The sequence below is a fragment of the Zootoca vivipara genome, chromosome 12 (assembly GCF_965207765.1).
Source record: "Zootoca vivipara chromosome 12, rZooViv2.hap1.1, whole genome shotgun sequence".
Taxonomy (NCBI): Eukaryota; Metazoa; Chordata; class Lepidosauria; order Squamata; family Lacertidae; genus Zootoca; species Zootoca vivipara.
Genome location: NC_142595.1, coordinates 32,415,160 through 32,532,195, shown reverse-complemented (window position 1 = coordinate 32,532,195; position 117,036 = coordinate 32,415,160). Strand labels below are relative to the sequence as shown.

The following is a 117,036-nucleotide window of genomic DNA, read 5'->3' as shown; positions in this document are numbered from 1 at the left end:
TTGGTTTCCGACCACTGCGGACCCGGAAGTGCTTACAGCGTGCATCAGGGAGTGACCGATTCGGGGAGCGACCGATTGCGGTCGCAAACCGAGGTATGACTGTATACATACAGCTAAATAACATCATATGAACTGCAAATCTGCCAACAGAACATTTTCCTCTTTTGTGTTGCCCAGGCAAATGCATTATGTGATCCAACAAATAACAAGACTGTACAGTGATGATGTGATAAAAGCAGGCCAAATCTTTATTGACTGCAGTAGGCAATGTGAGGGTTGGCATGGCTTTGGGTCCCAGAATCAGTTCATCATTCCACAAACCATGTAACATAAGTTGCTGAATTGTAACTTATTACCAAACTTAAAACCACGGAGAGACCTGGTCTGAATAGAGACATTGGATTCTTATCTCATTATACACGATAAAGCTATTTTTAGCCATCTCACCGCTTGCATTGACGGGGCTCCCCCTACCAATGCTTGACCTTCACAGAACTCCTTGAGTGATGGGCAGGAGTCAGATATAGTCAGGTCAATTCCGATGCCTAAGCCAATATCGCTCACATTCTGTAACCAATAAAGTTTTGGCCTAAGTTTGCCCAATAACCATTAACCCCTTAATATCCGTGTCCTTGTGTCTTATTCATCAACAAGGGGGAAGCTTTGTTGCAATTCTAGATGCTGATATTAACTCAGTTGTTGAAGAAATTGCATTGCAATGAATGAGGGGTCTGTTTTACTGTGTCTTGTGCTACATGGGCTTCTTGGTCATTGCCAGTTTTCCTGTGATTTTCTTTGCCAGGAAATTACCAGACATCAAGTTCAAGACAAAATGATCACTTTCAGCATGTTGGTCTTCTGCAATGTGTGGTTATTTTTTATTCCAACCTATCCCAGTGCCAAACGAAGATTCATGGTTGCTGTGAAAAAAATTTCTATCTTACCTACCAGGGCTGGCTTGCTGTGTTGCATCTTTTCTCCAAAATGTTACCTTTACCTACATGCCAGAACTAAGCAATATGGAACTGTTCATAAGAAGAATGAACTGAAAAAATGAGTCTCTGTCCCTTCAGTGGATCTTTTTGAGATACATTAATTGTTTTTCAGTTCTGAAAATCTGATAAAAGATATCTTAGAAGGAAACTCTCAGAGGCATTCTCATATACAATAGAATTCACTTTTTGTCAAAGCAGTAACAATGGGACCAATGAATCTCTCATATGAATGAACCTCAGTGATAAAAACTGATACATTAAATATTTAGTAGAGGTATTTTCCTAGGATTGCCATTCATCCTGAATACATCATTTGTCAGCAGTTTCCTGGTGGAAATTGCCCCCACCGCAAAACAAGTCCAGGAAAATGCAGCCAGCCCATGTCAGCACTGCCGATTTTGCCAATTTTCCATAAAAAAACCTCAAAAACAGCAAACTTCTTTGCATTTTTTCCAAAAAAGATCTAATTGAGCATAAAAGAAGCTCAAGAATTTCTTTTCTGTCTGGATGTTCACTGTTTGAAATATGGCAATCCTATATTTTCCATTCCTATTTTTGGCTTTGTGGTGCCACTTACTAAATTTGCAATTTCAACATTCTCTACATAAAGTATTTTCTGTATGTTTGATTCCTCCCTTCCATGTATTTATCTGGAATAAGCAATGACAATGTTCATGGACCCTTTCATTCACCCTAATTTATTTATTAATTTATGCATGAACGCTTAAAAGCTATTAAATGGGAGGATTATTTTTGAGAAACTGCTTTCATTATTGTGACCAGCATCAGTTGCGTGGCAATGTCCCTCCCCCCCTCCCCCATGGAAATAATGACACATGAGACACCAATTAGGGTTAATGGGCAGAAAAGGCAACAACTTTATTGGTTATGGATGTTGAGCGGTATTGGCTTAGCCATTGGACCCTAACTGGCTATATCCAGCCCCAGCCCGTGTGCTGTGAGTCTGGGAAGTGTTAACCACCAGCCAAGGAGCCCTGTGATGCATATTGACAAGGAACTCCCCCCCCCTGGGGTCATCGATAGGGGCGTGCCTTAGGCCCTGACCTCCCTAGGCTTCGGGCAGGGCCACACCCCTGGAATCCTTTAACGGAATACCCCTCTATTTTGGGGGCAGGTGATGGCGCTACCTCCCCTCCTCCTGACTTCAACATTAATATTCCAATGCCTAACCACCACTCGAGCCTAAAGGGCTTGCCGCCAATACCCTCACACCTGGAACCAATACCTGATACCCTTGATTTTATCAGACAGCCAAATATCGTTTCCTGCATTTGAAAGATGCACGCTATCGTTGGGGTAAAGGTGCACCTCATGAGATCTAATGGCAGGGTGCCGGATAACCTGACCCTTCAGCATTATCACCCTGTGCGCCACAGCAGAGTCCAATAGCCTTCTTGCATTGTTAAAAGTGAGAGGGTGATGCCTATCTCGCCACACGCGCCTCTGAAACAGCGATGACCATATGAGCGTCAGGTTTGGGAAAGAGGCAAGCAGTTCATCAAAGTCCTTGTATATCTTCCAGTTCAAATCAACGGATTTCCTATAGGCCAAGTCATTTTTGCCAAGCAAAACATCAGGGGGACCTTGCGAGACAGCCCTGGCTTTCACAACTGGTAAGAGTTCATCCCAATACATTACACTTCTAGCGATTCAGGATACCCTGACTTTTCCCGGAAGGCTGAGACCGCAACCAAGACCAGAATCGATCGCCCGCGCCCAGTGGACTATGCTGGGACCGCATATCCACACATGCAATAACTGGTTATCTGAAAGTAATAGGAAGAACAACGAAGGTCAGGAGGATTGCAGGTTGATTACCAGGAGGTCCGAACGTACCCCTTGTAAGTGTTTGACTTCCACCGCCCTAAATCCTTAATCCTTTTGGCTGATAACCCAAGATGTACATCCATGGTAGCAGCACCAATTCTAAAGGAGTTGGCAGCAAACTCGTCAGGCTGGAATCCACTGTTGGCGATAGCCTTGGACATCACGCATGTGAACTGGTGGCGCGTGAGCCGGGAGCCATCCTGGTGAATTAGTAATGGACCCGGACCAGCTGACCTTAAATAAAGGAATCGCCTAGTATCTTTCACCGGGCAGGGCCCCTTATGTCCAGTCGCAACAAGGCTCCCTTCCCCCTTTGGTCTGTTTTTGAGTGTTGAATATGCACAAGTAAGTGAGAACTGGTCAAGGTTACGTCCCTTAACATGATACCTCGGGCGTCAGCGTCAGGATGACCTTCACATACCACTTCGCAGGGACAAAAGACGGGAATTCCCGCCCACGCCCTGCTTAAGTAGCACAGGACACGCCCCCAGAACAACCGGATTGGCTGGCCTGGTCGCAGCGTGGGCGGCAATCCCACCTATCACTCAGGGGCTGAGCTCCCAGCCCCTGCATGCGTGGTGGAGTTGTGACAGCCCGCAACTACACCTCCTCTTCAGGGTGGAAGTGGCTTTGCAATGGTACTAAGAAACATAGCTGCACCAACCGCACTCTAACAATCTGAGTGGAGGGACTGATAACCATCTGGAGCAGGGGTCAGCAAACTTTTCCAGCAGGGGGCCGGTCCACTGTCCCTAAGACCTTGTGGTGGGGTGGGCTATATTTTGAAAAAATAATAATGAATGAATTCCTATGCCCCACAAATAACCAAGAGATGCATTTTAAATAAAAGGACACATTCTACTCATGTAGAAACACCAGGCAGGCCCCACAAATAACCTGGAGATACATTTTAAATAAAAGGACACATTCTACTCATGTAAAAACATGCTGATTCCCAGACAGTCTGTGGGCTGGATTTAGAAGGCGATTGGGCCGCATCCGGCCCCTGGGCCTTAGTTTGGGGAACCCTGATCTGGAGCAAGGGCTTAGACATTTTGTATGCTCTTTTTCCACATCTCCCACTCTAAAGAAGATACTTGTAGAACATCTTCTAAGCCCTCTAGTTTAGTGCTGCTGCTACGGAATGCCTATGAATCACAATTGTGAGCAATATGTTTGCATTTGTGAATGAGAATCTGCCAGGACTCCCTCTCATTCAAGGAGTTGAAGCACTCTTATTTTCAATCTTTCCATTTATAAAATCAATCAAAACTTTTAAAACATGAATCTTATATCTAGTCCCACACCAAAGACTTGTATTTCCATAGTTCCTTCCTTGCCATAGGCCAGTCCAAGCCCACCATGATTATTTCTGTTCAAATAGGTTCAAAACTTCTGCTAACACACAATAAATATAATCTTCTTCAAATCCACAGTCTCCTGTCTTTGGCTTGGGAATTACTTCACCTATTAATTATCATAAAGACTGTAATCAATTCTACTGCTTAAAATTAAAATCAAGAAATCATATAGTATGTGAAGGATGTCATAAATATACCTTCTTGCATTCAGAGAAAGATTTAGGCACCCGAAACAGGAACATAACTATGATTACTGATATTTGTGTTCAGGGATCTTGATTTCAGGTTTCTTAGAAAACTGTCTGAACATTCTGGTCAGGCCATTAAAATCATATTCCTTCTGGATAGTGTCATATATAAAAAGAAGAAGAACCTACAAATATAGAAGAATAATGAGCATTACTACTCAGCATAATGGCATTAGTGGTTTTGCTGCTGGTACTGCTTCTCCATATAACATCTGAAACTCACATTCGTATGTGCAGGGTCCAGCACCCACCTCAGCCTGTTCACAAATACTATCAGAATGGAGAATTCATTATTGGTGTCATTGCTTCTCAAAGTTTCATTCTGTCTAGCTCAATAGACTTCACTGAACAGCCGCCTCCAACATTGAATGAAGACTTAATGTGAGGAAGTGCTGACTTTTTTAATTTAAAAAATCCAATTCCTTCCTTTCCTTTTGTCCCCTTTCTTTTCTTTTGGGAGGGGAGGTATTGCAGTAAGATCAGTTTTTGGAGCATCAGGCTCCCAGTAGTGAATTATGGTGTTAGATTGTAATAATGCTAAAACAATTAAGGAAAAGGGACCCCTCACCGTTAAGTCCATTTGCAGACAACTCTGGGGCTGCGGCGCTCATCTCGCTTTACTGGACGAGGGAGCCGGCGTTTGTGTGCAGACAGCTTCCGGGTAATGTACCAGAGCAGCGCACGGAAACACCATTTACCTTCCCACCAGAGCAGTACCTATTTATCTACTTGCACTTGATGTGCGTTCGAACTGCTAGGTGGGCAGGAGCTGGGACCGAGCAACGGGAGCTCGCCCCATCGCGGGGATTCGAACTGCCAACCTTCTGATCAGCAAGCCCTAGGCTCAGTGGTTTAGACCACAGCGCCACCCGCATCCCACTAATACAATTAAATCAATGCAAAAAAGAGGGGGGGAGAAACTGATTTAATTTTATATGGCCACAGAAGTCACCTTATGCCTGATAATGATGGGTCCATGGCACTGGCTTTGGCCTCATATTAATGCTCAATGGAGGGGGATCCAATTAATCATTGGAATGGAGTAGCTATGCTAGAACTGTTTAAAGCACTATCTTATCCTATTTTATCAATTCCTGCATGTCACCAAGTTCCTCCAATTCACTTACACATTGTCCCATCTTACACCTTCCTTTCTCACCTTATGCATTCATCCTCTGTAAATATTCCTTCCTATGCTGTAGAAAGTAAATGAGATTGCTTCACAATTTGTTTCTTTAGTTTGATCAAAATAATAGGAATCTATCAGCCAATGGAAGTGTGATATTATTTAATTAAATTATATTAGTTCCTCCATCCTCTGTTTTATTTCCTCTTCTTGTACAAATCTGTTGAATTAAACTTTTTATTTTGTTACAAATATGTATAAATACCTGTCTATGAAAGGTAAATAAAAAGAGCAAAAGGTAAGACATTGGGTGATGAATCCTGAAAGAATGTTATCAGTAGAAAGAGTATTGTATTAGAATACCATTGCAAAGAGTGGATATGTTTGAAACTGCATTAAATCACATTTTCAAATTGATTTCAAACGCATGGATCATTTTAGTGCATTCTACTCTAAATAGGACTTTACCAGAGATGTATCAGTGTTGCATTTTTAATTATAAACAGTGATATTGTCAGCTGTTTAATATTTTTGTACAGTAATTTGCATTCAAATAAGCCTCTATACTGAAATAATCCTGGTGATGAATAGGCAGATCAGAGTGGCATCTTCTTGTTCTTCTTATATCCTTCTGATACACAATGAAACTATCATTCTAGTATAGTACCTAATAATTACCAACACATCCTGGCCTTGGCCTTCTCGGTAAAGGAGATCAATGAAAACCCTCAGCTCTTACCCAATATCACCTTGGGCTTCCACATTTATGACAGCTATTTCAATGCCAAGGCGACCTATCATGCCACTATACTACTTACGTCAACTCTGGAGAAATTTGTCCCCAATTACATATGCAATATTCAGAATAATCTAATAGCCGTTATTGGGGGACTGGACTCCGAAATCTCCCTTCATGTGGCAAATGCCTTGGATATTTACAAGATTCCACAGGTAGGATGTACATGTGTGTTGATATTGTTGATATTATTGCCATTGCTTTTTTTTCTGGGGGGACACAGGGGGATGCATGCCGCTAAACATTTTTTGAATCCAAGTTTGGCCTCATTGAAGGGCATTATTTCAATATGAGTAGGAAAATGAGAGTACCCCTAAACATATTTTTTTTAAAGCACTATTATTTTTATTAAGCTCAATTTATGTGCATGACACCTTAGTAAGAACAGATATGGCAGGTTCCCACCCCAAGGCAACTAAAATACTGTATATTCCGGCATATAAGATGACTGGGTGTATAAGACAACCCACAACTTTTCCAGTTAAAATATAGAGGTTGGGATACACTCGCTGTATAAGAAATACGACCCGGCGTATAAGACGACCCCCACCTTTTGAGAAGATTTTCCTGGGTTAAAAAGTAGTCTTATACCAGGAACATACAGTATAACAAAATAGAGCAGGGAAGCAACAGAGCAAATAGTGAAATGGTAGCATAGATAATAGGTAGAGGATTAATATGTGAGTATTAGAGTAACACATACTTTGGTTTAGTTGCAGTAAGTAAATGGAATGGGGCAGTGGTTCCAAGTCACTGACAATTGCTATGGATCTTGGCAAACCACTTAATAGTTTTTCTGTGTTGTGTGCCAATTGTAATATTCTGTGTTGTGTTATATTTAATTGTACAGACGCACCACCAAACCCCTGAATGCAGCTTGTGGCCACTTGGACTAAGACAGGCATCCCCAAACTTTGGCCCTCCAGATGTTTTGAACTACAATTCCCATCTTCACCAACCACTGGTCCTATTAGCTAGGGATCATGGGAGTTCTAGGCCAAAACATCTGGAGGGTGCAGTTTGGGGATGCCTGGACTAAGGGATAGGTAGTTCAAAGGTATATAACCAGAAATGTCCAAATCAAGAGATTCAGGTTCAGGCAAAACATCTGAGAATGTCTTGTTGGATAGCTACGCAACCCCTTCAAAAATACGTAGAAAAACAATTTCCAGTCTACATCTAATTTACAGTTTGATGATAAGGACAATTGACATAAGTTACTGCAGAAATATAAGCATCTTATTTTCCATTTCCACTTTCCATTTATCTTTAGCTAACATACAGCCCTGCTCCAGTGATGAATGATAAAACTCCAGGCCTTCCCTTCTACCAGATGGTCCCTAATGAAGCCATTCAGTATATAGGGATTCTTTCTTTACTTCTGCATTTTGGGTGGACATGGATTGGGCTTGTTGTTATGGATACCTCAGATGGAGAAAGATTTGTGCAAACTGTAGTTCCACTGTTTTCCCAGAATGGGGTCTGTTTTGCTTTCATAAAAAGAATTCCAATATTGACTTTTGTTGCTGACATTAAGAATGTGCTAGAAGAGGGCGCAGAAATACATGATGAAGTGATGGGCAGCAAAGCCAATGTATTGGTTGCCTATGGGGAATCTTATTCCTTGGCATTTTTTAGATTTCTTCCATATATATCACAACAAGAACACAAGTCAAGTAAATCCAAAGGTAAAGTCTGGATAGGAACGGCGCAGGTAGAACATACTTCATTTGTTTTTCAAAAGTCATGGGATGATGAACTCTTCTACGGTGCTGTCGCCTTCAGAATTCACTCTAATGATGTCCCACGGTTTCATGAGTTTGTTGAGAGCATAAATCCATTCAGCAGGGCAGGAGATGGTTTTATCTGGGACTTCTGGCAAAATGCCTTTGGCTGTGGGTTTCCAATGCATGCTCTGGATGAGGAGAAGTGGGACTTTTGCACTGGGAAGGAGAAGCTGGAGAGCCTCCCTCATTCTTTTTTTGAAATGAGCATGACTGGCCATAGCTACAGCATCTACAATGCTGTCTATGTTGTCGCCAATGCTTTGCATAAAATGTCCTTCACTAGACTCAAGCGAAGTGCAGTGATGGAGGAAGATGGACTGAAACATCAAAAACGACTGTCATTGCAGGTAAGTAACTTAAAGTTTTCTTGTAGACGAGCAGAATATTTTGAATGAAATAATAGGTCATAATGTGCAAACAAAATGTTTGCTAAGTTCTTTATGATCTCACATTTTCATCTTAATTCTAGCTCCCGCAATCCAGAATGAAGGGGGGGGGGAGTTCATATTTCATTCAGCAATCTTGTCTCTTCTTCCTGGGGCCTATGAGGTTAACATCAGCCCAGATCATACTGCTGCAGCTTTGGCTCACATTGTATCACCTCCTGTGTTGTTTAGTGCAGTGATGGACAGACTCCATCTTCCCACATCTTCACAGCAATGAACTAGTGTTATTTCAATAGCTTAAATTGGTGAACGGGTTGGTGAAATGTGCACAGCTATTCAAAGTACAGTGGTGCCTCGCTAGATGAAATTAATTCGTTCCACGGGTCTTTTCTTATAGCGAAAAATTCGTCTAGCGAATCCCATAGGAATGCATTGAATTTTTTTTTGAATTTTTTTTTTGCCCATAGGAATGCATTAATTGAATTTCAATGCATTCCTATGGGAAACCGTGATTCGCTAGGCGAATTCTTCGTAAAATGCATTCGTCTAGCGAGGCAAGCTCCACTCGAAAAATCCTATCGTTAAGCAGCAATTTCGTTAAGCAGGGCATTCGTTAAGCGAGGCACCACTGTATTTCAAACTATTTAGTTTGAAAGATCCAACCCCATCACTCAGGAAAAACCCCATGATCAGGAAAAAATGTTCAAGCATTAATGGGTTTAAACAACAACACAGACTTTTGACTGTGACCTACATTGTGAGGTTGCTTTATTTTGACAACTGCTACCAATGTTCTTTGGTATCCCTTTCAATGTAGCTCCATCATTTCCTGAGAAGTATCTCATTTAACAACAGCGTGGGGGAAATGGTTTCCTTTGACAATAACAGTTTGTAGCTGGATTTGATGTTACCAACTGGGTTAATTCTGGAGACGAACCTGTAGTGAAAGTTGGGAGGATGGATCCCAAGTCTCACCTAGGCCCAGTGTTTACCATCAATGAAGATGCCATAACATGGCACATTTGGTTTAACCAGGTAAGATTCACCAGTCAGCAATTTGGTATCTATTCTTTAAAACTTGTAGGAGAAGAAGGTCACTGTCTTTGTGTATGTATGTGTGTCTCTGTGTACTTTTAAAATTTTGCTAAATAAGGGCAAATTCCAAAAAAGGTAATTACAGTGGTACCTCTACTTACGAATTTAATGCGTTCCAAACGCACATTTGTAAGTCGAAAAAAATTGTAAGTTGAATCCCATAGGAATGCATTGGGAGAAAAAATTCGTAAGTAGAAGCAACCCTATCTAAAAATTCGTAAGTAGAAAAAAATCCTATCTAAACCACATCCAAGATGGCGGACGGAGCTCCATTCCTAAGTAGAAACATTTGTAAGTAGAGTTATTCGTAAGTAGAGGTACTACTGTAATGTGAATAGAAACACAAGAAATGTATGGAAACTTATATCAACTAATAATAACAATAAACCTTTTTATTGTCACTACACCACCTGTGTACAGTGAAATTAAACAAGCCCCCCCCCATACATTCAGTCTTGTTCGCACTTTGTGTGCTTGTCGGAAGTCAATTGCACCACTATTTCTTTTTTATTCAGCAGCCCAACAGCCCATGGATAAAAGCTGTTCTTTAACCTGTTGGTGTGGCTGACTATACTTCTGTATCTCCTGCCCAAAGGTAGGAGATTAAAGATGTGCTGGCTGGGGTGTGAGTCATCCCTGAGAATTTTTTCTCACTCTCCTGAGGCAGTGGTCTCCTGCGATGTCATCTAGTGAACTCAGGGGACAGCCCATGATATCATGTGCTGTATTCATCACCCTCTGTAGGGACTTCCTGTCGGTGGCTGTCAAACCAGCGTACCACACTGTAATATAGTATGAAAGGACACTTTCTATTGTTGACCGGTAGAAAGAGATCAGCAATTTTTTGTTTGACATTGTTCTTACGCAAGACCCTGAGGAAATGGTGTCTCTGTTGGGCCTTTCTAACCACCTGGGTTGTATTGATTTTCCAGGTGAGGTCTTCACTAAGGTAAACTCCCAGGAATTTAAAGGAAGAGTCTCTCTCCACACAGCACTCCCCCTGATATACAACGGGGCTAGTTCCCCTCTCTTGCTACGAAAGTCCAACACCATCTCCTTTGTCTTACTGATATTTAGGTGCAAGTTGTTCTCTAGGCACCATGTTGAGACTTTTTTAACCTCCTCCCTATACGCTGATTCATCTCCACCTGTAATTGGACCCATTATGGTGGTATCATCTGCAAACTTAATAATTACAGGGGATGGATTGGATGAAATGCAGTCATATGTATACAATGAGTACAGGTAGGGACTCAGCACACATCCCTGTGGGGTGCCAGTGCTGAGCTTCAGAGAGGTAGATGTAGCAGGCCCAATCCTCACTATTTGTGTGTGATCCCTCAGAAAGTCTTTAATCCAATCACAGATGGTGGAAGAAAGGTCCAGGTCCATCAGCTTTTAAATAAGAATGCCTGGAAGGATGGTATTAAAAGCCGAGCTATAATCAATAAGCAGCATTCTGACATAATTCGCCGGTCTCTCGAGATGACTCGCTGCAAGGTGATAAGCTGTGGCTATGGTATCATCTGTTGACCTATTTCTCCTATAAGTGAAATGGTGTTCATCAAAATCCGGTGGAAAACATGTCTTAAGGTGTTGAAGAACCAGTCTCTGAAAGCATTTCATCACTACAGATGTTGATGCCATGGGTCTGTAGTCATTTAGGGAGTTAATTGCTGTTTCTTTGGGACTGGGACAATGGTGGCTGCTTTCAAACATGATGGTACACAAGCAGCCTGCAGGGAGATGTTAAAAATCTTTGTCAGGACCTCTGCTAATTGATCAGCGCAGTTTTTTACAACTGACCATTGGAAAATTATTATTTATTTTAAATATATGATGGGCCTCAGCTGTTTTATCCCAAAAGTAGCACAGTACAGTGGTACCTCGGTTTGTGACCGCAATCTGTTTCATGGAGGCAGTCGCTCGCTGAAGACATACTCCTGCACATGTGCGCGCTGCGCAGATTGCATCTGCGCATCCGACGTCGTGGAACCCGGATGTAAACACTTTCAGGTCCATGGCAGTTGCTCGCCGAAGCTGTCACTTGCCGAGGTAGGTGTAAACCGAGGTTTTACTGTAGTATGGGATGAAGCCATGAAAAAATGAATCCCATGGATGTATGCACGTCCAGTAAAAGTCTTCTTTATTTTTTATGACTAGACACAACCTCTTTCTGTATGTACTGAAAGTTGCCATCCTGGTTCCAGCAAGAAAGTGAAGGAGGGGGAGCCATTTTGCTGTTATGATTGCATCCCATGTCCAGAAGGGAAGATTTCAGCTCAGGATGGTAAGAAATAGAGATTGGATGCAACCCGACATAGCATACAAACTTGTTTTGTTTTATTCTGTTTGGACTGGATGTGAACCTACAGAAGAATAAAAAATAATTTGTAATGTATCTCTGGAGAACCATGTATATTATATTACTCATATTCAAATAGCCTTCATTGGGTGTTCAGCCAGGATACATGAACGCAAACAGGTATATGGAGATAGGCATGTGCAATATCCCTTCCCCCGAAATATCACTAGCCACACCTCCTCCACTCCTGACTTTTGTGTGATCAAAAGAAAAGTCTGAAGGAGCCTTGTCAGTCCATTTGCCAGAACATGTTTATAAGCCTCCTTGTGAAGAGGAGCTCTGATAAGGCCCCATTCCTGATCACGAGGATACCGGTACTTGTAAGCATACCAACAAATGCATGTACACATCACTAGAATGGGATGAATTGAGTTTTTCCCATTTCATGTTGGTTTCTCAGATATACACTAACAAGTCTATTACTACAGCTGTGCATGTGATTCAGCTGACCCACACCTGGCAGATTTGGGGTGTTCTGGGTGTCACTCAACTTGGCTTGAGACAGCTTTGGATTGTTGAAGGTTGGTGACCCAGAATAACCCAGGGCTGCCTGAAGGAAAGGCTTAAGGCAGGAAGGAAAGGCAGGAGTTAGAGGGGAAGAAGGAGATACTGCATAAATAAAGTAGGCTGGATCTACTTGGCCGTTCATGTATTCCCCAGTGAAGGTAGGAGTGGGACGGGATGGAGAAGGAGTTGGAATTTGGGGTGCAGGCTTTCTCATTTAGCTTCTCTTTCCTGGCTATTATCTCCCTCTTCATGCTCACCGCCCCACCCCTTGATGCAATACCAAGCAGAATGAAATCCTTCACTTAGGAACTGGTAAGCAAGTGATTCCACCCTACAGGGTTTGGGTTGCTCCTCCTTCCTATGAGTCATCCCTTCCAGGGAGGTACTTGTGCAAGAGGAATAATATGCTCCATGCAAATCAGATCCTTTACTAAGTTGAAGATTGAATCCTACATACTGCTCCTTCACTAGGGGCTTCTCTGTTCGGAGCACCCTTGTTAAGAAGCTGAACACCACAGGATTGAACCTTCCTGCTCTCAGTGCGATGATGTCTACTCCCTATATCTCTTTTACACACACAAACACATTATTCTTTTGGCTGTAAGCTACCTCAACTCATTTAAATATAAGTGTTAGGTATAAATAATAAACTCATTATGAACTTGTATCTTGAAAAAGCTACACTTAGAAAACTGGACCTCTATCACCTATCTCTTATCTATCGATCTATCGATCTGTATCTATCTATCTATCTATCTATCTATCTATCTATCTATCTATCTATCTATCTATCTATCTATCTATCTATCTATCTTTGGTGAGATGTGTACCACTTTAATCAAAGGGAAATAACTTTTTTTCCAGATATGAGTGATTGTCATGAATGCACAGATGAGAATTATCCAAACAAAAACAGAGATTGGTGTATTCCCAAGAATGTAAGTTACCTGACATTTGAAGAACCTTTGGGGTTCACTTTAGCATGTTTGTCTCTTTCATTTTGTTTGATCACAGCTCTGGTCCTGGTGACCTTTATGAAGCACCATGACACCCCTATTGTCAAAGCCAACAACCGGGACCTCACCTACATTCTCCTGATCTCCCTCCTACTCTGCTTCATTTGTGCATTGCTATTCATTGGCAAACCTTGGAAGGTGACATGTCTCCTCCGGCAAACTGCTTTTGGCATCATTTTCTCACTGGCTGTTTCTTGTGTGCTGGCAAAAACCATCACAGTTGTCCTGGCTTTCATGGCCACTAAGCCAGGATCGAGGGTGAAGAAATGGATTGGGAAAAGCCTTGCCTATTCCATTGTGATCTCCTGTTCTGTCATTCAAGCAGGCACCTGCCTTGTGTGGCTGGCAACCAATCCTCCATTCCCAAATGTTGACATGCACTCTGTGTCTGATGAAATTATACTAGAATGTAATGAGGGGTCTGTGACTATGTTTTACTGTGTTCTTGGCTACATGGGCTTCCTGGCCACTGTCAGTTTCACTGTAGCTTTCTTTGCCAGGAAGTTACCTGACAGTTTCAATGAAGCAAAGTTTATCACTTTCAGTATGCTGGTCTTCTGTAGCGTTTGGTTATCTTTTGTTCCAACTTACTTGAGCACTAAAGGGAAATACATGGTAGCAGTGGAGATCTTTTCTATCTTAACCTCTAGTGCTGGGCTGCTGGGCTGTATCTTTTCTCCAAAATGTTACATTATTTTGTTGAGGCCTGAGCTGAATGATAGGGGCCTGCTAATAAGAAGAAAGTCTTAAAGAATGTACTTGTCTGTGTCTTGTTTATTGCCTATGATACAGTGGTGTTTGTTGCATTTATATAATGTATTATCATGTGTTGCTGTAAGAAACAGCTTTATGTATCTCTACCAACTCACATTCCTCAAGACTCTTTTTCAAATTCTTCATGAATTTCATAAATTCCTCAGACTTTTTAAACCTTTGGATTTGAGTTAAATGCATTGTCGGATAAGTCAGACATATAATGCCCTCATCCAATGTATGTATTTATTTCTTTATTGCATGAAATTTATATACTGTTTGATCATAAAAACCTCAAAGCTAGGGCTCACACTCATCTGCTATTTCAATAGTAGCACTTCCCATAGAGTCCTGAACAAAACTGGAAGAAGTGGTTACCTCTGCCAGTACACCAACCCAAACTCTGCCAGCTTCCATGGATAAACTGACAGATGCTTTCAGCTAAAGCATCCATGGCAGATGGATATCCAACCTCTGCTTAAAAACCTCCAATGAAGGAAACTCCATAACCTCAGAAAGGAGTCCATTCCAGTGTCAAACAATTCCTATTGTCAGAAAGCTCTTCCTGATGTTGAGTCAGAAACTCATTTCTTGTAATTCGAATCCATCGGATTGAGTCCTTTCAGTGCATCTGGATCTTTGTAAGTGTTACATTTGTCCCAACTGAAATTCGTTTTCCAAATGTGGACCCAGTTCTCCAATCTATGAAGGCCATCTTGAATCCTAATTAGCTACCCCTCTCAGTTGGGTGTTGTGACGGATTGATCTTAGTTTAAGGGTTTGGGAATATCTCCAGGGTGTTAAGAGTTAAGTTACCCTCTCTCCGTTAGAGTGACAGTTGGCTGCAGAGAGGCGGGACATTCCGCTCTTTAAAAGGAGGCAGCAGCCATTGGTCAGGAGGAGAGGGCGGGGGAGAGTGGTGACTGGAAGCAGAGGGTGTGGGGCCAGGGTAGTGGTGGTTAGGAGAGAACAAGTAGGAATTACAGTTATACATCTGAATGAAGAAAGCATACTGTAAACAAATGAAATACTGAAACAGTTATGTTATATAATAAATAAAGCTTAGTTCTTGTTGTGCTAAGAAATATCGTCGACTGTTTGATCCAGCAGGGTGGGCGGGCTCAAAAGGTGGTGAACTCGAAGAAAGGGACACTATGACTGACAAGGTGATAAGTCAGGTCCTTGAGTCAGCCAAAAGAGGGGTGAAGGGACGAAAAAGCTCAGGAGTGCCAATTGTTGCCCTGTGTGCTGAGGTAACAGTAACAGGGAGGGACCCTAAGTGAGGGAAGCCCTGGACTGAAGGCAAAAAGGAGCTTTATTCCCAGTAACCCAGAGCCAAGCTTGCAACTGGCCACGGTAGCTGGATAGGTGTTCCCTTGTTGTTAAGAGACCCTTAGAGAAAAGGGAAATTCCTAATTTAGGCGGACCTCAAGAGTCTGATGTAGAAGGGAGTTTAAGAAGGTCCCGATCTTCACCACAGAGAAATAATGACCGCTTCCCCAACATAAAGGGGAGGCACATTTTGCGCAGTCGCGTGCAGCCATCCCTGGGATCCCTGAGGCAGTCCTGGAAGTTTGGAGGCTGGCACTGCCTACCTGAGGCTGGAGGCTGGAGTCGCCTCCCACTCAGTCAGCCGACCAATCCGGCCGAAGGGAGGCGTGCCAGGGGGATCGGCCAGGTAGGATCAGGTAGGCTTACCTGCACACAAAGAAGAGGAGCCATTCTTTGGAAGCAGCCGACGGATTCAGAGCTTTCCCACCCTCCACTCCCTAACTTTATGCTTGCTTTACAGGTTATTTACTTCCACAGGCTTCTTGCGTTTCAGGTTTTTCTTCCACAGGCGTACACGCACGCAGGCGCTGCTACGACCGGTCGCTGTTAAAGGGCTGGAAAGGACTTTCCCTGCATCGGCAGGTTTCGCCTTTCCTGTAGCAATTCGTCACAACTTTGGCGGATGCAGGCCTTGGGCGGAATCCTTTAGTCATTTACATAAAGGGGAGGGGCGTGGGGGCGGTGACCCCCCCGCCCTATTGTGGCGGCAATAACAGGGTTCCCGTAATCGGGCCTCAAGGGGGGGGCATTTGGCGATGCCACTTGGCTGATTATTGCCCTCCCCTTCCAGCGGCGGCGATTGGGGGGGCGGGCTACCTGCTTGAACATATGTTATCCAGAGTTAGCCCAACCCCCACTAATGCTGGACAACCCTGAAGATCACCCCACCCCCGGCTGGGGGCTGGGATGAATATACGCCCAATGCCTGCGCCAAGGTCTTCCTACATCTGAATTTTAATAAAGTTGTGGCCAATTTTAATCCAATAAATACGTGGTCCTGTGTCATTATTCCACTCGGGAGACTGGGGGGGACTCCGCCTGACTGCGCAAAAGACAACAGAGGGAATTTGAGAGTCAGAGGGGTGGTCCGTCGCAGGTGTCACCTGCAAATTTGATGAACATCCCTTAATTCCCTCATCCAAGACATTTATAAAAATGATGGGCACCAATGGAGACAGAAAAGAACCCTGTGGCACCCCAGTTGTCACTTGCTGCTAAGGAAACATCCACAGGGAGACAAGAATGGCTTCCAGTATTCAATAGCAATCACGTGACAATAATATTATATTGTATTACTGTATTATGAAAGGAAATGTAATTTGTGGGTTTCCTAGGAAACGTTTGATTCAGTCTTCACCTTAAAATTTGCAACAATGTGGAGAAAACCGCCCAAAAAACACAAAATGGACAATTACATTCTTTGAGGTTTTCTCCTGATCAGCTGTTCCTTGTTGTTCAGCTCAGGTCTCAAGACAATTATGTAACATTTTGGGGAAAAGATGCAACCCAGCAGTCCAGCACTGGAAGTTAAAATAGAGAAGATCTCCACTGCCACCATGTATTTTCCCTTTGTGCTCAGGTAGGAAGGAATAAATGATAACCAAACACTGCAAAAGACAAACATGCTAAAAGAGATGAACTTGGCTTCATTGAAACTGCCAGGTAACTTTCTGGCAAGAAAAGCCACAGTGAAACTGACAAATGCCAGGAATCCCATGTAGCCCAAGACACAGTAAAACATAGTTACAGAACCCTCATTACATTGTAGAACAATTTCTGAAGTGAAGGAGTGCATGTCAACATCTGGGAATGGGGGAGAGGTTGCAAGCCAAACAGTGCAGATAAGTGCTTGGATGAGGGAACAGGAAAGAACAATGCAGCTGGCTAGACTCTTTCCCACCCACTTCCTCATTTTGGATCCAGGTTTGGTGGCCATGAAAGCCAGAACTACCGTGATGGTTTTTGCCAGCACACAAGCAACAGCCAATGAGAAGATGATGCCAAAAGCACTTTGTCGGAAGAGACACATCACCATATGGGGTTCTCCAATAAACAGAAATACACAAAGGAAGCAAAGCAGGAGTGAGATGAGGAGAGTATAGGTGAGATCCCGGTTGTTGGCTTTGACAATGGGAGTATTGTGGTGTTTTATAAATGTTGCAAGCACTAGAGTTGTGATCATAGAAGATGAAAGTGCTAAAGAGGCTAAACAGAGGCCCAAAGGTTCTTCATAAGACAAGAACCTGACATCCTTCAGAATACATTGGTCTTGCCTTTTGTTTGGATATTTTTCATCTGTGCATTTATGACAATCCCTTGCATCTGAAATAAAGGATGGAATCTTTGTGTAGCTAGAAATTACAGCATCATGTAATATTTTAATGTCTTAGGTACTTGTCCCCACAGTCCGAAGATGGTGAGGCTCACAGCACTGACTGCATCAAGGAATCTCATTTCTCCATTGGTCACAGCTTTGGATGTAGCAAAAATCCAGCATGTCTCTGTTTCTCACTTCTCAGCCTTCTGCATGCCTCCAGCTCAGTTCTCACACACCACATTGGCTATGATTCTCTATCTACCTGCCAGGTGAGGTGCAGGAAGGCCCAATCATTTGCTCAGAAGGCACCATCACTTAGTTGCAGCTCTTGTAATTCAGATGGGAGTCTGAATATTTTAGGATGGGGGTCATAGTGCCCAGCACAGCCATTGCCTAGTCAAAGGGATGCTTATGAAGGTGCTTAAGTGACAAACTAAGGACATTATCTTACAATTGCTCAGTTTTCAATGGAATCTTTCAATGCACCATGACCTCCAAACCCACAACAATATTCAAGACTAATCTCAGGTATATTACAATGTTTAAATGTCTGATTTAAAAAGGTATCAAGACACTACAACCATATGTTTTTGAATGTTTCATTAGAAATTATCCACTGGTGCACAAAAGAAAGCCAGGACTAAGAATCTATTGAAGGAAATCAAGCTCAACTCTGTTGAGGGAGAGAATTGACTGGTTTTGAAAGGCATGAAAAAGTGTTTCTTCAGCTGATATTCTGCTGCTCAAAAAGAAACCCAAGTCTCAATGTCCAATTAATTAAAATGAAGCTGAGCTGCCTCTGTCTGGTAATGCTGTATATTACATTTTTTACCTTTCTGGTCTGAAATCTTTCCTCCTGGGCATGGAATGCAATCGTAGCAGCAAGATGGCTCGCCTTCCTTCACTTTCTTCCAAGAACCAGGGTAACAACTCTTACTGCACACAGATAGAGGCTGTGCCTAATGTGTAAATGAAATGGGTTAATGATAATCTTGATGATAAATATTTTGGAACCCTTAGAATCCAGGGGAATTTTTGCAAGTTAGACAACAATCACAAAAAGCAGTATTTCATAGGGGCAGCACAGTATTATCCAAAACTTTCTGTACCTGGTTAAATCCCCTGTGCCATCTTATAGCATCCTCATTGACGGTGAATGCTTGGTCTGGAGGAGCTTGGGGATCCAGCCTCCCAACTTTCACTCTATGAAAGGATTGGTTTGTGGGGGAAATCCAATTCATGACATCAAAACCAGCTGCTAACTCCCCATTCTGGTCAAAGGAAACTTCTTCCCCTGCACTATTGTTAAATGAGACACTTTTCATAAACCGGTGGAGCTGAATTGAAATGGAATGAGCAAGAATTAGAAAATTCTGCAACTTGTATGCAAGATGATAAAAGTGAAATAGATTCCATGTTTGCAAAGTTTCCCAAATAGAACATATTTTGAATGCTATTTTCATTAAAATGCACATTTTGGGGCTCACATACCCCCCTAATATATGTTACTTTTTTGTTTGACTGGAGAACAACATTGTAAAATTAGAATAATTTCAGATTTCAGAAGAAGGTTGCATTAAACTTTCTGTATTAGTTTGGGAAGTGTGGATTTGTATGCATTAAAATTTACACAGAATGAATTTCCCTCCATATCTAATATTCATTACCTGCCAAAGGCATTGGCCCTGACATTTCTGCATGCCCCTGTTCTTTATTTCACTGTGTTTGAGACTAGATGAGGACATAGCATGTAAAGCATGGGCCATAACATAGACAGCATTGTAGATACTGTAGCTGTGGGAGGTAATGCTCATTTCAAAAAAAGACGCAGGAAGACTCTCCAGCTTCTCCTCCCCAGTGCAAATGTCACCATCTATCTTGCCTACATCTGTACTGGGGAATACACAACCAAAAGCCTGTTGCCAGAAGTTCTTGATAAAACCATCTGCTGTGGTGCTGGATGGGGTTTTGCTTCTAACAAATTCTTGAAATCCTGGTAGATGATTGGAGTGAATTGTAAATGAGAGAGATCCATGGATTATTTCTGTATCCCAAGTCCTCTGATACACCATTGACGTGAGGTCCATCTGGGCTGTTATTATCCACACTATACCTTTTGACTTCTCCTTCATATGTTCTTGTCCTGACAGATATGGAAACCATCTCAAGAACACAATCCCATAGGATTCTCCATATGCCACCACTACACTGGCTTTACTGTCTATGATTTTGTCATGTATTTTGCCTCCCTTGTTAAACATGTCATTAATATCAGTTACAACTGTAACTGTTTGGCTTCTTTCTATGAAGGCAAAGCAGATACCACTCTGAGAAAAAGGTGGAACCACACTTTGCACAAATCTTTCTCCATTGTTGTTATCCATAGTTAGGAGTCCAATCCATGTCCACCTGAAATGCAGAAGCAAAGAAAGAATCCCTGCAAACTGAATGTTTTCTCTGGGCACCATCTGGTAGAATGGGATGCCTGGCGTTTTGTCATTCATCACTGGGGCAGGCCCATAGATGAGCTAAAGAAAAGAGCAGAGAGGAAAGAATGGGATTGTATTGTTATGACTTTGGGAGAGGAAGTAGGTTGTATGCCTACATACATAAGACCTCATATAAAAAGGGTCTTAACTGCTAGAACAAGCAAGTGTTGAAATATAAGGAAGAATTCAAATGGTTAAATAGCCGGACAGGCTTCTTGATAACAGCCCTCTAAATATGGGTTGTTGAGGTAAGAAAGGGTCTGTGTCTAATTACAAATGGGTGTGTTCCCTTCCCTCAGCTCATTGGAAGTTAGTTAGAAATGACCAAGGACAAAGCTGAGTTTGAAGAAGAAGAGAAGAGTTTGGATTTGATATCCCGCTTTATCACTACCCAAAGGAGTCTCAAAGTGGCTAACAATCTCCTTTCCCCTCCCCCCCCACAACACTCTGTGAGGTGAGTGGGGCTGAGAGACTTCAGAGAAGTGTGACTAGCCCAAGGGCACCCAGCAGCTGCATGTGGAGGAGTGGAGACGCAAACCCGGTTCCCCAGATTACAAGTCTACCGCTCTTAACCACTACACCACACTGGCTCTCCAGTTGGTGTGTGTGTGTGTGTGTGTGTGTGTGTGTGTGTGTGTGTGTGTGTGTGTGTGTGTAAGCTAGAAGGTAGAAGTTGGAAATAGTAGCCTGATATGCCAGAGAAAGATAGCCATGCTTGATTTCTTTTTGAATCATAGTCTGTGAGTATAAGAAAAGTAAGATCCCTTTGGGGTGTTAATGAATCCAAGACTGCAGCTATGGGAGAAGCAAGAGCCTTTTGGTGTGTTAATGCTGGGAACCTCTCCATCATAGGCTCAGGTTATATATATGCATAAGCAAACCATATATCATAAAGACTCCACAGTCTCCACTGTACCCAATTTCAAGGGAAACACAAACCCTGGGTAAGTGCCTAGAACCCCTTGGATCCCTAAATGCTTAGAGAGTGGGGTGGCAGGCAACTGTATGTTAGAAAGTCCTACTCAGAGTAGACCTTTTGAAATGAATGAATCTCAGTTATACATATGCATTAACTTCAATGGTTTAATATAAGGGGGGCAAGTGTTGAATACCACCTATAGACAGAAAGTTCAAAGACAAAATGCACCCACATTTTGTCAATAATATTTTCAGCAAACTTGCAATGTTAGTGGCTTTTCCTTTCAGCAGAGATTCCTGTGGCTGAGCCAGCCAACATCTCAGTAGCATAAATAACAACTAGGGATTTTTCTTTTAGTAATTTAAGAATGAGCAGAGAGGTTTTATTTCACAGCTAATATTTGACATTTATAGGATGGAATGACCATGGATTTATATTATTCTCTGTATATTCAAATAATAATAATTAATAATGATGAAAAAGTACTAAAAACTGTATAATAACAAATAGTGCTTCTTTCTGGGGATACTCAATGGTACATAGGGAAACCTTTCTCTCACATCATGTTAAAAGTGTGACATTGCCTGTAACAATCTCATGCTGAGTACTGGCATCTTTTATTCTTAAACGAAGAAGAAGTAATGCATAGAACAACACACACACACACACACAGAGAGAGAGAGAGAGAGACACAAAAAAGAGACCCAGCATACCTGTGGAATCTTGTAAATATCCACAAGTATTGCTACTTGAAGTGAGGTTGGCGGGTCCAGTCCCCCAATGACCCCAATCAGGTTAGTTTGGACATCACAGTTGTAATTTGGAACAAAAACTCCCAGGGTGCATATTAGTAGTATTGTAGCATGGTAGGTCCACTTCTCAGTGAAATAGCTGTCATAGATGTGGAAGCCCAAGGTGACATTTCGTAAGAGCTGAGGGTTTTCATTGATCTCTTTTACTGCAAATGCCAAGGCCAGGATGTGCTGATAATTCTTAGGTACTGCACTGGAAGGTAAGTCGTATTCTGAATCATAAGGAACCACCACATGTTGTAAAAAGTATTGCAAATGTTATAAATATAATGTATTCTATACATAGCTGCCAAGTTTTCCCTTTTCTCGCGAGGAAGCCTATTCAGCATAAGGGAAAATCCCTTAAAAAAAAGGGATAACTTGGCAGCTATGATTCTATATCTCATCTCATTATTCATATTTATATAAAAGCTTTCTTGAGGTAACCTTACCTTTAGGTGGTCCATACAAATTTTAAAACTACAACAACCAAATATTACCATTGTTCATCATAACATATACTTTCCTATTCTTTATCATTAAAGTAGCAATTCAGAACAGAGTGTCCCAAAATAAACAGTATGATTTAAGATCTTTAGGATATTATATTTCATACAAATGTCAGAACACATCTCAGTTGTTTCTTTGGATAGTATATTACCTTTCAAAACAAATAATTCATGGAATGACGATTAAGACTGATAACAAATAATAGTTTTAAAATATTTTAGTTAAGGCCTTACACAAGCTCTTCAGGCAAAGGTGATGGGGGTTTTTCAGTGAAGGTGATTGCACTGGAGATGATGAAAGTATGGGAAGCGATAGCTCCAATGATTAGGTCTCCTGACTGGTGGTACTCATGAAGTGGAGGGTGTGGATCATCAGCCATGCACTTAATGATGTGAGCTTTGCTTACCATGTGAGGAAGCAGTACCAGAAGCAAGATGAACAATAACAGCATTGTGGGCAGAAATGTTTTCTCTAGATGCAGATTTCTTATTTTTAACTCAAAATGCTCAGGACAAAAATATATAGGGTCAGAAATCAGACTGACAGCTTCTTGTCTAATAGTCTTAAGTCCTAACCTCAGTCCTAGATTTCTGGAGGGTATATTTATACAATTATTCAAAAACTGTGCTATTAGTTTTTCTGGAATCCACAGTAAACTGCACTGTAGTGTTGGAAAGTAGCTGTGTTAATTAGAGTCCTTGGATAATTAAAGAGGGAAGTAGTCACCAATTCAACAAGGAGCATTCCATGTGGAATTGCTGGAGACATGTTTTTCATGTCTGAAATTAACTTTTTCTTTCAATCCGTTAAGGATCTCAAGGAGCACCTGAATTGGCTGTGACAAACATGAAATTTGTCCAGAGCCAGGAAAAAATGAGGTGTTTGATCATGGGATTGTCCTGCTGCAGAACAGGGGTACCCAAAGTGAATCCTCCAGAAGTTGTTAGACTGCCCAAACTCCATCATAACTGACCACAGACCAGGCAGACAGAGGTTGAAGGGAATTTGATTCCAAAACCTACTGAGCACAAGACATTGTTTATGCCTGTTTCAGGACACAATCAGTGGCTTGAGGTTGATGCTCATTGGAACAGGTATGGCAGAGAGGCCAACCATAGGTGTAAATGGAACTAATGAAAAGCAGAGCCAAAGTTAGTGGCCAGGACGATCAATTCTATTTGAATACAGAATCGGGGGCCAACACTAAAGGTAAGAGCTGTACCTTGGTTTGCGACCGCCTCTGTTTGCGACCACTTTGGTTTTTGACCACTGCGGACCTGGAAGTGTTTACATCCGGGTTCCGTGGTGCTGGATGCACAGAAGTGATCTGCTCAATGTGCACATGCGCAGAAGCATTATATTGGTGCTTCGTGCATGCGCAGAAGCGTGCCTCGGGGAGCAACCGATTTGGGGCGCAACCGGCTCCGCGGAACGGATTGTGGTCGCAAACTGAGGTATGACTGTATACATACAGCTAAATAACATCATATGAACTGCACATCTGCCAACAGAACATTTTCCTCTTTTGTGTTGCCCAGGCAAATGCATTATGTGATCCAACAAATAACAAGACTGTACAGTGATGATGTGATAAAAGCAGGCAAATCTTTATTGACTGCAGCAGGCAAGGTGAGGGTTGGCATGGCCTTGGGTCCCAGAATCAGTTCATCATTCCACAAACCATGTAATATAAGTTGCTGAATTGCAACCTATTACCAAACTTAAAACCATGGAGAGACCTGGTCTGAACAGAGACATTGGATTCTTCTCTCATTATACACAACAAAGCTATTTTTAGCAATTTCACCCCTTGCTTTTTCCTGTAAGACCAATTGCAGTCATTAATAGTCATCAACTGGTTTACCACTCTTATCAGCCAATCACCCATTCCCGCCACCCTTCTGAGAAATACCCCTCCCCACCCTCTCGCTATACATAAGGGTCTGGTGACTTCTGTTTCAGTGTCTCTGAAGAAGTGTGCATGCACACGAAAGCTCATACCAATGACAAACTTAGTTAGTCTCCAAGGTGCTACTGGAAGGATTTTTTTTCCCATTTTGTTTCATGTAACATATGTAAAATGAGATCATATATGCTTATCAGCTTGCTTTGAAGCTTTTCAGCCTTGGCTGCTGGCCCTAGCTAGTTCAGAGAGGGGTGGCTTCTATCCATCACATTGGCTTCCTCTCAACTACTCCCTTATCTGAAAGTAACTGCTCACCTGGGGGCAGCCGTTGCCACATGGCATGGCTGCAGTGGGTCCAGGGAGGCTGCCATCTTCCAGCATGGCTGGGGGAGGTGATGGATGTTGCTGCCCACCTCCAGCCGTGTCAGGCCCTCAGGTAAGGGCAGGCAGTGCTCGCTTACCCAATCAGAGGCAGGGGCTTGGGGGCTGCAAGCAGCCTACCACTAGCCTATTTAAGGTGGTGGTCAGCTGTTAATTGCCCCTTTGGCTGATGAGACTGTGGAATGGGCTAATAAGTCAGATGTGATTGGAGTGTTGCTGCCAGCTAACCTAGCTTTTGGAATCTCTGCAACTGAGTCATTTGGGGCCACAGGCAATCCTTTGCTCTGTTCTGCATTTGGGCTCACAGGACAGAACAGTGGGCTGAGCTGCAAAAAGACTGGAAATTGGAGAGAGTCTGAGGAGAATGTTAGTGAATTTCAAAGGTGGGATGGGAGGATACATAGGTTAATCAAAGGTGTTGTTCCTTCCATTTTTTAAAAAAATATATCCAACATCTCTCATCTGGGGTGTTTGTTGGCAAGCCCATTCAAGGCTACTATGGTATTGATTCCTCCCATGGTCATTCAGGTCAGCTGGCCTGTTTTTAATAGAAAGGATTAAACACATTTTTTTAAAAAAAATTCAATATATATATGAATGAAGAGTAAGAGAAGGAAACAGATACAAATATATCACGGTTACATCAGAAAGGAGAGGGAGTAAGAACACAAACAGAATAAACCAGTATAAGGAACAATAAATTATTATTATTATTATTATTATTATTATTATTATTATTATTTTATTTTCATAGAGGGTGCAGTTACAGTTGTACCTTGGTTTTCAAACAGCTTTGTTCTTCAATGTTTTGACACCTGAACGCCACAAACCCGGAAGTATGTGTTCCGGTTTGCGAGCTATTTTTGGAAGCCAAACGTCTGACGGGGCTTCTGTGGCTTCCAATTGACTGCAGGAGCTTCCTGCACCCAATCAGAAGCTGTGCTTTGATTTCTGAACATTTTGGAAGTCAAACAGAATTCTGGAACAGATTCCGTTCTACTTCCAAGGTATGGCTTTATATGATATGCAATGAAGTTGTACTCACAGTAGGCATTTTGAAATTAATCTTGGTGAAGTCATGTCCATTCATTCCAATAGATATATAAAACTTATTGGAATGCCACTCATTATTTCTAGTATATAAGTTGATATCCCTCTAAATATCAGTGGCTGGGAAACATGTGGAGGAAACCGTTATTTCTCATATATAATAAACTTCAAAGGCATTACCAGTCTGCATTTCCTCCTCATAAGTATATCATTTTTCATTACATATTTTACAGGATCAGCAAAGAATAGGGCAATGAAGAAAAATATACATTAAATTCTGAGAAAATTTTGAGAGATTTGTGGCATACTTTTGGGTCTGATTACGGTAGATCTTTTCTTCTTTCAGACATGAATGACTGTTATAAATGCACCAGTAAATATTATCCAAACTGGAAACAGAATGTGTGTATTACCAAAGTTTTAACATTCTTATCTTATGAATAACCTTTGGGAATCAGCTTAAGCTTCTCTACTCAACCCACCCTTCCCCCCAAATCTGCTCCACTTCCCAGTGGGGAGGAGTTGCGGTGGACCATGTGGACACCCCCTCCCCTCTGGGGGCGGGGGACTATGTCCCGCATCACCCGCAGGTTCCAAGCCATGTCATTTCCAGCCAGCCAATCCGCTGACTGGGTGTGTGTGGCCGGGCCCCATTTAAATGGTGGTGCAAGCCAGAGAGCTTCCTCTTGTCTCGGGTGGTGGTTAGGCATTGGTTGAGCTTATGATGGGGGAAGGGGAGGTGTGGCCATCACCTGCCCCTCCAAGCTTAAAGGTATTCTGTTAAAGGAATCCGGGGGTGTGGATCTTGTCTGAAGTCCGGAGCTGGGCTAGGGCCATGCCACAACCCCGTCAGGAACAAAGGGGGAGCTCGAGTTGGTTTGCATCAACGGGGCTCCCCCTACCAATGCTTGACCCTTACAGAACTCCCTGAGTGATGGGCAGGAGTCAGATATAGTCGGGTCAATTCCGATGCCTAAGCCAATACCGCTCACATTCTGTAACCAATAAAGTTGTGGCCTAAATTTGCCCAATAACCATTAACCTAATATCCGTTTCCTTGTGTCTTATTCATCAACAAGGGGGAAGCTTCATTGCAATTCTAGATGCTGATATTAACTCAGTTTTTGAAGAAATTGTATTACAATGAATGAGGGGTCTGTTTTACTGTGTCTTGTGCTACATGGGCTTCTTGGTCATTGCCAGTTTTTCTGTGATTTTCCTTGCCAGAAAATTACCAGACAGTAAGTTCAAGACAAGATGATCACTTTCAGCACATTGGTCTTCTGCAGCATGTTGCTCTTCCAACTTTACAATTCTAAGATTTAATAAAAATGTCCTTACAACATAATGCAATTTAGTCCCATATGATTAAGCATTCAATGTGGACTGCTGTGGCAATGTTATAAACTGAAACAGGAAAATATTTATGTAGAAGGAATAGTTGCATTCTTGTGTAGGATGGTTCCAGTGCTGCTGTTGATACTGCTTTCTCACATGACATACAAGGCTCACACTGTGAAATGCAGGATCCGGTATCCACACCATCCTCGTCACAAGTATCATCAGATAGGAGGCGTCATCATTGGAGGGATTGCTTCTTATGGTGGCTTTATTGTCTATTCAATTGAATTCACTGAAGAATCTCCATCATCACCACCACCAGGATCAAGGGGGGGAGGAAATGGTTGGGGAAAAGACTGGCCAATTTTATTGTTCTTTCCTTTTCTCTTATTCAAGCAGGCATCTGTACTCTATGGCTTGCAACCTCCTCCCCATTCCCAGATGCTGACATGCATTCCTTGACTTCAGAAATTGTATTAGAATGTAACGAGGGGTCTGTAACGATGTTCTACTCTGTTCTTGGCTACATGGGATTCCTAGCAATTGTTAGTTTCACTGTAGCTTTCCTTGCCAGAAAGTTACCTGACAGTTTCAATGAAGCCAAGTTTATCACTTTTGGTATGTTGGTCTTCTGCAGTGTTTGGTTATCCTTTGTTCCTTCCTACCTGAGCACCAAAGGAAAATATATGGTTTCAGTGGAGATCTTCTGCATCTTATCCTCCAGTGCTGGGCTGCTGGGTTGCATCTTCCTTCCCAAATGTTATCTGATTGTGCTGAGGCCTGAGCTGAATAACAGGGAACATCTAATGAGGAGGAAAACTGAATGACTGTTTGGTACATTTTGTTATAAATTGCACATCTGAGGGGTTTTTGTCTGCACACAATATAAGTCTGAATGTTCCTCTTGCAGCATCTCTCATGTTCACACTGCTAGTCTTGTAATGTTCTGAATGTTTCTGAATGCCGTTAGATTTTCCTTAAAGCTCTCCAAACACACTCTCAATCTATTATCCGATCTGCTCATGTTTATGCATCTGCAGGTACAAAAGAAGCCATATGACTTGCCATTTAGGCAAAAGCTACTGTTTTATTTTACATATATTTATTAAAAATATGTATATACTGCTGCATCATAAAATATATCAAAGCAAAAAGAAATTAAAAACAAATTGCTTACTGACCTCCATTTATTTATTTATCTATCCTCACTTGTGCAAGGTTACTATGGCATATATAAAGAGAGTGCAAATTGTGGTCCCACTGAATTGCACTTATTCCAGAGATTAAGTATATGTAGGATGTTTATGCCTGCTTTTGCAACATTCTGTTTTGCCTGCTGTTTTTTCTGCCTCTTATTTTCAGCTCACTAGGTCCTAGATAGCTTACAATACAGCTGGACCCTGTGTGCCTTTAGCTGTTCATGGTATCATAGAATAAATTGCATCTTTCTCCCCAGAGCTTTCAGTTGTCTATTGATACTGCGTTTAAAGTACTTTCTGTCAATGTTTACATACCATCTTAAGGTTCTATGCACTCTGGGAGCAATGTATGGACCTTGTTAGTTGCTCAATTAAGGAAAATTACAGAATAATATCCAACTAGAATCAAAGCCAAAAAAGGTGTTTGGGCCTTGCAACTTTGGGGTGAACGTTGGCCAATGGGCCATTGTGCACATGTGGTGTGTGTACACACACACACACACACACACACACACACACACAGAGAGAGAGAGAGAGAGAGAGAGAGAGAGAGAGAGAGAGAGAGAGAGAGAGAGAGAGAGAGCACATGGTAAGGTGTAAGGAGTTTCCTTGGACCTTGCTGTGTAAACACAGCATGTGACAGGCAGTTGGCTTGAAATCCTCCCATTAATCCACCTCACTGCCTGGACCTCATTAGTTTTAATAAATATAACCTGTTACCCATCTTTCTTGGGTGTGTTGGCAAAGGCTTGCTTTTCCTTTTAAGTACAGAAGAAATGTGCGTGCAAAATCAATTGACCAGTTCACAAAGTTAACAAAAGTCAGGTTTCCTATCCTGAAAACATTCAGAAATTTGACTCTCCTGTGAATGAAGTGAAAAGGTCCCATGAAAAGGCCTTTCTAGCATTGTTCCTCTGTTTTTCATTACTGTAAGCCCAAATGACCAACTCTCACCAAACTATGTGAAAATGATAGCTTCTGTTAAGATAGACAAACAAATTCAGTTTCACAATTCCTCAGAGAATTGATAGATTTCAGCTGGTGACTATCTTTCCTTTAATTATCTTAAGTACAGTAATTCTCCAATTTCTCTACCCCCCCCCCCAAACGTGGACACTATCAAAGCTAATGAGACCATCTGTAAAAGATAACATACACAAATCTTCCCCCAAATAGTGTCCTCCGCTTGTTTCGGACTACAACTTCAACAGACCCAATCAGCGGGGGATGCTGGAACTTGAAATTCAAAACATATGGAGAGTGCTGAAGAAGGCTGGCAATCTCTAGCAATCACAGCTGGAATTAGGGAATGTGAATAGACAAGGACCTGCCAGCATGATCAGGGTTTTAAAAAAACCAAAACATTGTCTTGCACTCTGTATTTCATACATATAAGGATACTAAATTGCCAATGTTTTTTCTCAATGGTACTGTCATAGTTAGAAATAGTTGTTTTCAGTATTAAGGCAATGTTTGTAGCAAGGATGGTGGCATTGTTGGTCTTGATGTTGATGCTACTTCCTCATGTAATATCCAAGACTCACCTTGTTAAATGCAATGTCCCTGATCCACAACCTCCACTCCACCAGTATCATCAGAATGGGGACTTCATCATTGGTGGCATTGCCTCTCATAGCATCATCATCTCCAATTCAATAACCTTCACCCAAGAACCCCCACCAGCATTACCTGAAGAGCTTAAGTAAGGAATTAATAATTTCAGTTTTCCACTTTGATTCATACTTTAATCCCTTATACACCATGACAGGCAAGTGGGTTCATTACATGTACTGTGTTGTTGTTTAGTCGTTTAGTCGTGTCCGACTCTTCGTGACCCCATGGACCATAGCACGCCAGGCACTCCTGTCTCGCACTGCCTCCCGCAGTTTGGTCAAACTCATGTTCGTAGCTTCGAGAACACTGTCCAACCATCTTATCCTCTGTCGTCCCCTTCTCCTAGTGCCCTCAATCTTTCCCAACATCAGGGTCTTTTCCAAGGATTCTTCTCTTCTCATGAGGTGGCCAAAGTATTGGAGCCTCAGCTTCACGATCTGTCCTTCCAGGGAGCACTCAGGGCTGATTTCCTTCAGAATGGATAGGTTTGATCTTCTTGCAGTCCATGGGACTCTCAAGAGTCTCCTCCAGCACCATAATTCAAAAGCATCAATTCTTCGGCGATCAGCCTTCTTTATGGTCCAACTCTCACTTCCATACATCACTACTGGGAAAACCATAGCTTTAACTATACGGACCTTTGTCGGCAAGGTGATGTCTCTGCTTTTTAAGATGCTGTCTAGGTTTGTCATTGCTTTTCTCCCAAGAAGCAGGCGTCTTTTAATTTCGTGACTGCTGTCACCATCTGCAGTGATCAAGGAGCCCAAGAAAGTAAAATCTCTCACTGCCTCCATTTCTTCCCCTTCTATTTGCCAGGAGGTGATGGGACCAGTGGCCATGATCTTGGTTTTTTTGATGTTGAGCTTCAGACCATATTTTGCGCTCTCCTCTTTCACCCTCATTAAAAGGTTCTTTAATTCCTCCTCGCTTTCTGCCATCAAGGTTGTGTCATCTGCATATCTGAGGTTGTTGATATTTCTTCCAGCAATCTTAATTCCGGCTTTGGATTCATCTAGTCCAGCCTTTCACATGATGAATTCTGCATATAAGTTAAATAAGCAGGGAGACAATATACAACCTTGTCGTACTCCTTTCCCAATTTTGAACCAATCAGTTGTTCCATATCCAGTTCTAACTGTAGCTTCTTGTCCCACATAGAGATTTCTCAGGAGACAGATGAGGTGATCAGGCACTCCCATTTCTTTAAGAACTTGCCATAGTTTGCTGTGGTCGACACAGTCAAAGGCTTTTGCATAGTCAATGAAGCAGAAGTAGACGTTTTTCTGGAACTCTCTAGCTTTCTCCATAATCCAGCGCATGTTTGCTATTTGGTCTCTGGTTCCTCTGCCCCTTCGAAATCCAGCTTGCACTTCTGGGAGTTCTCGGTCCACATACTGCCTAAGCCTGCCTTGTAGAATTTTAAGCATAACCTTGCTAGCGTGTGAAATGAGCGCAATTGTGCGGTAGTTGGAGCATTCTTTGGCACTGCCCTTCTTTGGAATCAGGATGTAGACTGATCTTCTCCAATCCTCTGGCCATTGCTGAGTTTTCCAAACTTGCTGGCATATTGGGTGTAGCACCTTAACAGCATCATCTTTTAAAATTTTAAACAGTTCAGCTGGAATATCATCACTTCCACTGGCCTTGTTATTAGCAATGCTTTCTAAGGCCCATTTGACTTCACTCTCCAAGATGTCTGGCTCAAGGCCAGCAACCACACTACCTGAGGTGTACGAGACCTCCATATCTTTCTGGTATAATTCCTCTGTGTATTCTTGCCACCTCTTCTTGATGTCTTCTGCTTCTGTTAGGTCCTTACCACTTTTGTCCTTGATTATGGTAATCTTTGTACGAAATGTTCCTTTCATATCTCCAATTTTCTTGAACAGATCTCTGGTTTTCCCATTCTACAACATGTACTGTAGCAACATCTTAATAGGAGTTCAGTCCTTGGCAAAGAATGAATGCATATCATTTTCTAGACCACTCAAATTAGAATGGAAAAAGAACAGTTGTCTCCTTGGCTTTTTTAAGGGGGGGGACTCTGGTTATCTAAAAAAAAAACTTTTAATTCCTCTGTCATGTTATCTGCCAAAAATGTTTCTGCAAGGTTAATCTGTCCCATTGTGTGCCTTGTGCTCCATCTCTCCTCCTGCACCTCATTATATATATATATATATATATATATATATATATATATATATATATATATCACAATCATTTTTCATAATTAATGTTGTAATAAAATAGCACATGTATAATTGCCCACATATTTAGAAATACTTAAATTCTCTTTTTTGCCTTCTGCAAACATGATATTTAGTATTCTAGAATATGGTATATAAAATAGACCCTCTTCTGAAAAAACAAAACAGATTTCTGATCCCCTTTTATTCTCACAACCATTTCAAAGTTCTTTGCATTTCTCTCTAACATCTACTTTTCTACTGATGTGGATGATCTCGCAGTTCAATGAAAGTGTGTTAAAGTTGTGTTTTATAATTGGTCCAATTAGCTCAATTTGAACTCTTACTGGCAGCAGTTCTTTCTCAGCCCCATCCTCACATCCTGTATCTAAGATAAATTGTTGGAGATTTAGGCTGTGTAGAGGTTACTGTTTTAGAACAAATCTAGATTATGCTTTTTCTTGATTTGGATTAAAAATGGTTTGGGTGGAAGTGCATCAAAACACTATAAGATGACACAAAGGAGCACATACAGGATAGATATGGACTGCTGCTCATTTCATGTGTACATCATGTCCCAAACCAACAGTGGGGGGGGGGGGGAGAGCACAAGTTGTAGAGTAATTGGGAATGTGGATACAGCCTTAATCTATATTTATCTGTATACAAAATGTTTGCCACTTTCCAGCGCTGACATCGTGTGATAATTATCTACTCCTTTGGTCAAGGCTTCATGGCAATTTGGGGGCTGTAGTTTGCCCAACCCCCACATTTAAATATGTTTTTTTAATAAAATAAAAGCACAGGCTACTTAGGTTAATATCATAAAAATTTATTATTTGCAATTTAATTCTAAACTGATGCTCTGTTACCTCTGAGATTTCTGAGACATGGAGTAGAGTTCATTTACTCACTGGAAGGACCGATTGTGAAGCTGAGGCTCCAATACTTTGGCCACCTCATGAGAAGAGAAGACTCCCTGGAAAAGACCCTGATGGTGGGAAAGATTGAGGGCACTAGGAGAAGGGGATGGCAGAGGACGAGACGGTTGGATAGTGTTCTCGAAGCTACCTACATGAGTCTGACCAAACTGTGGGAGGCAGTGCAAGACAGGAGTGCCTGGCGTGCTCTGGTCCATGGGGTCACAAAGAGTCGGACATGACTAAACAACAACAACAAACATTGCAGGCATTGCTATTTTTCTAGATAAAGAGGTGCCGGAACTCAGCATGAATGTCACCCATATTCTCTTATAATGACAATGGCACGCACCTAAGAGGTGCTAGAACTGAGTTCTGGCAAATTCTAGCTGAAACAAAGTCCTGGTTGTAGGAAATCTATCACTTGTTTTCTAAATGGTCAGTATTCCTCTCATGTGAGGAGATAATTGCTCCTTTGAGGTCTGCTCCATAGGCAGCTGCCTAGTTGACCTAGTGACAAGCACTGGTCCTGGATGTACAACATAGTTGTGAAGCATTTACAAAATGTGGCATACTTTTCTGATAAGGAATGCAACTCTCTTTCTAGTGTGGTGCCTAAACATTACCAGAACATCCTGGCCTTGCAATTTGCAGTGAAGGAGATCAATGAAAATCCTCAGATTCTACCCAATGTCACTCTAGGCTTCCACATCTATGACAGCTATTTCAATGCCAAATGGACCTGCCATGCCACAATGTTACTTACATCAACGCTGGAAACATTTGTCCCCAACTACATCTGCCACATCAAGCAAAACCTTTTAGCCATCATTGGGGGACTGGACTCACAGACTTCCCTTCAAGTGGCAACAATATTGGATATCTATAAGGTTCCACAGGTGGGATATTTCTCTCTTTGTGTCCAGAATAGGGATTTACCACATCTATGTTGGATGATGTAGTTTGGAAAAACAAATGTGTGCATTCCAAATAACTAGAGGGACATGTTTTTTGCATGAATGTTGGATGGGAGATTTGAAAAATGCAGCCTATTCCTGAAGCAGAAGTTTACATTTTTCATTTCAACCAATGCAATGACAATTTGCGGAGCATTCAGGGAACTTCTTATCTCTCGAAAACTTTTGGCTCTGCTTCAAGATATATATAGAATCATAGAATCATAGAGTTGGAAGAGACCACAAGGGCCATCCAGTCCAACCCCCTGCCAAGCAGGAAACACCCTCAAAGCATTCTTGACATATGCCTGTCAAGCCTCTGCTTAAAGACCTCCAAAGAAGGAGACTCCACCACACTCCTTGGCAGCAAATTCCATATACCTCATGTTCTTACAATTAAGTATCTAAAGAGTGAGACTTTTGAGCCAAGACATCCCCAGTGTTATTGCAATTATCTCCTACACCTTCAATCTATTCAAAATCCTTACACACGACACTGTTCTCTCTGCTTCCTCCAGCATAGGAATATAGGTTGGTGCGAGTGGTTTCCTCACACCAAGCTGAGGGTGTCCAAAACAACAATTAACAATTAAGGAATTATTGTGAAAATTAGAAATATTTACGGGGGGCAACAAATTTTGTCCTTGCTAAGGGCACCATATTACAAAAGTCTGCCCCTGCTTCCACTGTCTCTCCATAGCTTTTTTGTAGCACTGTTGGAAGAATTGCTGATATAGCAACATGTTTCAAGTTAAAGTGGTTATCATTTCTGTCACTTTCTCTCTTCCCCACATTTCTCTTTAGCTCATATATGGATCTGCACCACTGATGAATGATAAAACCCCAGGACTTTCATTCTACCAGATGAGTCCCAAGGAAGACCTCCAGTATCAGGGGATTCTCTATTTCCTTCTGCATTTCAGGTGGACGTGGATTGGGATCCTTACCAGCAATGATGAATATGGAGATAGATTTATACAAACGGTGGTTCCCCTTTTCTCCCAGAGTGGTATCTGTTTTGCCTTCACTGAAAGAACTCAGAAATACACTTTTGTCACAGAAATTAATGCTTTGTTTAACAAGGGGGCAGAAATTCATGATAATATAATTAATAGCAAAGCCAATGCAGTTGTGGTCTATGGGGAATCGTATGCTGTGCCTTTTTTCAGATGGTTGCCATACCTGTCAGAACGAGAACAAATGCCAAGTAAGCCAAAAGGTAAAGTGTGGATTATGACAGCCCAGATGGAGCTAACATCATTTGTTTATCAAAGGACTTGGGATACAGAAATACTCCACGGGGCTCTCTCCTTCACAGCCCATTCTCGTGATCTACCAGGATTTCACCAATTTATTGAGAACAAAAACCCTTCTAGCACAAAAGGAGATGGTTTTATCACGGACTTTTGGCAACAGGCATTTGGTTGTGTATTCACAAATCAAATTTCTGGCAATGTGGAGGGAGACATCTGCACCGGGGAAGAGAGATTGGAGAATCTTCCTGGTCCTTTTTTTGAAATGAGCATGACCAGCCATAGCTACAACATCTACAATGCTGTCTATGTTGTGGCCCAAGCTTTGCATGCCATGTCTACATCTCAAGTCAAATACAGACCAATGGCAGGCTGTAGAGAACTGAAGCGTCAGAATCAGCATCTGTGGCAGGTAAGGGGCTGAGCATCCTCATTTAACAAGGCATGGAAGTTATTTGGCTTGCCTCTTCACTGTGTACCACTGAAGAGGGAATGTTTGAAATTTGAAGTGGAAATATATAGAGAAAATTAAAAGATGAGTTTTATTCCAGCTGAGTTCTAATCTTTGCCTTCTTCATTCCATCTTCATCAACATGTACTTTATAGTTCAAAAAGTAAATTTTCTTCTCCACATTCCTGAGATGATGTACCCACATATATATTTGTGAAATCCTTATTGTTATTATTTTTTGCAAACAGATACATTTTCCCAAGCAATTTCCTGTAAATATAATACAAGTTCCTTCACAAATGAACTCAGAGAAGTCTGAATTTGGCAGGAAAATTGTATTTCAGTTCACATATTTGTTCATAAATAGCGAATTGGTTATCAAGATGCAAACAAAATAGTATTTATCCTCCATCCTTACTTGTTGGAATTGTAAAAAGATTTTGAAATGTGTACTTCCTGACAGATACTGTACACCAGGCATGTCCAACAGGTCGATTGTGATCTACTGGTTGATTGTGGGGTGTCCCTGGTCGATCGTGGTCGATCTAGTGATCCTGATCGATCTCCCCCCCCCTCCAAAAGAAAAGGGAGAAAAAAGCTCAACAACTTTGGTCAATCCTCCTCCTCCTCCTCCTCCTCCTCCTCCTCCTCCTCCTCCTCCTCCTCCTCCTCCTCCTTCTTCTTCTTCTTCTTCTTCTTCTTCTTCTTCTTCTTCTTCTTCTTCTTCTTCTTCTTCTTCTTCTTCTTCTTCTTCTATCACTCATAGCCGAGTAAGATTGTCTTCCATAAACACGGTTTTAACAATGGGTCTGTAAGTGACTGTGGATCCACACGTCCTTCTACAGTGGGGACATTGGTTTCCAGGCGGGAGTTGATCACGGTGTGGATTTGCCAAGCGTGCCTTTCTCTTAGCATGTTTCTCCCTTGCGTCCTGAGATCGAGTTTCTTCAAAGCCCAACTGGAGCGCTTGAAGGCCAGTGTCTCCCAGTTGTCAGTATTTATACTACATTGTTTTAAGATTTGCCAGTTTATATATATATATATATATATATATATATATATATATATATATAGTGGGAGTAGATCGCAGTCTCTTGGAAGATGGGCATGCCTGCTGTACACTATTGTCCTGTTTGTGTATGTATGTTCTATGTACTCAAACCCTTTCTTGTAAGGCAAGGACCCACACAAAAAATTGGTCTACATTCTTTATGGGTAATAGTGAGTTCAAGGACCTCAGGATTTGCTTAGATACTGAGGTGTGCGAACATATGAATTATATTTATTTGTGTATTTATTTGTTATTATTAAATACCATGGCATTTCCATTATCCTACCTAGTTTTTCAGTTTTCCTCCCTAACAATCAGTAACCATGATTTGACTGCTAAATATTCTCAGTCCTCATTGGGATGTTTGGGGGTTTGTACCCTCCTCAGGATTTCCTTCCCTAAAGTCTTTTTTTGTACCTCTGCAAATCTTGAGGCTTCCCCAAACCTGCTCATACCATCCTTTTGCACATGGATGATGGATAAGGATCCATATTTACCTCCAAACCTGGCATATAGAAAGAATGATATATAAATCCACAATGTATATACCATGAAACCCACAGAGCCATCACTTTCAATAACCTAATTGTGCTTTTATGGTTGTTTGTGCATTTTAGGAACAGGATGCCATAATTATTGACAATCTGTATTTGAAAACGAACTTCCAAACGTGATACATTTGTGGCTTTATACTTATATTTAAAGCCTGCCATTTTCTAGGTAAAAAAGGAAAGAAAAAAGATGGCTTCTATCCAGATTGGATATTTAGAATCTGCAGCCTTAAATATGCAATGCAACATTATTCCTTCCTGAACTGCCATTTCCTTTTCAATCTAGCTCCACCATTTTCTGAGGCTTATCTCATTTAACAACAGTGCTGGGGACAAGATTTCCTTTGACCAGAATGGGGAGATAGTAGCTGGATTTGATGTCACCAACTGGATTGTCTTCTCAAATCAATCCTTTCAAAGAGTGAAAGTTGGGAAGATTGATCCCCAGGTTCCTCCAGACCAAGCATTTACTATCAGTGAGGATATCATAACATGGCATAACTGGTTTAACCAGGTAGGGGGTAATCATCAGCCATTTGGGAAGATTCCGATTTTGAATGAATACTCCTGAATAACATACAAATGTTATTTTGCTTAGCATTGTTCGGCCCTTATCAAAACTGTTAGCTGTTGTTAGGATTGAGAATAGCACGACTGTCGGAAGCAGTTGTCAAGGGCAGGTCAGCAATAACTCACACGGTGCCCATGAAGTTAACTCTTTATTCAAAGAAACAAGACAGCTCAGGAGGCCAGGCCTAGTGTTTACAGCAACTAGTCCTGTTGGATCTTGCCCCTATGAAGCAGTTGCAGGGACTGAAGATCCCCATCTTCCCACAGTTCCTTCCCACCCCCCACCCACACCCCTGGTCTTTCCCAAGCAATACTTCATCACCTTGTCTGCATAGCTGCCAAGTTATCCCTTTTTTACAGGGATTTTCCCTTATGCTGAATAGGCTTCCTCGCGAGAAAAGGGAAAACTTGGCAGCTATGCTTGTCTGTCTCTGCTCTGCTCTTTTCATCCCTCTTTTGTTCTGAGACCAGTGGGGAGGGAAGATGGTTGCAGCAGGACGGGGAGGCCCCGGATTCTTCAACAGCCTGCCTCATCTCTGCCTCTTGGCTCCACTCCTCTCCAGCCTCTGCTTCTCAGTCTGCTTCTGGACTGTTCTCTGCCACAGACTCTCCCTGCTTGCTAAACCCTGTTACTTCTTCAGCTTCTGGCAACTATCCCAGTCTGCTCCCTCTTCTCCCTCTGACCACTCATTGTCATCCCACCATAAATCCTCTGGCTCTGAGCCTTCTTCTCTTGGTGGTTCCATTGGGGTTTCCACAACTCGTGTCTCCAGCTATTCTTTTGCATCCAAAGAGTCCATGACAACATTTGAATTAATGTAACAAAGAAACTCCACAAGGGGCTCCATCATGTGGGCCAACTTTGACAGGTGGCAAAGCTTATCCATCTGCAACTTTTTGATATCACTATATTATCACAAGATCAACAGATGGGTTGTAGTGACCACCTGTTGAAATTTGTTGCTCTTGCAAGTCTTGCCCTGCAATCAGAACAATGAGGTTTATAAAGCTTTTATTTTTCCAGCACAATTAAAGACCGAAGGGTTCAGTGCAGGACTTGCTTTTCAAAAATATGTCAGCTGATGAGCAGGTATGGGTGGTTTGGGCAAAGTGGCCTCATGGGCCAAATAGGACTTCATGTCAGGCCCAGGTTTGTCAGTGGGTTGGAGATTCACTGCTGCTGCTGTAGAATGTAGAGGTTGTCAGGATGCTGTCAGCAGCTCCCGGCTGGTTGCCCAGGAAAGTATAAAGACAAGGAAAAGTTTATTCCAGCCTTTTATATTTCAGACTTTACAGAGAGAGGCTATAGAACCCAGCCTCTTGGATAATGGCATTGTCCCGAGTGAATCTCCACCCTCCCTTCTCTCTCACTTCCTCATTCATCACCATCATCACCTCTTCTATGGGTGCTGCTAAGTGCCTTCTGTCTTTGAGCTCTTTGCTCTCCTGCTTTTAAGGCTCACCAGGTTCTGGGAGATGGTGGGTCTGGAATGCTTTCTAATGGCAACAGGTCAGCCAGCTGCTGCTCCAGATCTCCCATTACTTCCCAACTTTTCTCCTCATCTGCCTCTGACCTGCAACCTAATGCGAACCACTGCTGTAACTCTATACTGTCTTCCTCTTCCTCCTCCCTGGAAGGGTCAAGATGGGGAGGCTGTCTCCACCATTCCTTCTTCTCTGCCCAGTCTACCCTTTAATGTGGTAGAGTGTGCTATCCATATACAGTTCTACCTGATTACATTCCCTTACTAATGACATAAGAATAAAATAAAAAAATAAAAAATAAAATAAAAAAATAAAAAGAATAAAAATACAGCTGCTGAATGAAGCAATCTGCTACAATAAATGATCTTTTGAACAACCCTGTTAAAAGAAGAGCGTAATGCTTGTGGTCAACAAAAGAGGTTTAAAGACTGTCTCAAGGCAAATCTAAAAAAATGTAGTATAAACACAACTGGGAAACACTGGCCTGCGAGTGCTCCAGTTGGAGAACAGCCTTTGCCAAAGGTGTCACGGGTTTTGAAGACACTCGAACTCAGAACGCAAGGGAGAAATGTGCTAAGAGGAAGGCACGCTTGGCAAATCCACACCATGATCAACTCCCACCCAGAAACCAATGTCCCCACTGTGGAAGGATGTGATGGATGCAGAATTGGCCTCCGCACAGTCACTTACGGACTCATATTAAAACCATGTTTATGGAAGACAATCTTACTCGGCTACAAGTGATCGCCAAAGAAGAAGAAGATAAGAGAGGGTTCATGATAGCTCAGTTGGTTGAAGTGTAGTGCTGAAAATGCCAAGGTTGTAGGTTCGATCCCTGTATGGGACAGCTACATATTCCTGCATTGCAGGGGGTTGCACTAGATGACCCCCTGGGTCCCTTCCAACTCTACAATTCTATGATATGTTAATTCATTCATCAGCTAATGAGCAGGATCTTCTCCTGTAACAATGTTGATTTCTTTATCCCCCACTGTCTGCTTAAAAAGAAATGTGGAGATCCTGAACTGCTAAGATAGATGTATGTCTACCATCTTAAAGTGCTTGGCAAAAGCTCTCTTTGGAGAACCGCCCTCCCCCCCCCCCAACAAATATCATTTAGATGGGAGGCTCAATCAGGAGTTCAGGGACTGTCCTTTGCTACTTCAAAAATGCCCCAGAAACTTGAGGATTATGGCTATATTATTCTGAGAATCACATTTTCTCTCTCTTTCATTTCTGCATTAGACACTGCCTAAATCTGTATGTTCCGACAGTTGTCATCCTGGTTCTAGCAAGAAAGTGAAAGAGGGGGAGCCATTTTGCTGTTATGACTGCACCCCATGTCCAGAAGGGAAGATTACAACCCAGGAGGGTAAGAAATATATGCACAAATTTATATATGGTTCCCTGAAACGAAGAAAAACATCCATAGGAAACAATATATTCACCAAGGTTTTTGTTTCCAGTTTTTGAAACTTGGTAGAAAGATTTGGGTGGCAATGGACCTAATCATTTAGCAAACATATTTTTACACACAGCTTCATTAATTTGATTTTTTTAAATAAAAAATCCTCTTAAAAATGTATGTAAATCTGCATTTTCTCTCAATATGTGTTTAGCATTATCCATCCAAGTTCTTTTCAATTGTGCATTTACATTCATAAAATGTATTTAGATGTATATTTTAAAACTTTAAGCTTCAGGTAATTGAATCATAATATTTTGAGAAATCCAGCAAAGAGCTAACTTCCAATCTGCACATACAGAGGTTTGTTAAGATTGAAATCATTTTAATTTACTGATTAATAAGAGTGGATTACTAGACACATAAGTGTGCAGTGACATATTCCCTCTGATTGTGCTTTAGAGAGGGGGCTACAGAATAGTGACTGGAAACCCTTGGTTAGTTCTTGACAATGTGAAGTCGATCAGGAAGGATTTCCAACCCTTCTGCATTTTCACTCAGTTAATTATGTACTTCTGATTGGCTGCCTAAGCAGGATGGACTCCTTCATTCACAATTGCAAATTTTGTAAATTTTAGTTGTATATTCATGAAACCATTTTTTAAAAATGGAATAAGAAAAAGAAAAGAAGGAAAAGTCACGGTATGTTGATGAAACATGTCATATTTTTGAGATTAATACAAAACATTTTCTTTTTCAGATATGATTGACTGTTATGAGTGTGAAGACAAAAAAATTCCAAACAGAAATAGGAATTTATGCATCCCCAAGAGTACAAGTTTCTTGTCCTATGAAGACCCTTTGGGTATCAGTTTAACCTCTTTTGCTCTTTCCTTTGCTTTCATTACAGCACTTGTGCTGGGGACATTTATGAAGCACCATCACACTCCCATTGTCAAAGCCAACAACTGGATCCTGACCTACACTCTCCTCATTTCCCTCCTGCTCTGTTTCATTTGTGCATTGCTATTTATTGGCCAGCCTCAGGTAGTGACATGTCTGCTCCGACAGACTGCTTTTGGCATCATCTTCTCAGTGGCTGTTTCCTGTGTGTTAGCAAAAACCATCACAGTGGTTCTGGCTTTCATGGCCACCAAGCCTGGATCCAGGGTGAGGAAGTGGGTGGGGAAAGGAATGGCAAACTCTGTTGTTATTTCCTGCTCCTTTATTCAAGCAGCCATCTGCAATATGTGGCTGGTGATCTCTCCTCCATTCCCTGATGTTGACATGAACTCAGTAGCTGGAGAAATTGTATTAGAGTGTAATGAGGGGTCTGTGGCTATGTTCTACTGTGTTTTGGGCTACATGGGCTTTTTGGCTCTTGTGAGCTTCATTGTGGCTTTCTTTGCCAGAAAATTGCCTGATAGTTTCAACGAAGCCAAGTTTATCACTTTCAGCATGTTGCTATTTTGCAGTGTTTGGCTTTCTTTTGTCCCAACCTACTTGAGCATGAAGGGAAAATATGTGGTGGCTGTGGAGATCTTTTCTATCTTGGCCTCCAGTGCTGGGTTGTTGGGTTGCATCTTTGCCCCAAAATGTTACATTATTGTGTTGAGGCCTGAGCTGAACAGCAGGGAACTGCTAATAAGAAGGAAAACATGAAAATTATACAGATCTCTGTCATTTTTTATGATCTGCTGTATAAAGGTTTGTCTGCATCGGCCTCAGGCTAAAATGGGTTGCAGTATCTTCAGAGGTGTCCACATCAATGCACTTTGTAATGTTTCTGTCTACTGTCTTCATGAATGCACAATTCACTTCAGAAAAAAAATGTTTTAATGCAGTTTTCATTTTGGCAGTATATACAGCATTCAGGTGTGGGTATCACTGTTCTGATGGTTTAGAAAAATAAAGTAAAATCTCCATTTTGGTAACCACTATACTAAATTGGGCAACAATATTTTCAAATTTGTCGAAATCCATGCACTTTTGAACATTTTGGTTCACCATCTTTATTCAAAATGGCTTCAAATAGTATCCAAATATAGTGTCAACCCAACTCCTTAATCTCAGTACCCATAATGTCAAATTGGACAATGATAACTCCAGTACACTTTGGAATGGTTTGGTCTAGCACCTTTATTCAAAATGGCATATGGTGCTTTCCAAATATTCACGAAAACTAGCTCAACGTGGGGTTCATACCCATGACCCTGCGATTAATAGTCTCATGCTCTACCGACTGAACCATCTCCACATTGTCCCTTGTTGTCTAACTAAATGAATGAGAAATGCTATTTTAACATAACAAACATGTTTTCTTAGCAATTCCACAGGGAAAGCCCAACTTTCAATTGGTAATTCTCTTCCTTTTCAATTACTAAAAGGACTGTAATTAACTTTGCTGCTATCCAGCACATACCCTTATATTTGCAGTGACCACTAGAATAACCAATAGGATGATAGAGATATAAACCATGCAGCATTCAAAGTTTGGTACTCAGAATGATATCATTGCTGGCTATACTTATTGCACTACTTCCACCCATGGTCTGCAAGTCTCACATCATTAAATGCCTGGTTGGTGATCCACACTATCCACTTCATGAGTATCATCAGAAGGGAGACCTAATCATTGGAGCCATTGCTTCTCAGACCTTCATCATCTCTGAATCAATAACATTCAATGAAGAACCCCCACCAACATTGTTTGAAGAGCTTGCGTGAGGAGTTATCTTTTTTAAAACAAACACAAATTGATGCATAATTTAATTACTATTGTAGTTGTTCTTAGAAGTGTAGGGTGCTAGGAGAACTGTGATTCTGGATTGGTGCTGTATGTATACAAAATGTCAAGGCAAATTGCATAGCACAAATTTAACTTTTTATTTTCCCTACCAAACTGTGTTTGACACTGAGATCCTTCATGCCTAGGCAACCTTATCTTACATTATTTTACTGCTGTTTCTTTCCCTGTCCAGCACAACAGTGAATTATGAATGTAAGATGGGGGGGGAGTGGGGGTGATTTTCTTCTTTTTTTCTAGATTCGTCTGCAACAATAGCAATCCTAGGCCCCATACTGAGAACTACTGGGAAGAGGGATGGAAACCACTCTGAAAATGTTAGCTCTTTTAGGGGAATGTGGGGTCTCCTAACAACTCTCAGCACCCAAAGCAAACTACAGCTCCCAGGATTTTTTGAGGGAAGTCATGTCTGTTCAAAGTGGTATGATACTGCTTTTAACGTAGAATGTACACTGGGCTTTACATAGACAACCTAAGCATAATGACTGAATGAAAATGTTTCTCTACAAATACTGTGATGCATAATAATGAACTATAATGTTAGAAAAGCTAGAATTTCTTTCTGATTTAGAATGCAACTCTCATTGTAGTGTAGTACCTAAAAATTACCAGCACATTCTGGCCTTGGCATTTGCTGTAAAGGAGATAAATGAAAACCCTCAAATCTTACCTAATATCACCTTGGGCTTCCACATCTACGACAGTTATTTCACTGCGAAGTGGACCTATCATGCCACAATCTTACTGATATACACACTGGGGAGATTTGTTCCCAACTACAATTGTGATTTTGAAAATAACCTGATTGCAGTCATTGGGGGACTTGATCCTTTAACCTCCCTTTACGTGGCAACCGTTGTGGATATTTACAAGTTTCCACAGGTAGGTTGTGTGTCTTTTGGTCTCTGTATGAATATGGCACTTTTAAATTTAACTATGAGCACAGTTTTAAAAAACTTTTTCTCCACAGTTCCTTTTTTATTTTGTTGTTGTTTAGATAGATAACTTATGGTGCTTCTATGATGATGATGATGAATGAATGAATGAATGAATGAACGAACAAATAAACAAATTTATATGCCACCCATCTGACTGGGTTGCTCCAGCTACTCTGGGCAGCTTCCAACAACTTAAAACATCAAACACAGCAAAACATCAAACATTAAAATTTTCCCTATACAGGGCTGCCTTCAGATGTCTTCTAAAAGAGCTGAGTATCATTATGAGCCTCAAAATTCTGTAGCTTACAAAATGGCACATATTGGGTTAAAAACATGACACTTGGCATACATGATCTATCTCAGGAGCCTTTGTCCTCTAGATGTGGCATGGCAAGCATGACCAATGGCTAGGGATGATGAGATTTGTAGTTCAACAACATTTGGGAGGGGGTTACCCATATCTGATCTACCTGCAGAGGTATACACAACTGTCAAATTTCAAACTGAGCTGATAAAGCTGCCACAGATACAGAACAGATAAAGAATAAAGTGTAGAACAACCCTGGAAAGTAAGCCTTTTTGGACACAGAGAACCGTATCTGTTCATTTACAAGCATTTGTGTAGGTGATGATTTGTGTGTGCCTGTATTTTGAGAATCATTCCATATACTGGAGATACTTCAGGTTTCAAGATACATCAGTAGAGGAAGCCTGCTTATTTGCAATAACTGCACCCACAATCTTATCAAAAAGCATTTCCATTTAAACTGGTGGACTGAAGAATAAATCCCAATAGTTTGGTAAACTGCACTATTGGTTTTGAGGGGTCTGCCATGAGCTTTTAGTGTGGCTGCCCCTGTTCTGTGGGATAGCATTTTTGATGAGATGTGACTGGTGCCCACTATCTATACCCAGAGTGGGGAACCTCAGTCCTAGGGTCCTATTTTTCTGCCCCTTGGAACTTTTCCCAGACCACCCCCCTCACTGGCCCTGCTTTTGCCTGGCTGGAACTCGTACTTAAAGTCTGATATTGTCTTCTGACTGCCTACTTGGAGAATAGATTTGTCAGTGTGTGTGCATACTAGCCTACTATACAAAGAAAAACATCACATTGGTTGCTCTGCCCACTTTTGCCTTGATCCTCACTCACCACTGTTATGTGGCCCTTGGATTGTTGCCTTAAAGGCAAAGCAGACCTGAGGCTGAAGGAAGTTATCCACTCTGATCTTTAATTCCTATAAATTCTTGTTTTCACAAACTTTTCCAGATAGATTAAAAGTTTTCTGCCCTGGATGTTGATTTTATATTATTTAAACCCATCTTCGGTTATCCTTTCTACTGTTTTAAAAACTCCTTTAGCTATTTTCATGGCACACATATAAAATACAATAATGATAATGACAATAGTATACCTAAATCTAGATTGAATCCATTCATTTGTTTCAGGCAAGTGTTATTGACCAAACAGGAGAATCAAGAACCACCCACTATTTCCCCAGCCTTGTTTTAATCTGATTCTCTTCTTGCCAGTGTGGTGTAGTGGTTAAGAGCAGTGGACTCATAAACTGGTGAACCGGGTTAACTCACTTCACAGAGTTCTTGTTGTGGGGGAGGAAGGGAAAGGAGATTGTTAGCTGCTTTGAGACTCCTTAGGGTAGTGATAAAGCGGGATATCAAATCCAAACTCTTCCTCCTCTTCTTGCTCTGCTAGCTAGTAAATTTATTACTAGATATAAGCAATGCTCTTTTTTCAGAAAAAGAGGTGCCAGAATTCACCATGAACACTGCCCTCATTCTCTTAGAATGGCAATGGTGCCCACCTGAGAGGTGCTGGAACTGAGTCTGGCAAGTTCCAACTGAAAAAAAAGAAGCCCTGGATATAAGTTAAGCTGAACAAGCATTCACCTAGTGTTATCTAAAGATAGATGACAAAATGTACACAAACTGTTCTGAACACTTGCAAGTGGCATGTACTTATCATTTTACCTATTATCTCCTTTACTACCCCATTTCTTCAGCTCATATATGGCCCTGCTCCAGTGATGAATGATAAAATCCCAGGCATCTCCTTCTACCAGATGGCTCCCAAGGAGGCCCATCAGTATGCAGGAATCCTCTCTTTGCTTCTGCATTTCAGGTGGATGTGGATTGGGATTGTCACTTACAATGATGAGAATGGAGATAGATTTGTGCAAACAGTGGTTCCTCTCTTTTCACAGAATGGCATATGTTTTGCCTTCATAGAAAGAAGTGAGAAATTTTCTGTGGTCAGTGAAATTAATGACATGTTTGAACAGGGGGCAAAGATGAATGACAAAATCATGAGCAGCAAAGCCAACGTAGCAATAGTGTATGGAGAATCCTATACTGTTGTGTTTTTGAGATGGTTGCCATATGTATCTAAACAAGAGCATAACATAAATAAACCAAAAGGTATAGTGTGGATATTGACTGCCCAGCTAGAGCTCACTTCAATGGTCTATCAGAGAACCTGGGATACAGAAATAATCCATGGGTCTCTCTCATTCACAATCCACAACAATAATCCTCCAGGTTTTCACAAATTTGTTCTGAGCAGAAACCCATCCAGCATAACAGGAGATGGTTTTATCAGGGACTTCTGGCAAAATGCCTTTGGCTGCGTTTTTGTAAATTCCATAACAGACAAAGTGAAGGGAAATGTTTGCACAGGGGAGGAGAACCTGTTGAGCCTTCCTGGGCCTTTCTTTGAAATTAGCATGACTGGCCACAGCTACAGCATCTACAATGCAGTTTATGCTGTGGTCCATGCTTTACAGTCTTTATCTCAGCTCAAACATAATACAATGGTGGAAAGAGGAAGGCAGAAACTTCAACATCAACAGCTGTGGCAGGTACTGTGAATAATATAAAATATGCTGGAATAATAACTGAATCCATATGAACTGCCTTTCCAAGCCCTTTCTGTGTTTTTGCGTGAGCTTTCACTCTTCTCCATTTCTCACCCAATTTGACCCCAACTTTATTCTTCTGCTGCCTTTGGCATAACCAGACTATTAGTCACATTTTACAAAGTCATTTTCCTTTGCTTCTCCTCCTTAAGAAAATAAGAAGAGCTCTGCTATATCAGACCAATGGCCTGTCTAGTTCTGTTCTCAAACTGTTCTCAAACTGGCCAACCAAAGGCCTATGAGAAGCCAATAAGGATGACATGAACACAATAGTCCTCTCTCACTCATGATCCCCAGTAGCTGAAATGCTGTAATACTGGAGGTAGTGTATAAGCATCTTTAGCAGTAGCTGCTGACAGCTTTATACTCCTTTCTCTTTTTAATAAGGAATCTTTATTGTTTTCTTCCTGTTTATGGCTGACAATGTGGGAAATATGTTTTTTTCTTTATTTCAAATGTCTGCACACAGATGGAACACAAATAAACAATCATAGAATCATAGAATCTTGGAAGGAACCAAAGGGTCATCTAGTCCAAACCCCTGCAATACAGGAATCTCTGCTAAAGTATCCATGACAGATGGCCATCCAACCTCTGCATAAAAATATCTTTCACATTATAAGAAAATTTTATGCTTTGCTCTTCTGTGCTAGAAGAAAGTTCAGAAAATTGTGGTCATGCAAGACAGATATTTGTAATTCCTGCTGCCTTTTCTAAACTCTTGACTTTGCAACTTCATTTCAGCTCCATCATTTTCTGAAAGTTGTGTCATTTAACAATAGTGCTGGAGAGAGTGTCTCCTTTGACCAGAACGGGGAATTAGCAGCTGGCTTGGATATTACAAACTGGATTGTTTCCTCAAACCAATCTTTCCATAGAGTGAAAGTTGGGAGATTTGATCCGCTGGCTCCCCCAGAGCAAGCATTTACCATCAGTGAGGAAGCCATAACTTGGAACAGAGGGTTTAATCAGGTATGACCTGCTTGCCAACAGTTTTGGAACTCTTCCAATTAGAATGAGCACTGAGTCTTGGTGTAAAATAAATGTGATTAGATAACATTCAACACTTTTAAGATACTGAGTTTATTTGAACATATGAAATTAGCTGTAGTGTAGAGGGAGGCAAAAAACAAAACAAAACAAAACAGCAGTAATTGCTCAGAACTATAGGCAGGGTATGGGAATTCCTGCATTATCTTTTAAATTATCATTATACATTTTGGATTAGACCCAGCCTCTTTCTTTATGTACTTGGAGTTGTCATCCTGGTTCTAGCAAAAAAGTGAAGGAGGGAGAGCCTTTTTGCTGCTACGATTGCATCCCATGCCCAAAGGGGAAGATTTCTGAGAAGGAAGGTAAGAAATATATACAGTTTATGCTTATCAAATAGAAGAGATGTATGTGTAATGAATGTAATTTAAAACACACACACACCTATATCTATCATCTCTCTCTCTCTCTCTCTCTCTCTCTATCATCTATCTATCTATCTATCTATCTATCTATCTATCTATCTATCTATCTATCCATCTATCTATCCATCTATCCATCTATCTATCTATCTATCTATCTATCTATCTATCTATCTATCATCAACTACCTACCTATCTATCTATCTATCTATCTATCTATCTATCTATCTAATCTTCTACCATCTATCTCAGGGCTACTTGTCCTCAGTGCTTGAAAGCTAGAAAGATTCAGTAGGCAGGTGGTGATTAAGAATTTGGAATTTCCTAAAGGGGAATGATTCTTTCAAATGCAACCAGGGAAGTGCTTCTATATGCATGTATATGTGCTCACTTATATAATTATTTTCCTATGCTGCATAACTTCTTTGCAATATATACTGAGGAGATTCTGGTTAAAGACAGTGGTCAGCCCATTCCAGCCCATAATTAGGAATCCTATATGATCTCAGAAAAGACTTTGAGTGTGCACACTCCTGCATACAAATGAAAATCCTGCATGTTTTAATGTGTTCAGCACAATGAGCTTGCTAGGGCTGTCCACCAGATTGAGACAAGGTAAGAGACAAATCAGATGTACTGGGGGAGGGGCTTTGCACAGCCCTACTGCTTACCATACCTCTTCAGACTTCCCAACTTACTGCAGTTGATGGAAGTTCCATGCCCCCTCCCTGAACAGATATTAATGACAGCTGAAGAAAGGTCTACATGTGTTGTCTAGTGACTTCTGGACTCTACTTGAGTTGTAGCTTAACATTATAAAGGCATAGATGGAGTAGATCCAGAAAATATTAGTACAGTGGTACCTCGGTTTAAGTACACAATTGGTCCCGGAAGTCTGTACTTAACCTGAAGCGTACTTAACCTGAAGCGAACTTTCCCATTGAAAGTAATAGAAAGTGGATTAATTCATTCCAGACGGGTCCGCAGAGTACTCAACCTGAAGCGTACTTAACATGAATTATGAATGTAGAAGTCCGTACTTAACCTGAAGCGTACTTAACCTGAAGCGAACTTTCCCATTGAAAGTAATGGAACATGGATTAATCCGTTCCAGATGGGTCTGCGGAGTACTGAAACTGAAAATACTCAAACCGAAGCGTACTTAAACCGAGGTATGACTGTAATCAACTTTATTCACATAAATGTAGACAGTATAAGAAGAACAGTTATGATATGCTACTGGGATTTCTGGCATGTTCATGTGATGTAGAATATATGCCTTCTTTTTCAGATATGAATGACTGCCATAAATGTACTGGTGAAAATTATCCAAATCAAAACCAGGATCTGTGCATCCCTAAGAGTATAAGTTTCTTGTCTTATGAAGAATCTTTGGGTCTTAGTTTAGCCTCTTTAGCTCTTTCTTTTTCTGTGATCACAGCTCTACTGCTAGGAATATTCATGAATCACCACAACACCCCCATTGTCAAAGCCAACAACCGGGTTCTCACCTATGTTCTTCTCATCTCTCTCCTGCTCTGCTTCCTTTGCACATTTCTGTTTATTGGACAACCCCAGAAGGTGACATGTCTCCTCCGACAAATTGCTTTTGGCATCATCTTCTCAGTGGCTGTTTCTTCTGTGCTGGCAAAAACAATCACGGTGGTTCTAGCTTTCATGGCCACCAAACCAGGATCCAAAATGAGGAAGTGGGTTGGGAAGAGTCTGGCCAACATCATTGTTCTTTCCTGCTCCCTCCTCCAAGCAATTATATGTACTGTATGGCTTGCAACCTCTCCTCCATTCCCAGAGGCTGATATACACACAATGTCTGAAGAAATTATACTAGAATGTAATGAGGGTTCTGTGATTCTGTTTTATTGTGTCTTGGGCTACCTAGGGTACCTGTCCTTAGTCAGCTTCACTGTAGCTTTCCTTGCCCGGAAGTTACCAGACAGTTTCAATGAAGCCAAGTTTATCACTTTCAGCATGTTGGTCTTTTGCAGTGTTTGGCTGTCCTTTATTCCATCCTACCTGAGTTCCAAGGGTAAACATATGGTTGCAGTGGAGATCTTCTCTATCTTGGCCTCCAGTGCTGGGTTGCTGGGTTGCATCTTTGCACCCAAATGTTACATTATTATACTAAGGCCTGAATTGAACAGCAAGGAACATCTAATAAGAAGAAAGTATTGAACAATATCCTCTATTGCAATGTGGAATCTAGCAAAGTATGTGTAGTGTGAATGCATAAGAATGTTTGCCTCCCTTTAGCTGCACTAGAAGAAAACTTACTCAAAATATTCCAACCCAAATTGCACTTTATAAACAGTATATTCCAGGGGTCAGCAAAAATTTTCAGCAGGGGGCCGGTCCACTGTCCCTCAGACCTTGTGGGGGGGGGCGGACTACATTTTGGAAAAAAAATATGAATGAATTCCTATGCCAAACAAATAACCAAGAGATGCATTTTAAATAAAAGGATACATTCTACTCATTTAAAACCACACTGATTCTTGGACCGTCCACGGGCCGGATTTAGAAGGCGATTGGGCCGGGTCCGGCCCCTGGGCCTTAGTTTGCCTACCCATGGTATATTCCCTACATCAGTTATTAAGGTTACCACATTAATATCAATGAATCCTTAGGATAAATTTTTGCAATCCCTGCTCCCCTAGAGCTCTGGGGGAGCAGCGTTTGCTGTGCGGCAAGGCCATGGTCTTGTAACAGGGCCTTTGGCTTTCTGCGCTGCCATAGGGGGACACATTTAATGCTTCCCCTTCCTACTGTGCAGTATGAAGGCTTGTCACAAGGGCCAATCCAGTTGCAGGGGAAGGGGAAGATCAGGCCCGCTACTTGTAGGTACTTAAGAGGCAATCTCAAGGAGTTAAGCATAAAATCATCAAATGAGTTTCTCTTCAGACTGGATGGGGTGCATCTATCAGCTGCAGGGAATGAGCTCTGGTAACAGGGTGTGGACAGGGGACTCGGGTTGCAGCCCGTCAATGTGGGGGTCCAGCTCAGATGGCAGATAAGGCACTGGGTTAGATCTTTAGCTAATTGGGTACCCTGTTAAAGGGGTCCAGGAAAGATGTCTCTGTCCAGGAGCCCACATGGGGGCTAATGGACCATAGTACCATTCTCAATGGTGACCCAAACAGGGTTGATGCACCTGGTCCATGTCAGGGGCGACTCCCCAGTTATGGGTTAAACACCACTGAATTCATACTGAATTCAGGCCCAATGTCTTGGCCTAAAGCTACCTGCATCTGTAATCCATAAAGGTTGTGGCCCATTTCAACCCAATGCCAATCTCCTATGTTTATTCCTAAGTTTTCAAGTCCCTACCAAGCTGCGGGCAGCCTGTGATTATAAAAAAAGGGAAAGGATTCAAGATCTTACCAAATGGATAAGAAAATATCTGGCAATGCCAAAACCATACATTGCATCGCAAAACCAAAGCCAGAACTTACTTACATTGACCCTCCCCCCCCTGGTTGCCTCTGAGTGAATATCCTGGCAGTTTCCACTAAAACAGCTCTGTAATCCTCTATATTTTCTTACCATCCCAGCCAACTCAATGTATTGGGTAGTGTATAAAAGCAATTCATCAAGGGAAGGGAGAATCAAGGCATCAGGCTGTGTTTAAATTAACGACTTTCTATTTCATTTTTATTTTTTTAAAATTGAAATTCAGAAATGTATTTATGGTATCTGTTCATTTTAAAAAAGGCATTCTTACTGACACTTCAGCTAAAAAATTGGAATGGATTACAAATTAATACAGAAGCAATAAAATAAAATAACATAATGATTGCTAGTACTGTATAGTACACTGGAATAGCTCAGTTGGTAGAGCACGAGACTCTTAATCTATGTCTGTGTCCTGATGTTGTCATGTTAGTGTTAGCTAGCATGATGATATTGGTAGTGGATCTCTCTGTACATATGTATCTTTACTTCAAAGACCCGAATGCCTACATATAGTAGATAACAGTATTTAGCTTTGTCTTTTATCTGGAGACAATAAATACTTTATTACTCTGAACTGTGTGGGAGAAGAGTTTTCCCCTTATCCTGGGACTCTGGAAGAAGCTGTCTGCTAGGAGCTGACAAATCTCTGAAGACTCGGCTGGGGCTCTGCATACACTGCTTAACCCTGGTTAAGGTGTGGTGAACCACCCATTACCTTTAACAAGTCACCAACAGGTGACAGTCAGTACTACCTACTGGACAGGATGCAAGTAAGAAAGCAGGTAGGCAGGACATAACTGAGGGAAGATTGAGGTTGGTGGGACAATATTTCATGGACCTGTTACCTATCCCTGTTCTGAAACAAGGCACGCCTTTGATCAAAACATTTTATTTCCTCTCTGGATTTCTTATTCTTTTGTAATTTCCCCAGTGTGTCGCAACCAATTCAGGTACCCCATGATATCTAACTCAGTGAAAGAAACCAGTTGATTTTTGATTTAACACAAATATAATATATATTTCTCAGCAATTCCATAGAGTATGCACAATTTTATACTCACTGTTTTCCTCTTTCAGAATGACTGCAATTAAATATTCCAGTTGCAGTGGTCACAAACAAAGCTAATGACAGCCTTTGAAGGAAATTACATAAAGACTGTGATCAGACAAGGATATATCAGCCTCATCTCTGACCCTTTGTATTTTAGTCCCGAGCTTTAAGAGGTGAAAATAGTGACGTTGCCTGGTGTTAACAATGGTGTTATTGCTTGCCTTGATTTTGTTAATGTTTCCTCACATGGTAAGCAAAGCTCACATCATTAAGTGCATGGTTGATGATCCACATGCTCCACTTCATCAGTATCATCAGCCAGGAGACCTCAACATTGGAGCCATTGCTTCCCAGGCTTTCATAATCTCCAGTCGAATCAGCTTCACTGAAGAACCCCCACCACCTTTGTTTGAAGAGCTTGCGTAAGAGTTTAACATATTTCTTTAAAAAAAGGATATCTTACTATGAATTTGCTTTTTCTTCTTCTTTTCTGAAGTGACGGGTACTAAGAGAACACTGAAGGGTAGTAAGAACATGGGAATGTAGAAAATGAAATAATTCTTTTCATATGGATTTGACTCTTCATTTTCTCTGCCAAATGCTTTGATTTGCAAATGTAAAAGTACTAGAAGCAGAATCTCTACTTGCTGTTTATGCTAACAAGACCCTAATAGGTTTTTTTCTATTAAAATAAGTGGTTAAGTTTCATTTGCAATATTTGTTCTTACTGGGAGCTAGAGAACACCTCTGACTTTCTGACTCCCTTCTCTAGCATGTTATAGAAAGTTTATTCATGGTTGCTACCTTTCATCTTCGGCCTTCTGCTTTGTCTTCTCTGCTGTACATCTCTTTCAGCATATATGCAATATGTCATCATTCTCATTCTTAATAAGAATTCAGATCATCCTTTTATTTTCTGAGAGAAAATAACGAGCACTCCAAGGCATTATAAATACTTTTATTCATCCTAACCCCCACCCCTTCATTGTTTGATGTTTTGAGGCACATCCCAATTCAGTCCTCCTAATCTTTTCAAATAATTTTTGCTCTTCTTCAATATCCTCGAGGAAAAGTTGATCTAGGCAATGGCATGGCATCTTCTTTTACTGCATCAGATAGCAGGTCCAATTATGCCTGTTTTTCTGCTTTCATAGCAGCTCTCCCTGAACTGTGACAGAGGTCTTTCTTGGTCCTGTTATTCACAAGGGGTCTGTAACTGAATATGCTGTGAATTGAATCAATGACCATCTGTAGACCGTATACAAACCCTGCCTTAAATTATAGTTCTTCTGCAGTCCTTCTCCTGCAATTTTATTGCCCAGCTTTGGGACATGATTGATGGCAGTCTTGGGGATAATGAATAAAACTCCAGTTTAATCAATTTCAGCAATTCCTGGAGTTACTGCCATGTCTTGGAACTTTTTATTAATCTTTCCCAAGAAGATGAAAAACAGTACTCCACATTCTGAAATGGTATTCCCACCCCCCACCCCCATCAAACTAATGGTGCAAGTGAAAAAAGGGATGTAATATTTTCAAAGTTCCAGGGAGATGGAATAGTTTAATAATATTTTCAAACCGAAACAATACTTTTCTAACATTGCAATATCAGTGTGAAGTTTCCTTATGATTCAGAATGCAACTTTCCTTCTAGTGCAATACCTAAGAATTATCAGCACATCCTGGCCTTGGCATTTGCAGTAAAAGAGATCAATGAAAACTTTCACCTCTTGCCCAATATCACCTTGGGTTTCCACATCTATGATAACTATTATACTGATAAGTGGACCTACCATGCTACAATACTACTTATATACACCCTGGGAAGATTTGTTCCAAATTACCAATGTGATGTCAAAACAAACCTGGTTGGAGTCATTGGGGGACTGGACCCCCCAACCTCACTTCAAGTGGCCAGACTTGTGGATGTTTTCAAAATTCCACAGGTATGCCAGGTGTTTCTGTCAATGTGTGTATGTTTGTGTGTGTTGTTCTATGTATAATAATAGTGCTTTACTACTTTTAAACATTTCCTTTAAAAACATTTTGTTTTTGGCATAGTCAGTGAATAACACACACACATGGCCATTACTTTGTGTAAATCTCAAGACCTGATTGTTAAATAAAGCCTCTGTGGGTCATTCTTAAATTAGAATCAAGAAGTGTAACAACCTAAACACTTCATCTCTTCTTCCTACTTTGAAATAAGCTGATTCTTTTAACCAGAAAAAAGGTATTGTGACAATACTTCAGGAATATGAACATTAAGGGTTAGCTAAGCAGAACTAGGGACATGGGTGGTACTGTGGTCTAAACCACAGAGCCTAGGGCTCACCAATCAGACAGTTGGCGGTTCAAATCCCTGTGATGGGGTGAGCTCCCGATATTTGGTCCCAGCTCCTGCCCACCTAGCAGTTCGAAAGCATGTCAAAGTGCAAGTAGATGAATAGGTACCACTCCAGCGGGAAGGTAAACGGTGTTTCCGTGCGCTGCCTTGGCCAGAAGCGGCTTAGTCATGCTGGCCACATGACCCGGAAGTTGTCTGCAGACAAACGCCAGCTCCCTCGGCCAGTAAAGCAAGATGAGCTGGGGACATGAGCTGCATGCAGGACAGCTTTGCCTGGTGACACACAGCCCAGAGAGCAGAGTTTTCTTCGCCCAGATCCCAGGAAATCTTATGAGAAGAGGAAAGGGCCATGGCCTTTAAAGACTTTGGGCATTTTGCCCTATGAGTTTCCCACCAATCTGTTCCAGTGTCTGAGCCTCACTGGGCTTTGAGGACCATTCATTGCCAGTGATGGAAAGGGCTTTCCCCCTCACAACCTAATTTAGGGTTGCCATATGTCTTGACACGTCTGGGAATCGGACAGCATTTTTGCATCCGGGGGGATTTTTGCAAAATCGGCAAGAATGTCCAGGAAAACCCAGATGTATGGCAGGGGGTGGGGTGGTAAAAGCTCAACAGCTTTGTCTGAATTTTTAGTTTGGGGAATATGGCAATCCAGGGTTGTGGAGGTTCTTTTGCCATTCTTTCAGAGGAAATGGTGTTGAGCAGCATCAGTACAGGATAAGGATAAGAGACCTGAGGAGATGATTGACTAATGTGCACTCTAAGCTCAAGGCTAGAATCTCTGCCTGGCTGGAATTTCTTCCCCATTATTACTGGTATTACCCTCCACCAACACACCTATTTGTATGTAGAGAGGGGAGAGTTTACCTGCCACTCCTGACTGGATGAAAATCTTTTACCTGTGGGAACTAAGTTTCTGAGGAATACATTGTATTCATGGCAATACTGCATGAGTTCCCAGAGCAGTTTCTCTTCAGCTTTAAACCCACCTGGAAGCTTCAGGCAAACCAACACTCTCACCTTCAGCACCCAATTTGTTGCAAGGAAAAAAATCCACTGACATTGCAGGTCTACTGAAACTATAGGTGACCAAATGTGAGTTTTGTTATTTGGACATTGTATCTATGAATGATATTCAACACACATTCTACTCAAACTACTTGGCAAGTTAATGGACACGAGTAACAGGTTCATTAATTTCAGCGACTCTACTCTCAGTAAGACCTAGTTGGGTACAATCATATTCTCTCCTTTCCACACTTTCCTTTAGCTCATTTATGGCCCTGCTGCAGTGATGAATGATAAAACGCCAGGCATCCTATTCTACCAGATGGTGCCCAGAGAAGACAGTCAGTTTGCAGGGATTCTTTCTTTGCTTCTGCATTTCAGCTGGACATGGATTGGACTCCTAACTATGGATAACGACAATGGAGAAAGATTTGTGCAAAGCGTGGTTCCACCTTTTTCTCAGAGTGGTATCTGCTTTGCCTTCATAGAAAGAACCCAAACATTTACTGTTGTCACTGAAATTAATGAGATGTTTAACAAGGGGGGTAAAATACATGATAAAATCATAGATAGTAAAGCCAGTGTAGTGGTGGCATATGGAGAATCTTATGGGATTGTGTTCTTGAGATGGTTTCCATATCTGTCAGAACAAGAACATATAAGCAAGAAGTCAAAAGGTATAGTGTGGATAATAACAGCCCAGGGGGAGTTCAATTCAATGGTCTATCAGAGGACTTGGGATACAGAAATGTTCCATGGATCTCTCTCATTTACAATTCACTCCAATGATCTACCAGGATTTCAAGAATTTGTTAGAAGCAGAAACCCATCCAGCACCACAGGAGATGGTTTTATCAAGGACTTCTGGCAACAGGCTTTTGGTTGCATATTCCCAAATACAGATGTCGGCAAGATAGATGGGGACATTTGCACTGGGGAAGAGAATCTGGAGAGTCTTCCTGCGTCTTTTTTTGAAATGAGCATGACCTCCCACAGCTACAGTATCTACAATGCCGTCTATGTTTTGGCCCATGCTTTACATGCTATGTCCTCATCTAGACTCGAGCACAGTGCCATGCAGAACAGAGGCATGCAGAAATTTCGGGATCACCAGCATTGGAAGGTAATGAATGTGCGAGAAGGGGAGAAGATTCATCCAGTGTGTATTTTAAAGCAAACCAATTCACACACCTCCCAAAATGAAACTTTCTCTTTCATCTTCCTGTATCCCTTAAAAAGAGATAACACTGATAGAATATTTTTGCCACTTTACCTCCTTTTTTCCTGACCCTAACATATACACTACATACAGCATTTTCTAATTATTGTTATTTCCACTTCAATTCAGCTCCACGAGTTTTTGAAAAGGGTCTCATTTAACAATAGTGCTGGAGAGAGAGTCTCCTTTGACCAGAATGGGGAGTTTGCAGCTGGCTTTGATATCGATAACTGGATATTCCTAAAAAATGAATCCTTTCATAGAACAAAAGTTGGGAGGACTGATCCCCTGGCTTCTCCGGATCAAGTGTTCACCATCAATGAGAATGTCATAACATGGCACAAGGGATTTAACCAGGTAGAGATAGTTCAGAAAAAAAATACTTTAATCCTATAAAATTATGATTTTTTGTGATCGTTACATAACATATGCAAAATCTCCTGGATTTTAATGGTTCCTCAATGATTATCTTCAATATCATCATTAATCTATTTCATTTATGCATTAGGTACAGCCTCTTTCTGTATGTACTGAGAGTTGCCGCCCTGGTTCTAGCAAAAAAGTGAAGGAGGGGGAGCCATCTTGCTGCTATGATTGTATCCCGTGCCCAGGAGGGAAGATTTCAGATCAAATTGGTAAACCGTATAATGTAATTGGACTTTTTCAACACCAGAACAGTAGCTGAGAAACACCATTAATAACTTTCAAATCATTATCTCAGTGGGGCTGAGCTTAATTTCCTTAAATGGGTTGTCAGTTTTTTTAAGTGGCTGTGGATAATTTCTTATGAGATTTTTTAAAAAATGGCTGTAATCTACTTCAGATAAGCCTTGAATGTTATTCAACCAGTAAACACACACACACACACACACACACACACACACACACACACACACACACACACCACAAATATGAAAACACTTTCTGCTTTCAAAATACCTCCCAGCTTAATACCAGAGTTTAGGCTATGTTATATTACCTCAAGTTCCACCATGTTGGGATACTGGAAGATATGTCTGTTGCCGTAAATGATGTGCCCCATGGATAATGATATTGTGCACTGCCACAAATTCTGCTTAATTATTAGTTATCCTCGCTGTACACGTGCTGTTCCTTATTATTATTATTATTATTATTATTATTATTATTATTATTATTTATTTATTTATTTATACCCCCCCCCTTCTGGCTGGGTCTCCCCTACCACTCTGGCCGGCTTCCAACAAATACAAAATACATTAAAATCACAGATTAAAAACTTCCCTAAACAGGGCTGCCTTTAGGTGTTTTCTAAATGTCAGGTAGTTGTTCATCTCCCTGACCTCCGATGGGGTCAGACCAGACTTGGGGGTGGGGAGAATTTTTGGACCAGCAAAGGTGCATAAAACATGGACATAGGTCAACATACACAAATATTAATCTAACAAGGCTCTAATGCTTCAGAGGACAAAGCACCTTTGCTCATATAAATCTAATCACATGGAGAGGAACATGTATTGCATGGAATTTCTGGCCTATTTTCTACATAAAGATTCAGGTGTGGTTTTTTTGTTTTGTTTTTTTCAGATATGAGTGATTGCCATAAATGTACAGATGAAAAATATGCAAACAAAAAACAGGATTTTTGTATTCCTAAGAATTTCAGCTTTCTGTCTTATGAAGAACCTTTGAGTCTTGGTTTAACTTCTTTAGCTCTTTCATTTTCTATGACGACAGCTATAGTGCTAGGAATATTTATGAAGCACCATAACACTCCAATTGTCAAAGCTAACAACCGGGACCTCACCTATACTCTCCTCATCTCCCTGTTCCTCTGCTTCCTTTGTGCATTTTTATTTATTGGCCAACCCCAGAAGGTAATGTGTTTCCTTCGACAAACTACTTTCAGCATCATTTTCTCAGTGGCTGTTTCTTGTGTGCTGTCAAAAACCACTACAGTGGTTCTGGCTTTCATGGCCACCAAACCTGGATCCAAAATGAGGAAGTGGGTGGGGAAGAATCTGGCCAGCTACATTGTTCTTTCCTGCTCCCTCATCCAAGCACTTATCTGCACTGTTTGGCTTGCAACCTCTCCCCCATTCCCAGATGTTGACATGCACTCATTCACTTCAGAAATTGTATTAGAATGCAATGAGGGGTCTGAGATAATGTTCTACTGTGTTCTTGGCTACATGGGATTCCTGGCAACTGTCAGCTTCACTGTGGCTTTCCTCTCCAGAAAGTTACCCGACAGTTTCAATGAAGCCAAGTTCATCACTTTCAGCATGCTGGTCTTTTGCAGTGTTTGGCTCTCCTTTATTCCCTCCTACCTGAGCACAAAGGGAAAACACATGGTTGCAGTGGAGATCTTCTCTATTTTAGCCTCCAGTGCTGGACTGCTGGGTTGCATCTTTGCACCGAAATGTTACATTATTATGTTAAGACCTGAATTGAACAGCAAGGAACAGATAATGAAGAGGAAATCTGGATTAATGTAATTGTCCATTTTGTTTTTCTGTAAATTTCTCTAAATTATTAAGCCGAAAATGGAATCAAATGTTCTGTAAGAAACCTACAAAAGATATTTAGTTTCATAATAGTACAGTTTCAGTTTCTTCTCACATAGTTGCTACTGAATAGGGGAAACAGTTTTTGTCTTCCTGTAAATGTATCCACATCAGCCTCTGAATCACACACACACACACACACACACACACACACACACACACACACACACATTGATAAGTCTTCTTCGTTTGAGGAGATTTTTCATTCTTTGGAAAGTCCTTGCTTTGACTGAGACAAATATCCTCTGTCAAATCAAGCACCTTTCTCTGACTAAGGAAATATCCCTGGAGACAACTCATTCTCTCAGATGTTTCAGGGCAATGTGGCAATGTGTTTGAATGGTACCTTGCTCATCAAATATAATGTATGTACAGTTAAATGGTTAGGTATATAGTTCTGTGTTTCTGCTAGCCAGTGTACACATGGTGCTATAATTTAAGGATGACCAATCCCCTCATAACTTTTATTGAAGGAGAATCTCTTAGGGGAAAAATAAGAAACTCAAGAAAGGCAATACACACGAACTTCTTCCTTTGTACTACCAGTATACTATAAGACACAAAACTGAATGCTATTACATATAAATTAACTGAAAAAATATAAATTACTTTCAGCACCATTTCCCCCACCCAAGTGTTTTCTGGGAATCCTTGTATCACCCCTTTCTCAATTCAAGTCAATGGAGGAAAGTAGTTCATTTTTAGAGTCCCCATTTCAGTGAAGGGTTGAGTGGGTAACAAAGCTGCATTTGTAATCATTCTAAGTCTGTCCTGAATAATGACTTGAACTAGAAAGGTGTAGATCAGAACCACAGGCTCTGTTGACAATTCCACGGCCCACTCTTAGCAACTATACAGCTACACCTTTCACATGTTTTGTGATACTGATCCATATTTCTATAACCAAGGGCATTCAGAGCAAATACAGGCCAAAGCGCTAGTTGCACCTCACAGTGGAAACAGTTGAAAATGAAACCCGTTGGGTGTATATTTTACTCCCATTATTCCACCTGTCCTGATGAGGAGCAATCAGGATTTCAACATTTCACTTCTGGGTGGGTTGAAGCCAAATAATAAGAGCCTTCATGACAACCTGATAACATATGACGGGTCCACCACATCTTCAGAATTCTTAGCTCATTTTCCGCCTGATTATTATTTTATCCCTTTTTATGTTTGGAACATTAGGCCTAGCCTCTTTCTCTATGTGCTGAGAGCTCCCATCCTGGTTCTAGCAAGAAAGTGAAAGAAGGGGAGCCATTTTGCTGCTATGATTGCATCCCATGTCCAGAGGGAAAGATTTCAGACCAGCAGGGTAAGAAATTGCATGTAGAACCTTATCACATGTGCCTGACTGCCTTCTCTCCAATTAGATTCTTAGAAGCTTGGATAGTTTCTTGAGCACCAGTGAGCAATAACGGATGAAACATTCATATATCCACCATTTTTTATATGCAGTTCTCAACCAGGTTCATGACCATTGTATTACACTTTATTTGGATTTGCTTCTGAAGATGAAAGAACAGCTGAATAGTATGGTTTCCCAAGCCTTAAAAAGCTTGTGTCTCTACACACATAAATGCACTCCTCTGATGGACAAGGTACAGAGCCTGAGGGTGCTCTTGGACTCATCAATGCCAGGAGAAGTACAGGTAGTGATGGCGGCCAAGAGTAATTTGTGCAAGCTCTGACTGGAATGCAAGTAGCAGGTCAAGTTATTTCCATTCCAATACACTTAACATGGAGCTGGAGAGGGTGCAAAATGTGACTAGAAAATCAAACACATAAATCTAATTCAGGGGTCAGCAAACTTTTTTATCAGGGGGCCAGCCAGTCCACGGTCCCTCAGACCTTGTGGGGGGGCCAGACTATATCTTGAAAGAAGAAGTCCACTGCAAAGGGAAGGTAAACGGTGTTTCGTGCACTCTGGCTTCCATCACAGTATCCTGTTGCGCCACAAGTGGTTTACTGATGGTGGCCACGTGACCCGGAAAGCTGCCGGCAGACAAACACTGGCTCCCTTGGCCTGAAAGTGGAGATGAGTGCTGCACCCCATAGTCAAGTTCAACTGAGCTTAACCAACCGTCCTTTACCTTTACCTTTTATCCTACCTTATGTGATAAGTTTGACAAGTGTGGGGAGAATTCACCACTCAGTCATATGGTATCACAATGTTTTCAGATGACTCATTTTTTTAAGGATGGAGTAAATCCTCATTACAAAGCAGAGCACATGAAAATCCAAAACATCAGCTCTACACAGGACTGATTAGAATTCCCTACAAACCCTCATTGGCCCAGCCCTATCTTTACCTAATTGATCTCATGTGTAGGGCAGGTAGATAATAGATCATAGAATCATAGAATTGGAAAGAACAATGAGAATCATCTAGTCCAGGCATGTCCAAAGCCTGTTTCAGGGCCCTGATGAGCCTCACCAGTCAGTTTAATCCAGCCCCTGTTGCAGTCTATTTCCTGGGGTAAAATTCTAAAAAAAAAAAAAACCCTCAACAACTTCAAACCTTAAAAAGCTCAACAACTTTGGTCGGCCCTCATGGCCCTTCACTTCATCAAATCTGGCCCTCTTTGAAAAAAGTTTGGACACAACTGATTCTAGTCCAACCCCCTGCAATGCAGGAATCTTTCACCCAATGTGGGGCTCAAACCCATGGCCCTGAAAGTCCTGTGAACTCAACACAGAGGTCTGGTGAGCTACTGTATTAGGACCATGGGCCAGAGGTTCCCCACCCTTGCCATAGATGAAATTGATCTCAGTTCTATCAGAAAGCACTTTTGCTCATATACAATGATCAGCTAATCAGTAGAAAATCGGAAGGGGTTTAGTCATGTGTGCATTTTGTGAAATCAGTGTATTAGGTGCACATTTGCAAAATTTTGCATCTTCACCTTGAGGCATAAACTGCATAATAATAAGTTGCAGCTAATATGTTGGAACTATTAAAGAATGCAAATGTTTGTTCATTGAGCTTTACTTTGCAATTCAGGGAGGAGAGGCTAAAAGCCCTGAGTTTCCTCTTAACCATTGCATGATACAACTTTCTCAAAGGGGACCCTTTGTTGTAATATTCTGATGGGAAACTATATCAAGATTTACTTAAAGAAAATTGTGATGTAAGAATATTGGTGCACGTGTGTGTGTGTGCACGCACACACACACACGTGCGCGCGCGCGCACACACACACACACACACACTACAGAAATCATCCTCAGGTGGCTTCTAGTGACCAGGTGAGGGAAGCATACATTGCCTACTATTAGGCAAAGTGAGTTGGAAGTTTGCCATGTCTCCCTCTCATGCAAGAAGTAGTAGTATTTCAATCTTTCCAGAAAAATCATTTCCAAATCAGTCAAATCCTATGATCAAGGATTTAAATTCCCCCTCTAGCTCTATAGCAAGAACCTTTATTTCTAATGTATTTTCTTTGCATTGGTTCAATCCATGCCTTCATCACAATTTCTATCCAACCAAGTACAAAGTCAAAAATTCTACTAACACACACCCCCCACACCCCCACACAAATATTGTCATAAGAAATGTTACATAGAATTCCTACGTTTGATTTGGTGGGTTCCTTAGCCTTTAATTATCATAAAGGTTGTAATTAACTTGGATGCTTGTCCAGAAAAACAGACAAAAAACCACGAAATCTCAATGGACATTCAGTTAACACTAAAAACAATCCTTCACAGTCTGTGAAGGATAATTCCATAAATATATGCTCTATATTTCAGATAGGGACTAGGGACAGGAGCACATATACCAATAATGTCACTAATATTTGAGTTTAGGTATCTAGATTTCATTCTTGATAGAAGACTATCTGAACATTCAGATCAGAGCATTGCGATCACAGAGATGTTCCTGACAGTGTTATAGATGGAACTGGGAAGTCTGCATATGTAAAGGAATGATTAGCATATGTAATGAGTATGGTGGCACTAGTGACTTTGCTGCTGGTAATGCTTCCTCAAATGGCATGCAAGGCTCACATTCTTCAGTGCGTGTTCCAATATCCACACCATCCTTTCCACAAATACCATCAGGATGGAGATCTTATAATTGGCGCCATTGCTTCTCAGAGCTTCATTGTCTCCAGTTCACTAGACTTCACAGAAGAACCCCTTCCAACACTACATGAAGAGTTTATGTAAGGAATTATAAGTTTATTTTCATTTAAATTTACTTCCCTTTCACCACCGGGACCCAGTGTTCTGAATCTGATTTCTCCATTTTAACTTCTATTAACATTTAAAAAAAATGTATTGAGAGTCTGGTCAAGGATTTTGCCCCATACCCTTTAAGAGAAAACCCATAAACAGTTGTGTTTGCTGCAAATATTTGAACTTTGTTAATGAGTGTAAAGGGTTAGGCAACAAGAGTGGGGAAGGAATTTGCCTTTATCTCTGTTCAACAGCCCAGCTCACTTTCAGCAAATGAAAGCAGCTACCATCTAATTCTTCATGCCAAAGACCTGCATATTAAAATATATTAGTTCCACCATTCGGGGTTTTTTTTTCATTTTCTTCAGAGGCAGATTTAGGGGAGTGCAACTGGGCTGTGAATGGGATGCAAGAATCAGAGGGTGCCAAATTTTGCCATTTCACAAAGCACCACTGAAATTTGAGACCCCAAAGTCTGTCATGTTTTCTTGTACAATTCTGTGTCATTGATTTTTTTTATTGTTATAAATATCTATACACACCTATCTGCAGGAGTGCCAGCATGGTCCCGCAACCATGGGTGCCCAGGGCCATTGGTGTCATGCAGTATGCATGGCCTTTCACCAAAGTTGTGGGTGCCCGGCCCCTTCATGGGGAATTTTGTGGGTGCTCTGGAACCAAGGGAGCCCAGTCAGGGAGCTGGCACCTGTTGCTATCTGTTTATGAGATATTCAATAAACAAAATTAAATAATAAGAAATTGGGTGATTAATGCTGCTAGTAGAATAGATCACAATTGCAAAAAGTAGCTATGCATTTTTCATTGTTGTTATAGTTTTCTGATACAAAATTCTGCTCTCTTTTCCTTAGTGTAGTACCAAAGAATTACCAGCACATCCTGGCCTTAGCCTTCACAGTAAAGGAGATAAATGAAAACATTATGATCTTGCCCAATGTCACCTTGGGCTTCCACATTTATGACAGCTATTTCAATGCAAAGTCAACTTATCATGCCACAATGCTACTTACATCCACGCTGGAGAGATTTGTCCCCAATTACATGTGTGATGTCAGGAATAATCTAATAGCAGTCATTGGGGGACTGGACTCCCATATCTCCCTTCATGTGGCAAATGTTTTGGATATTTACAAGATTCCACAGGTGAAATGAATGTCTTGTTGTTGTAGTTGTTTTGTTCTAGCAGTGTGGAGTGCATGGCAAAGAACAGATAAGGCAAGTCCGCACCCCAAGGAACTTCCAGTGCAAAATGGATGCAAAGCAGTGGATTAAATTTTAAGATAGTCAGGAAGGGGAATAATATGTGATGGTCCCTGTTACTCATACTTTTTCATAGTTGCAGTAAGGACAAGGGAATGTTCAAAAAGCTTTCTGGAAAATGTGAAATTTGAGGATGAAATTACAAGAGACAAGGAAGGTTATTGCATGCAGGAAAGCACAAAGGAATCGGGGGGGGGGGTTCATAAAAGAATATTTTGAATGACTGCAGGTGGTGAAGCTCAGAAAGTGGTGGTCCAAGGAAGAAGCTTCTAATAGGTCTTTTTTTTTTTTACCTTCAAACAAAACAAAACATCCCCAAACCACAACCACCTCAGTTTGTAGTCTTATTGGGCTGTTCATGCACTGTCTCTGTCTCTCTGATGACTGCTGTGATTTAACAATGAATAAATTGCGACTAATGGGAGTGGTGAAATGTGCAATCCAAGTTTCCCTTCAATGTGGAACCAATAGATTGCCAAAGGGAAGCCACGGCTCTCTCCATCTCAGTACCAAATAATTAGAAGAAATGTTTAAAGTGTACAGCTACTTTGCAGGGTAACTGTAAAGACTATTCATATAAAGCTATGGAATTTCTTTGGATACCTGAGAGTTTTACAGAAATGTTATTATCGTCTTTTCAATCTCTATTCTTCATTTACCTTTAGCTAATATATAGCCCTGCTCCAGTGATGAATGATAAAAGTCCAGGCCTTCCATTCTACCAGATGGTCCCCAAGGAAGTCATTCAGTATAAGGGGATTCTCTATTTACTTCTGTATTTTGGGTGGAAGTGGATTGGACTCATTGTTATGGATACCTCAGATGGAGAAAGGTTTGTGCAAACTGTGGTTCCAATGTTTTCCCAGAATGAGATCTGTTTTGCTTTCATAGAAAGAATTCCAACATTGACTTTTGTCACAGACATTAAATACGTGATGGAAGATGGTGCAAAAATACACGACAAAGTGATGGGCAGCAAAGCCAATGTCATAGTGGCCTATGGAGAGTCTTACTCCATGGCTTTCTTCAGATTTCTTCCATATCTATCACAGCAAGAAAACATGGCAAATAAACCCAAAGTGTGGATAGCAACAGCCCAGGTGGAACATACTGCATTTGTTGTTCAAAAGACTTGGGATGATGAACTCTTCTATGGTGCTCTTGCCTTCAAAATTCACTCCAGTGAACTCCCACTGTTTCACCAGTTTGTTCAGAGCACAGACCCATCCAGCACCACAGGAGATGGTTTCATAAGGGACTTTTGGCAAAATGCCTTTGGCTGTGTATTTCCAAATCAAGCCCTGGATGAACAGAAGGGGGATATCTGCACTGGGAAGGAGAAACTGGAAAGCCTTCCTGATTCTTTTTTTGGGATCAGCATGACTGGTCACAGCTACAGCATCTACAATGCTGTCTATGTTGTGGCCCATGCTTTACATAAAATGTCATCATCTGTACACAGATCAGTGACGAAGGAAGGTAGACAGACACTCCACAGCCAACTGCCATGGCAGGTAATGAAATTAACATTGTCAGATAAAATATAATATTATGTAGATGTAGTAGTTCATGAACTGTGACTAAATGTTTGCTGGTTTTCCTCATGTGGTCTCCATTTCATCTTCATTCCTGTTCCCAAAACCGGAAAGAAAAAACTAGTTCCTATCCCAGTCAACCATCTTTCCTTTCCTCTTTGTGGTCTATGAGGATCACATAAATTGAGAGGATATTGTAGTGCTTTTGACTGACACAGTGTTCTCTCCACTAACAACAGTGTCATTAAGGGCAGAAATTGATGGGCACCTCAGCCTCACATTAGATTCATTCAGAAATAAATTTGTATTATTTTCCTTCCTTGAAATGGCAGATTGATTATTTTTTGTGGTGGGTAGCTGCTCACATATGTCTTAGAAAAAATAAACTTGGTAGAAAAATACTCTGCTCTGTGAGGTTTCCTTGTTGAGGTGAAGGTAAAGTAATTGTGCACATTTGTGTGGCTGTGGAGGGGATATCTATGGTATTTGGCATTAACTTTAAGATTAAGGATTGACATTTCTCCTTCCATTTAACACACTCCAACCCCAACAGACTCATAAACATGCAAACATCATTAAGCATTTATACAAATCTAGAACGTGGCCATACCTGGAATGCTCTATATCAGGCACCCCCAAACTTCGGCCCTCCAGATGTTTTGGACTACAATTCCCATCATCCCTGACCATCATCCCTGTTAGCTAGGGATCATGGGAGTTGTAGGCCAAAACATCTGGAGGGCCGGAGTCTGGGGATGCCTGCTCTATATAATAGTTATACTCGAATTTGCTTCCACAAAAAGTAGTGATTGATGTTCTTTTTAATGTAGGTCCATTATTCCCTGAGAAGTGTCTCATTTAACAACAGTGCTGGGGACAAGGTTTCCTTTGACCAGAATGGACAGCTAGTAGCTGGATTTGATGTTATCAATTGGGTTAGTTCCTCAAACCAGTCTATAGTGAAAGTTGGAAGGATGGATCCTGAGGCTCCTCCAGACCAAGTGTTTACCATCAACAAAGACGCCATAACATGGCACAGCTGGTTTAACCAGGTAAAAGGCATCCATCAGCAATTTGTTAGCTCTTCTTTGATACCTTTGTAAGTGGTAAGTCACCATCATGTTGTCTAAAATTTATTTTAAATACGAGCAAAACAAATATATATCTATAGAAATATAAAGCAACTGACAATCTGAAATAGAATTTTATTGATTTTGTATATATGATGAGCCTGTTATAATGTTCCAGGACTGGTACAATATTGTGGGATGAAGCCATAACATAATCAACCTCATGTAGTTTTCATATCAAAAGGCTTTCTCTCTCTTATTTATGATTAGGCACAGCCTCTTTCTGTATGTACTGAGAGTTGCCATCCTGGTTCTAGCAAGAAAGTGAAGGAGGGAATGCCATTTTGCTGCTATGATTGCATCCCATGTCCAGAAGGGAAGATTTCAGACCGCGAGGGTAAGATTGCGTACAAAGAATGAATGCAATCCTGGAAAGCTTAGAGACCTAATTTATTTTCTTCTGTTTGGAATGGATGCAAACTAGACAAAAAATAAATATCATCTGTACATTTTTGTGGAATCATACATCCCTCCTTATAGTCAAATAGGTGTTCTGCCTGGATACTTGAAGGCAAACAAATTTATAGAGGTGGGGGCATGTGTGTTGCCCCCTCGGAAACTTCACCAGTTAAACCTCCTCCTCTCCTGACCTTTGTGTGATCAACAGGAAACTCTAAAATGGTTTTTGAATACATGCTTAAAAATCATGCCATGAACTGGAACCCTCATAAAGTAGCATTCATTTTCACGAGGATACTTGTAAACATAGGAGCCAACTCCAGGGGGCTCTGGGTGCTTGGGCACCCACAATAATATAATTGTGGGGGTCAGACACCCACAAAGACAATGAGAAGAGCGGGAAGCAGCAGCAGTGCTTTTTCCGGGAGAGAAGTAGTTGAGTTCCGCCCTCCACAGCCAGCATCGTACTCTGCCTCTGAGTCCAAGCTCCTTCCTTTGGAAAAGGGTACCTCGCTGGCTGGAGAGAGGAGGAGGAAGAGTCAGAGCCCCTGACAGCCAAACTGCAGATCCAAAATAGTTATAATGTGGTTATTTTTTGTTATCCACACCCTGGGCTCAGAAGCAACAGGCTCCCTGTGTGGGTACAGAAGTGGTTTGAGTGTGGCCTTTTCTTTTGGCAGATTTTACACATGCTCAGAGGTGCCTGTAACTTATGCTATTGCCATTTTGGTGAGATTGATAGTATTAACTGAGAGTGTGGATATAAATAATAACAACATTATGAACTCCATTATGAACTTTGAAATAGCTACTCTCAGAAAGTTGGGCACACAAACACACACATACACAGTATACATATGGAATGTTGTTGTTTTCTCTCTCTCTCTCTCTCTCTCTCTCTCTCTCTCTCTCTGTGTGTGTGTGTGTGTGTGTGAACAACATATGATATTTGGTAGATTTGTTTTTTGTTTTTTTAATATTTTTATTAAAGATTTCTTGAATTACAAAGTATCATTTTTGCAAATCAGTTTCATTTGTTAAGACACTAAGAAGAAAGAGGGAAAACGAGATAGATAGGGGATGGGAGGGTGGATGGGGGTGAGAGTAGGTGACGGTGTTTCTGTTTTGCTTAACTTGGTAGATTTGTGACATTTATCCAAGACTGATGTCACATATTTTCTTTTTCAGACATGAATTATTGTTACCAATGCACCAATGAAAATTATCCAAACCAAAACAGAGATTTATGTATTCCCAAGGTTGTAAGCTACTTGACTTTTGAGGAACCATTGGGGTTCACTTTAGCCTGTTTATCTCTTTTATTTTGTTTGATCACAACTCTCATGCTAGGGACCTTTATGAAGCACCATGACACCCCTATTGTCAAAGCTAACAACCGGGACCTCACCTACACCCTCCTTTCCTCTCTGCTGATCTGCTTCCTTTGTGCTTTGCTATTCATTGGGCAACCTCAGAAGGTGACATGTTTCTTCCGGCAAACTGCTTTTGGCATTATCTTCTCAGTGGCTGTTTCTTCTGTACTGGCAAAGACCATCATGGTGTTTCTGGCTTTCATGGCCACAAAACCGGGATCCAGGATGAGGAAATGGGTGGGGAAAAAACAAGCATATTTCATTGTTGTTTCCTGCTCCCTTGTTCAAATGGGCATTTGCACTGTGTGGTTAGTGATATCTCCTCCATTCCCAGATGTTGATATGCAGTCAGTGACTGAAGAAATTATACTAGAATGTAATGAGGGTTCTGCTATGATGTTTTATTTTGTTCTGAGTTACATGGGCCTGCTAGCTATTGTCAGTTTCACTGTGGCTTTCCTTGCCAGGAAGTTACCTGACAGTTTCAACGAAGCCAAGTTTATCACTTTCAGCATGCTGGTCTTTTGCAGTGTTTGGCTATCTTTTGTTCCAACTTACTTGAGCACCAAAGGGAAATACATGGTAGCCGTGGAGATCTTTTCTATCTTAGCTTCCAGCTTTGGGTTGCTGGGCTGCATCTTTTTTCCAAAATGGTACATTATTTTATTGAGGCCTGAGCTTAATAACAAAGAAATGCTAATTAGAAGAAAGTGTTGAAAAATTTATCAGTCCAAATATTTGATTCAGTGGTGTTTCATTCATGATACATTGAATATTTCTTGCTTTATAAACAAATAACATGTGTGTATCAAACTCTTTTGTTTCAAATTGGTTCAGCATGTTTTCTGGAGTTCCATAAACAACAAACTCACCTAAAAGTAACATTGTTTAATCCACATTTTACCAGCTTCTCTGCAAGGATATCATGGGAGAAGTTTGTCAAAAGCCTTGCTGAAATCTAGATTCGCTACATCCAGAGTGTTTCCCAGATCAATCAAGATTGTAACTCCTTCACAAGGAAGGAAGGAAGGAAGGAAGGAAGGAAGGAAGGAAGGAAGGAAGGAAGGAAGGAAGGAAGGAATGGCCTGACTTGTTCTTGTAAAACCCATGCTGGTTCTTAGTAATTACAGCATCCTTTACTAATTGCTAATTCCTTTCCTAAATTATCTGTCCTAGGACCAGATCTGTTCTAGAATAAATCTGTCAATGTTGATTTATCTGTTTCTTGGTTCTCCAATCTTAAATTCAGTTTTCTTTCTTCCCTTCTTCTTTTATATAGTAGATTTTATATAAAAAAGGGGGGTGAGGAGCTGGATTTTATATTATCGACTGGATTTCCTCCCCTCAAACCAATCCTTTCAGAGACTGGAATTTTGTAGGACTCTTCCCAGGGCTTCTCCAGGTCAAGCTTTTATCTTCAATAAGATTGCAATAACATAGCACAGCTGATCGGGTCAAACTGTCAGCAGTTTGAATCCTGAAATCTGATCCTTGAGTTCAGATTGCATCACCGTCCTGATGTCCAAAATTAAATTCTTTATATTCCTTTTAAAAAATCTTGCTATATAAAAAACCTACAATAAAATCACACATACATCCTGAAAATTTAAAATCAGTATTGAACCATATGTAGCCACAATAAGTGATATTAAGTATGTTGTCACAATGAACCACATAATTTTGATAATGATGAGCAAGAATTCAGATAAGCTGGGGTTTTTTCACCAATAGAAATGGATCTATCACTTTGTAGAGCTATTTTTATTATGGGCCGCTACAAAATTTATTCTCTTCTTCATGGACTATTGACAATTTGGAAGAATGTATTTAAATCTGATGATTCATTACTTTGAAACTATTTTGCAGGGCATCAGCTATATCGTCCTACCATTTATAACACCGACTTGCTTGTATATGATGGTATAGAGTGATATCATGGATTAGTGGCTTGCATGTAACTTCAAAAAAGTGCAAAGGTCCAAATCTGAAGGAATCCCTGTCCATTATTCCCAAGGTTGCTATTTTTTCATATGTTGCTCAGGCCCAGCAGCGTAGCGAGCTGCCGTGACACCCGGGGCGGCAAATTGCTGTGCACTGGAGGGGGCAGCATTGCTACGTAATGATGCATGCGTGTTACATAATGACGCATGCGTCGTTACATGAAGGGCTATCGCTACCCCCTGTGCCTCCAAAGACTCGCGCTTCCAGCTCCAAACTCCAGGTAAAAAGCCCGCTCGGTGGTTTACCTGCAGTTTGGAGCTGGAGGCGTGCGGCTTTGGAGGCGCGGGGGCAGCGATACCCCGCTATGTAACACGCATGCACAGTGCGATGCTGCGCATGCATCGTTACGTGGCGGGGTATTGCCACCCACCCACCCCCCGCGCCTCCAAAGCCGCACACCTCCAGCTCCAGGTAGAAAGCCCGTGTGCCCACTAGGGTGGGTCATAAAAAATAATTTTTGGAAATGTTTCCTCCCTTGATCTTATCTCAGGCATATGGTATAAACATAGTCAAATTTCAAATTTGGGACAAATCGGTTAATATTTAGACCCTGCTCCTACAGACTGAAATTTTGCCTCACTACGAGTGATAAAAACATAGGAATTTGACTCATTTAATTCTCAGTATGTTAAATTGTGAACTAATAAACATAAATTTTAGGTTTTATGTAGAGCAATAATAGTTGCATACTATTATTTTCTGCAATATTTATTTATTTAAGATAAAACATGTTGATAATTTACATGAAAAACCAATGGTTTTGAAAAAAATATATGGAACAATTAAGCAAACGGTGTACTAAACAAGTAAACATAAACAATAAAACACCACTCATATTATGTGTTGTGTCAAAACATAACATTATACTTAATTACTTGGTATAAATTGTGCCAAATGCTTACATTTTGTATAATTAATAAAATTATGCCTTATGCAATATATACATTGTACATTTACACCATATTATATCATGCTAAAAATATGCTTTTATGCATTACACTAAACGTCTATTTTGGTGCAAAGTCCTTCTTTGTCTCTTGTTTTGGGAATTTAGAGCGATTGTTCATTGTTGTTTTGATTGTAGCATCACATCTTTTCTCTCCAATAACTATCCTAGATGCTCTAGTAACCTCCTTCACTGCACGTTCAACCATTTGGGAATGGCACTTCAATTTTGGAAGCCTCCTAGTAAAAAGTACGCCGAGCAGACTTTTTACTGGGAGGCTGGAGGTTTGGCTTAGGAGTCGCGGGTTTCGGGGCGCCAAGTGGCACCCCTCCCCAGAGTGGAACCCGGGGCAGCCTGCCCCCATCACCCCCCCCCATTGCTACGACCCTGCTCAGGCCCAACCATCCTAGTTCTAGCAAGCAAATGAAGGCGGTGGATACAATCATAGCAGCATTTTGCTACTATGATTGTATCCCATGTCCAGAAGGGAAGATTTCAGACCAAAATGATGAGAAATTTAGCATGAAGAGGTATCATGTTTGATCATTGCATGCAGTCCAGTGATGGATATCTACACCATAGTTTCTTTACTTTATTGTTTCAAATGTGATGGAAAATAAATGGCTAGACTGGCGGGAGGAAAATCTGCCGCATACCCCTTTGGTAAGACATACTGTGAATTGCGCAAATGATTTCAGAGTTGTGGCATCAATTCGCTGGAATGTTATTCTCTTAGAAATGAAGGAACCACGGCAATATGTTTTTGACATTTGTTTAAAACCTTCATTTTTCTTCTAAGATTTCCCAAATTATAACATTTCATCCCTGCAGTTTTTAATTCTTGTTTGGTTTTATATTTCAATGCTGTTTTAGGATTAGCTTTATGCTTTAATTTCTGTACACCACTCTGGTATTTCTTGAATGCACTGCAGTTTATAAATTTGTTTGCTTATTCCTTCCCACTTCTTTCAAATAAACATATTTATATAATGATAGACCTGTCCAGGCACTGCAACCTGATGGTAAAAGATAGAGACAGACAGAGAGTCCACTTCTGGGACCACTTTATTTCAGAATAAATCCCACTAAAACTCCTGCAGAGGATAAACAGTACTGGGGCAAGAGAACACCTGAACATATTGCAGCCTCTAAGGCAGGCATCCTCAAACTGCGGCCCTCCAGATGTTTTGGCCTACAACTCCCATGATCCCTAGCTAACAGGACCAGTGGTCAGGGATGATGAGAATTGTAGTCCAAAACATCTGGAGGGCCGAAGTTTGGGGATGCCTTCTCTAAGGTGACCCAAACCCCTGCCTGCAGGAGTTGAAGGCATTGCTCTCCAGCCTGCCTCCCATTCCCAGGCCACACCATGAAGGTGTGTAGGGAAGCCTATGCTGCTACATTCCCCAATGCTTCATAGCTTCATGCCAATGAAGCAATTTAGCCTCAAGGGCTATCAAACTGTATCCCACCCCAGAGACCCAGACTAGGCAAGGTTGGTTCGCCCATTGGCTATAGCTATCCAGTTAAATTCCCACCCCAAGTCATCCCCCTTTGTTGATTTTAATTTAAGGTCTAAATACCAGTGACCCAGTTCAATTCCAACTCATGTGTCTGCCTATTGGGACACAATGTATGCACACAATTTCCCCTTCAAATTGTGTTTCAGCAACTCTTCTTAAATTTTATGAATGGCATTTCAATGGATCTCCATGATAGACTGGGGTGGAGAGAGGAAAAATCTACCCATTTGAGCAAGGGCCATTTTACTCCAAGGATCATTGAAGGTGGAGTGCTTCTGCTTTTAAACATGCATTTTGGGGGTATTTTTTCCCTATGAAAAAGAGATGTCTACGTATACAGGGCAAGTTTTGAGGCAAAAATGTCCATGTGACTGTTTGGATGTGACACCATATATTTTTTTTAAACCGTCCAACTATCTTTGTTTAAGAATTCCACAGGGAATCTTCAACTTTTACTTGGTTATTACCTCCCCCTTTAATTATATTGAGGACTGTAATTAATTCTGCTGCTTGTCAAAAAATTCATAGGGATAGAATTGCAGCTTCCACTATTATAACTAATAACACAGTACCTGAGAGGTACTATAAATATACCTCTTAGTTTTCAGAGACAGGGCTAGGCGAAGGAGCTGGTGTGTATATGATCACAGATTCTTTGTAATTAGGTTTGTTGATTTCAGACCTGATATAGGGCTATCATGGACACATTCATGAAAGGCTTGTAAATTTGTACTTGTGGTCAGGATGCTGGCATTATTGGTCTGGCTGCTGGTTCTGCTTCCTCACATGACTGGCAAGGCTCACATGGCAAAATGTAGGCTCCAGTATCCACACCAGCCACTTCACAAGTATCACCAGAAAGGAGACCTCATCATTGGTGGCATTACTTCTCAGAGCTTCATCATCTCCAATTCAATAGCATTCACTGAAGAGCCCCCTCAAGCCCTGCCTGAGGAGTTTGTGTAAGGAGTCCAGTACTTCAATTTTTGTTTGCATGGATGCAGTGGCAGACTTTGGACTGTCAAATTGCAGAGGTGGCCTGTTCAAAGCTAAAATCTGGCACCCGCTGCCTCTCACACTCTGTTCTACAGCATTGTTTTGGCACCCGGTGCAGGATAGCACCCAGATTAAGGCAGGTTTGGGTCCCTGATGTGTGTGTGTGGTGGTGGGGAGTGATACATAGTGATACTGGTAGCTCTAGGAACTTCAGCCTCAGAAGTATTGCTGGCTGGGTTGGGCTGTATATAAGGTTAGTACAAATGAAAGGAAGCTTTGAAAAGAACGCAAGTGCCTTAATTCCACATCGTCAAACAAGATGTATAGTTAGCATTCAAATTATGTTGCAGAAGTGTGTTGAGAGATGGCTCTAAACCTTTCACATCTATTTTCTTTCCTTTTCCCCCAGACATCTTTATTGAAAGTTCAAAAAGTACATAATTATATCTGCACTAAACATAGTGAGACGTAAATAAAAGACAGAAAAAGAGAAACAGAACCCGTGTAGAAGGGAAAATAAAGGGGGGGAGACCCAAAACTGTACACTTTACAAAGTTGTTGTTGTACTTTACCAGATCTTAACCTATTACAGTATTTGTAAGAATAGATTCCAAATATCATTGAATTTGTCCATGGCAAGTCTGTGTTTATATGCAAGTTGTTTATATGTTGCAAGTTTGTATAAGTCTTCAATCCAATCATAGAAGGAAGCCACATTTGTATTTTTCCAGTTCATCAGTATCAGTCTTTTTGCCATGGTAAGGGCATGGATAGCTGCTTATATTGTCCATTTGTTCATGTACTCTGTATATAATTCAAAAGGATTTTTGTTCTGTAAATGTAAGGTTGTTCCGTACAGTTCTGTTGTTAGTTTCAGTTACCTTCTGCCAAAAACCTTTCAATAAAGGAAAAGGGGGGGAACCCATTTGTTTTAAAGAAGCATTATCCCTATTGCATCTCCAACAGTTAGATACCTTAGATACCTTTTCTAAACAAACATAATGGGGTCCAGTGTATTCTGAATACTATTTTTTGTTGTATGAGCCTCAATTCAAGGTCCAGAGACACCCTTGTTATAGCATTTAAAACAGTTTCCCACTGTGTGGTCAAAATTGAGATCTCTAATTCTTTATTCCAATCCTCCCTCAGTAACGGTATATCAAATTGGTTTGCTAATAACATAGATTTACATGTGTTGATGGCCTTTTTATTTTGTTGCATAAGAATTACCGGTAGTCAACTGTTTCAATATCTCTGGGGTCTCTGAGGCTGTAAAAGCTGCTGGTCCGTAGATGGTGGTTAGCAAGTGTTTTATCTGGAGATATTGGTATTGAGCATTTTAGGTATCTGTATTAGTCTCTTAAAATAGAATATGTATAAATTCTATCCTCTTTGTTTATCAGCTGGTCTAACGTTAATATACTCAAATTCATCCACCTCTTCCATACAACCATTTCTTTCCTGATTTTTAAAGACAGGTTTTCCCCAAAAGCCACAGCCAGATGGGTGGGGTAGAATATCGTCATAATCATCAACATCATCAGACCCAAGTGCTGCCCATCTTTCTAAAGCTACATAGGAATATTTCAAAGTAGCTGAATTTGGACAATTGTTTTAAGTTATGTGTCTCCAGAATCTATTTTCTAAATCTGAATTGCCTCCATGATTTTTTTTGTCATGTAAATGTACAGACACCACATAGACATCAGGGGCACAAAATTTCCTGAAGCTGCCTAGCACAGTGTTGTTCTGTAGTGATATGTAGATTCCATGGTTACATATCATTTGACTTTAAAAAAATCTCTATTTTATCATGGCCAATGTGGAAACGTCTTATAATTTATTTGTAACACAACTGTATACATGTCTATGCAAAGGTTTTCTTGAATTGAATAGAGTTATTCCCAGTCAACTGGAGGTAGGATTGTAGCCCTAAATTCTTCCGGTGTCCCCTTTACCAGTGCCTCAATCATGCCAAGTAGTTACACACCTTTCTTGGTTATCTTATAACTTCATTTTCAGCTGGTCTTCCTTCTGATACTGTTTGAAGCATAGGAAATAATTGCTTGCTTATTTTTTATGGCTCTGTATTTGTTAGCTTTCTTTGATGTCATAATTTTGTTCAATACTATCGCATTGAAAATGCCTTCTTAAGAAACTGAGTGGTAAGTTATGAGTACAAGTAACATATGATTAGAATGTACTTGGATATAATATTAATTGCTGAGAGTGCATAGAATGACATTTTCTAATGAATTTGAAACACACAGATCAGCTTTGGTAAGTGGATTACCAAAGAAGTAGTCACAATTTCATGTTTTCATGATGTACACTGATCTTGTTAGTTGTTGAATCTTTTAGCAGACATTTTAGAATAAGTTCCCCGAATAAAAAAATGTATATGACAATACTTTTATTCAGGATAGAATCACCTTCTGATACTGAATGTAACTCTAATTTCAGTGTAGTGCCAAAAAATTACCAGCAAATCCTGGCTTTGACTTTTGCTGTAAAGGAGATAAATGAAAACTCACGTATCCTACCAAATCTCACTTTGGGCTTCCAAATCTATGACAGTTATTTTAATGCAAAGAAGACCTGTCATGCCACAATGCTTCTGATGTCCACCCTGGAAAAATTTGTCCCTAACTACACATATGACATCCAGAAGAATTTAATAGCTGTCATTGGTGGACTGGATTCACAAACCTCCATTCATGTGGCAAATGTCTTGGATATCTACAAGATTCCACAGGTGGGATATACGTATTAAGTTCTGTGAATGTGTGGTTTAGGAAGAGAACATATTCTTTGTCCTTCTAGGTTGGTCCTGGTGTTTTGTGACAATTATCTGACATGAATTATGTTAGTTCTTTCTGCTCATTATAAGTATAAAGTTTATCCACCCTTAAGAGCCACCATGCATGGTCAGTATGAAGTCCATTGTTTGGATTTACACACTTGGAGGTGTAATTAATATGTTAACAATTGCAAAATGATATTAAAAAAAACCTCTAATGGCTACCAGTACAAACTGTGTTTGTGTGCTTTTTGTGAACATGTATTTAACCTTAACATAAGATAATAAGAAGTCCATGAGAATCAACACAGTTTTATTTCTCCTTTTTATCTCCTAGTGAAGGGTAACAATTGGCATGCCAAAATTTGCTTCAATTCTAAAGCTGAAATCAAAATGGCATTGAAAGGGATCTAGATAAGCTGTCACATCCAGGAAGGAATGGAATTCAAGTGCCATGCAACACTACCTTGCAAAAAAAAAAGTTCTAAAAGGTGTATGCAAGCAAACTCTATATTGAATTAAAATTAACACTTTATCTTGTGCATACCACAGCCATGTATCCTTGTCAAATCTACAGGTCTGGCATCTTAAGCAATGTAAGAGTTAATGAATAGGAATTATCAGCCAAACAATCTCAATTTGAGATATCTCACACAGCAGATGCAGGCAGGCAAACCGTTATCCAATCAATCAAAGCTCTAAAGCTATAGATTTATTTTTAGAAAATAAATAAGTAAAATAAATAAACCTTAAAAGTATAGAAATATTAATTCTTGTTTCATTCCAAATCTCTCTTTAGCTTATTTATAGCCCTGCTCCAGTGATGAATGATAAAACCCCAGGTCTTCCCTTCCACCAGATGGTCCCTAAGGAAAATCTTCAGTATAAGGGAATTCTCTCGTTGCTTCTGCATTTCGGGTGGACATGGGTCGGGGTTATTGTAATGGACAATAGCAATGGAGAAAGATTTGTGCAAACTGTGTTTCCAATGTTTTCCCAGAATGGTGTTTGCTTTGCCTTTGTAGAAAGAATTCCCACATTAACCTTTGTCACTGATGTTAAAAACGTGTTGGAAGAGGGGGCAAAAATACATGATAAATTGCTGGGCAGTACAGCCAATGCATTGGTGGTTAATGGGGAATCTTATTCCTTCACATTTTTTAGATGGCTGCCATATCTGTCGGAACAAGAACTCATAACAACGACACTAAAAGGCAAAGTGTGGATAGCAACAGCCCAGCTGGTGGTTACTTCATTTGTTTTTCAAAGGACTTGGGATATGGAAATATTCCAAGGTGCATTAACCATAGCAATTCGTTCAAATAATCTAGAAAAATTCCACAGATTTCTAGAGAGCTGTAACCCTTCCAGTGCAGCCGGTGATGGTTTTATCAGAGAATTTTGGCAGAATGCTTTTGCCTGTATTTTTCCAATTCGATTTCAGGAACAGGCCCAGGGCAATCTTTGCACTGGTAAAGAAAAGCTGGAAAGCCTTCCAGGAACTTTCTTTGAAATGGGTATGACTGGCCACAGCTATAGCATCTACAATGCTGTTTATACTGTGGCCCATGCTTTGGGTAAAATATCTAAATCTAGAATGAGACACAGAGCAATGGTGGAGGGAGGTGGACTGAAGCTTCAGAAACAACCATCATGGCAGGTAATGGACTTTATTTTCTTCTGTGACTCAGCAGAATATTTTGAATGAAATAGCACACCATGGAGCCATGGCCTTGATGCTCGACATCCCAATGCAGGGTAGGGTCAAGGGCTGTTCTTTGGCACAAAGAGCCGTTCTGATCATACTGCAACCACACACTACCTGTAAAATCCCTGAATGTAATGTGGATTTTGTTCTGTTATTTAATCATGGAAAGAGCATGGGGTGAATATTCATAGGTAAATGTTGAATGCACTCAACCAATTGGGCCAAGTGCTTGAAAAACATCAATATACCCACCCTCTACATTTTTTTCTTTCATTGCCCATATTAAGAGGTCTCCCAGGGTCAGAGAAGAATCCCTGGTGGCAGGCACAATGCCTAGACTGGTGCTGTCATGTCTACCTGTGGCCTCTGCTAAAGGGTGACCACCACTGATGGCCATGGGAGCTGATTCTTCATGAGCACCAGAAGCCACCCATGCCCCTCCTCCTATTGTGGAGGAAGAGGAGGGAGCACCTGTGTCATCCTGGCAGCCATACTAGCCACTGGGAGTGATGTAACAGAAGGCAAAGAGGCAGGAGTAACTGTTGACATAACCAAACTGAAAACAAGTTAGTTGTGAGTGCAGCAGAATACTCACTTGCAATAGCTGCAAGTGAAGTCTCCACTGGACAGGGAAGGGGGTGTATGGACAGCTAAGTTCACTGCAGGCAGCAGGCAGGTGCTGGAACTACTGAAAACCCATCTAAGGGTGCTGAACCACTGTGGGGTATTGCAGGGACTGATGCAGGTATGGAAAGTAAAGAAACAGTTACTGGTGTCTCCATAGTTCTAGTTACAGGTAGGTAGCTGTGTTGATCTGACATAGTTGAAACAAAATAAAAAATAAAAAAAATTCCTTCCAGTAGCACCTTAGAGACCAACTAAGTTTGTCATTCATATGAGCTAGTTGGTATCTGAAGAAGTGTGCATGCACACAAAAGCTCATACCAATGACAAACTTAGTTGGTCTAACTGGGAGGATTTTTTTATTTTTTATGGTGTCTCCATATCCATAGCAGAGGGGGGTGGGTACAGATGTCACAGCTAAGCCCTCAAGAACAGACACCCTAGCAAACAGTTCACAGTATAAATTAGATTTTTATGCTTTACGTGTGGACTTCTGCACACTGGGTGATCCATTGGTCCTGGCCCTATAGTCAGAATGAGTGGAATGGGCTTTCTTCAGAGCCCCTACCTTGGCCAGTAACACAAAGGTGATGGAGGCATCTGGCTGCAACCACCTGGGGGCTTTCTTGACCACAGAGACCCCCTTTTTGGTGGCTTGTGGGTGATAGCCTGTAAAGAAACATAAATCAAATATACAAGGCAAAGCGACTGTAAAATTGGCACAGGACAAAGGACTGTCTAAATGAGTATTGAATCATAGAGTTGGAAGAGACCACAAGGGCCATCCAGGGCCACCCCCTGCCAAGCAGGAAACACCATCAAAGCATTCCTGACAGTATTGTTCATGCAGCAGGCCCATCTGAGAAGCCAGTGGAGAATACCATTGAGAATGCATGTGCTTATGCAATGAACTCCTATGAGAGATAATCCTTGCAAAGAAACCAGCACAAACAAGGGGAAAGTGGTGAGGTGGGAAGTGAAAACAAGAACTGTAGTGAAAACTAAGGGAGTGGGTTAAAGGTTGGGAGGGCTGACATACAATCAAAAGAAAGTCAGCAGGAGAACTTGTGGCCCCAGAGATCAATAGCTTGTGGGGCAGGAAGGCAATCTGCTGCAGGACAGTATCGCAGACAAGTAAGTAAAGAGTGTGGATTGCAGGTGGTAGGTACCCAGGTAGTTATCAACTGAAGCTCCTCCTCTTCTTGGAATCCCCATAAGTGACCCACTATGAAAAAGGTGGCCTGAAGGAGGCTGCTGCTGATGGAGAGGGACATAAATGCTTTGGCTTTGGCCCAGTTTGGGTCAATACGATACTGCACTCTCCTTATCAGTCACAGAGAGATGGGGGAGTTGTTTAAGCAGCCTGATCTCCACTTCCCCCACCATAGGGCCAAATGGCCACACGTGGTTGTACCATAGCTGCCAAGTTATCCCTTTTTTAAAGGGATTTTCCCTTATGCTGAATAGGCTTCCTCACAAGAAAAGGGAAAACTTGGCAGCTATGGGTTGTACCACACTCCTCACTGCTGGGGAGGGTATCTCTCTCCTCTTCTAGAGGTGAGCAGGGTGGGGCAAATGTGTCCCTCCCCCACAAACATACAAGGATGGTACAAAATTGCCAGACCGATGCTCAGTGCTTGGGAAGCAAGATTCAGAAAGTCCCGAAAGAATGCTAACAGAGAACAGAGTTCATGGAGTGCCATAGATTTCAATCAAATTTGTTTCTTAAGATATGTGCATAGAGCAACACAGTCTGAGTAAGGAATATGTGTGATGTTTTAAAAATCCTCTTTCCCATTGCATATTAAAATAGCAGCTTACTTGTCCTTAGTCTGAAAAACACAACTAGAGCATTTTATAAACTTCTTCCTTTCCCACCCTAATCTAGCTCCATCATTTTCTCAGAAGTGTCTCATTTAACAACAGTGCTGGAGAGGAGGTTTCTTTTAATCAGAAAGGGGAGTTAATAGCTGGATTTGATATTATCAATTGGATTGTTTTCCCAAACCAATCTTTTCAGAGAGTAAAAGTTGGGAGGATTGATTCTCAAGCTTCACCAGGCCATGCCTTCACAATCAACGAGGATGCCATAACTTGGCACAGCTGGTTTAACAAGGTATGATTGCACTGTCTTTAAGCAATACCGTAACAGGCAACACGTGGCTAATAATGTATATATATGTGTTGTTGTTGTTGTTTAGTCATTTAGTCGTGTCCGACTCTTCGTGACCCCATGGACCAGAGCACGCCAGGCACTCCTGTCTTCCACTTCCTCCCGCAGTTTGGTCAAACTCATGTTCGTAGCTTCGAGAACAGTGTTTTATATGCCTGTTGTCTTTGCCCATGGAGTTTTCTTGGCAGGGATACTGGAGTGGCTTGCCAGTTCCTTCTCCAGGTGGATCACGTTTAGTCAAAACTCTCCACTATGACCTGTCCATCTTGGGTGGCCCTGCACAGCATAGCTCATAGCTTCTCTGAGTTATTCAAGCCCCTTCACCACGACAGAGCATTGATTCATGAAGGGGATATATATATATTATTTCACAATTCTTAGAGAAATTATGGTGGAGATACAAATAATAAATCAATACGGTATGAACAAAATTAGAGAAGGTAATCAATACCACAGAGGCAAACAAGCCTTTTAATAGTCCCAATCCTGTAATCATGCCATAATAGAAGCTCCAAGCGTAGCAATTCTTAAACAGAAAATATGAAATAGACTCACAGAAAATAAAAGTATATCACTGTTGCACGGACAAAATTAGACAATATAGTCCATCAGTATTGAAAGAGGCAAACAAGCCTTTCAACAGTCACAATCCTGTACCTGTGCAATAATGGATGATCCAAAAACGTAGTACAGTTTTTCCAGATGACAAACTGTTTTGATAGTAATTCTTCATCAGCTGGTGATGATGTAAAATAAAATCCATTATATTTGCATACAATATAAATATAAGAATGGCAATCCAGTAAGCATAATCAATCATGAATAATGAATACATACCATATGAATGATCTTAACAGGTACCTCAAGTAGCATAAGATCAGCACTCACTAAGTAGTGTAGAAAGCTGATATTGAGGGCCAAGGCATTATATAGGCCATCCCGAGAGTGCTGAGTCGTGTACAAATTCAGAAAATTTAAAGCTACAGAATTCAACATTTAATGCAGTGAATGAAAGCAGTAGCCATATAATCAGAACAATTAATTAAAACAATTAAAGTCTAAATCTGTGTTCAAACCCCCGAGGATACAGGGATTTGAATAAGAAAATTAATTTAGTTTATTGTTGATGTAGCAATCTAATATGATCTCTCCTCATTCCGAGTTGTCCATGTAAAGAAGGTCTGTGTCACTGTGTTGGTGTTTGACAAAATGCTCTACCTATGGTGCATCCATAACCTATTTTCTAATGCAGGAACAATGCTCTCCTATCTGAACACCGACTGCTTGTGTGGTTGATCCAATATAGAGTAGATTGCACAGGCACCTTATTAGATATACAACATTTTAGTCTGGCAGGTGCTGAAATGACGGGTTGTAAATCTAAAATTAGAATGAGCATCATAAATCTCTTTTGTCTGTTAAACAAAAGGACAGGAGACACACCAGGACTGAGCTATCAGCAGTTTGAGATCCTCGATGTAAAAAGTAATTTGCTTTCTTTTCCTTTTTTAAAAAAGATATTTGCGATATAAAAATAAACTAATTAGTCAATGCACATATAAACATAAAGTATGGATCAGGTGTAAGCATTCTCTTTAAAACACACACATATACAACCCCAGGTAGAGGATGAAGCCATGAATTAGTGGGTCTTGTGTGGTCTCAGTAACATCTGCTCTGCAAAGGTCAGAATCTGAAGGAACCCATGACCTTTATTTATTTATTTAAATTTATATACCGCTTTATATTTTTAAGAATAAATCTCAAAGCGGTTTACAGAATATGCAATCAATAAAACATAAATACCGTATATTCTGGCATATAAAACGACTTTTTAAACCCCAGGAAATCGTCTCAAAATTTAGGGGTCGTCTTATACTGGGCTAAACCGGGCAGCGCGGGGACTCACCGAGCAGCGCCAGAAATGTGGGCATGCTCAGAAGCGCTTTCTGGCGCTGCAGACATTTTTGATATGGGCAGCGTGGCACCAGAAATCGCTGCAGACATTTTTGAGTAAAAATATATAGTATATCCTAAATTCTATATTTTAACTCAAAAATTTGTGGGTTGTCTTATACGCTCAGTCGCCTTGTATGCCGGAATATACGGTAAAACAATCTGAAAAAGTCAAATATAAAGTATGCAGTCAAAGCAACATAACAGAAAACTAAAATATTATTTTAAAGATTTCAAAACAAAACATTACAAAGGAGGTTAACTACATTATACATAGTAGGGCTGATGAGTCTGGGTCCTGCCCCCTAGGCCAGGTGGAAAGGCCCTTGCACGAAGCGGTCTTGGACCCCTCACCTTATTCTCAAGGTTGCTATTCCTTCATATGTTGATTAGACCCAACCCCTATCTTTGTGTACTGAGAGCTGCCATCCTGGTTCTAGCAAGCAAGTGAAGGAAGGGGAGCCATTTTGCTGTTATGATTGCATCCCATGTCCAGAAGGGAAGATTGCAGACCAAAATGGTAAGAAATTTAGCATGCAGTTATCAAACAGTTTGCATGTGGTCCAGTTATGGATATCTACACCACAGTTTTTTATCTTTCATGTTTCAAATATGGTGAAATATTTATAAAAGAATGGGCTAGATGGAAATAATCTGATCAATATATGTTTGGGTAACCATTTGTCCCTGGTTTTACACCACGTTTTCAACCAATACTATCCTTTCCAGTTGTTTATCCCCCCCTTAAACCTTACATCTGCTTCCAGCTCTGAGGTTTTTTAAAACTGTTATCTTAAACACATTTGTTATAAGGTGCCCTGATATTTTGTAAATGTAATGAAAATAATAAACATATAATAAACTTGCAACTGTCCAAGCTGTAGACTGGGGGTGGGATTTATTGCATATATGAGAATATCACATCCTCTCTTTTTCAGACATGGGTGACTGCTATGAATGCACAGATGAAAATTATCCAAACAAGAGAAAGAGTTTATGTATTCCTAAGGATGTAAGCTTCTTGTCTTTTGAAGAACCTATGGGAATTTTTTCAGTTGGTATTGCTCTTTCCTTTTCTTCAATTTCAGCTCTGGTGCTTGCATTGTTTGTGAAGTACCACAACACTCCTATCATCAAAGCCAACAACCAGGATCTCAGCTACACTCTCCTCATCTCCCTCCTACTCTGCTTCCTTTGTGCATTGCTATTCATTGGTCATCCACAAAAGATAACATGTCTCCTCCGACAAAGTGCTTTTGGCATAATCTTCACAGTAGCTGTTTCTTGTGTGCTGGCGAAAACCATCACTGTGGTACTGGCTTTCATTGCTACAAAACCAGGATCCAGGATGAGAAAATGGGTGGGAAGAAGACTAGCCAACTCCATTGTTATTTCCTGCTCCTTTATTCAAGCAACCATTTGTATTATGTGGTTGGCATTTTCTCCCCCATTCCCGGATGTTGATAAGCACTCAACTTATGGAGAAATTGTTCTAGAATGCAACGAGGGTTCTGTAACTATGTTTTACTGTGTCTTGGGCTACATGGGTTTTCTGGCTCTGGCCAGTTTCAGTGTGGCTTTCCTTGCCAGGAAGTTGCCTGACAGTTTCAATGAAGCCAAGTTCATCACTTTCAGCATGATGGTATTCTGCAGTGTTTGGATCTCCTTTGTTCCAACCTACTTGAGTACAAAGGGAAAATATATGGTAACTGTGGAGATCTTCTGTATCTTAGCTTCCAGTGCCGGCTTGCTTGGATGCATTTTTTCTCCCAAATGTTACATAATTCTGTTGAGACCGGATCTGAATAACAGAGAACAGGTTATGCTAAGAAAATGTTGAAGTGTATGTGCAGTATATCTGTGCCCTTGCTATTTCCTGCTATCCAGAGCTGTATGTGCATTCACCACAGTTTTTACGATTTCCTCTCCCATTACCTGTCATATAAATCTTCACCAACAGTATAGATCATAGACGATTAATTTTAAACACTGTTAATAAAAAAACGTCATGTGTGCATACTCAAGCTCTTCTCTTCAAATTGTGTTTCAACCAGGGACGTAGCAAGGGGGATACAATGGGAGCGGGCCACCCCAGGTGCCACCCTGGGGGGGGTGACACTCGGCATGCCCCTCTTTGGCTCGTCCCTTGCCTCCGCTCACGCGTGCCTAGAAGGTGAGCGAGCAAGCTGCGGAGCGAGAATTTTTACCGGGTGACATGGCAACGGCACCTCCCAAGCCGCCCAGTAAAAAAAACTCACTCCGCGGCTTGCCGCCACTGCCGCTCCAGCACCGTACAGACGGTGCCGGGATCGGCGCTGGAGCGCCGTCGCTATCAACCTGCAATGCTGCGCACATGCGTGCAGCGTCGCGGGGTGCCGCTCCGGGTACTGGAGCGGCTTCCTCCATCACTGGTTTCAGCAACTCTTCTTAAAATTTCACAATTTTTTAAAAAGAATCACATGGGTTTATAGTCTTTGCTGTTGCTGAGACATATGTAACTAGTGAATTCCTTATAGACTATAGCCATAGAACTTATTATCCTAAGGTACTCTCAACTATAGAATAGCAAACTCTACCACTAGTGGAATCTATTTTAAGAGAAACAATTATTTTTTGCCTTTTGAACCATTGGTCTTGAATGTTCTGAGCTATACATTAACTAATGCTGCTTTCACATCCCAGGAGTGAGGCATTTCAGGAGTCTTTATATTAAATAAGAAGTCTTGATAGCTTTAGCAATGCCACTCCTGCTCTTTTGAAGAAGGAATTTACCACACAAATTATCTTTCTTGGAAGAAGAGATTAGTTGGTGTGTCCCATGGGGAGGAGATCTTTGTGAGCACATGGGAAGCAGTGCCCAATCAGCGGGGAGAGATCAGGCTGTTGTTTAAGCTTGCTCTGCCCCTCCTCCTTCCTCTTTTGCCCACCCTCACTTGCTCTACAGTATGGAACAATTTCCCCTTTTTTCTGCACTGCAAAGTTTGATGACAGGTGAGGAATTCTGAGTAGGGTAGGGGCCGAATAGGAACATTTGGGGAGCTCCTGATTGGTCACTGAGACTCCTCATTTTTGGCTACTCCACATCATAAGGTGCTTTGATTTTCTGATCATATGTATACTTATTTGATCTTGGCATTCAATGTGGGTAGGTAAGGGAATTTAATAATTGGCAGAAACCCTAAAGTATGATTGTGTTAAGAGCACTCTTGAGTTATCTTCCACAGCCTGTAGTATCCTTGGGCTGCCCTTTGGTGAACACTGGGTAATAGGACGTGAGAGCACATGTTGTGTTCACAAGCCCAAGGCTCGCTTGGCATTGAGGGAGATTTTTTTTCCTCAATCCCTCTAGAATGTGGCTGTTTACATGCCCAGTGAAGTAGAAGGATGCTTTGAGAGTACACACTTAACACTTTAGATTATGGTTGCTTTGTACTTGAATATACAATGCAGCCAGTTCATGCACATACAGAGCAACAAGATTTGGACATCTGCTTCACTGATCAATAACACTGCATGCTCACCATCTCATGCAAACATTCTGAGCCGAGGGCCACCATTATTAAAACATGCTGGATAAATTTGTATATTGAACCAAATTGGGGGGGATGTCAGTGACATTACTATTTACTACTGAGGAGGAGGGTGTTGCAATGCCTAACTGTCAAACAAGGGTTCAAAGCATTCATATAGTCAGTCTCAAATTGAAAACCAGGCCTATCTTATTATCAGATGTTAATTCAAGTATTTTTGGTATCCTTTACTCTTGACAGGTCATTCAAACCCCAAGTGTCTTTCAATACCCTGTCAAGTATAAAAATGAAAGCTTTTGTTCAGATGACGGAAACATTCCCCCCCCCCTCCCTGAAATTCCCCAGAATGACTCCAACTTTAATTTGGTGATTATCGTACCCTGCAGTTAAAGACCTATAATTATTTTTGTTTTTCAAAAACCCTTGGGAAGCTGGAGTTTTCACTCCTAACACAGTCTTATAAATGTAAAATAAAATTATTTAGCATTCCGAGACAGGTCTAGTGATGTACATTGTACATTGAGATTTAGATTTCTGGTTCATCAGGCCATTGTAATAACGGTGACACATGTGGCATTGCTGTAGATGGAAACAGGAGAATCTGCCTATAGAATGAGTATTTGCACTTGTGCTCAGAATGATGGTCCTTGTGGTGTTGCTGCTCATTCGGCTTCCTCATATGGCATGCAGGGCTCCTGTAAAATCTAGGGTCCAGTATCCACACAATCCACTGCACAAATACCATCAGAAAGGGGACCTCATCATTGGTGTCATTGCCTCTCAAAGTTTCATCATGTCCAGCTCAATATCGTTCACTGAAATACCACCTCCAGTATCAGCTGAAGAGTTGATGTAAGACATTATTATTATTATTATTATTATTATTATTATTATTATTATTATTATTTCCATTTTCTTCATTTGTGCAGGGTAAGAGGTGTCATGGTGTGATCACATCAGGCCAATGAACGTTACTTACTTATTTACTTTTTATTCCAATGAGCTCAACGTGGTTCTTTTCCTCCCCCTTTCATTATCACAGCAACCCTGTGTTTTCAGCTGAGAGACTGTGACTGCCCAAGGTCAACCAGAGAGTTTCATGTCTGAGTGCATATTTAAACCTTTGCCTCATAACACAGTGCACACCTTCAGTAATCTGAATCTATCATTTTCACTTCGTCTCCTATTAACTACTTTAATGCCAAAGGACACCCTGATCATGGATTTCTTCTCTCTCAATTGCCCTTAATGTTAATGCTTGAAGAAAATATCTGCTTCTTATCATGGATGGCAGAGGCAGTACTAGAATCAATTTAAGTTCCCACCCACTCAAAAACTATGATCAGTTAGTACCTCACACCAAGCTTCTCTAAAATTACTGTATTCGAGCTCACATTTCTCTCACACACCTTCATTCTAAGTCCTCATTTCCTCTGATATTGCTTCACATACAAGTTGTTTGTTTCTTTAGTCTTATTTGTATCATACGAATCTTTAAGCATCTGTAATTGACTACTGCCACACATAGAAACGGATGGTAAATGTTAATAGTATATAAGAAGAAGATTATTCAAATGAATGTACATACTGTAGGATTAGAACATAGTTAGACATATAGTTAGAAACAGAGTTTATGTGTGAGGTAATCCAAGCTATTTTGAATCATATAGATTACAATAGAGCCTTCTCTGCATTGGTAAATTATCAAGACATTATCCAGAATTCCAAATTTCCAACACTGATGATATTAAGCAACTGATACTATCAGTGTGCATCAAAATGTGAAGTTATACATACTGTCATGGTAATGTATCTATTATCTTCAAATATTTTTTTTATTACATCACATTATAATAAATTAGGCCCACAATAATTGTATTCCTGTGAGGGACTGGGCAGAGAAGGAATGGTGGAGAAATGATTTGTTTTGCCATGTGTATAGCGCAACCTGACTTGTTAACTAAGTGAAGATTCCCATAGATGTGTAAAATAGGTGAAATTGCTGAAAAGCATATAAAAGGAAAGTAGCCTCTTCTTTAACAGGGTTGTTCAAAAAATCATTTATTGTAGCAGCTTGCTTCATTCAGCACGTGTTGTATTTTTATTCTTAAGTCAGTAGTAAGGGAATGTAATCAGGTAGAACTGTATATGCATAGCACATTCAACCACATTAACGGGCATGGGAATGAGTAACAACAAGAAAGGCTCTGCCATTATAAGCCTCTGTCAGGGAGTGGACAGTGTAGGAGGAATGGTGGAGACAGCCTCCCCATGCTGACCCTTCCAGGGAGGAGGAAGAGGAAGACAGTACAAGTGGTACCTCTGATTAAGAACTTAATTTGTTCCAGAGGTCCGGTCTTAACCTGAAACTGTTCTTAACCTGAGACACCACTTTAGCTAATGTGATCTCCTGCTGCCGCAGCACGATTTCTGTTCTTATCCTGAAGCAAAATTCTTAACTCAAGGTACTATTTCTGGGTTAGCGGGGTCTGTAACCTGAAGCGTTTGTTTGCAACCCGAGGTACCACTGTATAGAGTTACAACAGTGGTCTGATTCCCCCCCTCCCAGAAACTGGCGAACCTTTAAAGTAGGAGACAAATTGCTCAAAGACAGAGGGCACTTAGCAGTGCCTGTAGGAGAGACGATGAGATTGATGTGGGAGATACGTGTGTGTGTGTGTGTGTGTGTGTGTGTGTGTGTCTGTGTGTGTGTGTGGTGATTCACTCAGGACAAAGGCATTATCCAAGAAGCTGGGTTCTGTAGCCCCTCTCTGTAAATGCTGAATAAAAAGTGGAGGGTGAGAAACGTTTCCTTGTCTTTGTACATTCCTGGGCAACCTCCCCGGGAATCACAGGCAGCAGCCTGACAATTCCTCAGTAAGAAATATTGTAATTAATATTTCTGATGAAGATATTTTAGATCAGAGTGCTAATTTTATTCAGTGTGGAATAACTGGTACACTGATATAGAATAAGTGATGAATGTGAGATATCCTTCTTAAACAGAATGTAACTCTTGTTCTAGAGTAGTACCTAAAAATTACCAGCATATCTTGGCCTTGGAATTTGCAGTAAAGGAAATCAATGAAAACTTCCAGTTCTTACCCAATGTCACCTTGGGCTTCTACATCTATGACAGTCATTTTACTGCAATGAGGACCTATCATGCCACCATGTTACTCATGTCCACACTGGAGAGATTTTTCCCTAACTATGTATGTGACACGCAGAATAACCTAATAGCTGTCATTGGGGGACTGGACTCCGAAACCTCCCTTCACATGGCAAATATCTTGGATATCTACAAGATGCCCCAGGTAAGATGTTTATGGGTATATTTTTGTGTACATGTCAATATATGTAAAAGACTATTATAGAACTGTAACACTTCTGCACACATCCTCATGTTTGACAACAGAAATAGGTGCATTTTATGTACTCAAATATTTGTGAGTGCCATATGTTAAGTCAAGGACACTTATACATTCACAATGGAGAGGAAGAAAAATTGTTGTGAATTTACACTATAATTATGTTGGTGACTATTTCTTTAAATGATCAGAATACTTATCACCCCCGCCCTGTTCACATTGTAAAATGATAAGATTAGTCGCCAGGGTAGAGCTGACCTTTCCCTTATATGTTTAAGTAGCTAATGTGTCAGAACAAAAGATCCAGCCAGAATCTCTGTCTCTGATTCTTAAGAGTAATATAGCTGTGAATGAATTAACATGATCCTCAGCAACTATTTGCCAGAGGCACACTGCTTCCAATGCTGGAGGCAATATATACAAATAATTACATAAGAAATGTAATGTTTAATGTATTGGCAGTATGAGCTGGGTAATCCCCATTCCAAAACTTCCCTCAGAGATAAATATATGGAGCAGAGGTATTTCAAAAGTGTGCTGGCAATACAGCAGTTGTGTTCTAGGATTGGACCTTCTATGTGTTCCCCACCTGTTGGAAGTTTGGAGCCCTATGAGAATTTGATTTTTCAGTGGTGAAATCATATGTGGGGAATACTATTCCTAGTGTGACCTGCCTAGCACCATCCTTGTCTGTCTTCAGTCTTCAGGACCACTTTGGTGACATTGGGCTTTTGTTCATTAATGTTGCCTCCAATGGTAGTAGTGGTTACCTCCCCTCCTTCATAATTCTTTTTATATTTTTTCCCATTTTAACAATATAGGATATTTATATACTCTCAATATGAAAAATCCAAGAACAAATACATTTTAGCTAGTATATAGCCCTGCCCCAGTGATGAATGATAAACATATACAAATACATTATTTGTTCCTGGTTTTGTTCTAGTGCTTACATTTAAGTGGGGTAGGTAGGACTTCTGCCTGTTAATATGTTACTAGATGAACATTTTAAGCATTGTATTGCATTCTTTATTAACTTAAATTGTTATGTACTAAATTTCTTTTATGTGACGTTTCCCCCCTGTGCAAATCAGTTTGAGACTTATTATTGTATAATGTGACTGATAAATGCAAACAACAACAATGATAATGATTGCTGTTAGAAAGAATGCAAATGCCTCAAAATACTGAAAAAGCCCAAGGGAATTGTATAGTAGGGCAGTTTATAGAGGGACGTGGGTGGCGCTGTGGTCTAAACCACTGAGCATAAAGCTTGCCAATCAGACGGTAAGCAGTTCGAATCTCCGTGACGGGGTGAGCTCCTGTTGCTCGGTCCCAGCTCCTGCCAACCTAGCAGTTCAAAAGCATGGCAAAAAGTGCAAATAGATAAATTGGTACCACTCCGGCAGGAAGGTAAATGGTGTTTCCATGCACTGCTCTGGTTTCGGTGTTCCGTTGCGCCAGAAGCGGCTTAGTCATGCTGGCCACATGACCAAGAAAACTGCACACAAATGCCGGCTCCCTCAGCCTGTAAAGCAAGATGAGCACTGCAACCCCAGAGTTGTTTACCTTTACCTTTAGGTATAGTTATTTTATCTTCATTTCCTTCTCTCTTAATCTTCTTTTAGCTAGTATATAGCCCTGCCCCGGTGATGAATGATAAAACACCAGGCCTTCCTTTCTATCAGGTGATACCAAAGGAAACTATTCAATATGAGGGGATTCTCTCTTTGCTTTTGCATTTCAAATGGACATGGGTTGGGGTTGTTATTATGGATACTACTGAAGGAGAAAGATTTTTGCAAACTGTGGTTCCAATGTTTTCCCAGAATGGCATCTGTTTTGATTTCATAGTAAGAATCCCCACACTAACATTTGTCCCCAACATTAAAGAGATGTTTGACGAAGGGGAAAAAACATATGCCCAAGTGATGGCCAGCAAAGCCAATGCTATGGTGGCATATGGGCCGTCTTATTCCATGGCATTTTTTAGATTTTTCCCATTTTTGTCAGAAGAAAAGCAGGTGTCAGCTTATCCAAAAGGCAAAGTGTGGATCAGAACAGCCCAGGTGGAGCTCACTTCATTTGTTTTTCAGAAGGATTGGGATATGCAAATTTTCCCTGGGGCCATATCCTTACAAATTCACTCCAGAGATCTTCCACGTTTTCACCAATTTGTGGAGAGCAGAAAACCCTCTAACACCCCACAAGATGGTTTCATTAGGAACTTCTGGCAAAATGCCTTTGGCTGTGTGTTTCTGCATCAAGATATGGATGTGGTGGAAGGGGACATTTGCACTGAGGAAGAGAAGGTGGAGAGCCTTACGGCACCATTTTTTGAAATGAGTATGATTGGCCACAGCTACAGCATCTACAATGCTATCTATGCAGTGGCCTATGCTTTGCATGTCATGTCCTCCTCTAGACTCATGGGGTTGTTGAATGGAGGGAGACTGAAGCTTCAGAATCTACATCCATGGCAGGTAATGTAGGAATTCTTTGCCAACTTGGGCTACTTTGGGAGGAAGGGTGGAGTATAAATGTAATAATGAAAACAAAATGCTTAACATGCTCATATGGCAGTGCACGGGTGAAACTACACCTTAATCCATGTATTAAATGTCTCCACAAACTGTATCAGTGTTCACATTTTAACCTTCCTTCCACTCTCTACAATTAAATTATTTTTTCTCCATGATCTCGGCATGTAACATAAGCACAGTATATATGTCTGCACAGGGCTTTTTCTTCAGTGGGAACTCAATGGAACTTACCGAAGTTCCTGCACCTCTTTGGTGGGCATCATTGCCATTCTAAGAGAACGAAGGAGGTGTTCATGGTGAATTCCAGCACCTCTTTTTCTAGAAAAATAGCACTGTGTCTGCATTGTCTGAATGTCATATTCCTTCTGCTATCTCAGAGTCAATAATCATTGAGATGAATAAGCTCTTCCATCACACATTGGATTGGTCCATCTTACCTTTCGCCCAAAAATGATATATAAATAAACCATCCATAGGATCGAACCCCTAGTTTTCTTGGGTTTTCTTGGGTTCACCACTTCACAAAGCTGTATCAAATAGAAGACCCTGAGAAAACTTCAGCTAGGAGCAAAAGCCCAATCCGAATCCCAATTTACCCTTTCCTTTTTCAATTTAGGTCCATCATTCCCTGAGAACTGTCTCATTTAACAACAGTGCTGGGGACACAGTTTCCTTTGACCAGAATGGGGAGCTAATGGCTGGATTTGATGTCATCAACTGGATTTTTTCATCCAACCAAACTAAACAGAAAATTGGCCAGTTAGATCCTGAGGCTCCTCCAGACCAAGTGTTCACTATCAATGAGGATGTCATAATCTGGCACAGCTGGTTTAACCAGGTAAATTGCTGCTGTTAGCAGTTTAGGAACTTAGCTTTCATCCCTATATGACTATTGCCATCCTGTGCAATGTGAATTTCTTGGGGGTTTTCTGCATTTCATTTCTCTTTGAAGTGTTGTTGTTTAGTCGTTTAGTCGTGTCCGACTCTTCATGACCCCATGGACGCCAGGCACTCCTGTCTTCCACTGCCTCCCGCAGTTTGGTCAAACTCATGTTCGTAGCTTCGAGAACACTGTCCAACCATCTCATCCTCTGTCGTCCCCTTCTCCTTGTGCCCTCAATCTTTCCCAACATCAGGGTCTTTTCCAGGGAGTCTTCTCTTCTCATGAGGTGGCCAAAGTATTGGAGCCTCAGCTTCATGATCTGTCCTTCCAGTGAGCACTCAGGGTTGATTCTCTTTGTAGTAACAATTTATAATTCCCCAGCTTCCAGCAACTTGTGATAACTGTTCAAGCCTTTTGTGAAATAAGCTGTAGTCCACAGAAGTTTGTGCTCAAATACATTTGTTCCTCTTTAAGGTGTGAAAGGCACTTTGGTGTTTTTGTTGCAAGAGAACAAATTTACACCTCTGGTTATTATATCAAATACCATTTTGAAGTCTCCAGCCCTAGGAGCCTTCATAAGTGAGCTCTTTCCAGAGGAGAACGATACTGTGTGTTGGCCAGTAGGTAATGGTCTTTCCCCATCCTCCAGCCTTAGAAGCCTTCATAAGGGACATATTCCCAGAGGAAGAACTGTAAATGGAGAGTGATTCTGTGTTGCCCATCACCACTGCTGCCCCACCTCCAGGGCAGGAAACCTTCAGAAGAGACTTGCTGCCATGGGTGTAATGTGTATCTTAATGAGATGAATAGGGTGAAAGATTATGAGTCATGATGGTATGGAGAGTGTGTGTATCCACTTAGCAGTGCTTAGTTTATTATTTGGCTGCGATTTGGTAATATTGTTAGTATAGTTTTCAGATTATAAATGCTGCATTGATTAGTTAATCATATAATACTTTTGCTTTAATTGTGATATTTAGCTTATTTTTAGTTATTGCTTTTCTAGATGGTTTCACTAATGATAATGGTATGTTAATTATTTTTTGTTTGAAAGCCGTTTTGGGATTCATTGAATGAAAAACCTCCTTAGCTATATAATCATTCAAATAGTGCATTGTTCTCAAAACTGCTGTTCTCTCTTTCCTTTGCCTTCTTAGACTCGTCCACTCTCAGTTTGTACTGACAGCTGCCATCCTGGTTTTAGCAAGAAAGTGAAGGAGGGGGAACCATTTTGCTGCTATGATTGCATTCCATGTCCAGAAGGGAAGATTTCAGACCGTGAGGGTAAGAAATACACTCTACCTAGAATGGGTGTAATTTAGCAAAACATGAATTCTGGGTACAGGTAGGTAGTCATGTTGGTCTGACACAGTCAACAAAAAAAGGAATGAATTCTGGGGTTGCTTTTCTTTGGTATTTACATAGGGTTGCCATACATAGGGGAAACCTGGACATATGGCAGCCCTAATTTACAAGTTCCATACAAATCTTTGTTCAATAGAATGATTTGGTAGGTCTGGATGGCAATTTAAAGAAAAATGTATTTCTGGTGATACTTGAGGACAGAGTACAATTTCAAATTAAGACATTAGCCAACAAGTCTTCAGATATTTTTGATGAAAATAAATGTCATACTCAAATGCAAAATGGTAAGGTTCATTTTAATAAGAATCTAATTTATTGTTCCCCATTTTTTGCTAGTATCTGTCTTAACATTTTTAAACATTTTTTAAATTGAAAGTTGGAATAAAAGTGACAAATAAATCCCTTGTATCTGTGCATGATGAACAGCTAGGGTATTTTGAATAAATTCAATACACATATCTGAGAGTGAGACCACACCTTTATTTTTCAGACCTGAGCGACTGCTATGAATGCACAGCTGAAACCTTTCCAAATAAAAATCAGGATCTCTGCATTCCCAAGCACATCAGCTACTTGACTTTTGGAGAACCTTTGGGGATCATCTTAGCCTCTTTTGCTCTTTGCCTTTTTTTGATCACAGCTTTGGTGCTGGGAATATTTGTGAAGTGGAAGGATACTCCCATTGTCAAAGCCAACAACCGGAACCTCACCTACACCCTTCTTATTTCACTTCTGCTCTGTTTCCTGAGCGCTCTGCTATTTATTGGCAAGCCTCACAATGTGACATGTTTCTTCCGGCAAACTGCTTTTGGCATCATCTTCTCAGTGGCTGTTTCTTGCGTGTTGGCAAAAACCATCACAGTAGTTCTGGCTTTCCTGGCCACCAAACCAGGATCCAGGATGAGGAAATGGGTGGGGAAAGGACTGGCAAACACCATTGTTTTTTCCTGCTCCTTTGTTCAAGTAGGCCTCTGCATCATGTGGCTGGTCGCCAACCCTCCGTTCCCAGATGTTGACATGCACTCATTGACTGAACAAATTGTACTAGAATGTAATGAGGGATCGGTGACTATGTTTTACTGTGTTCTGGGCTACATGGGGCTCCTAGCTTTTGTGAGCTTTACTGTGGCTTTCCTTGCCAGGAGGCTGCCTGACAGTTTCAATGAAGCCAAGTTTATCACTTTCAGTATGTTACTTTTTTGCAGTGTTTGGTTATCCTTTATTCCATCGTACCTGAGCACTAAGGGGAAGTACATGGTAGCAGTGGAGATCTTTTCTATCTTAGCCTCCAGTGCTGGGTTACTGGGTTGCATCTTTTCCCCAAAATGTTACATTATTTTGCTGAGACCTGAGCTGAACAACCGGGAACAGCTAATAAGAAGGAAGCCTTGAAGAATATATATTTCTGAGTCTTTGCTGTTAAGTGGCGTTTCAACAACAACAATAGCTAAGATATATCATGATTCAAATTACATGTGAAAGTTCGAAAGCCATGCACAATCCTGTCACTGTCCAAAAAATTGTATGAATGTATGCATGTATGTGTATCGAAAGTAGGCACAGCTTAAATTCAAACATATACAATGAAAAAGAAGGCTGTTGTGAAATCTAGTAAGACTTTTAAAATATTTTTATTTATTTTCCAAATTATTACAAATCAAAACAAATTACTTTAATTTAATACAATTTTTGAAATAGGTTTCCCTGCTCCTGTTGCCAGCATACATCAATCATTTTCTCCCATAGCTGCATCATCACTTATTTAATATCTAATTGATCCTTCACTTCTTGTCGTTAGTCCATTCTTGCAGCTGACCACATTCTTTTTCCTCCTTTGTTACCTCTTATAAACATAAAATCCATTTCACATACATGTTTTTTTCAGACCTGGTGTGCTGGGAGAAATAATATTCCATTGTTCAGTTCTTTGCAGTGTTTATCTGGATGGGACCACATCACATTTCATTGCTTCCTCTTTTTACCGATTTGCGTATGAGGTGCGGCCATAAATAACTCACAGAGTACATGTCCTACGTCCACCATTAAAATTATGCTCTGGAGTTCTTTCTCGGCACACAGTTAAAAGCAAAATCTTTTCTCAAATTCAGCCTCTTAACAGTTCTTCTTGCTCTGCATTGCTCCTTCATACTCCGGGACCAATCCAAAGATAATTTTTTTAAAAAAAAAGTCTATTCAACCTAAGTCAGGGGAGGGCATAATAAAACCTTGTTAAATTCCTTGCTGAGCATAAATCAAAAGCCTTTCCCCTCTTTTCCACAGTATGGGCCAGAATAACATAGCCATAGCTACACACTTCTCTTTCATTTTACAGTGGAGGACAAGAAAAAAGAAGATCATTTGAAGACCATATGAAAGCACAAACCACCTTGTTCTCTCCCTTCCTTCCCTGGCTGTTATGAGGATTCAGAAGCTTCAGAAAAAAACATTCAAATACCTTCAAAGATTATTCACTCCAGAATAAAAAAAAAATTAATATACAGTTGTACCTCAGAAGTTGAACAAAATCTGTGCCAGAAGTCCGTTCAACTTCCAAAATGTTTGGCTTCCTAAGTGTGGCTTCTGATTGGCTGCAGGAAACTCCTGCAGCCAATCGGAAGCTGCAGATTATGTGTGATTATAAGAAAAACTACAATGAATTGGGCTACCTGCTAATTCACCTGTGGAGTACTCAGACATGGAAAAATAATGCATATATAACCCATTACTATTTGGATGAGAAAACTAGAGCTAGAGATAGGCAAGGCTCCATCAAATTTGATCCTTGATCACATGATTCAAGTCAGGTTGTTTTAATCATAGTGACTAATGAAAGCATGCAGTAGAGGTGAATAGAAGGCTATTCAATCAGATGTAAGATTTCTGTTCAGGTTAGGGATAATAGTGATATGTGCTGTTGCTGATTCCACACATGTGTGCAAAACCTTTCTTGATATCTGCAGAATGTGGGCTCCCCACCCCATTCATCACAAGTACTTTCAGCCAGGAGAGCTCATCTTCAGTGGCCTTCTTTATCATATTTTCTTTATCAGCACTTAAAAGGCTTTGAATGAACGCCCTCCAGAGAGAGCACATGTGACGTTCACATGCCTAAGGCTTGCTTAGCACTGAGGGGGATTTTTCTCTCAATCCCTATAGAATGTGGCTGTTTATATGCCCATGGAAGTAGAAGGCTGCTTTGAGAGTACACACTTAACACTTTAGATTATTGTTGCTTTGCACTTGAATATACAATGCAGCCAGTTCATGCACATACAGAGCAACTAGATTTAGACATATGCTTCACTGATCAATAACACTGCATGCTCACCATCTCATGCTAACATTCTGAGCATGAGGGTCACCATTATTAAAACATGCTGGATAAATGTGTATATTGAACCCTATTGGGGCGGATGTCAGTGACATCACTAATTACTACTGTAATAGTATATTGGGGAGGGGTGTGGCAATGTCTGTCAAGCAAGGGTTCAAAGCATTCATATAGTCAGTCTTGCTCAAATTCAAAATCAGGCATATCTTATTATCAGATGTCAATTCAAGTATTTTTGGTATCCTTTACTCTTGACAGGTCATTCAAACCCCAAGCGTCTTTCAATACCCTGTCAAGTATAAAATGAAAGCTTCTGTTCAGATGTCTGAAACACCCCCCCCCCAATTCCCCAGAATGACTCCAACTTTAATTTGATTATTATCATACCCTGCAGTTAAAGACCTATAATTATTTTGTTGTCTTTCAAAAACCCTTGGGGAGCTGTAGTTTTCACTCGTAACACAGTCTTATAAATGTCAAAAAAATATTTTCTAGCGTTCAGAGACAGGTCTAGTGATTAAGAACTGATGTATACAAAATACAATGTATTTTGAGATTTAGATTTCAGGTTCATCAGGCCATTGTAATAATGGTGACACGTGTGGCATTGCTGTAGATGGAAACAAGAGAATCTGCATTTAGAATGAGTATTTGGCACTTGTGCTCAGAATGATGGTCCTTGTGGTGTTGCTGCTCATTCGGCTTCCTCATATGGCATGCAGGGCTCCCGTTAAATGTAGGGTCCAGTATCCACACAATCCACTGCACAAATACCATCAGAAAGGGGACCTCATCATTGGTGTCATTGCCTCTCAAAGTTTCATCGTGTCTACCTCAATATCGTTCACTGAAATACCACCTCCAGTATCAGCTGAAGAGTTGATGTAAGACATTATTATTATTATTCCATTTTCTTCATTTGTGCAGGGTAATAAGTGTCATGATGTGATGAGATCAGTCCTGTGAATGTAACTTGCTTGCTTTTTTCTCTAAGGAGCTCAACATGATTCTTTTCCTCCCCAATTTATTATCACAGCAACCCTGTGTGTTTGGCTGAGAGACTGTGACTGGCCCAAAATCACCCAGAGAGTTTCACGTCTGAATGCATATTTAAACCTTTGCCTCATAACACAGTGCACACCTTCAGTCATCTGAGTCTGTCCATTTCACTTTGTCTTGTATTAACTACTTAAATACCAAAGGAAATCCTGATCATGGATTTCTTCTCTCTCAATTGCCCTTAACGTTTATGCTTGAAGAAAACAACCTGCTTCTTATCATGGATGGGGGAAGCAGTTGTTGTTGTTGTTTAGTTGTTTAGTCGTGTCCGACTCTTCGTGACCCCATGGACCATAGCACGCCAGGCACTCCTGTCTTCCACTGCCTCCCGCAGTTTGGTCAAACTCATGTTCGTAGCTTCGAGAACACTGTCCAACCATCTTGTCCTCTGACGTCCCCTTCTCCTAGTGCCCTCAATCTTTCCCAACATCAGGGTCTTTTCCAAGGATTCTTCTCTTCTCATGAGGTGGCCAAAGTATTGGAGCCTCAGCTTCATGATCTGTCCTTCCAGGGAGCACTCAGGGCTGATTTCCTTAAGAATGGATAGGTTTGATCTTCTAGCAGTCCATGGGACTCTCAAGAGTCTCCTCCAGCACCATAATTCAAAAGCATCAATTCTTCGGCGATCAGCCTTCTTCATGGTCCAGCTCTCACTTCCATACATCACTACTGGGAAAACCATAGCTTTAACTATACGGACCTTTGTCGGCAAGGTGATGTCTCTGCTTTTTAAGATGCTGTCTAGGTTTGTCATTGCTTTTCTCCCAAGAAGCAGGCGTCTTTTAATTTCGTGACTGCTGTCACCATCTGCAGTGATCAAGGAGCACAAGAAAGTAAAATCTCTCACTGCCTCCATTTCTTCCCCTTCTATTTGCCAGGAGGTGATGGGACCGGTGGCCGTGATCTTGGTTTTTTTGATGTTGAGCTTCAGACCATATTTTGCGCTCTCCTCTTTCACCCTCATTAAAAGGTTCTTTAATTCCTCCTTGCTTTCTGCCATCAAGGTTGTGTCATCTGCATATCTGAGGTTGTTGATATTTCTTCCGGCAATCTTAATTCCGGCTTGGGATTCATCTAGTCCAGCCTTTCGCATGATGAATTCTGCATATAAGTTAAATAAGCAGGGAGACAATATACAACCTTGTCGTACTCCTTTCCCAATTTTGAACCAATCAGTTGTTCCATATCCAGTTCTAACTGTAGCTTCTTGTCCCACATAGAGATTTCTCAGGAGACAGATGAGGTGATCAGGCACTCCCATTTCTTTAAGAACTTGCCATAGTTTGCTGTGGTCGACACAGTCAAAGGCTTTTGCATAGTCAATGAAGCAGAAGTAGACGTTTTTCTGGAACTCTCTAGCTTTCTCCATAATCCAGCGCATGTTTGCTATTTGGTCTCTGGTCCCTCTGCCCTTTCGAAATCCAGCTTGCACTTCTGGGAGTTCTCGGTCCACATACTGCCTAAGCCTGCCTTGTAGAATTTTGAGCATAACCTTGCTAGCGTGTGAAATGAGCGCAATTGTGCAGTAGTTGGAGCATTCTTTGGCACTGCCCTTCTTTGGAATTGGGATGTAGACTGATCTTCTCCAATCCTCTGGCCATTGCTGAGTTTTCCAAACTTGCTGGCATATTGGGTGTAGCACCTTAACAGCATCATCTTTTAAAATTTTAAATAGTTCAGCTGGAATATCATCACTTCCACTGGCCTTGTTATTAGCAGTGCTTTCTAAGGCCCATTTGACTTCACTCTCCAAGATGTCTGGCTCAAGGTCAGCAACCACACTACCTGGGGTGTATGAGACCTCCATATCTTTCTGGTATAATTCCTCTGTGTATTCTTGTCACCTCTTCTTGATGTCTTCTGCTTCTGTTAGGTCCTTACCACTTTTGTCCTTGATTATGGTAATCTTTGTACGAAATGTTCCTTTCATATCTCCAATTTTCTTGAACAGATCTCTGGTTTTCCCCATTCTATTGTTTTCCTCTATTTCTTTGCATTGCTCATTTAAGAAGACCCTCTTGTCTCTCCTTGCTGCTTTTTGGAAATCTGCATTCAGTTTCCTGTATCTTTCCCTATCTCCCTTGCATTTTGCTTGCCTCCTCTCCTCCGCTATTTGTAAGGCCTCGTTGGACAGCCATTTTGCTTTCTTGCATTTCCTTTTCCTTGCGATGGTTTTCGTTGCTGCCTCCTGTATAATGTTACGAGCCTCCATCCATAGTTCTTCAGGCACTCTGTCCACCAAATCTAAATCCTTAAACCTGTTCCTCACTTCCACTGTGTATTCATAAGGGATTTGATTCAGATTGTATCTTACTGGCCCAGTGGTTTTTCCTACTTTCTTCAGTTTAAGCTGGAATTTTGCTATAAGAAGCTGATGATCTGAGTTACAGTCAGCTCCAGGTCTTGTTTTTGCTGACTGTATAGAGCTTCTCCATCTTTGGCTGCAGAGAATATAATCAATCTGATTTCGATGCTGCCCATTTGGTGATATCCATGTGTAGAGTCGTCTCTTGTGTTGTTGGAAGAGAGTGTTTGTGATGACCAGCTTGTTCTCTTGACAGAACTCTATTAGCCTTTGCCCTGCTTCATTTTGAACTCCAAGGCCAAACTTGCCAGTTATTCCTTTTATCTCTTGATTCCCTACTTTAGCATTCCAATCCCCTGTAATGAGAAGAACATCCTTCTTTGGTGTCATTTCTAGAAGGTGTTGTAGGTCTTCATAGAATTGGTCAATTTCACTTTCTTCAGCACCGGTAGTTGGTGCATAAACTTGGATTACTGTGATGTTAAAAGGTCTGCCTTGGATTCGTATCGAGATCATTCTGTCATTTTTGAGATTGCATCCCATTACAGCTTTTGCCACTCTTTTGTTGACTATGAGGGCCACTCCATTTCTTCTACAGGATTCTTGCCCACAGTAGTAGATATGATAGTCACCCGAACTGAATTCGCCCATTCCCTTCCATTTTAGTTCACTGATGCCCAGGATGTCGATATTTATTCTTGTCATCTCATTTTTGACCACATCCAGCTTACCTCCATCCATGGTTCTTACATTCCAGGTTCCTATGCAATATTTTTCTTTACAGCATCGGACTTTCCTTTCGCTTCCAGGCATATCCGCAACTGAGCGTCCTTTCGGCTTTGGCCCAGCCGCTTCATCAGCTCTGAATCTACTTGTACTTGTCCTCCGCTCTTCCTCAGTAGCATGTTGGACGCCTTCCGACCTGAGGGGCTCATCTTCCAGCGTCATAACTTTTATATGCCTGTTGTCTTTGTCCATTGAGTTTTCTTGGCAGGGATACTGGAGTGGCTTGCCAGTTCCTTCTCCAGGTGGATCACGTTTAGTCAAAACTCTCCACTATGACCTGTCCATCTTGGGTGGCCCTGCATGGCATAGCTCATAGCTTCTCCGAGTTATTCAAGCCCCTTCGCCACGACAAGGCATTGATCCATGAAGGCATTGATCCATGAACGTTTATGCTTGAAGAAAACAACCTGTTTCTTATCATGGATGGGGGAAGCAGTACTAGAATCAATTTAAGCTCCCACCCACCCCAAAACTATGATCTCTAACATTTCTGTATTTGAGCTCACAATTTTCTCTCTCACCTTCATTCTAAGTCCACATCCCTTCTGATATTGCTTCACTTACAAATAGTTTGCTTCTTTAGTCTGATTTATATCACAAGAATATTTAAGCATCTGTAATTGAACACTGCCACACACAGAAATTCCTGATTCTTCATATTGAAAATAATTGGTTTCTGTGTCTTTTGTTTGATTTTAAGAAAAGTATTTAAATCAAAATATCTTCACATGACTTTGGAAGGTAAATGTTATTAGTATATAATAAGAAGGTTATTCGTATGAATGTACATACTATAGGATTATGTACATACTGTAGGATGTATGAATGTACATACTGTAGGATTAGAACTTAATTAGAAATATCACTAAAAACAGTGTTTATGTGTGAGGGAGTCCAAAATAGTGTTTCCAAGCTATTTTGAATCATATAGATTACAGTAGAGCCTTCTCTACATTGGTAAATTATCAAGACATTGTCCAGAATTCCACGTTTTGAACAGTGATGGTGTTAAACAACTGATAGTGTCCATCAAAATGTGAAATTCTACTGTCATTGTAATGTATTTATTCTAATACAGAATGTAACTCTTTTTCTAGAGTAGTACCTAAAAATTACCAGCATATCTTGGCCTTGGAATTTGCAGTAAAGGAGATCAATGAAAACCTTCAGTTCTTACCCAATGTCACTTTGGGCTTCTACATCTATGACAGTCATTTTACTGCAATGAGGACCTATCATGCCACCATGTTACTCATGTCCACACTGGAGAGATTTTTCCCTAACTATGTATGTGACACGCAAAATAACCTAATAGCTGTCATTGGGGGACTGGATTCCGAAACCTCCCTTCATGTGGCAAATATCTTGGATATCTACAAGATGCCCCAGGTAAGATGTTTATGGGTATATTTTTGTGTACATGTCAATATATATATATATATATATATATATATATATATATATATATAAGAACTGTAATACTTCTAATCACACCCTCATTCATTGCAGATTACACATCATGTTTGACAACCACCCTGTTCACATTGTGAAATGATTGATTAGTTGCCAGGGTAGAGCTGACCTTTCCCTTATATGTTTAAGTACTGTTTAAGTACTGTAGCTAATCTGACAGAACAAAAGATCTAGCCAGAATCTCTGTCCCTCATTCTTAAGAGCAGGGGTCCTCAAACTATGGCTCACGGGTCAGATCCGGACTGCCATGGTCCTAGATCCGGCCCGTCTGGCAATAGTCCTAAGCCCTCTCCCTCCCTCCCCACCCCTTCCTCCCGTTTTCTCCCGTTAACATGGGGAGGGGCAGGAGGAGGAAATCATTGAGGGAGGTGACACCGAGCAGCTGTTGGTTAAATGCGCTTGTGCGAGAGGGCGGTGGAGGCGTTGTCATTTGTGAACAAGCTTGCTGGAGGCCAGGCAGCAGCACGATGCTACACGGCCCATCGGGCTCCACGGCAAGCAAGACCCACCTGCAAGCCGCTTGTATGGAAACAGAGGCATGGAGGAGCGGGGAGGAGGGTGGGCGGAGTCCAGTGGGGACGGGGCTCTCACTGGACCCTGGAAGGGCAGGGATCAAGAAGGGGGATGTTCACCAGTGTGCTGAAGCCTGATGTAAGCAGGCTTTTCTTTTCTTTACAACCGGATGCATCTGGAGTTCTGTAGCTCTGTTGTGCTCCACTGGAAGTTCCACTGGAACTCCAAAGCTGCAGTTTAACTTATTGATCTGTAATGGAATTTCAAGATGGCGACGGAGACAGCAGCCTGGTCAGACTCTCCTGCTTTCAATTAAGCTTTTAAGTAGTTTTTAGCCACTTCGTGATTTTAAACTCACAGTTTTAACGTTTTACTGGCTGTTTTACTACCTCATCGCTTCTCCTTGGTTTTAGTTTATTGTTTTAGTTTATTGTTTTATTGTTTTACTGCTCAATCTGTCCTACTGCAACAACGGATGCCTGATGAAGCCTGTTGCTGTGAATGACTTGCTGTTTTCTCTACTGGCTAAAAACTTGGATTAATACATTGCTGTGGAGACTTGGTTCTGGCTTGGATAAGGTACGCTTAGTCCCCCCCGAAGAACTAAATTGCCGGGCTGGGGGGGGGGTGAAGGTGAAGACGCCGACTTTTATACGAACAGGCAGTGAAACATATCCTCACTGCAAGTGCTGGTAGCCTCGAAGGAAATATTTATTACCTGAGTTTGTGTTAAAATATTATCCCCCCTCTTCTTGATAATCTGAATTATGGGATATGGGAAACATCTTAGAGATTCCGAGGAGACAGTTCCCTCTTCCTTTCCAAGATCAAAGCAAACAAGGGTTGAATCATGTCACTTTAAAGAAGGGAGTAATCTACTGGAATGTTCCTACACGGTAGAAACTCAGACCCGCTTCAACCCCCTGATTGATCACATGCCAGTACTTAAAGACGAAGAGCAATTTATGCCACAAATAACAAGCGATGTGGCCAACAGCAAAAGTGTAGTCTCTCCTCAGAAGGAGGAATTGGTCGTTGACGCAGCCAATCATATGACATTTGAACAGTTACATTTAATAATTAAAACCTTGCACTGTATATTCAAAAGAATAGATGATCTTTCCTCCCAGCTGCACAGTCTTCAACAAAAGCTAGTTACTACTACACTATCGTCAGCCGGCGTTAAGTCCCTTGAAGAGAGAAAGGCGACGAGGAGTTTGTCCTTAAATAACAAATGTACTGACAAATCTAAATACAACCTTAACCTTCAATTAGGTCATCAATCCTTGATTCTAAAACCAAGGCAAGTGAGCCTAACTATACAAAATGGGGACCCAAGATGGAGAACTCTGGGCGGTGCCAAGGAACTCCTGAAGGTGCTTTTAAATATTGAGGCAGCTCAAATTGACCTTTGTGCAGTCCTCCCCCTTGCCCATCACCACAAATCCCAGAGAGTCCTGCTTGCGTTTCAATCTACAAGAATTCCCTCTATCATATTACGAAGGAAAGCATTTTTGTCTCGCTGTGGGATAACACCAACGAGAGCCTTCATAGACCCTACGCCTAAACCCCTATTGTTGGAGGCAATAACCAAAGAGGTCTCAAAATCTGCTAATCCTGATCCACTAGTGGATGACAGAGTAGGTGTTCTACCTCAGGAGAAGAGTTATGTGGCCTCCACTCCTCTGAAAAAGAACAATGACCATCTGGTAAGTGGCCTGACACCTCCAGAAGAGATCGAACTCATTGCCTCCTTTGCAGATTTACCAGCGGTGGAACAAAAAGAAATTATTAATAGGCTGGAATCGCTTAAACTCCAACTTATTAGGAAGCTCAGCACAAGAACACCCACATATAGCGAACATGACATCCTAGAAGAATCAGATCATATGGAACTCGAAATATCAAATGCTAAATGTATGTCGGTAATGGAGGATAAGATACAACCCCAAGTAGTAACTACCGGCCCTTCCGTCCAAGCAGAACAACCCGCCGTGCTCTTAATAGATTTACAAGACTCACCCTCGATAAATATTCCTGAAGAAAGCACTCATAACATATCACAACAGGTAAAATCCCCTTCTACACATTCATCGATGCCCGACCTGGAACCTTCTTATAGCACTGACCAAACAAGAGAAGAGGTGCCTTTGCTAACTTTCCCAAACAGCTCACTCGCCCAGCCTCATCCCTCATTGCGGAGTATTATGGATTCAACAGCAAGACCAGAGACGGAACTGATCGAAGACCCAACAGGCCACATAAATCAAGTAGTCCAAAAGACCAGTAGCAGGCCACAGAGAGACCAAACGTCTGACGAGATAGCTGGATCGCATTTGGTGGCCCACCAAACCTCTCTGGAAAAGGGGACCTCCCCTGCCCAAGGTCCTACTCCTAGAGGTATGAGTGGCCAAGTTCAACAGTCAGATAACTTTGCAAATCCTCCCATTCAGCTTTTGCGAGGGATTTTTCATCAGAGGAAAATAACTGATTTTTTTTTAGTAGCTCCCCTCTTCCCGTATTAAAGTTGAACCAACCTTCTGAATGACAGTTACTCAGAAGAGAGAGGAATCCCCAGCCTTCAATATTAAGTTTGAACATTGCTGGATGGAAAAGTAAAATATTAGATCCAGAATTCCAAAAATATATTAATTCCTTTCTTATCATATTATTACAAGAAACCTGGGTGGAGGAGGAAATTGAGATAAATGGCTTTGAGTCTATATGTCTGCCTGCTAGCCCGTCAGCGAGTGGTGGCCGCCCTAAAGGTGGCCTTACAATCGGTATCTCTCTTAAACTTTGGGCTAAACTTTCACTAGTGCATGCATTACCGCCTTATGCTATTACTGGACTGATCTCTGGTGAAAACTTCTCCTTATTGGTTACAAATGTCTATTTCCCCCCGGGAGGGTTAGCAGCTGATCTGACTTCTAGATGGGAATCCCTAGAGGATTTTTTACTTTCCTGCTATCTTAAGTTTCCAAATGTCCCTTCCCTTATTGGAGGTGATTTTAACACTCGGATAGCTTCAAATCGGGAGGCTCTTATGAAGTCTAAATGGTGGGTCGACCCCGGCACTCAAACATACGATCCAGTATATATCCCCACTAGAATATCAAAGGATGTAAAAGTCAATAAGGCGGGAGTGATGCTTTATCAGATGACTTTACGCCTAAATTTAATTATATTAAATGGTAGATGTCCTCCAGATATTCCAGGAGAATTTACCCATCTAGGGTTAAAATCAAACAGTGTCCTTGACTATGTATTGGTCTCCCAGGATCTATTTTTGAATGTCACCTCTTTTAAAATTGACAATGCTCAATTTAGTGACCATCTTCCCCTGTCAACCAAGTTATGTGTTGACTGGCAGTTGCTCGACCGTTCCCACCCAATCCCGGTGATTGAGGAGTCGACTACTAAAATAAAGGGGATTAAATGGTCCCCTGCCCTTGCCCATAGATATAGGGATTTTATCCGAGAAAAGTTTCCTGGCGACCAGCCGGTCATAGGAATAGTCCCGCATGATCCAATTAAGTGTATGAGGTTTTTTTCTTGCCTGATAGTAGTTTTAACTCGCTTTTTTACTTCTCCTGCCTATGGAGTTAAAAACCATTATTTTAAATTTGGCGCCCCTTGGTTCAACTCCTCTTGCAAACAAGCCAGACTCCATCTACACACGATATATAATGACTATAAACTCTCCGGTGCTCCTGCCTTACCTCCATCTTATCCCCTGGCTAAAAAAGCATACAAACAGGCCCAGAAATCGGCCAAAAGGGAATGGCAGCTAAATCGTTGGCAGACTATAATTACTGCCTCAAAATCTCATAACTCCCGGAAATTTTGGTCTTTAATAAAGGGAAGAACGAGGAATTATCCCCTAACGGTGATCCCGGCCCCTACGTGGGAGCAGTTCCTGAGAAAATATTTCTCAGTGGCAGAAGCTCCGACCACTCACTGGAGACCTTCCTCTAATCCCCTTCCTGTCTGGCCCAACACCGACCCTGCTGAAATCTTAGAATTGATAGCTGAGCTGAAAACTGGTAAGGCTCCCGGGTCGGATTTGGTCCCTGTTGAGGCTATAAAGCTACACTCTGCATGGTGGGCAGGGATTTTAGCTAAAACCTTCGACGCCATAAATGCCACGGGCTCAATACCAGAAACATGGAAGGAGGCCATTATAATTCCTATCTATAAAAAAGCCCCCCCCGGTGACCCAGGGAACTACCGGAATATTAGTCTGCTATCATCCATTGGGAAAATATATGCCCGTTTTTTGCTCGCAAGGTTGATGAAGTGGTCGGTTGAGGCTGACCTGATTAAGCATGAGCAAGCTGGATTTAGATTAAACCGTTCCACAACAGATCAGGCAATTATTCTTTATCACTTAGCCCGGAAATACTCGTCACCTCGACGGGGCCAACTTTGCGCAGCTTTCATAGATTTGAAAGCTGCGTTTGATAGTATCCCGAGGAAATTACTATGGGATAAACTTGCCCGTTGGGGTATAGATAGAAGACTTCTGTGGCTTATCTCCCAACTTCATGTCGGGTCCGTGGCCAGGGTGAGATTAACCCCTGCTGGCGACCTAACAAACCCAGTGCCAGTAAATAAGGGAGTACGCCAGGGCTGTATCTTAGCGCCACTTCTTTTTAACTTATTTATCAGTGATATGAGGAACCCATTAGCCGACTCACAAAAATTTATCCATGCCCCTCGAATAGCTGATTATCGCTGTCCATTACTTCTCTATGCAGATGATGCGGTGTTACTCTCTTACTCCAGAGTGGGTTTAAGGAGGGCACTAAAGATTTTTGCAACTTATTGCTCTCTTAATCATCTGTCTATCAACCACACCAAGTCCAAAGTAATGATATTTTCACGGAGTCGTAAACTTTATTCATGGAAACTGGAGGGTACGAAAATCGAACAAGTACATAAATTTAAATATTTAGGAATTTATTTTCAGTATAATTTAGGGTGGAAAGCGCATGTTGAATACCTTCAAAACAAGACAAAAGCCCTATCGCACTCCCTCCTCCGTTTTTTCTTTTCGGAGGGGGCCCTATTCATCCCTGCGGCCTTGAAAGTGTATACCATTAAAGTGTTGGCTACAATGGCCTATGCTGCCCCTTTATGGGCTGCTTTTGCAAATCTCTCACCTTTAGAGTCGCTTCAAAGCCAATTCTTACGTCGACTCTTAAAATTACCAACATGCGTAAGTAATGCTGCTATTCGTTTAGAAATGAAGATCCCTTCAGTTGAGTTAGTCTTATGGAGGCGAGTTTTGATTTACTGGATATCCCTATGGCATAATCTCCCGAACCACTATCTTATTCAATGCATGTGGCGGGATGACTTCACAAATTTGTGGACCGGAAAAATCCATGCCAAATTGTTGTCCTATGAGATCTCTCCCTCTGAATTGCTCAAACTGGATTTAAATGCAGCAAAAAGGTGTATAAACCAAAGGTTGGATGATGCGGAGCTATACCAAAATTGTCTAGCTGGCGGGGGAGTCTGCTCACCGTTAAATATCGGCATAACCCCTATTTACCGTACTCCATCCTACTTAACAACGCTTACGGCCGCGTCTCATCGATATGCCTTCCTTAAAGCTAGGTTCAATGTTTTTCCAACTAACGTGCTGAGACATAGATTTACTAAGGGCCAAGTCTCTTCAATGTGTGCTTGCGAAATGAAATCAACTGAATCTTTACACCATGTCATGTTTATCTGCCCTATGTACAGTTCGGCTCGTGCTAGTATATTAAACTCCATAATCCAGCCTATGGCTGACAATCCAGTTGACCTTCAGCTAGCCTGGGTTCTTCAAGATGTGGACCCTTATATCACTCTACAGGTTGCTAAATTCCTAACAGCCGTCCTCTCGTACAAGAGACGGAATGGAATGTTAGCTGATTATTGATAGTTATAAGAATTTTTTTTAAAATGATATCAGATATTGATTTTAGTTAAGTGCCTAAATTTTTAATCTTAATCTTAAACCTTCAAGATATGTTTTTCGAATTGTTAATATTTGTCCTTGTGAGCTGTGAATTGTGTTATATTATCTGTGGTTTGTACGAGTCTGCGGTTTTTATTTGATTTGTTTTGTTGTGTTGTGTTTTATGATGGGCGTACAGCCGAATAAACATATTTGCTTTGCACCAGTGTGCTGAAGCCTGATGTAAGCAGGGACTTCACGAAGGTGAAGGAGGAGCCCCTTACTCTTTTGCTTTGGCCCCTCTACATCCTCTCTTTCTCCAGGGTCTCCTCTTCTCTGGTCTCCTGAGGCCAGAAGGGAGCCGTCTGCTGGTGGGGACAGCGATGGTTCAGCTGCGCTGCGCACCTAGAGGCTCAGGAAGGGGCCTCCTGCATCTTGCACGCCCAAAAAACGGGACAGATTATGCCCCCCTTACACACACGACTCCAGCATTACACTGAAGCTTTCCTTATGAGTCATCCCTGCTCCTACTCAGACACTAGAAAAGCTCTTTGTCTCTGCCACCACCACCCCCACGCCCAGTTGTCAGAATGGTGACATAAAAATTTCTCCTCTTTGCAGTTGCAAAAATAGGTGACAGTGTAGAAGTGGGTGCACACTGAGACATATCTTAATCTCAGAAACCATGCACTCAAAATTGCAGCCATCTTTGGCAGCACCTATGTCTGTGAACAGACTTTCCCCCGAATGAAACATCTGAAATCTCCAACCAGATCCAGACTAACTGATAGAAACTTGCTTTACTTGCAAAGACCAGCAGTGACAAATATGGAACTGGATATTGACCACCTCATTAGCCAAAAGCAGGCCCATACTTCCCATTGAAATACTTATAAGTTTATGTTGATTAAAACTGTTCTTCATTTTAAATATTGTATTGCTTTTCCTGTTTTTGTGTGCACTACAAATAAAATATGTGCAGTGTGCATAGGAATTCATTCATATTTTTTTTCAAACTATCATCCCCAACAGTATCTGAGGGACAGTGAACTGGGCCCCTGTTTAAAAAGTTTGAGGACCCCTGCTTAAGAGTAATGTAGCTGTTAATGAATGAACACGATCCTCAGCAACTGGTATCCAGAGGCATACTGCCTCCAATGCTGGAGGCAATATATACACATAATGACGGAAGAAATGTAATGTTTAATGAATTGGCATTATAAGCTGGGTAATCCCCATTCCAATACTTCCGTCAGCCATACATATACTGTATGGAGTAGAGGTATTTCAAAACTGTGCTGGCAATACAGCAGTTGTGTTCTAAGATTGGACCTAGTGGTCTTCCTCATATTTGCTTCTATGTGATCCCCACCTGTTGGAAGTGTGGAGCCCTATGAGTATGTGATTTTTCAGTGGTGAAATCATATGTGGGGAACCCTAGTGTGACCTGCCTAGCACCATCCTTGTCCGTCTTCAGTCTTCAAGACAACTTTGCTGACCTTGGGCTTTTGTTCATTAATGTTGCCTCCAGTGGTAGTAGTGGTTACCTTTTATTTTTATTTTCTTCATAACTTTTTTTTTTAATTTTTCACATTTTAACAATATCGAACACTTATATACTCCCGATCTGAAAAATACAAGAACAAATACATATACAAATACATTATTTGTTCTTGGATTTCCTCTAGTGCTTACATTTAAGTGAGGTGGGTAGGACTTCTACTTGTGAATATGTTACCAGATGAACATTTTAAGTGTTGTATTGTATTGTATTGTATTGTATTGTATTGTATTGTATTGTATTGTATTGTATTGTATTGTATTGTATTGTTAGACCCAGGTGGCGCTGTGGGTTAAACCACTGAGCCTAGGGCTTGCTGATCAGAAGGTCAGCGGTTCAAATCCCTGTGGCGGGGTGAGCTCCCGTTGCTCGGTCCCAGCTCCTGCCAACCTAGCAGTTCGAAAGCACATCAAAATGCAAGTAGATAAATAGGAACCGCTACAGCGGGAAGGTAAAAACGGTGTTTCCATGTGCTGCTCTGGTTCGCCAGAAATGGCTTTGTCATGCTGGCCACATGACCTGGAAACTATACCCTGGCTCCCTCGGCCAATAATACGATATGAGCGCGCAACCCCAGAGTCGGTCACGACTGGACCTAATGGTCAGGGGTCCCTTTATCTTTACCTTTATTGTATTATTAACTTAAATTGTTATGTATTACATTTCTTTTATGAGACTTTTTTTCCCCTGCGCAAGTCGCTTTGCAACTTTTTATTGTATAAAGTGACTGATGAATGCAAACAACAGCAATGATGATTGCTGTTATAAAGAAAGTAAATGGCTTAGAATACTAGAAATGCACATAACAAGTGTATACTTATTTTATCTTCATTTCCTTCTCTCTTAAAACTTCTTTTAGCTAGTATATAGCCCTGCCCCGGTGATGAATGATAAAACACCAGGCCTTCCTTTCTATCAGATGATACCAAAAGAAACTATTCAATATGAGGGGATTCTCTCTCTGCTTTTGCATTTCAAATGGACATGGGTTGGGGTTGTTGTTATGGATACTACTGAAGGAGAAAGATTTGTGCAAACTGTGGTTCCAATGTTTTCCCAGAATGGCGTCTGTTTTGATTTCATAGTAAGAATCCCCACACTAACTTTTGTCCCCAATGTTAAAGAGATTCTTGACCATGGGGCAAAAATATATGCCAAAGTCATGGCCAGCAAAGCCAGTGCTATGGTGGCATATGGGCCATCTTATTCCATGGCATTTTTTAGATTTTTCCCATTTTTGTCAGAAGAAAAGCAGGTGTCAGCTTATCCAAAAGGCAAAGTGTGGATCAGAACAGCCCAGGTGGAGCTCACTTCATTTGTTTTTCAGAAGGATTGGGATATGCAAATTTTCCCTGGGGCCATATCCTTACAAATTCACTCCAGTGATCTTCCACATTTTCACCAATTTGTGGAGAGCAGAAAACCCTCTAACACGGCAGGGGATGGCTTCATCAGGAACTTCTGGCGAAATGCCTTTAGCTGTGTGTTTCTGCATCAAGATATGGATGAGGTGGAAGGGGACATTTGCACTGAGGAAGAGAAGGTGGAGAGCCTTACGGCACCATTTTTTGAAATGAGTATGATTGGCCACAGCTACAGCATCTACAATGCTATCTATGCAGTGGCCCATGCTTTGCATGCCATGTCCTCCTCTAGACTCATGGAGTTGGTGAATGGAGGGAGACTGAAGCTTCAGAATCTACATCCATGGCAGGTAATGTAGGAATTCTTTGCCAGCTTGAGCTATTTTGGGAGGAAAAGTGGTGTATAAATGTAATAATCAAAACCAAATGCTTAACATGCTCATATGGCAGTGCACACTTTTTTCAGTCCAACTATACCTTAATCCATGTACTAAATGTCTCCCCAAACTATATCAGTGTTCACATTTTCACCCTCTTTCCACTCTCTACAATTAAATTATTTTTTCTCCACAATCTCTGCGTGTAACATAAGCACAGTATATATGTCTGCACAGGGCTTTTCCCCCCAGCAGAACCTCACTGGAATACAGTTCCTGCACCTCTCTAGTGTGTGTCATTGGAGGGAGCACAGTGATCAGTTGAATATGAGGCAATCAAAACTATACATAGAGCGGCCAATTTTACTTAGTTCAAAGGGACATAGCAGCACTGGATTTAGGGCAGTGCAGCCGGTTCCCACACACAGCACCAAGCCGACGGGGGCACAAAAGAATAATGAATAAGAATGAATTATTGTTAAAACAAGAAATATTTTGGGAGCACTGAATTTTGCCCTTGCGCACGCTGCCATATTACTGAAGTTTGCCCCTGGACATAGTCTTAGATAATCGTGTATGAATTTGCAATGAAGATAAGTAACAGCATTTCTCCCAATCTACCCTTTCCTTTTTCAATTTAGGTCCATCATTCCCTGAGAACTGTCTCATTTAACAACAGTGCTGGGGACACAGTTTCCTTTAACCAGAACGGGGAGCTAATGGCTAGATTTGATGTCATCAACTGGATTTTTTCATCAAACCAAACTAAACAGAAAATTGGCCAGTTAGATCCTGAGGCTCCTCCAGACCAAGTGTTCACTATCAATGAAGATGCCATAATTTGGCACAGCTGGTTTAACCAGGTAAATTGCTGCTGTTAACAGTTTAGAAACTGAGCGTTGATCCCTATATGGCTGCTGCCCTCCTGTGTAATGTGAATTTCTTGGGGGTTTTCTGCATTTCATTTATCTCTGAAGTAACATTTTATAATTCCCCAGCCTCCAGCAACTTGTGATAACTGTTCAAGCCTTTTGTGAAATAAGTCCACAAAAGTTTGTCCTCAAATACATTTTTTTTAATGTTTAAGGTGTGAAAGGTACTTTGGTGTTTTTGTTGCAAGAGAACAAATTTACACTGGTTATTATATCAAATACCATGGTAGGAGCTCTTTCCAGAGGAGAACGAGACTGTGTGTTGGCCAGTAGGTAATGGCTTTCCCCCATCCTCCAGCCTTAGAATCCTTCATAAGGGAGATATTCCCAGAGGAAGAATTGTAAATGGAGAGTGATTCTGTGTTGGCCATCACC

At 41.1% G+C, this 117,036-nt stretch overlaps 10 protein-coding genes across 10 annotated transcripts; 9 read left to right on the top strand and 1 right to left on the bottom strand.

Moving 5' to 3' along the window:
* Window positions 1-4,618: 4,618 nt before the first annotated feature.
* LOC118095442 (vomeronasal type-2 receptor 26-like) lies at window positions 4,619-14,280 on the top strand. Its single transcript, XM_088654704.1, has 4 exons — window positions 4,619-4,833; window positions 6,238-6,529; window positions 11,806-11,932; window positions 13,379-14,280. The coding sequence occupies exons 1-4, from the start codon at window positions 4,619-4,621 to the stop codon at window positions 14,278-14,280; spliced, it is 1,536 nt and encodes a 511-aa protein (XP_088510830.1).
* Window positions 14,281-17,026: 2,746 nt separating this feature from the next.
* Window positions 17,027-22,329, bottom strand: LOC118095441 (vomeronasal type-2 receptor 26-like). Its single transcript, XM_088654703.1, has 5 exons — window positions 22,054-22,329; window positions 19,600-20,460; window positions 19,042-19,269; window positions 18,765-18,891; window positions 17,027-17,937 (listed from the first exon to the last, which is right to left on the bottom strand). Exons 2-5 carry the CDS (start codon window positions 20,434-20,436, stop codon window positions 17,027-17,029), a joined length of 2,103 nt encoding a protein of 700 aa, XP_088510829.1. The 5' UTR covers window positions 20,437-20,460; window positions 22,054-22,329.
* A 7,673-nt stretch (window positions 22,330-30,002) lies between these two features.
* On the top strand, window positions 30,003-42,622 carry LOC118095440 (vomeronasal type-2 receptor 26-like). Its single transcript, XM_088654702.1, has 5 exons — window positions 30,003-30,220; window positions 33,846-34,137; window positions 37,787-38,014; window positions 40,801-40,927; window positions 41,721-42,622. The coding sequence occupies exons 1-5, from the start codon at window positions 30,003-30,005 to the stop codon at window positions 42,620-42,622; spliced, it is 1,767 nt and encodes a 588-aa protein (XP_088510828.1).
* LOC148683958 (vomeronasal type-2 receptor 26-like) lies at window positions 35,023-37,623 on the top strand. The gene is made up of 2 exons (XM_088655691.1): window positions 35,023-35,859; window positions 37,567-37,623. The coding sequence occupies exons 1-2, from the start codon at window positions 35,023-35,025 to the stop codon at window positions 37,621-37,623; spliced, it is 894 nt and encodes a 297-aa protein (XP_088511817.1).
* Window positions 42,623-44,510: 1,888 nt separating the features above from the next.
* LOC118095439 (extracellular calcium-sensing receptor-like) lies at window positions 44,511-48,615 on the top strand. The gene is made up of 3 exons (XM_035136689.3): window positions 44,511-44,648; window positions 46,726-47,580; window positions 48,382-48,615. Exons 2-3 carry the CDS (start codon window positions 46,750-46,752, stop codon window positions 48,613-48,615), a joined length of 1,065 nt encoding a protein of 354 aa, XP_034992580.3. The 5' UTR covers window positions 44,511-44,648; window positions 46,726-46,749.
* Window positions 48,616-48,883: 268 nt separating this feature from the next.
* LOC148683957 (vomeronasal type-2 receptor 26-like) lies at window positions 48,884-51,242 on the top strand. Its single transcript, XM_088655645.1, has 2 exons — window positions 48,884-48,992; window positions 50,341-51,242. The coding sequence occupies exon 2, from the start codon at window positions 50,343-50,345 to the stop codon at window positions 51,240-51,242; it is 900 nt and encodes a 299-aa protein (XP_088511771.1). The 5' UTR covers window positions 48,884-48,992; window positions 50,341-50,342.
* Window positions 51,243-55,379: 4,137 nt separating this feature from the next.
* On the top strand, window positions 55,380-60,625 carry LOC118095438 (vomeronasal type-2 receptor 26-like). Its single transcript, XM_035136688.3, has 5 exons — window positions 55,380-55,517; window positions 57,192-58,052; window positions 58,278-58,505; window positions 58,657-58,783; window positions 59,715-60,625. Exons 2-5 carry the CDS (start codon window positions 57,216-57,218, stop codon window positions 60,623-60,625), a joined length of 2,103 nt encoding a protein of 700 aa, XP_034992579.3. The 5' UTR covers window positions 55,380-55,517; window positions 57,192-57,215.
* A 4,020-nt stretch (window positions 60,626-64,645) lies between these two features.
* Window positions 64,646-71,308, top strand: LOC118095437 (vomeronasal type-2 receptor 26-like). Its single transcript, XM_035136687.2, has 6 exons — window positions 64,646-64,863; window positions 65,746-66,037; window positions 66,820-67,668; window positions 68,520-68,741; window positions 69,030-69,156; window positions 70,407-71,308. The coding sequence occupies exons 1-6, from the start codon at window positions 64,646-64,648 to the stop codon at window positions 71,306-71,308; spliced, it is 2,610 nt and encodes an 869-aa protein (XP_034992578.2).
* A 4,557-nt stretch (window positions 71,309-75,865) lies between these two features.
* Window positions 75,866-87,158, top strand: LOC118095436 (vomeronasal type-2 receptor 26-like). The gene is made up of 5 exons (XM_088654701.1): window positions 75,866-76,023; window positions 78,479-78,812; window positions 83,078-83,305; window positions 85,712-85,838; window positions 86,257-87,158. Exons 1-5 carry the CDS (start codon window positions 75,866-75,868, stop codon window positions 87,156-87,158), a joined length of 1,749 nt encoding a protein of 582 aa, XP_088510827.1.
* Window positions 87,159-89,488: 2,330 nt separating this feature from the next.
* Window positions 89,489-98,402, top strand: LOC118095435 (vomeronasal type-2 receptor 26-like). The gene is made up of 5 exons (XM_060281218.2): window positions 89,489-89,700; window positions 91,874-92,165; window positions 95,379-95,600; window positions 96,803-96,929; window positions 97,501-98,402. Exons 1-5 carry the CDS (start codon window positions 89,489-89,491, stop codon window positions 98,400-98,402), a joined length of 1,755 nt encoding a protein of 584 aa, XP_060137201.2.
* The last annotated feature ends 18,634 nt before the right edge of the window (window positions 98,403-117,036 follow it).

Bases quoted from the DNA above. Each gene is read 5' to 3' on its own strand.
- LOC118095442 (XM_088654704.1), top strand. From the start codon at position 4,619: ATGGCATTAGTGGTTTTGCTGCTGGTACTGCTTCTCCATATAACATCT. The intron at 4,834-6,237 runs GTGAGGAAGTGC...CTATCATTCTAG, and splicing joins ACATTGAATGAAGACTTAAT to TATAGTACCTAATAATTACC. The intron at 11,933-13,378 runs GTAAGAAATAGA...CTTTTTTTCCAG, and splicing joins GAAGATTTCAGCTCAGGATG to ATATGAGTGATTGTCATGAA.
- LOC118095441 (XM_088654703.1), bottom strand. From the start codon at position 20,436: ATGAATGACAAAACGCCAGGCATCCCATTCTACCAGATGGTGCCCAGA. The intron at 18,892-19,041 runs GTACAGAAAGTT...TTTACACATTAG, and splicing joins GGCACAGGGGATTTAACCAG to GCACAGCCTCTATCTGTGTG. The intron at 17,938-18,764 runs GTAAAAAATGTA...CCTTTATTTCAG, and splicing joins AAAGATTTCAGACCAGAAAG to ATGCAAGGGATTGTCATAAA.
- LOC118095440 (XM_088654702.1), top strand. From the start codon at position 30,003: ATGGTGGCATTGTTGGTCTTGATGTTGATGCTACTTCCTCATGTAATA. The intron at 34,138-37,786 runs GTGGGATATTTC...TTTTCAATCTAG, and splicing joins ATATCTATAAGGTTCCACAG to CTCCACCATTTTCTGAGGCT. The intron at 38,015-40,800 runs GTAGGGGGTAAT...TTTCTGCATTAG, and splicing joins GGCATAACTGGTTTAACCAG to ACACTGCCTAAATCTGTATG.
- LOC148683958 (XM_088655691.1), top strand. From the start codon at position 35,023: ATGAATGATAAAACCCCAGGACTTTCATTCTACCAGATGAGTCCCAAG. The intron at 35,860-37,566 runs GTAAGGGGCTGA...TGTGCATTTTAG, and splicing joins AGAATCAGCATCTGTGGCAG to GAACAGGATGCCATAATTAT.
- LOC118095439 (XM_035136689.3), top strand. From the start codon at position 46,750: ATGAATGATAAAATCCCAGGCATCTCCTTCTACCAGATGGCTCCCAAG. The intron at 47,581-48,381 runs GTACTGTGAATA...ACTTCATTTCAG, and splicing joins AACATCAACAGCTGTGGCAG to CTCCATCATTTTCTGAAAGT.
- LOC148683957 (XM_088655645.1), top strand. From the start codon at position 50,343: ATGAATGACTGCCATAAATGTACTGGTGAAAATTATCCAAATCAAAAC.
- LOC118095438 (XM_035136688.3), top strand. From the start codon at position 57,216: ATGAATGATAAAACGCCAGGCATCCTATTCTACCAGATGGTGCCCAGA. The intron at 58,506-58,656 runs GTAGAGATAGTT...TTTATGCATTAG, and splicing joins GGCACAAGGGATTTAACCAG to GTACAGCCTCTTTCTGTATG. The intron at 58,784-59,714 runs GTAAACCGTATA...TGTTTTTTTCAG, and splicing joins GAAGATTTCAGATCAAATTG to ATATGAGTGATTGCCATAAA.
- LOC118095437 (XM_035136687.2), top strand. From the start codon at position 64,646: ATGGTGGCACTAGTGACTTTGCTGCTGGTAATGCTTCCTCAAATGGCA. The intron at 66,038-66,819 runs GTGAAATGAATG...ATTTACCTTTAG, and splicing joins ATATTTACAAGATTCCACAG to CTAATATATAGCCCTGCTCC. The intron at 67,669-68,519 runs GTAATGAAATTA...TTTTTAATGTAG, and splicing joins ACAGCCAACTGCCATGGCAG to GTCCATTATTCCCTGAGAAG.
- LOC118095436 (XM_088654701.1), top strand. From the start codon at position 75,866: ATGGCAAAATGTAGGCTCCAGTATCCACACCAGCCACTTCACAAGTAT. The intron at 83,306-85,711 runs GTATGATTGCAC...TATGTTGATTAG, and splicing joins GGCACAGCTGGTTTAACAAG to ACCCAACCCCTATCTTTGTG. The intron at 85,839-86,256 runs GTAAGAAATTTA...TCTCTTTTTCAG, and splicing joins GAAGATTGCAGACCAAAATG to ACATGGGTGACTGCTATGAA.
- LOC118095435 (XM_060281218.2), top strand. From the start codon at position 89,489: ATGGTCCTTGTGGTGTTGCTGCTCATTCGGCTTCCTCATATGGCATGC. The intron at 92,166-95,378 runs GTAAGATGTTTA...TTTTCAATTTAG, and splicing joins ATATCTACAAGATGCCCCAG to GTCCATCATTCCCTGAGAAC. The intron at 95,601-96,802 runs GTAAATTGCTGC...TTGCCTTCTTAG, and splicing joins GGCACAGCTGGTTTAACCAG to ACTCGTCCACTCTCAGTTTG.